General features: G+C 33.7%; 7 protein-coding genes across 13 annotated transcripts; 2 read left to right on the forward strand and 5 right to left on the reverse strand.

Moving 5' to 3' along the window:
- Window positions 1-16,131: 16,131 nt before the first annotated feature.
- On the reverse strand, window positions 16,132-45,547 carry LOC133301158 (uncharacterized). Of its 4 annotated transcripts, none has more exons than XM_061500773.1 (19): window positions 45,306-45,547; window positions 45,003-45,084; window positions 44,733-44,808; window positions 44,238-44,320; window positions 44,052-44,128; window positions 39,633-39,689; window positions 39,397-39,509; window positions 37,011-37,090; window positions 36,806-36,892; window positions 27,417-27,497; window positions 27,113-27,274; window positions 25,727-25,843; window positions 24,864-24,936; window positions 24,640-24,761; window positions 23,185-23,265; window positions 22,829-22,966; window positions 20,869-20,958; window positions 17,260-17,313; window positions 16,132-16,364 (listed from the first exon to the last, which is right to left on the reverse strand). In XM_061500773.1, the coding sequence occupies exons 1-19, from the start codon at window positions 45,365-45,367 to the stop codon at window positions 16,137-16,139; spliced, it is 1,863 nt and encodes a 620-aa protein (XP_061356757.1). In that variant the 5' UTR covers window positions 45,368-45,547; the 3' UTR covers window positions 16,132-16,136. The 4 variants fall into 4 exon arrangements, 3 of the variants coding, with proteins under 3 accessions (XP_061356757.1, XP_061356758.1, XP_061356759.1); XM_061500774.1 differs by having other exon boundaries at window positions 16,157-16,360; XR_009750147.1 differs by lacking the exon at window positions 16,132-16,364 and adding an exon at window positions 21,052-21,096 and having other exon boundaries at window positions 17,272-17,313.
- A 16,991-nt stretch (window positions 45,548-62,538) lies between these two features.
- On the reverse strand, window positions 62,539-67,187 carry LOC133301165 (beta-glucuronosyltransferase GlcAT14A). Of its 2 annotated transcripts, none has more exons than XM_061500786.1 (4): window positions 66,527-67,187; window positions 66,238-66,313; window positions 66,032-66,147; window positions 62,539-63,110 (listed from the first exon to the last, which is right to left on the reverse strand). In XM_061500786.1, the coding sequence occupies exons 1-4, from the start codon at window positions 67,014-67,016 to the stop codon at window positions 62,602-62,604; spliced, it is 1,191 nt and encodes a 396-aa protein (XP_061356770.1). In that variant the 5' UTR covers window positions 67,017-67,187; the 3' UTR covers window positions 62,539-62,601. The 2 variants fall into 2 exon arrangements, with proteins under 2 accessions (XP_061356770.1, XP_061356769.1); XM_061500785.1 differs by having other exon boundaries at window positions 62,539-63,116; window positions 66,527-67,184.
- A 3,793-nt stretch (window positions 67,188-70,980) lies between these two features.
- LOC133301153 (protein PNS1-like) lies at window positions 70,981-81,299 on the forward strand. The gene is made up of 3 exons (XM_061500764.1): window positions 70,981-71,004; window positions 79,842-80,990; window positions 81,078-81,299. The coding sequence occupies exons 1-3, from the start codon at window positions 70,981-70,983 to the stop codon at window positions 81,297-81,299; spliced, it is 1,395 nt and encodes a 464-aa protein (XP_061356748.1).
- Window positions 81,300-81,650: 351 nt separating this feature from the next.
- Window positions 81,651-83,728, reverse strand: LOC133301164 (protein PHOTOSYSTEM I ASSEMBLY 2, chloroplastic). Of its 3 annotated transcripts, none has more exons than XM_061500782.1 (4): window positions 83,500-83,728; window positions 82,417-82,678; window positions 81,891-81,963; window positions 81,651-81,787 (listed from the first exon to the last, which is right to left on the reverse strand). In XM_061500782.1, the coding sequence occupies exons 1-3, from the start codon at window positions 83,662-83,664 to the stop codon at window positions 81,905-81,907; spliced, it is 486 nt and encodes a 161-aa protein (XP_061356766.1). In that variant the 5' UTR covers window positions 83,665-83,728; the 3' UTR covers window positions 81,651-81,787; window positions 81,891-81,904. The 3 variants fall into 3 exon arrangements, with proteins under 3 accessions (XP_061356766.1, XP_061356767.1, XP_061356765.1); XM_061500783.1 differs by having other exon boundaries at window positions 81,653-81,781; XM_061500781.1 differs by having other exon boundaries at window positions 81,770-81,963.
- Window positions 83,729-96,909: 13,181 nt separating this feature from the next.
- Window positions 96,910-99,458, forward strand: LOC133301159 (cation/calcium exchanger 2-like). Its single transcript, XM_061500776.1, has 2 exons — window positions 96,910-97,308; window positions 97,434-99,458. The coding sequence occupies exon 2, from the start codon at window positions 97,458-97,460 to the stop codon at window positions 99,201-99,203; it is 1,746 nt and encodes a 581-aa protein (XP_061356760.1). The 5' UTR covers window positions 96,910-97,308; window positions 97,434-97,457; the 3' UTR covers window positions 99,204-99,458.
- A 9,707-nt stretch (window positions 99,459-109,165) lies between these two features.
- On the reverse strand, window positions 109,166-111,298 carry LOC133301161 (cation/calcium exchanger 1-like). Its single transcript, XM_061500778.1, has one exon. It carries the CDS (start codon window positions 111,197-111,199, stop codon window positions 109,436-109,438), a length of 1,764 nt encoding a protein of 587 aa, XP_061356762.1. The 5' UTR covers window positions 111,200-111,298; the 3' UTR covers window positions 109,166-109,435.
- A 6,109-nt stretch (window positions 111,299-117,407) lies between these two features.
- On the reverse strand, window positions 117,408-121,484 carry LOC133301151 (protein EMSY-LIKE 4-like). The gene is made up of 7 exons (XM_061500760.1): window positions 121,338-121,484; window positions 121,141-121,250; window positions 120,845-121,034; window positions 118,853-119,077; window positions 117,760-117,831; window positions 117,601-117,658; window positions 117,408-117,464 (listed from the first exon to the last, which is right to left on the reverse strand). Exons 1-7 carry the CDS (start codon window positions 121,482-121,484, stop codon window positions 117,415-117,417), a joined length of 852 nt encoding a protein of 283 aa, XP_061356744.1. The 3' UTR covers window positions 117,408-117,414.
- Between the last annotated feature and the right edge of the window lie 412 nt (window positions 121,485-121,896).

The following is a 121,896-nucleotide window of genomic DNA, read 5'->3' on the forward strand; positions in this document are numbered from 1 at the left end:
TCAGTTTTTTTTGGCTTAGATATACGATACATGTTTCATGTTTCAAATATTTAATACTTTAATATTGCATGGTTGATTGGTATCGTACGATCCTTGTGATAATGATGATAGCAGGGTATTTTGTCTTATTATAACATGATTGGAATATTTTAATATATATATTAGCCAGCATCGTTGGTCTGCACATTCATGAAACAACATTACAAATTTTTCAATTCATCTCTTCTTTACATAAAACCCATTTAGATTTTTTTCAATATTGCTAACTAAAAATTATCATATTAGATTTACATGGATAATTTAACCGTGACAGTTTGTTAATCTCATAGATTTTGTTTTGGATCATTTTGGCCGAGACGGCTTGGTGATTCAAAATTCATTTAAGGTTATCATAAAATAACATGAAATATATGTTAAAAGGATTAGCTGAGTTGTGACAGCTTGTTAATTCTTTTATTCTTTAGAATCATTTCGACTGTGACAGTCCGATGATTTTAAACCGTTTAGTAATAATAAGCGAACAAACAAACAATCATAGTTTTTTATTTTATTTAATAGTGTTAATTCAGAAAATAAAAAATAAGAAGATCAGTCTAAATGGGAGTCAGCTAAGCCGCGACGACTTGTTAACCCCACACATCTTGTTTTGACTCATTTTTGCCGAGACGGCTTGGTGATTCAAAATTAAATCAAATTTATCATAAAATTTACGATAACAAAAATAATAATATGAATATTATTATTCTTCTAAAAAAGGATTAGCTGAGTTGAGACAGCTTGTCAATTCTACAATTATCATTTCGGATTATTTTAGCTGCGACAGTTTGATAGTCCGAAACCATCAAATCCGAAACTTTCAAAGTAAAACTACTTTCAAAAATTAAAATCAATCAACACACAAATATTTTCTACAGAACGACGTAGCTTTGAGTTCTCTATTGTACCGAGGGATACGTCGGAGCGGGACTCTTCCCGTCAAGCACAAAAATACATTTTCAAAGTTTTTTTTTCCTTTCCAACAGTCAATTTTATTTCTTAGGGTGAAATAAATATTTAAAATCTTATCAATAATTTGCACAATTAATATAAGGTAACCGTTTTTTAACGGACGGTGTAGGGTGCTAGTACCTTCCCTACTCGTAATCGACTCCCGAATCCATTTCTTTTGTTTACAAAGACCAGTTGTCTTTAAAAAAGGTTTTTCCAATGTTTTCCTAAATAAACCTTGGTGGCGACTCCATTGTTTTAACCATTCAATATTTCTTTCGCCGTCACGTCGCGATACGGTTGCGACATAAGAGAAGTGTAAAGGATCCTTCTCACCCTCAGATATTGAAGTCCTAATTAAGTTCGTTCGGGATGGAGTGGTGCAAGTTTAAGTGCCATTACTTAACGTTGTTGTTTTTTCTTTCTTTTTTAAATGACATTGACGTTTTCTAAAAGATAAAGATGTTTGCATAAACTATTTGAGGTGTGTGTATAATCTGAATCATTTAGAAACATTTAGAGCGAGAATATGGTAACTTTAATAAATTATGTGATAATATGTGCGGACTGTGGAGTGTTCATATATAATTTTTTGCAAGTATCATTAATCTTTGTAAAATATTTAATTTTAAGGATGAATTATAATTAGACTGATTCACTTATATTTATATTAAGTATTTATTTTCCTACTCCATATATAATTAGATCTTTTATAAAAAAATAAGTTCATTTAAAATAGTTTTAATATCAAAATACTTTTATTTGTATTAATGACTGAAAAAAAGACATTAATAAAAATTAGTATTGTTATCAAAGATTGAAAAATAATGGTTACACACTATTTTTTTCACATTGTTTTAGGCTATCCCTATTCAAGAAAAAAAAAATGTATTAAAGTATGTTTTTTATTTTATTATTTTTTAAAAAGGAATATAAACATGACAGTAATAAAAAGTGTGCAAAATTACTTTGTCGCCTCTGATTTTCATTTACCCATTTCATTTGATGAGATACAAATACAATTGTTACTTTAAGGTTTGGTGGCTGGGTCGGAAAAAAAAAAGTTGTGGACCCAAATCAATCGGTTTTGGTGAGAGAAAACTATTTCAATTTACGGTTAAAAATTTATCTTTTTAAAAGATGTAACTTATATAATTTTAATAATTTATAACTATGTATTAAAGATGGTACATAATTATAAAGAAAAATTTATATTTATAAAAAATTTGTTTACAAACTACACTATATTTAACCGGTAATATACTCTTGAGTAGAGTATTACCAATCAGACATAATATAATTTGTAAGTTTGTAAAAAAAATTTGTAAACGGATCATTTTCCTAGTTATAATATAAAAATTATATTTTTTTCACTTTCCACATTAACAAACAGTGTCTCAAAAAAGAAAAAAATATAACTTTAATATTATAACTATATACCACCCTTAATACATAATTATTAATTGATAAAACAATACAAATCATTTTCCACCTCAATTTATAGCATGTATTGTTGAGTATAACTATTTATAAGAACTCAGTTTGGATAGTACTGACTAAAATATCTAATTTTCAAAACATACCAAGATAAAGCAACTGTTTCATTTTAGATTTGGTTAATCTTTGAATCATGCTGTATATATTGATGTAGTTATTTCCTCCCTATCAAGTACGTTCCAAGATAGCGCATTTTTTTTTATTTCCTTGTATTGAAATTAAAGATTAAAATATAGAGAGTAATTTAAGAATTCAAATTCAATATTGAACTTAATATATATTTCGATGGGATAAGATCCGTTTACAAACTTTTTTTGCAATTACACTAATGAAGGACCGGTGGTCGTACACTGTGTGATTAATATAGGACCGGTCCTACATAATGTAATTTGTAAGAGTTTGTAAACAAAAAAGTTTGTAAATATAACCTGCTCCTATTTAGATTTAATAATTCTTCGGTCGAATTGACGTGTGCGGTGGACGGTACGTGGGGTTTAAACTATACCCTATTGTTATTTAAATAGTACTTTTAATTAATTTTTTTTTTGATAGACAGTACTTTTAATTAATTAATTCATATACACACAGCATATTTCTAGTTTTCATATCTTTTTGTGATGATTAGTAAATTTTACATTTTATTATAGATAAAATTGCATAAGTTTCTTTTGAAAATAAATTAAAATTATTGACTTTTTCTTTTTTACTTCTACTCATTTTGTAAAAAAGAAGAAGAAAATATTAGTGTTCTGTTTTAATGAAAAAGAAGTTATAAGGGAAAAGAGAATGTAAATATAACCTGTCTTATATATATATATATATATATATATATATATATATATATATATATATATGAAAAAAGATTAATTTACAAATTACACTAAGTATCACCGATCATACACTCTTGATTGAAGTATGACCGATCATACTTAGTGCAGTTTGTAAGAGTTTGTAAATATAATTTTCCCATATATATATATATATATATATATATATATATATATATATATATATATAGGGCCATGATCATTTTACACCAGTGTAAGTTACACTCTTAATCTTGTCCATTGATCCAACTTATATCTAAGGGCTCTAATTTTTTAATAATGTGAGCCATTGGAAATAAGTGGATCAATGGTCAAGATTGAGTGTAAGACTTCTAACTCTTACACCAGTGTAAGAATATCCTGCCCTAATTATATTATGTATTCATGGGAATAGACTCGGCTAGGATTGTATTTCCGATGATACATAGTATAGTTTGTAAACAAAAAATTTGTAATATAATATATCTCATATATATATATATATATATATATATATATATATATATAGGGTTTTGATTTTTTCATGTGATAGGAGAAATTTTTCTTATGTTGTAGACACATCTTATGTGGGCCCAGATCTATTAAAAAAAAAAAAAAAAAAATATTGCACGAAAATCGAAGAGTCAAAGTAGGAGAAAACAATTTTCATACGACATAAGAAAATGTTTTCCCATATATATATATATATATATATTATTGAAATTAAATTATAAAATGTTGTAGTAGGTGGTGCATTGCGCCTAAAAACAACTACAAGAAATAGAGATTTCGGCTTTATGAAGTTCGGACAGTGATCAAAATGTCACGTTTTGACAAAAAAATTACCAGAAGGTCATGCGAACAGTAAAATTTTACTAACTGTCACGCGGCATAATTTGTTACATAGTGTAGCGAATTATGTAGCAAGTAATTCGCTACAAAGTGTAGTGAAATATGCCACGTCAGAATGCACAGAAACAAAAAGTGTCATGTGTCAGAATTGTTGAAATTCGCTATTTGTTGAAATTCGCTACATAAGGTAGCGAATTTCAACAATTTTGACACATGGCACTTTTTGGTTCTGATATGGCATATTTTGTTATACTGTGTAGCGAATTACTTGGATGCATAATTCACTACACTGTGTAGCGAATTATGCCGTGTGACAGTTTGAAAAAATTCACTGTTAACATGGCAATCTGATAATTTTTTTGTCCAAACGTGACAAAATGGTCACTGTTCCTATGAAATTTCCAAAATCAATTAATTGTGTGGATTATGAACAGTGAATACATGAAGTTAGGTCCGTGCGCACAGAATAGAAAAATGAATGAACAAGTTGACTTTTTTTATGCTTGTGCGGTACATTCATTTGTCTTTGAAGTATCTTTATTGTGTGCCACCTATTTAAGCACAAATGGAACGAGGCTCTCTCTGCCATTACCAATCACTCCTCAGTGATTATCCTTGTCATCCAACTTGGTGTTTGCTATTCATTATCTAATTCAAGATGCATAGAAATACCCTGACACTGCTACTGCCACTGATCCTCTGTTTGGGTTTCTCACTTGTTCTACGTGCCTCTGCTATCCCTGCAACCAGTAAGCCTTTCTTAGGATATGCAACCCATTTGTTCATTTGGTTCATTTTTTATTTCGATTTTTGTGTAAAATATGATGAATTGGATTCATTTGCCTTGTTGCAGGAACCCAAAATTTGAAAGTTGAAGATACATCATCTCTACCTTCTTTAGCTAAGGTAAGTGCTCCTAAACTTTTATTATACCCCCCTAAGAGTATCAAATTTATGAGTCCTACCAAGTTGCCAACCCTTTTTAATTACCATATATTGTGATGTTAAGGTGTTGTTCTCATATGAGTCACAAACACCAGTTCAATTTATATAATCAACCTTTTATAAATAGAAAGTAAGATTGCTTACTTATAAATCCCCAAGATGGTTTAACCCTTGAAGCAATCAAGAATTTTATAGCACCATGTCTACTTTTATTATTATTACCAACCAATATGAAGTAAACTTCAAACCAACTATTGTTTTCTGTTCAGTTATCTTGGTAAGAATTTGTTATTTTTATTTCCGTCTCACGAAATTCTTTTTTTTACCTGAAAGTCACGGGTTCAAATATAAAAAAATATAGGAAAAGATTTGTTTATAATTTTTTTTACAAATTACACTAAGTATGACCGGTCATACACTCTTAATGGAAGTATGACCGATCATACTTAGTGTAGTTTGTAAACAAAAAATTTGTAAATATAATCTTCCCAACAAATATAAGAATAAAATTGTGTACAATCAATTATCGTCTCTACGCGTCAGAGAAGCCTTGATCCCAAAGGATTTGGATAACTAAGTTAAACAAAACAAAACAAAAAAAAAAAAACCTTTTTTAGCGATCAATGGTTTCTCTCTTTTGATTTTGCCATTGTTTATAATCTGTTTTGCAGGTGGAGTATGTGCTTAAGGTTGGAAATGGTGAGGAGGTGTTGATTGATATGGACGAAGGATTCATGGAGAGGAGGATGGATTTTGAAACCCAAGACTATGGAGGGACAGGAGCAAATAGAGATCATGACCCAAATTCCCCTGGAGGCGTTTAATCCAAAAATGGCAATGTACATTAAATTAGTTGCACCTTTCACCCTAAGTTGTAAAAGATATTTTTTTTTTTTTGTCTTCTCTTATGTAACAAAATATGCATGATTCCCTCCCCTTTATTAAATTATAATTTATGTTTGTTTGTTCACGGCTTTATCTGGTGTTGTATTCAAAAGCCATATGTTATGTAACTTGAATGTTTATTTCAAATAAATAAGATTGTTCCACAAGAAATGACTGTGTAGTATTCAAAAAAAGATTTAATTATAGTAAAACGAAGCTTGAACCAGGGCAAGGATGAAGCAGCACTAGATGAGTATTTGTTCCGTTATATTTTGGTCACATTCTTTAATGGTTGGGGATGGTTTACTTCAGACTCAACATCTTTAAAGTGCATCAAATAAGTATAGCTTGGCAATACAGGCTCGGGCTAATTAGATGGGAGAAAACATGAGTTTAATTTTCACTAAATACATTATTTTAGGAAGGGCGAAAAATTGTAATTGTGAGTAAGTCCCAATTAGATATTAGTTTAGTTGGTTCAAAAAATTAAAACTTGTGAAAATATTGGAAACTTTATCTGTTCAAAAAGATAATTAAGATCGGTATAAAAAACATCTTTATAGTGATTTTAATTTAAAACTTTTAATTAAGAGTTAAATATTTTTCATGTTATAAGAAATAAAATTATTCTCTGCACACGTGAAAAAATATGTGAAGTCGATCTAGAATCATATTAGGAAGATAAGAGAAAAAATATATGAATCGTATTTTTATATTTATAATAGATAAAATTATTTTCTATCGAGATATTAAACCCTTTAATAATTACCGATCCAACTTCACTGCACTTTGACTTCACGTGCAGGTGCAGCTACGTTTTCCAGTTGGCAAATAATTACAAGACAATTGTCAATTGGCATTGCTCATTTATTAAATTCTTTCGATTTAATTTCTAATTTATACGCGAGGGTCAACAGTTATTGATGTGACTATTATAAAACAAAACGCCAAATGAATATTAGATCATGAAAGAAAATGACGACAATGGAATTATATGTTTTGCTACATAGAAATTATATTTTGCCTTAATTTGACTTTGTATAGCAAATTAAATACAAATAATACGGCTCCCCAAAACAAAAAATACAAATAATACGAGAAAATGGTGGTTCAGTTCATTAAAAGAGTTGTTTGGGCACAAGTTGATGATATAAATTATGGGTAACTTGGTATGAGATATATTGACTTTCTTAATACCTACAACGGGCACTGTTTTCTATGCCAGAAATAGCTGGCTATAGTGTAACTCCATTTTGTTTAATGGTCACGTATAAATACAAAATTGTGTGATGAATACATAGAGGACTTTTCTGAGTGTACGAGAATCATATATAGTCCCATCAAAGTCCTTTTGGTTATTAAAAGGTAATAAAAAATAGTGGGAGTGGGAGTAAGTCTTCCACTACATGTTTAACGTGTTCTCTGAACCTAAGACGAAGATATGAATCTTACAAGGATATTTTGATTACCAAAAATTTTTACTACCACCTTATTATCTATCTAATTATCATTGGATTAATATTTTCTCTCTCTTCAAAAACTTTTTAACATTCTCTCTCTTTGATCCAATGGTAATTTGATAGGTAGTAAGGTGGTAGTGGACACTTTTAGTAGTCAAAATATCCCCCCTCTCTTATAGCGGATGTTTTATGAGATTTTCGAAAAATTGTTTGTGATAATTTTATTTATTTATATTTGGTATAAGATTTCTGAAAAAATTTCAGAAAATTTGATTTTTTCTGTATTTTATTTTATGTATAATTTTTTTTCAAAATGCCATAAAAAAATAACATTATTTTGTGGTATTCTTGGAATTTCATATGTTGAAAAAAATATACACTTTTTTTGAGATAAATTTCAGTGATATTTTGACTTACCAAATATTTTTTTAATAACATTTTCAAAAAAATAATTTTCTCATCATATTTTTTGAAATCATAATTTTCGGATAAAAAAATATTTATCCTTTACTAAACATCTGTATACTACTCTTGCCCTTGTATAATAATGCTCTTGCTCCTATCTATCACACGACTTATTCTGATTTATTTTAATGTAGAGTGACGTCCATTAAGTTTGTCACTATATTTTATTTACATTCATAATGTATTTAATTAATATATATATATATATATATATATATATATATATGAATTTATTAAAAAAAATTATAAAATAGGAGTCATCCTCAACTATTATGCACTTATATAAATCGGGTTATTCTTTATCATCAGCGAAGGGAAATTTTATTAAATGATGATGCCTCAGTTTGTGTGAGGGAATTGAGTAAATGGGGATAAAAGTATATGCTCGATCTTTCTCAGTATCATCTTTGAGAGGGATTTAAAATCTTAATTTCAGAACCCGCTCCGAATCTGACTAATCGCCAAGCGATGAACCGATTGGAATATCTTAAAAAAAAAGTAAAATATCTTTTATTTCTAACAAATATCATGGGACTCAATTTAATCATTTAAAGAAAAAGTTGATTTGTGTTCCCTTTAAAATTCAAAATAGACCCATTGATAAACTAATGTGGGTCTTCTTTGAATTTCATAGGGACCACAATTTCAACTAACTGAGTCTATTTTGAATTTCAAAAAGATCACAAGTTAACTTTTTTTTTCTAAAAAATTAAATTGGAACTATAATATTTGTTAAGTATCTAAAAGATACTTTACTAAAAAAAAATGGGCAAAAGGAAGTTCCACTCTACGTACTCTGAACAGAAGCAAGAAAGAGAGGGATATGGTGCTTGTGGAAAAATAAGGCAAAACAGAGTTAAGCCAATATAGCTAACGTCAAATAATAAATAAGAATTAATAGATACTATATTCTCCCATCACTGCCATCAGAGTTCCAAAACTGAAAACTTCTAACTCCATGTGGGCCCTTTCCATTATTTTTTTTAACTAAAAGTTTATGTGGGATTTAAATATCGGTGCTCCATTAGAGTTAGGGTAAATCCCTCAATCTCTTTAAGGAATTTTGGGATGAAATACAAATTGTATTACCAATGAGATCCTCACATTGTTCAGCAAAAATTAAATTCACACCTTTATAGAATATAAACCTAATCTTTAATCAAGTACGTCCACCCATTTTAGTTGTAGTGGCAAACCATCCAAAGGATAGATTAGGTCATCACTGGTCAAAATTTGCATCATTCAATCCACAATAAGAGGCCACTTTTGGCCCAGTTGCCAGCATCACTCTTATGGACCCATAGTTTTCATAATGGAATCCCACATAATATCACTCATCTTCGATGCAAGCAAGTAGCATCTTTTATTTATTGTCACAGAATTGAGAGCATTATTCATGGTATCTGCTCTTGATTACGTATCCCATAGGCTTTGTATTTTGCATTCATTGGCAAACTCTAATAAAAGGTTGTTCTAATGAGTGCATGAGGCTGCACAATTGGGGGACTAAGAGAGAACATGCAGTTTTCCTTACTCAGCCAAGATCACAAATGGTGTTTTCCTAATATTAATTGCAATCTTTGTATATCACATGCAAGATCTGTACTTTTACTTAATTGAAAATATTATTATATAATGAATTCTTGCTTAACTTTAAATTAGTTAACAAATTAACTACCACAACACCATGAGGTCATCTCTGGTGGCCATTATAGCTTCACTAATTTTTTTATTATTATTATTATTAACTTCGAATTTGATTCACCGGATATGGTAGTTTTTTTAATAAAACGTTGGTGAGCCCGATTGTTAGTAGTTCAGATCGATTATGCTTAGATGATTATTTTAATCGTGATATTATTTTCCTTTTTCACAAATCCTTATTATGCTTAAAATATAATTACGTGAGGCAACTCCCACCCTTAGAATGTGTTTGGATAAAAAAAAAAAATTTAAAAAGGAACTTATAGTCCATAGTTTTTTTTATTATTTTCGAAATCTTTTCTTTCTTACTTTTAAAAGAAGTTAAAATAATGTATTTTTAATTTAAAAAAAAACATTTTATTAGCATAAAAATTTTTAGACATGTTTTTAAAAGAAAAAGAACTTTTTTATAAGGAAAAAAATACTTTTTTAGAAGAAAAAACTTAAACAAACGGGTTCAATCTACATGAATAATTCTAATTTTGATGCATCTACATGAATTATGTTAATTGAACATATCTTAAATATAAATAAAAAAACTAAAAAATTAATTAAACTTGAACCAGAGGAAGGTACCACTATATAACTAGACAGTGGCGTAGCCACACCCACACAGAGTCGGATCTAGGTTGATTAGAAGGGGGCAAGTGCGCATTCTTAAAATATGATGTAAAAATATAAAAATATTTTTCTCTTAAAATTCAATTTTTTCCAAATGAATTTAGAGGTAGGATATTGTAACAACAAATTATGGTTACTATCAATATTACTACCAATCAATTTAACCGTTAGATCGATTATGTTGATCCAACAGTTATATTTATTTTCATCTTTGTATAGTTATGATTCCTCATATTTAATACTTTATATTTATTTTCACCTTTGTATGATTATGATTTTCCATATTTAATACTTTTACATTAAATATGGGGATCATGATCATACAAAGATAGAAATAAATATAACCGTTATAATCGGTCTAACGGGGAAAGATTGGTAGTAACATTGGTAGTACCCTATTTGGTTGTTACGATATCCTACTCCTTTAATTTTTCTCCTTACCTGTGAGTTTTTTTTTCTCTCCTCCACTTTCATTATCCAAACTTAATAGCAGAGAACTCTATTTCATACCCATCGTTTGCATCTACATACTATTTATCTCCTCTCAAACCTCCTCAATTTCTCTTATTGGAAGTTGGAACATTTACTTCTTCCTCCATCGTCGGTCCAGTTGAGATGCAATCCATCCAGATCTAGATCTAAACCAGACCCAGCCAGCCGGCAATTGCTCGCAAGTCACGTTCCAGACCAGACCCAGATCTATATGTACTTGAACTTATATATATTAAGTGCCCACCCTTCGTTAATTTCCTGAATCCGCCACTGCACCCACACCAGCAGGTGCCTTGGCACCTGCTTGTTTTAATTTTGTTTTTACTTATTATATATATTATATAAGTAATTATAATTAACTAAGGTTAAAATTATAATTTGACATCACCTAAATAGAAAAATAAATACTCAATACAAAGTAACAACAAACCATCTAAATGCAAACAAATAATAAGGAACGTGTAGAGTATGGTTATTTTTGTGTTTCACCTTTTTTGATTTTTTATCTTGTATATTTATTTTTTTCGCTTTATTCTAATAAGTTATGTTATTTATTCTTATTCCTATTATTTTAAAAAAGAAAGTCTTCTAAACTTAATCACAAAAATGATTAGTTGTCTTATTTTAAAATTTGGACCCAACTAAACCAAATAAGCCCATTTAAAAGTAGAGAAAATGGTTTATCCTTCTAAAGGACACAACCTTATGTCCTTTTAGTTTTTGACATTATATCTTACCGGTAATACATAATTATAATATGAAAAGTTTTTTTTTTCTCTTTCTTCAATCACTTCAGCTGATGTGGAGAGAGAGAAAAAAAGTAACTTTTCATGTTATAATTGTGTCTTACCGGTAAGACATAATGTTAAAAATTAAAAGGACACACATTTAACCCTTGAAAGTAAAAATCATGAAACCAAATGAATAACAGGTCTATAGTTATGGAATATGAAGGACCATTGAACTATTGTGTTTTGGGTTATTGCACATACAAAGAATATTCAAAAACCTAATTCTCAAATGTGAGAATTTTCCATCGTGCTTATGGTTGTTGCAAACATAGGCGATGTTCTCTAACGTGAGATATTGAAAATTTAAGGAATAGAGATAATGAAAGAGGAGACGAAGAGCAATGCGTATAATGCATATAATTATTATATTTGTGTATTTTCATATCTTTCGGACAATGTTTGGTTCATTACTTATTATGTTGTGGGAGAAAAGTGAAATTCTTATGTTTGGAATGCTTACCGGAAATGTTAGTGCATTTTTATATGTTTGCTTTAATATATAATCAATGATAATTGTTTATTTGAATTTTCAATGTTATGTGACATTATTTAGTACATAACTATGCTAGAATTCATAGTAAATTTTTCGTGATAAATTTGTGTAATTACAATAAATATTTTGATAATTTAATATGTCAATTTTTTAGCACCACCTAAATTTTTGGGCTGGCTCCGCCTGTGTAACTAGAGTTACTATAAAGATGTCCTATAAAAAAATGAAGCGAATACTTTTTTGGAAATTTGAAGGTAATGCTAAACCTTATTATATACAGAAGGTAATATGTGTCTAAGCCAACAAAAGTGAACAATGGGGGGCATACAGATCTCCATTTACATAAAAAAACAAAAAATATAAAACAGCATCAATTTAGCAAAAATAACGTATATTGTAATTTATGTATGAAATTCAGTTATAACTCCCGGCTTAATAATTTAAACTTTGGATATAATAAGTTATTTTACGTTGTATCAGAATGCATATTATGTGCACAATAAATTTAAAATAGTTTCCGACTCACTAACAAGAGTCTATAAAGTTTTTATGTTTATGACGTGTGAAAGTTGCAACCACTATGAAATCCTCAAGTGGATTTTTTTTCTTTTTATTTATTATTTATTTATTTGGGGGGAGGGTTTACGTCCTTTCTCACATTTCTACTTCTGATCACTGGGATTGTACCAACCCTCTCGAAACCTTAATGGCTGTCTATTTATATGAAATGCTCTCATATAATCTATGATCACTGATCAGTTTTGGTTTCTTGCGTTAAAAGTTCTAACCCGAGGTATACGTGTTTGATTTGACAAAGGATTGTAGACTTATTATCACTTGTTTCCCATTATTATACCTAAAAAATGCGACAATATGGGATAGTGTGATATTATTTCTTATGACATTGAACTATGAATTGGGGAATATTGTTACAACTTGCTACTTATGTAAAGTAGAAATGGTCAAGAAAAAATCGATAAGGAATGACTTAAAATCTGCATGAATAAATTGATGAGGAACCCTACTCCACCCCACCTAAATTTGCAATTTGTCAGCACATAAACCATCACGAAAGCACTTCCAAAATGACAATTGCACTTCTTCACCCAAATAGAAAAACAGGACATATCCAGAATATGGGAATATGTTATGTAAACAACTTTCGAGATAACTTTAACCACATCTAGCAGGTAACTCCAGTCTTATTCCGTAGTTGTGCATCACTCAATATGTAATATCGCAAATTATGTTATAACCCTGTTAGTGAAAATATTTTGGTTCTACTTATAGTGTTTTTCAGATATTTATTTCGGTATTATCTTTAAAAGAAAGTAATGTATTTCAAATTTTTAAAATTATAAATTGTGTATAACTTTTATAGATTTCTATATAATTTCCTTAAATTTATAATTTTTATTATTCTATTTGTAAGATTTTATATAAATTTATAATTAAAAAAATATAATTTTCTCATTTAAACAAAATAAAAAATTCAAGATACATAGACCCAATTTTTTTCCCTTCAAAATACTTTTGAGTTGAAAGCGTTTGGTGATATTGGGGTTAGGGTCCCATATGTTTCTTCCACATACTTTCAATAACAACTCATTCTCCACTTTCTCTACAGGACAAAACATAAACATTTACATCACAAAACAAAATATTTCTCATATTCAACCGTTGGTGGTTTATAGATATATTCTTTGAGGGTAAAGTATGTTGATATAGGGATATTTAGAATGACAATGGTAAAGACCAAGGTACTAGTGAAGTTTCTCATCATGCTGCATATCAAAGGAGGAGAGTATGTGTGAGTGGCTAGAATGGCTCTCCATAGAGATAGAGTAACAACCTAACAGTTCTGTAGAGGATAAGATCCCCTTTTATATGTAAAAGGGATATTTAGAGATGTTATACCTCTGTTAAACGTGGGAGAGAGAAGGGAAAGCTGTCACCTAGCCAACCTAACCTTTTTAGACTAGGCATGTTAAACTCACCATGTGTACAAGAGCAATAGTGCATGGGGAGAAGGAAATTCCTTGTGTTAAGCCTTCACGGCTCCTCAAGGGATACTCTCTAGAAAGTGGGGAATATATTCTCTAGGAAATTCATTGAACTATGAATTGGGGAATCGTTACAACTTGCTACTTAAAATCGATAAGGAATGACTTAAAATCTGCGAACAGTGGCCAAAGTGCCACTGTTGGCAAAAAATATATATCAAAATATCACGTTAACAGTAAATTTTGTCAAAATGCCACGTGACATATTTCGTTACACTGTGTAGCGAAATATGTGTGCAAATAATTCGCTACACGGTGTAGCGAAATATGCCACGTCAGAACCAAAAATGCCACGTGTCAGACAGGGAGAATTTCGCTACACAGTGTAGCGAAATTCTCCCTGTCTGACACGTGACATTTTTGGTTCTGTGCGTTCTGACGAGGCATATTTCGCTACACCGTGTAGCGAATTATTTGCACACATATTTCGCTACACAGTGTAGCGAAATATGCCACGTGACATTTTGACAAAATTTACTGTTGGCGTGACACTTTGGTGTTTTTTTTATCCAACAGTGACACTTTGACCACTGTTCCTAAAATCTGCATGAATAAATTGATGAGGAACCCTCCACCCCACCTAAATTTGCAATTTGTCAGCACATAAACCATCACGAAAGCACTTCCAAAATGACAATTGCACTTCTTCACTCAAATAGAAAAACAGGACATATCCAGAATATGAGAATATGTTATGTAAACAACTTTAGAGATAACTTTAACCACATCTAGCAGGTTACTCCAGTCTTACTCCGTAGTTGTGCATCGTACAACAACTAATATCACAAATTAAGTTATAACTCTTGTCTTGCTCTTTCGTTAAAGTCCAATACGACTTAGTATGCAAGAAGAGCCCAAAAAATCTAAAGCTCATTTTGTTTAGGGTTAGAGTTTCTTGGAACTCATATATATATTTTACACTTATAGTCATTAGATTCTCTTGTCTTCAGTACAGAAATTGAGGTAAGATCATCTACCTGAAAGTGAGAGAGCTCCCACACACTTTTCGTTTGGTCCAACTTCAAGAAGGTTGTTCACACTACGACGCTGAGGAAATCAGTTTGTAAATTCGTGCAGTGACGCAAAGGACTCAAGCATGTGGAGCATCACCTCAGATTTGCACTGACAAGAGTAATTGTGAACAATGATAATCCTATAGATCCAAACCGCAATGGTCTAAATGCTTCCGCATGATCTAATTGCTCTTACAATACGTGAAAATATTTTGGTTCTAATTACAGTGTTTTTCAGATATTTATTTCGGTATTATCTTTAAAAGAAAGTAATGTATTTCAAATTTATAAAATTATAAATTTTGTATAACTTTTATAGATTTGTATGTAATTTCCTTACATTTATAATTTTTATTATTCTTTTTGTAAGATTTGATATAAATTTATAATTTAAAAAATATGATTTTCTCATTTAAACAAAATAAAAAATTCAAGAACGACATGGCAGATACATCATAACGAAAATCTTCCCCTGAAGTTTAAAAATAAAATTTTATAATAATTAATTTTATTTAATATAATTTTTCAGGATAAACAAATATGTTAAAAGTTTATTAACATTTTGCATAATTAACTTAAGACAAGGTGCTAACATATTCCTTATCGATAATTGATTCTCGGATTCAATCTCTCTCTCTCTCTCTCTTTAACAAAAGAGCAATTGCTTACATAGAAGTGTTTTTCCAATATTGAATCCTTCTGTCTCTCTCTCTCTTTAACAAAAGAGCTGTTGCTTACATAGAAGTGTTTTTCCAATATTTTCTCAAAACAAATAAATATTGATAATGACTTATTATTTTATTTTCAATTTTTCACCCTCATGTAAGTATCCGATTGACACGTATACCCACCTAAGAATCTCTCGCATTAATAACCCCTAAGCTCAAGGTTCATGCATGTGAGGGGAGGAAAAGCTAAGGTAGTGATGCTAGCTTATTAGATGTCAGCTTAGCATCCAATGATTCTTTTAATCTTTCGTTCCCCTGCTGCCAGCCATGTTAATTATTGATTGCAAAAGGTCAGAGAAAATTAAAGCAGAAAAAGGCTTCTAGCCACTTTTCATTAATCATCATCGTCATAGTTATAACCATCATTCTCATAGTCATATGTTTCATCCATATTTTCAGTATACAAAGTATTTTCATCTATCACCCTATTATCCCCTTCATCCTCAAAATCATCTGCTGATCCCAGCTCATCATCCTTTTTTCCCTCTACCTTGGACTGTAAATTGTCATGATTATCAGAGGGTAGCTCAAATCGTACTTTCTTGGGATTATACAGCTCTGCCTGGGTATAAGATTGAATCACATTTAAATAAAAGAGAAGTTAGTATTTTTCCAGCGTCTTGATTTATATAATATAGGTTTATCCTCAGCAGACAACTATCCAAAATAAAATAATATGGTTAGAGTATATTTGCAAGTTTGTCTTTTAAACATGTGGAACAAGAAGCTACAACTAATTAGTAATTACACAAAAGAAATGTTAAAACTATCCAGTAAATCAAGAATCAGGTAAAGCAAAATTATCTACTCTTAACTTGAAATGCCATAAAACCTATCACCCAACAAAGACCACAGAAACGTGTATAATCAAAACAAGTTTCAGCCCTCGACTTCAAAAACATTGATATAAAAAAGAAGAAAGAAAGAAAATTCCTTCTTTTATTAAACAAATAATAGAAAGAAAGAAAAAGAATAAAAGGGGGAAAATGATCAATCAAGTAGACATGATCATGCAAAAGGATCTTAGAGTGTCTAGGGTTGGGCCAGGAGGTTTTTCCCTCTGCCTCCGGTTGTCGCGCAATCCCCTCTACAGCATGACCTGAAGCTTCTCAAGCTCAAGCATTTACTTTTCTAGTTAGAGACCAACGTTTGGGCCGCGAGAGCGGTACCAAATCGAGGCAAACTCTGGAAAGCTGCTTCCGTTTAGTGTAATAATGTGATTGGAACTTTCGACAAACGAGAAATGAAACGCCACTGGCAATTAGATTATTGACTGGTCTATGCTTTAAATATCTTAAGAATTGATTTTTGAATAATGACAAGAAGCAAATGACACAGAAAAGATGGCAACAAGTTTGACGTTTCAGGTATATCAAAAATATTATTCTCATGTTGGTGGAACTTAAAAGGTGTATAAATTGTAAATGCGTTAAAAAGCAAAACAGTAAGAGAATTACTGGTTCATCAAATAACTTTGCCAGGCGATCATAATTGACTTTGGAGCTGAGCCTCTGCAAATGATACAAGTAAACAAATATCATTAGTAATATATAAACAATTTCAGAAGATACTGTGTCAATAAAAAAACTGACATACATAAATCATGCAGCGCTCACTGACTTGACCAATACAGTTGCATGTACATAATAAAGTATAAATCATAGAGACCACGTATGGATGTTACCTCATCCCTATCTCGAGAAGGAAACAGAGAAGAAGCCTTAACCCCAAATACTTGAGGAGCACATGAATCCAAGGTCAAAACAATTGCTGGTACTCCTAAACTGTTCAATGTTTAGAAAGACTTACTTTTTTCCAATGCTTTTCACAAGCATATCTTTCCTTTTTAGTATTTACCTCCACGAAGGTTGTTATAGTTCACACAACATATTTTGGAAAAAAGAAGAAATGTGCTAAAAAATTACAAGCTATAGCGTTGCAGCCCAGTAACAAATAATAATCAATGGTTAGGAAATGAAGTTCAATGAACATATATTTCCTCTGCCTTGAGTGGATAGAAGGTTGTTGTAGCTGTTGATATATTATACGTTAAGGTGCCGTTTGGTGCATAAATTTAACATGCACTTCAGAAATGGACCTTCCAATTCCAATTATTTTGTTTGATGTGTACATTAGAATTGAAATTCCACAGAATGGGAAATGATAAAATCCCAAAGTTGATAAAGCTCTATATCAATGGTTGGTTGGTAAGTTGATATACCTAACACATACAAGACAAAATTTAGCATACGTGGTCAGTTTTATTAGCCAGTTCATGCATGATCTGAGAGTAAGACTTAGCAAGAAACAGGATCTTACAATATCATAAAGCCACACTTGGCAAAGGATTATTATTCAAAAAGGGTTGGAAATTTGTCAATTGAAGCGTATACAGAAGCTGACTATGCAAGATCAGTTATTGATAGGAGGTCATCCTTGGTTACTGTATGTTCTTGGGTGGAAATTTGATTACACAAAGGAGTAAGAAACAAAATGTTGTAGCCCAATCAAGTTCAAAAGCTCAGTTTTTGGCTATGGCCAAGGATTTTGTGAGCTAATATGAATGGAGATAATATTGGATGATGTAAGGATAAAGTATCAGACAACTCTGAAGTTATTATGTGATAACATATTAGTCATCGGCATTGCCTATAATCCAATTCAGCATAACAGAATTAAAGATAGACTAACTTTTCATAAGGAGAAACTAAATAGTGAACTGATCAAAATAACTTAACTTTCTCTAGAGGTTCAGCTGGCTGCAGTGTTAATTAAAGGATTTTCTACAAAGAGATTTCAAGATCTTAATTGCAAGTTAGGAATGAGAATGTCTGTTCAAAAGCTTGAGGGAGAGTGTTTAAATAGTCTCACATCAGTCACTTAGTAGCAGAACCCAAATAAGGAAGGTGTATGTATGGAGAAATAAAGATGGGTCCAAGGATTTAGATTGGCCAGGACCTATTATTTAAAGTGTTAGGGTTAATTGATATTATAGATAATTGTTACTAGATATTAATTGATAGAGTTAGATATAATAGATATAGTTAGTTGATACTAAGGGATATGGATAGATACAACAGTTAGGATTAGAGGATAGTTCTCGAAAGCATAAGTAGCTAGGATACAAGACAAAAAGGACAGAGGAAGGATTATTGAGTGGTAATAATTGAGTGTATGGAAGGGGCCAGACTCTCCATTTCCTGGGTGACACCGCTTGTAATCATTATTTCTCATCCTAACCTTGGGTTCTCCATTAATCCGGGGATAAGGGAGGTCATATCAATAAAAATCTCATCGGCTTTCTTTAATTATTCCCTAAATTTTGCCCAGTTTTATGAACAGGTATCAGAGATCCCAAATCCAGGGAGTCTTCCATGGTACACAAGGATGGAGGCTAGATTGGAATCTTTGGAAGCATGGATGAAACAGGCAGAAGAAGGCAACTGTTCTGGTGCTTGTCCTCTGTTTGATGCTCAATGCAGCAAAAAAGAAGGCCGATGGATTTGTTACAGTTCAGGTGGCGACTGCTTGTTCCCCTTCTCTTTGTCACTGTGCCTCTGCTCGATTTCGTTTGCTCCCATATGCGACATTTAGTTCCCTTCATTTCTATTCTACTCATCTACTGTTCCAGTATTCAACTGTTTTATGTGTTTTTATTTTATGCAATGTTGTCATGTTTTATTATATAAAATAATTAAAATTATATATATATATATATATATATATATTAATTCTTTAAAAAAATTGATATTAACGTTCCCAGACCCTAAATTTTCATAAAATGTAGTATCCTATACCGGCACCTTACCCATATCCGTGCAATGTAGGCTACCATTAATAACACCCACAATAGAAAGTAGATGCAAGGAGATCACAGACCACCAGAGAAGAAGAGGAAGAAAAACAAGGAACATTTACCATGTGTGTTGGAGATGAAATTCAAATGTGAGTGAGAAGTCCCATATTGATTAGAAATGGACCAAATAAAGACCGTATAAGTGGAAAGTCTCAGACTCACTAGCTTAAGGTCTTGGGATGAGATGTGGTGTCAAGCCCAATTATTGTGATAGCTTAGCCCATATATGAGAGGTATCCCTTAAAAGGGTTTTGGGCTCCCCCATACCATTCTAACAATGTAAGCATATATATTTTTTGATCATTTCCTTCCTTGTCAAAACCAGCTCAAAAAAATGCAGACTAACCTGAACAATAAGGTTAAAGTTAAACTGTCAAAAGCTACTAGGTACAAACCAAAGAATGGTCTAAACTTGCATATCTCACATGAACACCATAAATTCTAGTGCATGAAGCTATCAGAATGTTTCATGATCCAGCCTAAGCATATAAAATGGCTGAACAATCATACTATGTCTCTTGTAAACTGACTAGCTCTGATACTTTCTTTTGACAATCCAGCCTCAGAGCTGTTTTGGCTATCAGCCAAGTATGACCAATCCTAATTATGGATCAAAGTTAAGAAAACCACACCGAAAGTTTCAATGTAGAATACAAGAGTGTTAAAAGTCACGTGTCAAATCTTAACCATCAGATGCCTGTCTTTGATGTATGACTGTGTATGCTTGATATTATTCCTAAGAAGAACACTTATGGCAAGAATTTACTAAATCAAATTCCCAAAGGTGTGTGACTGTGTTATGCTTGATATTATTCCTAAGAAGAATACTTATGGCAAGAAGTACATATATTAGTACTGTAAAGATCTACTTCAACCCAAAACCTTAAGATATTGAGTGAGATTACATTAATGATTTTATATATCTCAACACGCCTCTCACACGAGAGCCCACTGGGTTTTATATTATACTCTAACAAGTACTAATCCAGAAGTTCCTTTTTCTTTCTTTTTTATGTTTCCCTAGGGCCCAAAAATAAATTTAAGAAAAGAAATAATAACTACATAAAGGGAAAAAAGATAACTTCACATTCACAAATATGTGTGCGCGCACAAAAGTGGATATGTGTATGCCTTGAGAAACGAAAAGCCATCATAATAAGTTCAACAAATAAAATATCAAAAGAAAATGCATGTGTTATTGAATAGATACCTTCGTTCTCAACATTTGGAGAGTGGCTTCTGCAGCAGATTGAGCAGGCCCTGAATTTTTTGCTTCACGAGCTCGTCTCTGTTTCATTTCCTGCAATAGTGTATTTAACAAACGAAAAAGTTATTGGCTTGAAGTCCTGCAGTAGTTTATGCAGCATTAATGACATTATGTAGACAAACATACTATGCATAACTATTGGATCCATTCTACTAAAGCACGCCACTTGACCTGTACATCCAAGAATACAGTCAATTTGAAATTAAAACAGAAATAAAAAAACACATATTACTTCAATTGGAATATGAATTCAATTCATATGCCAAACATATATTCCTGGGGAACAAACTGGAATATAGATAAGTTTGACACACAACAAACAGAGATATGTATATGTATATGTATATGTATATGTATATATGTGCATATAGCACAACATGGCCTTTCTTAGCCCCTTAGTTATAACAAAAGAAACACACATTAATTGTTCTACTATTAAACTCATAAAGTTACAGTCCTAGATTGTCTCCTTCAAATTTTCCCTTGCATTTGAGGCTTCAATTTCATTACCCACTAGCTCAAATATTAATACTACAAAATGTCAGGCCAGGGATTTCTTCATGCTTCAATTATTTAATCAGTTTTGATTCACAAAATAATGGATGTTCAAAATGGTTTCAACTCAACAAAGTACACTCTTATTAGGCTAACATCGTCAAAAATATAATTTTGAAACTATTCTTGTTATAGGAAAATCTTTTTAAGAAATAATGTTATCCATTTATCAAACTTGAATCTTCTACACAACTAATAACAACTCATTCCTGGCATTAGCACTGGCGTACAGACAACCACTCACATCAAAACAATTGCAAATGTAAACCAACATTGGAAAGCATTGATTTATAATTCATGCTTAATTGAAAATTTCTACTACAAATACAAATTAAAAAAAAAAAAAAAAAAACAAGACAAAACAAAACAAAACAAAAAATATAAATTGCTATTAATTATTACTTATTAGGAATAGATCCTCTCATGTCTAATTTGACATGACCAAGTCATTTGAGACAATCTCATTTGTTCATAGACAAATCTAATGGTGACGAGAGGAGAGAACATGGGTTAGGATAGAGTGAGGAAAAGATAATCGTTGATTTGCCAATAGACAACTAAGATCATCTCACATAACCTGATTATGTTAAATGAGGTATGAGAGGATCCATTCCCATTAATCTTCTGCATTGATTAGTAAGTTTGAAAACTTTTGCTGTGTAATCAATATGCAATGTCTTTTCTCATGAATCACCACAGCAGGGTCCCTACTTCATTGGATTGAAGCTTAAATAAACTGACTTTTCAAATGTCATGATGACCTTCTCCATGCATAGCTAATCATCCCAAACTACTTCATTGGATTGAAGCTTAAATATACTGACTCTTAAAATGTCATTATGACCTTCTCCATGCATAGCTAATCATCCCAAACTAACGCCCACATTAGTAAAACCTGAGCGACATTCTAGCACTGGTCATAAATTTAAAATATGGGCCAGGATCCATTGATAACCCGTACAAGACTTGAAACACTTAGACCATTGAGTAGCTTATAGAATGTGATTTTCATCAATGTTACCATTGAATCATGAGAAACTATCACATTGTTCATGCATACCATATTTCAATAACTTGGCTATTGATAAGCCAAAATCTAGTAGACAGTAGTTTTTTATATTTTGGAAAATAATATTGTATGTTAATTTAATGATGTACTAATAAAGCATAGAGTAGAATCAAATTGATGTGACACTTTCTTAACATTTTTTATGCAATGAGAGCTACAAATTGACCCACGGAATTCATGAAAATTTTATCTTGTTATTTAATGGTATAACTTCAATTAAGATCTTATAAATATACATTCAAACCAAGAACCTCATTGAAAAATTGATTCAAACATCACCATTCTGGATTTTGCTACAGCTGCAGCAGCAGATGCCGCAAGCTCTCTTGCTGCTAGTAAATCGTCCGAACAGTTTTCAAAATTTGCCTCAAAAGCTTTCTTAGCAGCTGCTGCAGCTGCTTCCTTGGCTGCTTGCTCCTGAAAGAAAAGATAAAGCTTGAGTGAGATCCATTGCACATTAATCTCCCACATAAGTCTAATAATCAAATAGCAAAACCAGGGGGAACAAAAGTAAAAGCAACAAGCATCCACTTCTGAGTTTGAAATTTAAATCATGATAAGCGGAAAACTGACAACTTTATCCAGCACTATTGAAACAAGGAAAAAAGTAAATATAATTTTTTGTACGGTTGTACCTCAAGATACTCTCGGTTCACTTTTTCCCATATTATCTTCTTGTAATGCTTCTCCTCGTCATTGTTAAGATACCCATCAACCTATACAGCATTCAGCATTTTAGCATGGAGAATAATCAATGGTTTATGATAGCGAGCACACAGACACACTCACATAAATATAATATATAGCAACATCAAGATGGGAAGGGCGTTTGGTAGGGGGTATTTTCCACGATTCCCGGGAAACTGAAATTTTCTAAATTTTGAATTTTCGAATATTATCGTAAAATGAATGTTTTCATCATATTTCTGAAAATCAAGATTCCCGGATAAAAAAAAAATTCTCCTCTACCAAACGCCCTAATATGAGAAATAAGTTTTGCCAGGAGAAACATTAAACTACAAGAATAACAGATTGTCAAAATCTTGAATCGATCACAGAAAACTTTTAGAAATAAAATGATTCATCATAATTACCCTACAAGATGAGTATAGCTGCTGGATTAAGAAATGTTTGTGTGCTAAATACCAGCTTTAAAAGGAAGGAGGGTGTAAAAAACCAATTCAACCCAAAACTTTAAGCAGTTAGGTAAATGCACATTAATGGTCTTATATTTAGATAATACTTTTCTAACACACCCCCGCACACGAGAGCCCATTGAACTTGAAGGATGGAAAACGTACAGGTCCACCTACCTGTGCTAAGAAAATCCATAATATTTAATTATTTATTAATAGAGTAGGGGTGATAAGGATCAAACTCGTAATTACTTGATCATAGAGGCTCTGATATTATGTAAGAAACCAATTTAATCCAAAAGTTTAAGCTGTTAGGTGAAGGCATGTTAATGGTCTTATATTTATATTATTTTCTCTAACAGAGGGAATTCATTTTGTTTCTCTCTCTGATCGCAAGCAAGGATAGAAAAAAATTTCAGCCATGCCACAATTATAATGAGTAGTAATGTTCTCAAGCTGGACATCCTAACGTTCTGACGAAGTTCACAATTATTGCTTTTCACCCTATTCCAAACAGAATGAGGTTCCCAACCAAAGCCTCACAACCATTTAGCCAATAGCCACTAAGGCAATATTTAGACACCAGATTCCCTAAGCCTAATCCACTTTCCTTCATTCGCTTACAACACTTTGTTTCACATAGACTATTTTGAATATTAGATGCTTTTCATGAACTGAAATTTACAATCTGAATGATGACTTCTCTGGCAACTTTTTACATACTAAACAACACCCCCAACCCCATCCCAAAATCAGAAACAAAATTTTGAAACAATGACATTTGACTAAAAAAAAAAACCAAGTATCTATTCGTCAACCAATCAAAAGAATCATGGGAAAAAAAAACCAGAAAATAGTTTTGCCAAAGAGTGAAACAGTCATTTACAGCTCCAAAAGCAGGGAAGCATGTTTTGATAAACAGCCAACAGATAAAGCATGGAACTTGTTAATCACCTCTTGATCATCAATATCTGAGAAACTTTCTGATTCATCATCAGTTTTTGCACTGGTATCATCTTCTCTATGTGACTCATCATACTTACCATCTTTAGTGGCCTCATGCTCAACATTAGCACCTATAAAAACAATTTATGAGCAAATTGGGAACGAAAAACTGTAAACAGAGGTAATCTTGCTCCTTGAGAGAGAAAGAAAGAATGAGAAATAAGAGCACCCACCAATACTTTCTGGCACAGAGGAAGGAAAATCTTCTTTCCGGCTCTTGCACGCACCATTTGATGCTTTCAACAACTAACCAAAATAACCGGCAAAAAAAAAATAAGAGATTTGTAAATTGGGTTTGTTTATGGCTTTTTTAAAAATTTTGTTCAGCATCATGTTGTATGGAAAGAGAAGATGCAATTGTCTTAAATTGATGCCAGATGCTCATATACATGACTTCATTCCCTTCAGAAAGGGTGGTTTCATGTAGGATAAGGACTATATGAAAGTAAAAGCTTCTACGGGGCCACATTATTGTAAAGGCCACTCCTCTTAGGAGTATTCGTGCAGCAGATGAGTTAACAAGTGGTTAAATTTACATGGTAACAGGGATGTCAGCGCTAAACTGTGAAAATGTGCAGACAGAGCATTTCTAATTGCCTCATACGGTTCATATCAAGGCATCTAGTATTCTTTGGCTTGATGTATTCAGTTTAAACTAGCATGGGCATGTTGTTCAGGTATAAAATTTGGCACCAGCATGTTGTCCCTAGAGTTTGTGGACAAATGTTTTCTTGTCCCCTCCAAGATAAAAATCAAAATTTAATGGAATTTAAGAGGATCTTCTCTAAAAACTTATTTTCATGGATACTTTATTGCCTAGTTATAGTTCTTAGTTTTGTTTATTAGACTTTTCAGATTATATCAAGTTTAGTTAGCAATTTTACTGTAAAGTCAATGTAAATAATTTTGCTTAATTGCATTCAAGACAAGCCATAGTGACTATTCAGAATCCTTTATAAGTTAAAAAAAATTATTTACATGAATACGTATAAAAGAAAATTCAAACTACCATAAGACCTAGTCAAGGTATACTTACATCATGTGATTCGTCGGCAATTTCCTCAGAAAGTGTGCTTTTCATTCTCTCCATCTCAGCTTGCTGGAATGCAGGAGGATCCAAACCACCACCAAGTCCTCCAGAGAGTTTATCAAACTGTAAGTGTATCAATCAGCTCAAAAGTAAATGGTAAAAATCAGCAGTGGGTTGAAAGTGTTGTCAGGATCGCGAGAAAAAATCGTACGATCGTATTAGCGAGTCAGATCGGAAATAAGATCGTTTTTCCGTGAAATCGAATAGGCGCTGCACTCTTTCTCTTCGTTATTATTATTTTTTTTTGGCCTAATATTATTTGAGGATTGAGTGCGTCTTATTTATTTGTTTGAGAACTTACCAGCACTTTTTTTTTCTTAAATGTTAATTATGCACTTTCTATTTTATTTTTTTTTCTTAATTTTTTTTTTTTGGAGTACATGGGAATCGAATACACTACATACACCTATTACACACCCCACCACTAAGCTAACCCTAATGTTTTTTTTCTTTTCTTTCTTAAAATATTAAATGTTAATTTTGCACTTTTTTGTCATGTTAAATGTTAATTATGCACTTTTTTTTATTGTTTTTTTTTTTTAAATGAGCTAACCCTAATGTTTTTTTCTTTTCTTTTCTTAAAATATTAAATGTTAATTTTGCACTTTTTTGTCATGCTTGCTTAAATGTTAAAACATTTTTTGAGTTGGTCTTAGGGCTCGTTTGTTTGGACTTCTTGAAAAAGTAACTTTTATTTTTTTCTTTTTTATTTTTATTTTTTTTTTTTTTTTGGTAAACATTTGTTTCTTATTTTAAAAGTGATTTTTATAAAAGTTAAAGCTATTTATATTTTTATAAAAATATTTAATTTTTGAAAAAAATATTTGACTTTTGACTTTTGATTTTCTTAGAAGTTAAAATTTTTAACTTCTGAAAAAAGTAAATTTTTGACTTTTTTGTGACTTTTTTTTGAAAAGCAGAAATCTAAACGAATTAAAAACGAGAAGTGTTTTTTTTCTTGGAAAAAAGCAGTTTTTGAAAAAAAAAAAAAAACTCATACAAATGGAGTCTTAGTTTTGTTTGCAAAGAAACACAATAAGTGGTGAAACCGTGTTGAAAATATATTTTTAAATGCTAATTAATAATTATACTGAAATTGAAATGGTGTCGCTGTGTGTTAAGGGCTAATTTTGCTTAATGCTTAATATTCTTCTATATGGGACTGAGTTTAAAATGCTTAATATATTATTTTTTTAAATTAAAATTAAATAATATAAGATCTTACTACCAGCGCCAATCCCACTATTTATAATCTTGTTATCCCATTGCAATCTTATATAAAATCTCGATTTTAAAAAAGCTAAACATCTGCACAAGGAAGAAATTGCTTACATCCTTATAGCATGTTTCACATAATCCAAGAGCAAAATACGCCACTCCACTATCCTTGTGCTCGCACAGTAGATCTTTTGAATTACATTTTTTGACTTCATCATTTGGAATTAGTGTTGGATTTCTTTCGTGTTCTTTTGCCATCGTATTCAATTCCTCAATCTGTAACCATAATAGATTGATGAAAATTTTCCATTACTTTCAAATCCAAGATTGAGAGCTTTGCCTTAAACACACTCAATAAACTTAAAAGTTCACAGCATACAAAAAGCCACCGTGACATCAAAAGGAATCAGAAACATACTGTCAAGCTAGAAGACTCTGTGTTCTCAAATTCAACCAATCGCTTGGTCAATGTTGCTTCACATACATGGACGATTCTTAGCTGCATTACAAATTAGAAAATCAAAATACGCCCAACAGTAGAAAATTACTGAGGCTCAACTAAAACAGCTACTAGAAAACTGAGTAACATCCTTGAAGTTCAGATCCATAACAGAGAGAAGAAACAAATCCATCAACAGTGTGTATCTAGTCTATGCAGAGCAGAAGACGAATGGCATATGTTACTGCTAATATGACCATTCTATCTCTTTGAGAACAAAAATGCTAAATGGAAACAAGTTGCAATACTAAAACCGATAAGAAAGAAATTTTGTGTGCCGTTTACAATACTATGCGCATATGGTACACAGACATAAAATCACCCTACATGCAAAAATATTAATAAAATAATAATTAGCTTATGGAAAGAAATATCCTAGTTCCAAAAAAATTAGAAACAGAACCATATATACTCCGGAAGTAACCTAGTACTGCAAAAGGGGATAAATTTTTATGGTCATAACTGAGTGTGAATATAGCATTGCTCTTACGGAAATCAACGACCAAGCATGTTCCACATCTTTATTTCAATGAAAAGGAAAATTCATTAAAGAAAGAACAGGCAATGTGTAACTTCCGGGGTGGGGGATAAAACATCCTCCACAAAAACAGATATATATATATATATATATATATATTTTAAAAAAGGAAGAAACATTGAGCAAGAGAAGAGAAATATTGAACCAAAAAAAAGCAACTTGAAAAAATCAAGAATGCAGCAAAGCTATCCAGTCTCTCTACATATTAAAAATGGAAACTCTATTGAAATAGCCACTAAGCATACCAACAAAAAAAAACCATATACAAATGTAAAGAACCAATTTAACCCACAAGCTTAAACTGTTAAGTGAAAGCTCATCAATAATTTTTTATTACATCTCTTTAACATGCCCCCTGACACGAAAGCTCATTGAGCTAGAAGAGTGGACAATGCATTAGGCCCCACCTACCTGTGCTTAGACGCTTCACAATATTTAATTATTTTTAATAAAATAGAAGCGGTAAGGATCAAACTTGTGATCACTTTGTTATAGAGGCTCAACCCAATTGCAAATATTGAAAATATATGTAATTATTTGTTTCTTTTATTGGGCAGATTTGTTTAAGATTTAGACAGATTATGTTTACGATTTGATTTGGGTTTATTCTTTTCGGCTCATTAATTTCTCTATAAATATTATAACCTTGTACACTTTTTCTTAAGTGAATAATATTACAGCTTTTCACCTTTCAAGTTGTTTAGAGCTTCGATATTGGAGCCTCTGCTTCAACTAAACCCTAAGCCTGCCTCCAGTCACAGTTGCCGCCTACCGTGCATGATCGTTCTTCAAAGCTTGCCTCCAGTCATAGTTGTCGTCTATCATGCAGGATCGTTCTTCACCTTTAGTGCGCTTTTCACTAGCTGAGCTTTGATTGAATCGGTTCAGATCCCATTCCAGTCACTGCCACAATCATAAGACGCAGTCAGCCGCTATCGAAAAATTTTCCGATGAACTTTCCGACCAAAAAGTACCTCAACAGGATCAGAAGGAGTTGATTTATCCATCTCCGCAAGACCCACCCTGAAAGGAGGCCCCACACGCTCTCACAGGCCACTTTTCTCCCTGTGCATGACCGCCACGCTACACCTTATGCCGGTGCAGTGGCCGTTCCACCCAACCATCCTCTCTTCAGATTTGCCTTCACTTAGCCACCCAACCATCCTCTCTCCAGATTTGCCTTCACTTAGTTCAATGGACATCGTTTAGTTCCCTGGTGTGTGATCTCATGCATAAAGATCTGATTTTTGTCAAAGATCCGACATTTTATTTCAGATTTGAGTTTTTTGGCTTTCTTGAACCTCCATTGTTCATATCTGATCTTTCCATCGCTATTTGGGGTTCTCGAAGACTTTGGTCGTAATTATCCACTCTCTCTTTTTTTGCTATTGTTGTGAATATTAGTTTAGAATAGTAGTTTACTAGTCGCACATCATGTATATCTCTTTGTACTTCCTTTCTTTTCAGTTATATAATAGACTCTCCGCTGTGTAGTCAAGACACATGGATTACTCACAAATCTCTCGGGTCCTGATATTTAACATGGTATCCAGAGCCTAACGAGAGGAATTTTAATCTACGTCTGTCCAGTGGACCTACTGTTCATCAAGTAAAATTTGTCTTTTCGGAAGCTGTCACACCGACAGTATTCCGGCCACCGTCAGCCACCGTCTTCTGTCACCGGAAAATTTCTCTGGCGACTGTTTTTGTCAAAGCATACGTCAACGGACTCAGAAGGAGCCGATCTACGCAAAGCCGAAAGACCCACCGTCATAGGAGGCCCCACGCTCTCTCACGCGCCACTTCACTCTCTGCGCGTGGCCAACACGCGCCACCTTCCTCCGGCGCGTGCGGTGTTTTCCGGCAACCGTTCGCCGTCGACCAAGGACAGACTTGGTCGCTCAGCAATCCTCTTTCTAGATTAGCCTTCACCTCGTTCAACCAACTTTGTTTGGGTCTTCTTGTTCACAGTTCGTGTCCCCTGATCGTGTTGCCTTTGTTCGTGTGCTGCTGTTTGAAGCCAGCAACAACCATTTGTTCCTGGTTATTACTCATCGGACAACCTTGTTCTTTGTTCCTGTTCTCGGGCGAAGCTGTTCGCATTTGCTGCCACAGCCAGGAGCTTGCTTGCGGAGTAGATCCACCGCTCCACTTTGGTTCTGCTGCTACTATTTCAGATTTGATCAGCCACCATAGTCGCAACATTAGATACAGTCACGTTTTCCATACCTGTGTGCTTTTGTTCCCAGTGTTCGATCTTGCTGTTGCGTGACATTGAGGTTAATTGTGACTTTGGTTCTTTATTTTACTGGTACTTTATTCTAATTTTGGATCATGGATGATTCTAGCTCATTTCCTCAATATGTTCCTCGGTCCACTATCCCTGGTTCCATGGCTACTGTTGCGCATATAGGTAATATCATCGTCTTTCTCAATCACATTTTTCTTGTCTCTCTTCTTTGTCTTCTGTGTCTGTTCCTAAGACTATAGGTGAGGCGTTATCCCATTTCGCATGGCGACAGGCTATAATTGACGAGATGTGTGCACTTCATGGCAGTGGTACTTGGGATCTCGTTCCTCTTCCCTCTGGAAAATCTGTTGTGGATGCAGATGGATATTTACTGTCAAGGTTGGTTCTGATAGACAGGTGGATCGTCTCAAAGCACGTTTGGTGGCCCCAAGGGATATACTCAGGTGTTTTGCGAGGATTATGGGAATACATTTTCCCCAGTGGCAAAAATGGCATCCGTTCGTCTCTTTATTACTATGGCTGTCATTCGTCACTGGCCCCTCTATCAATTGGATGGCAAAAATGCTTTCCTCAATGGTGATCATGCAGAAGAAGTTTACATGGAGCAACCTCCTGGGTTTGTTGCTCAGGGGGAGTCCGGTTTAGTTTGTCGACTCCACAAATCTTTGTATGGTCTCAAACAATCTCCACGAACTTGGTTTGAGAGGTTTAGCACCACTGTCCAGCAGCTTGGTATGACTCGAAGTGAGGCTGATCACTCGGTATTTTATCGCCACTCAGACTCTGGATCCATTTATTTGGTGGTATATGTTGATGACATTGTCATTACAGAAGACGACCATCAAGGCATTACTCAGTTAAAACAACACCTCAATCGTCATTTTCAGACAAAGGATCTTGGAAGACTACGATATTTCTTGGGAATTGAAGTGGCTCAATCCAAGGATGGTATTGTGATATCCCAAAGGAAATATATTATGGATATTCTTGAGGAGACAGCTCTGTAGAATGCTAAGCCCGTCGATACTCCTATGGATCCAAATGTCAAGCTTGTGCCAAATCAGGGGGAACTATTTTCAGATCCAGAAAGGTATAGAAGATTGGTTGGGAAGCTGAACTATCTCACAGTTACTCGACCAGATATCTCGTTTGCACTCAGTGTAGTAAGTCAGTTCTTGAATTCTCCTTGTGAAGATCACTGGAATGCAGTGATCCGTATTCTCAAGTACATCAAGAATGCTCCATGTAAAGGTCTCCTCTATAAAAACAAAGGTCATACCAGAGTTGAGGGATACTCAGACGCTGATTGGGCAGATTCCCCCAGTGATAGAAGATCCACCTCTGGGTATTATGTATTCCTTGGAGGTAACTTGGTTTCTTGGAAAAGCAAGAAACAAAGTGTAGTTGCCAGATCAAGTGCTGAAGCAGAATATCGCTCCATGGCCACAACCACCTGTGAACTCTTCTGGTTAAAACAACTACTAAAGGAACTCAAGTTTGGAGACATTGACTCAATATCTCTCATTTGTGATAATCAAGCTGCTTTATATATTGCTTCCAATCCAGTGTTTCATGAAAGGACCAAGCACATTAAAGTAGACTGTCATTTTGTCAGAGAAAAAGTCCTCTCAGGAGAAATAATCACTAGTTTTGTTAGCTCAACTGATCAATTAGCTGATGTATTCACAAAGTCTTTGAGGGGGCCTAGGATAGATCACTTAAGTAACAAGCTTGGTGTATATGATCTATATGCTTCAGCTTGAGGGGGAGTGTTGTGAATATTAGTTTAGAATAGTAGTTTACTAGTCTCACATCATGTATATCTCTTTGTACTTCCTTTCTTTTCAATTATATAATAGACTTTCCGCTGTGTAGTCAAGACACACGAATTACTCACAAACCTCTCGGGTCCTGATATTTAACAGCTATCTTCTTCTTTTTTCGTCCATGGGACGTTCGTGCATCCACTCCACTGTAAGAGGTCTAAACACACAAAAGACATGTATTTTCGCCTTCATGGGAAGCAACAAGTTCTAGACAAGCTTGGTAAAGCATCCCCATATTTGACTATTCAACGAGGATAGTCGAAACAAATTAAGGCCATTGCTAATACTTTTAGTAATCCATATGACACTTGTCCTTTGGCTATGTTTGATAAGATCACACACCCCACATATCTTTTTACTTCTTGCACTAATTTCAAAAATTCATGGATTATGAATTTTGGTGCAACTGATCATATAACTTGTCTAGCAAACCCGTTTCTTTCATAACACCCTATTAGTGATATTCATACTATAGTTGTAGCTGATGAATCCCACAAAGAAGTTTTGGTAACATCAAATTCAACCCTCCTTGTTTCTAAAAAATGTTCTTCATGTTTCTTAGTGCTCCACCAATCTTATCTCCACTTATAAGTTTACAATTGACTTGAATTGTGCTGTCACATTTTTCCCTACGCATTGTGTTATTTAGGATCTCACCACGGGGAGGACAGTTGGAGCTGCTAAGGAGCAAGTGATATCAAGAATCAATTATTGATGACTCATCACTCGTCTACTCCAATATCAAAGATTTGGCTTCATCACAAGTATTTGGAACACCCATCATTTAGCCCACTGAAGTCAATGTTTCCTTCTTTATTTCTGTATCAGTCTATTGACTTTTTCCATTGTGATGTTTGTGAACTTGCAAAACATTATCGTCTCCATGGATGTCACTTTCCATGAATCTGAGTCATTTTTCCCTTGTCATCACTTTCACGGGGAGAATAATTCAGAAACTTCGTCAATTTTCACCTTTGAGTCTGAGCTCCCTTACCATTACCCATACCTCCTGAATCAGTCTTTACTTCCTCGGGTGCCCTAGAATTTGAAAACAAGCAAGAAGACTTGGTTGATAAGGCTGACAGTCCATCTCATACTCGTTAGAAGTCCCCTATCGATTGAAAGAAGGTATAGAAGGCTCGGACACCCGAACTACTATATCAACGTGACAGAACCAAGCATATTGAGATCGACCGTCACTTCATCAAGGAAAAACTAGACAGCAGACTAATTACTACGCCTTATATTCACTCTGGTTGTCAACTACTTGATGTCTTGACCAACGAACTTCCCATAGACAGATTTCAAGAACTTCTTGGCAAGCTGGAAATGATAAACATCTATTCCTCAGCTTAAGGGGGAGTGTTGTATATATTGAAAATATATGTAATTATATGTTTCTTTTATTAGCCAAACTTGTTTAAGATTTAGACAGATTATGTTTAGGATTTAATTTGAGTTTAGTCTTTTAAACCCATTAGTTTCTCTACAAATATTGTAACCTTGTACACTTTTTCTTAAGTGAATAATATTACAGTTTTTCACCTTTCATGTATGTTAAGAGTGTTAGTGTTAATAGTGTAGAAGTCCCACACTGAGTGTGTCTCTTTGTATTCTTCAATTGGTTTGCTATATAATAGCACCAATGTTGTGTAGTTTAATACAACAAGGATTACTATCATTTCCTCTTGTATCTATGATATTCAACATGGTATCAGAGCCTAACAAGAGGAATCTTAATCCGTTTAACTTAGTTCTATTTTCCATAATTTCAATATGGTTATAGAGAGATATCACCCTGCTTGTGGGATTCTCGTTGCTATTTCTTTTTCGGGTTTTTCTTAGTATGCTCTGTGACTGCAGCTTAGACTGATCTGTCACATCAGAAAAGAATGATCCTTGGGAAGTTGTTGGGTTGACCACCGTTGTCGTTGACCGACCACCGTTGACCGCGTTGTCCACCGTTGACAGCCGTCTCCGGCGACTTTTTCGGTGACTTTTCCGATGACTTTCCGGCGACTTTTCCGACGACCCACCGCCGTCTCCAGCGAATTTTCCGATTCCGCGAAGCTTTGTTTTTCTTTAATCTTCTTTCTTCCTAAGATGGAGTATTTATACTATTCATCATCCATCTTGAGGGGGAGCACTGTCCAAGTTGCTGATGTTGTCTCCGCTGATGTTAATTCTGTCACCGAAGTTCCTCTTGAGGGGGAGCACTGTCCATGTTGTTGATGGTCATTCCAGCACAATTGTCTTTGCCGATGATAATTCTGGCACTGTTTAGAAGTTCCTCTTAAGGGGGAGCACTGTCCATGTTGCTGATGGTCATTCCAGCACAATTGTCTTTGCCGATGATAATTCCGGCACTGTTTAGAAGTTCCTCTTGAGGGGGAGCACTGTCCATGTTGCTGATGGTCATTCCAGCACAATTGTCTTTGCCGATGATAATTCTGGCACTGTTTAGAAGTTCCTCTTGAGGGGGAGCACTGTCCATGTTGCTGATGGTCATTCCAGCACAATTGTCTTTGGCGATGATAATTCCGGCACTGTTTAGAAGTTCCTCTTGAGGGGGAGCACTGTCCATGTTGCTGATGATCATTCCAACACAATTGTCTTTGCCGATGATAATTCCGACACTGTTTAGAAGTTCCTCTTGAGGGGGAGCACCGTCCATGTTGCTGATGGTCATTCCAGCACAATTGTCTTTGCCGTTGATCATTCCAGCATCTTCCATGTTGATGTTCATTTCGACGCCATTTTTAGCACATTGTTGATTTTTGGTTTCTCATTTAGGAGATTTATTTTGATGTCATGTTACTTGGTCTTTCTTGTAATAAGCTTGTAGCATAGTCAAGGGGAAACCACGGCTGCTCACCAATTGTTAAATGAAATGTCTGAGAGGGATCTTGATGTTAATGTCCTGGTCAGCTCAGTTGTCGATGATAATTCTGGCACCATCCATGCTCTGATGTCCATTCCAGCACTGTCTCTTTATCAGCTCTTCAGACTGATGGTCATTCCAGTTGATTTGTTGTACTTAGTCATTTCATTTCGTTGATGTAGCATTGTTGTTTTTGGTTCCTAATGGGAGTATTATTTATGTATCAAGCTTGTAGCATATGATCTATATGCTACAGCTTGAGGGGGAGTGTTAAGAATGTTAGTGTTAATAGTGTAGAAGTCCTACATTGAGTGTGTCTCTTTGTATTCTTCAATTGGTTTGCTATATAATAGCACCAATGTTGTGTAGTTTAATACAACAAGGATTACTATCATTTCCTCTTGTATATATTCAACAATGTACAAATAATCCCATCCCATAGTAGGTTTAGGAGGAAAACACACTTAAAGATGTAAACATTCCACTACAATCAACGTACAATGATAATTTAAAATTGGATAAAAGAACAAATATAATTGGAAGCCAGAAAGAGAAAAGTACAAGAACAGAGGAAAAGAAATTCTCCTCAGAAGAATAAAAAAGGAAGAACCAAAAAGAAAACTCGTCGACTAACCAAAGCTGGATAATCACTACCACAAAATTTTGGCCTCCTTGCTTTTGCTAACTTTTAGAAAAAGCCATCAGATACAGAGATTGCTCCAAAGTAAAGAGACAACCCCATTGTTCACTAAGAACCCCAAAACAATGGTTTCATAAGAAAGTATTCACCTTACAGTTGCAAAAAAAAAAGAGCCTACTTTGATGTAGAGGAGGACTCACTCCTAAAACCCAAGCCGCTAAAAGGGCAGAGCCTCTACTTTAAATGAGAGTTCCATGTCTCCCACCCAACGGATAAGGGACTCGTACTCCTGTATCAATTTCATCGGGTTGGAAAGAGCAGTTCATCCTCACTCAGGTGGACAAACAGGGCCCTAAATAAGCAAGTCCAAGCTTTTATCATAGACAAGCAAATACTCGATTCAACCTACCAATCTCAACAAATCTAATGTAGTTGTGGTCGTTGTGACTGGTGAGATCATCAGATCCTAAATGATTCACACAGATATCACAATAAAACAAGGAAATTCATGCATAGTTTTGCAATCATCCAAGTAACCAAGCTTTAACTTAATTTTGTATTTTTCAAGTCAAAACTTCTGGATTGATAGCATCCAAGTGCACTTTCAAGTAAACCTGTATTCATGCATGATACATTCACCTAATAGGATTTCCAAAGTTCTAAATTTCATATATGGTATATAGTGACCAAAAGAATCTATTATCACTAAATGTAACGCCACCCCATATGGCTACATACCACTAAAGCAGCAATGAAGTGACTTAAGTTGAAGTTACTTTCAAAAGAGACTTAAAAGGTATTAATCAAAAAATTCTAGTTCTCTAATTCTATTAATTACATCTACGACAGAACTAACGCAAAAAAGTACAGAATAGAGTGAGTAATAGTGATGGCAAGGAAAATTGGAAGAGAGAGAGAGAGAGTAATAATAACAAAGAAACATAGATCAGAAGGGTGAGGAGAAAGCATATGCCATCAATCAGACATCAATATGAGCCCATATATTTTTTCCCTATACACTGTGGACAAAGCATTGAGCGCTTTTAAGATTATCTACTCAGTAATGATTATCTTAAAAAAATGTGAGGAACTGTAAAGGTTGGAAAAAATACACTATTAGCCACATATGACATATAATGATATAATTCAATCATAAGGTAGTTCTAACTTACAATATCTGGCTTAGAGTACTTAAAACCATGTGCAAGAGCAGAAATGTATAATGCTGCACCACATAATCCACTAGGTTTCCTCCCCGTCTGTTTTCAAACATTAGAAATACAATATCTTCATTGTGAAAAAGAGTTCACAAATTCAAATCCACAACAGATGCTTTCTTTTATTGAAAAGTCCAATGCCAGACCAACATCAAGTTACCTGCATCCAGTCCCGTTTCATGCTTGCAATAATGCTCAGTGCAGTTTCCGAGACAAGCACACTCCTTTGGTTTAATAAATCTACATGCAAATCAATCTAATTATGTTTCCTCACTCGAAGAAAGAAAATATGCGAGAGAAATTTTAAATAATGAAATACTTAAACCAAACCATGTTTAAAATTCAAATATATAAAATGGATAAATATTTTTTCCATGTTAACAACATATAAGTTAAATGGTGTTAATAAATTTCATCTTATATCAAAAGAAAAACAACATATAAGTTAAAATATAAAGGAAAATTTTCTCAAATTAAAGTAATTTATGACCATTTTCAAATAAACATAAACCAGTTTATAATTCCCTTCTATATATTCTCAATTTATTCAGGGTAGTATCTAATGTCAAGGGCAAATCTTTGAAGGTCAGGAGTTTGAGAAAGGCACTAGAAGAAAGACTTGCAAGAGAAAACACCAGAAGAATACGGAGTCCAAACTCTTTTAACTAAATTGAGAGATTAAGATTGTTAGAATATCAAGAAAATATCTCACAATATTATTATTGTAGCTTAAAATATTTTAGAGTATCATAGATGATCTCTCAAGAGTGGTTTCCATATTTCATCCTTTATTTCCATATTTGATTAGGATTAGGAGTCTAGTATTAGTATAAATAGAGCTTCAACCTGACCTTGCATTTATGCAAAGAGATTTTTTCTCATACTCGAACTCGTGTTCCAAGACTCGCCCTCTCACGTCAATATATATAAGAGAACATTATTCATAGTCTTTTTTGTCTCCCTTTCCCTCCATATTTACCTAAATCCTATAATTTTAACATGTATCAATGCTACCATCCTCGTGACCTATCCTGTTACCATTCAAATGCCAAGTTTCCTAAAGTTTGGAACATAGTATTTCACCTTACCTTAATTTTTTTGCAATTGTCTTATGCCTCTCGCAGTCTATGACAAATTATGGCCACTCTTTCTCTTTCTCGTTAATCTTTGTCAGTGGACTTTACTGTCCACCACTGCCACCATCTTTTCCGAAATCCCTAAATCAGTTTGTCCCATCTCACTGTCGGTTCTTGATCGTTCGATTGCTAGAATTTAACCACTGCTAGAGCCACCATGTGCCAGATGTTCAAACTCCAATATGTAGATTTATCTTGTAGTTTGTGAATTTACCGTGGGTGTTTGGCTACCCTCCTCAGCTGTTGTTTTTTGCTTGCATCTTTTGGGTCAGGTTCATTATGCTCCAATTCTTCTCTAATTTCTTGGCATTCTTTGTGGTGTTTATCTCTAGTTTGTCATTGTTTAGACTACTAGTTGTTTCCATCCCAACTGTAGTCTACCCATCTCCTTCTCATATGTAGTCTAACCTCGTTTCTATCATATATTTATTTCCAAGTTTACTGGGTCTCCTATGTTTTCATGTTGTTTGAAGCTGCCAAATGTTGAATCTTAAAGAAGTTTTAGTTTTTATTGTGTTATATTTGCTTGCCAAGAAATTTCCCCTAATAATTTTTCTGGCAATGTATCTTCTTTTTTCATGCAATACTACAATCAGCTTGTTAGAGAATAGTATAAACTATTAAAGAGGCCTTCACTTACCACCTTAAGCTTTTGAGTTGAAATAGTTCTTTACATAGTATCAGAGCTTCAATGACCACAAGGTCACGAGTTCGATCCTCACCCCCCTCCCCCTAACTTTTTCTTGTGGAACTTTTTAGTATAGGTTGGTGGGCCTGTGCATTATCCACCCTTCAAGCCTAGTGGACTCTCGTGTGAGGGGGTGTTAAAGAAGTATAAAACCATTAATGTAGCCTCACCCCACAACTTAAGTTTTTGGGTTGAATTGGTTCTTTACATAGTATCAGAACTTCGGTGTTACGGGTTTGATCCTCATCGCCTTTTATTTAGTTAATAATCAATTAAGTATTGTGGAGTTTTTTAGCACAGATAGGTGGGCTTGTGCATTGTCCACTCTTTAAGCCCAATGGGCTCTCATGTGAGGTGGCGTGTTAGAGAACAGTGTATACCATTAAAGAGGTTTCACTTAACAGTTTAAGCTTTTGGGTTGAAATGATTCTTTAACAGTTTATATTTTCATATTATGTTCTTTTAAATTGTTAATTTGTAACAAGTTAAAAGCTTAATAAGCTTCAACTTGAGGGGAAGAGTGTTAAAATATATAAAAAATATCTCATAATATCATTATTGTATCTCATAATATTTTAGAGTATCTCATATCATCTCTTAGAATTGACTTTTGTATTTCATTATATTTTTGTTTCCTCATTTGATTACGATTCAGAGTATAGTACTAGTATAAATATTATATTGACCTAATTAAACAAACTGAGCTAGAAAAAGATACTTACTATTAGTATATTTATAAATAAAAAGACTAGGATCAACTGGCTTTTGAACAATTGGGTGCTCTTCAAGCCTTAACACTTTACAAAGCTGCAAGAAAACTGCTCCAAGCACATAACTGCACAACAAAGTCATGAACAGGAACAAACAACATTCAGAAACACACACACACACAAAAACAGAGATACGTTAAGGTGAAATTAGTGTCAGAACTCCAGCAACAAAAGAAAAGCATACTCACACATTTGTCCTTAAATAATTTGAAAAATCAATAAGAAGGTATGGTTTATTGTTTTGCCTGCAAGAAAAAAATATAATTTCAGCATAAAAAATAAAATATTGCAAAGAAGATCAGACTCATTAATGATAAAACAAAAAACAAAGGAAGAAAAACACATTCCATTGAACCCATGCTGCACTTAAACCAGTCTTACAGAACTTTTCACCATCAATTACTATTCACAAACCTATCACTATTCACTAACTAACAACCCTGACCCAGTGCTAGCAGCAACCACAATCCCATTGCAAACACAAACACCACAAGCCCAAATAAATGCACCTGTTATAGAATTTTATAAAATTAAGAGGAGCTGAGGGAAGGATAATCAAGGAAAAGATAAGACTACAAGGGGGAGAGGGAGAGAAAGACATTATAAAATGTCCTGTCTAACAATCCTTTTTCCTTGGGGGCGAATAGAAATATTTTTTTCCAAATGAAAAACATATTTCACTAAATATCTCTTGTTTATTCCTTCCTTAACAAGGTATCTAGAGTCTAACAAGAGACAATCCAATTCCGTGCCTACTTGGTGGATCACTACCCATCGATGACAAAAAAATTTCCACAAACCATGTTCCACTAGTTTCCAGTCTCCTTAGCCATGTCATCCTTCCAAATGCTTCTAAAGATGTTCAAAGGCCGAGCCACTGTTTTGACCAAATATTTCAATACCCTCTTTTCATTGACAAGTTGGATGGTACGAAATATGACGCTTGTGCATCCAATATCATGCTCTGGCTCAGCAGCCAATAAGATGTGGACCACCTCACTACCAAAGCCAACTTAATGCCAACGCCAGAATAATCCAAATAGGCTAAGATTAATGCCCCATTATTTAGCATCATCAAAGGAATTATTCATCCGTTGTGAAATAGATCTTGAAGAATATGTCTGGACTCAAGCCAAGGTCCTCTATACCAAAGACACTAAATGCTATTATGGGATATGCCAAAACCTCATGAATGCCATTGCCCCTCAAAGGTTTGATGGCTCTAAGTCAGAATATTAGGGCAAGATTCATGGAGCCCTACATGATTTCAAGGATCCCGTTACTATTACCCATACCCAAGAGCTTAAGTAGCGTAATACCTTCTTCATGTTGTTGGCCAACTTTTAGGATCAAATTTTAGGATCACTTATTGTCCCAACTTTGAACATAGTGTGGTCTACTCTATTACATGTTCTAGCCAAATAGTTGTCTGAATTGGAAGTGACCCCTGCTTCTGCTCCTACATCGGTTGATTCCTTAGCCCTTTTATCTCAAAGCAATAATTGTGGTCGTTCACGTAAGTTTGGTTGATCTCATCCCTAGTGTGATCATTATCATTGGTTAGGGAACACAATTTACAAGTGTTAAACTCTCCATGAACGTCCTCTTGCACAGTCAATATTACCCAAACTACTCCATATGACACATAAGACATCAATTAACCATCCCCACCTCCTGCCGCAACACTAGCTACCTACGTCGATTTCCTCAAGTGGTTCGAGCAACATCAAGTCTCAACTTCCATTGCCTTTATTGTTAATACAATAATTCTTTCGTTGGTCTCTCTTTATCACCATACCTTGGTTCTAGGGTTCTTAATTTTGGTGCCACTAATCATATGTTGAGTGATAAGTCCTTTTTCTCCTCCTTTTTTTTTCTAACTATTTGTCAGCTATAACCTCGGGTAATGGTTCAAAGATAAAGGCCGCCTAACCCACCTCAACTTGTGAGGCTCGGGGCACTAAGGTTTACATCCCTACAAAGAGAACTAGGTTTAACTTTAGGGATAATCTTTCCTACCACGGCTCGCACCCCATATTTATTTAAAAAAAAAAAAACTCAAGTTAATCAAAGAATTGGAACCATCCATCCATTTCCCTCCCCCTCCGTTGATAATATATTTTATGTCCCTGGTTTTCCATTTAATTACTTTCCATTAACTGGTTAATTCATTCTCTTGACTATCTCATCTCCTTTACTAAAGATTTTTTTATCTTGCAAGACCGAAGTTCAAGGAAGAGGATTGTGCCAAATGTGAACACAATGGTCATTAAAAACTTTCATGTTCTTCCTATGTTTGCTCTATCGTGGATTCTCCCCTCACCGGTCATCCTCATTTAGCTTATCCTAGTCCTACCAAGCTCCGAAAATTGGAGTTGCGTCTATCCAAATCGTCTACTATACAATGTGAGTTGTGTTAGTAGGGAAACATACACGTAGTTTGTTTCCTACTAGAGTTAGTGGTAATACTATGTTTTCATTTTCTTTAGTTTATTTTAATGTTTTGGTCCTAGTCATATTGTGTATATTTTGGGATCCAAAATTTTTGTCACCTTTATTCATTATTACTCTTGTTGTACTTGATTGTTTTTAATGGAACATTGATATGAGTTGTTTACTATCTTTCAAAGGTTTTACAATGAAATTCTAACTCCATTTGGTGTCTTTATCAACATTTTCAAAAATTTATGCCCACTAGTTGCATTCCAAACCAAATTGACACTAGTTGCATTCTAGACCAAATTAAGTCTACTGAGAGCAAAAACCAACACCTAATTGAGACAAATCAAACCCTCTCACTTCATGGACAATTCCCTTTTTTTGATTTTGGAGTTATTCCGTTCTCATTGCTTGATATCTCATTAATCAGATGCGTTTTGTTTTCCTTAATAACCCAAGTACCTCATTTTGTGTTTTTTCTCCATCAACTTCTACATTCTTTGGCATTATGTGTCTTTAACTTTATTTGTTTGTTCATATTCATATGCTCGTCTTGCTATGGATAAGCTATCAACTCAACCCCACAAGTGTGTCATCTTTTCTTACACTTGGTCTCAGAAGGGTTATCGATGTTACTCTCTTTTATCCACTAATAACTTGTCAAAACCAATATTACCTTCTTTGAGTTTGTTCCTTTCTTTGCGACCCCCTCCTCGAATCTTGAGTCTATCTCTATAGTTTGCTCTCTTCCTCCGGTCTTAGTTGAATTCACCCCATCACATTTAGGCAACCCGACTCCTTTTCATCCCCTACAAGTATATCGTCATTGGTTGCATTTACCTTTAGCACCTAAACCAGTCTCTACTCTTGTGGATAATGAGGTCAACACGAACTCCACTCCAAATCCTATTAGTCCAACCTTGCCTCATGACGCTGACCTTCCCATCACTCTCAGAAAAGGTATTTGTTCTTCAAGTAATCCCTCTCCCCACTATATTACTTTGAGTTTGCATGTCTCCTTCGCATTATGTTTGTATTTCTTCTATGTCCTAAGATTGCAGGTGAGACTTTATCTTGAGTGGCAACAAGCTATGGTTGATGAATTATGTGAACTTCGTAGCAGTGTGGGACTTAGGATCTCATTCCTCTTCCTCCAAGGAAATGGATATTCAGATGCTGATTGGGCAGGTTATTCCACATTTCCACTAAAAAAAGATCCATTCATGGGTATTGTGTATTCATTTAAAGTAATCTAATAACCTAGGAAAGTAAGAAACAAAATATTGTTGAAGATCAAGTGTTAAAACAGAACATAAAGCCATGGCATCAACTACTTGTTAACTAATTCGGCTCAAACAATCACTTAAAGAGCTAAAATTTGGAGAGATTACACAAGCAACGATCATTTGTGACAATCAAATTGCACTGCATATTGCCTCTAATCCAATTTTTCATGCAAGGACCAAATGCATTAGGATAAATTGTTAGTTCAATAGAGAAAAGAACTTATCAGCAGATATCGCCACTCATTTCATCAATTCAAATGATCATCTTACATATGTTTTCTTCAAGCCTTTGAGAGGTCCTTGAATAAGCTACATACGTAACAACTTGGTGAATATGACCTATATGCTCTACCAGCTTGAGTGAGAGTGTTAGAAACAATGTAAATATTGTCTAGGTTCATTACATAACTAACCATAATAATGCGATTACAGTAATTCCAATAGCATAAAATATTTTTATTTATTACTTTTTAGCTATATAATCCATACTCCAATGTACAGTTCAAACATACAGATTTCACCAAATATCTCTTGTTTCCTCCTTCCTTGACATCATCCATAAATTGGAATTGGAAGCTCTAGCATTCATTCTATCAATTTAAGAACTAAACTTAAAACTTGACTACATGCACCCTAATCTTAAACATAATCTATTGAATCTAGAAAAATAAAATATGTCCACAATACAATAGATGACTTAAGTCCACCACAAAAATACACCAAAATGACTTATATATTAAGATCATTATCTGACACTTTAAACAAGGGATCTTCAAAAAATTTGAATCATGCGGTTACTCATGGGAATTATAAAATGATAAATGTATGAATAAAGTTAGATATACAGATTCATACAAAACCCATGCCAAAAAGATCTCATACCTGAATGCAATATAGAGACAAGCAGCCTGTACTTGCTCTGATTTACGTCCACGGGTGAAATTTCGCTCAATCGCTATCTGTGCTAGGCAAATCAAGGATTCATTTAAAAAAATTCATTTCTTACTCGAATATATAAATAAATAAAAATCAAGTATAACATGGATGATGTTTAAAACAGCAACATACTTTATAAAAGGCCAAAGCTTGGTTGGCCATATTTTCATCATTCACTCCAAGGCTGAAGCTTAAATACTTCATTTCATCATAAGCTGTAAACGCAAAGAAAATTGGCATATAAGAACATAAATAATTACATATATGAAATTATTTATGTTAATTATTATATTATGGATAAGTACTGAAAGACAACTATTCAAACTTCTGTTTCATACTAGTTTTCCCTGTAACGGTCATCCTCCTGCACACTATCAATTGCATTGGTTGTTCTGAGTCTTCCGACCATTGTTAAAATATACTTTATTTTTCATTACCTTAGTATAAATATTAAACATCAAAACTTATTATTGGGTTACAACTTTGAAATAAACGAGGAATGACCAGAAGGAAATAGCAGAACTTGACAGATTCAAGAATAACACAGTAACAAATTCAATAATTCTCAGACATGAGGCCTCCCATGCCAAATGAGATAATCAGTAATGAATTTTAACGAAGAAATACCTCTATCTAAAGTCCTTTGACGTGAAGCAGAGTACTCGCTTTGAATCGTTCTTACATAATTGCCCGATAATTGGCTCTATGAGACACAAATAAGGAAACCATGTGAGAAACAATAAAGCACCCTGACAACCTAATGCACATAGAGCTGGTCCAGTTATGAGAACTCAAGCAAACACTTAATGGATCCATTCAAGAAATCTGGTCTCAATCATATTTCTCTTTTAATTATCAAATTGAATTCTTCTATTTAGCCAATTTTATATTCATTACCTGCCCTGCTGCGTTTTTAAAAAACGTTGGCTCCTCAGAAAAATATTGATCTTCCAACACCCTTCCACAGACTTTACAACATCTGAGAAAAAAAAAAAATAATAATAATTAAAAAAAAATACCTCAATATATTCCAAGAAATTCAACAATAAAACTAAAAATAAAAAGAAAGCAGTTACAAATTCAACATCATAACAAAAACAGTGAAACACACATCTTGTTAGAAATTAAAATAAAACAAGGAGGGGGGGGGGGGGGGAAATTTTATTCCATGAATTCATGTGCTAGCATGAAGATACTCACAAGTAACCATCATCGAGTCGCTGGCCAGTAACGTTTTTGGCACAGTGACCACAGTACACCATTGTGCTTTCAAAACAAAATCTACAGAATCAGTCAACGAGATGGAGGTTTCGAAAACAAGTTTAGAATCGAAAGTGGAAAATAAGAAGGAATTGAAATTGTTGAGGGAATCCAGTTGCGAAGTTTGAATCGGAGTTGAAGTTAGTTAATTAGGGTTTTTCGCGGGGGGAGCGATAACCCACGTTCGTTGGTGGTAGTTAAAACCGCCTTGTAGATACATCATTAACTTAAATTAATGAAGATTTTGTTAAGATTAAAGTGATTCGATTTGAATTAATTTAGAAATATTATTTTTATCTATCATTAAAAAAAGTACATTTGAGTTGACTTGAAAATTAGATGACAAAACACACTAAATTTATATAATTGAAATTCATAAAATCTTAAAAGTCAAATCGTTTCTTGCCTTCAACATTTTAAAAATAAGTTTTTATTTATAAATAAAATTAAATCAGTTTTTTTTTATTGCAAACATACTTAAAAGATTATTAATAATATATTAACTCACAAGTGGAATCAATAGTAATTTCAACATAAATAATATTACGAGTATGTTTAATTTTGAAAATTAAGATTCTGATGCAATGATATGAAAAATATCAGGGTTATATTTGAAACATGTTAAGTGGAGTTTAGCGAATCTTATTCCAATCTAATATTTTTGAAAGAATTAATTTTCTTGAAGAATTAGGGAGTTTGAAACTGTGGTTCTAACTTAAGAATGCATTAGCTATTTCGATGACAAATTGTCGCCTAAACTCAAAGATCCAGTGAAAATTATATGGGTAAAGCTCTTTGTGACTTAGAAGCTAATATTAATTTGATACTTATGTTCATTTTCACGAAACTTGGAGTGGAGGTAAAGATTGATCATTTTCTCACCCGGAGATAAAGATTGAGGATATGCTTGTAAAAGTTGATAAATTCATTTTTCCTATGGATGCCATTATTCTTGACTTTGAGGTTGGCAGAGAGTTCTCAATTATATTGGGAAGAGCTTTTCTAGCTATTAGAGAGCTCACCTAAGAGTAAATGAGGAGAAAGTAACTTTTAATGTGCTCAAACTATGAACTATATACGTGAAGATGTAGATGATTGCTCAGCCATTTTAGTGGGGATTCTTTAGTGCAAGATCACTATAAAGTAAACACTGAAGATGATCATATGACAGCAGCTGTGAAGGTGAATGTGGTAAATGTACTAAAGAGTTTAAGGCACAACTAGCATTGCTAAATCCCAAGCCTACTAAATTCCTTGGTCATAAGCACCTTTGACCATGTTAATATGTTTATTTTTAAAACCACAAATGAGTGAACAAGATCACAACTCACAGCCTCAAGAGAGTTGTCATAGATGACAACACTCATTTGACATTGATAAGTTATAGTTGTGAAGACATTTACAATAGCATCATACTTACATAAAATTCTATGTGAATGTGGGAATTTTGCAAAAGGCAAGTATTGGAGTGATTTTGTTAATTGATTAACTTTCTTATGGCAGTAACTCTAATTGTAATTCAAATTTGCAAACCTTAACATTTAACAAATTTAAACCATATATTCAGATTGTTCTTACAATCCAAAAAATTCAAATTGCACAAACCAATAAGAACAAGAGAAAATATCGGTATATCATCTCTACAAAAAGAATCCTATTATTGCTACCAATGCTAAATGGCATCAAGAACAGAAAAACCAAAGTGATTATTGTATGGATCCTAATGAAGGCCTATCTCATCCCCTTTCTTTAAGACTCTTCTTGATACAAAATCTTTAACCCAATTCCCAATGAAAACATAGCTTCTTGAAGAAACTCATTTGTTGAAAATTAAAAATTTGATGGAGGCAGTGTCCACATCCCAAATCTCACCTTGAACACCTTTTTCACATCACCACCAACACCGACACCACCAAATTCTAAGCCAAATCTTTAGGGAGCAAGAGCCTGCTCATGTTGCCAAGATCACTGCAATTGAGGACTTTCTTGATCTTACAGCGATCATCACAAAACATCAAATCCATTGAGTAACCCCAACTTCTCTCTCCGTAAACCTTCTTTCTTGCAGCAACAGAGGTTTTTTAATAAATCTTCCTTTTCTTGGTTAAAGAAACAGAGACATCTTCATTGGTTGTGCTGCAATGACACTTACCAAGTGACAAATGGGTACACACCATTGTATTACAAGGTTACCATGTTATTATGTTTATTTTTAAAATCACAAATGAGTGAACAAGGTCACAACTCACAGCCTCAAGAGAGTTGTCATAGAAGACAACACTCATTTTGTCGTTGATAAGTTATAGTTGTGAAGACATTTACAATAGCATCATACTTACATAAAATTCTATATGAAAGTGAGAATTTTGCAAAAGGCAAGTATTGTAGTGATTCTGTTAATTGATTAACTTTTTTATGGCAGCAATTCTAATTGCAATTCAAATTTGCAAACCACAACATTTAACAAATTTAAACCATATATTCAGATTGCTCTTACAATCCAAAAAATTCAAATTGCAAAAACCAATAAGAACAAGAGAAAATATCAGTACACCATCTATACAAAAAGAATCATATTATTGCTACCAATGTTAAATGGCATCAACAACAGAAAAATCAAAGCGATTATTGTATAGATCCCAATGAAGGCCTATCTCATCCCCTTTCTTTAAGCCTCTTCTTGATACAAAATCTTTAACCCAATTCCCAATGAAAACATAGCTTCTTGAAGAAACGCATTTCTTGAAAATTAAAGAATGGATGGAGGCAGTGTTCACATCCCAAATCTCAACTTGAACGCCATTTTCACATCACCACCAACACTGGCACAACCGAATCTCAGCCAAATCTTTAGGGAGCAAGAGCCTGCTCATGTTGCCAAGATCACTGCAACTGAGGGATTTCTTGATCTTCCAGGGATCATCACAAATCATCAAATCGTTTGAGTAACCCCAACTTCTCCCTCCGCAAACCTTCTTTCTTGCAGCAACAGAGGTTTCTTCTTAAATCTTCCTCTTCCTGGTTAAAGAAACAAAGACATCTTCATTAGTTGTGCTGCAATGACACTTACCAAGTGACAAATGGGTACACAACATTGTATTAAAGGTTACAATGATATTATGTTTATTTTTAAAATCACAAATGAGTGAACAAGGTCACAACTAACAGCCTCAAGAGAGTTTTCATAGATGACAACACTCATTTTACCTTGATAAGTTATAGTTGTGAAGACATTTACAATAGCATCATACTTACATAAAATTCTATGTGAATGTGAGAATTTTGAAAAAGGGAAGTACTGCAGTGATTCTGTTAATTGATTAACTTTCTTATGGCAGCAATTCTAATTGCAATTCAAATTTGCAAACAATAACATTTAACAAATTTAAACCATATATTCAGATTGCTCTTACAATCCAAAAAATTCAAATTGCACAAACCAATAAGAACAAGAGAAAATATCATTACACCATCTATACAAAAGGAATCCTATTATTGCTACCAATGCTAAATGGCATCAACAACACAAAAATCAAAGCGATTATTGTATGGATCCCAATGAAGGCCTATCTCATCCCCTTTCTTTAAGTCTCTTCTTGATACAAAATCTTTAACCCAATTCCCAATGAAAACATAGCTTCTTGAAGAAACGCATTTATTTAAAATTAAAGAATGGATGGAGGCAGTGTATTCACATCCTAAATCTCAACTTGAACGCTTTTTTCACATCACCACCAACACCGGCACCACCAAATTCTTAGCCAAATCTTTAGGGAGCAAGAGCATGCTCATGTTGCCAAGATCACTGCAATTGAGGACTTTCTTGATCTTCCAGGGATCATCACAAAACATCAAATCGGTTGAGTAACCCCAACTTCTCTCTCCGCAAACCTTCTTTCTTGCAGCAACAGAGGTTTCTTCATAAATCTTCCTCTTACTGGTTAAAGAAACAGAGACATCTTCATTGGTTGTGCTCCAATGACACTTACCAAGTGACAAATGGGTACACACCATTGTATTACAAGGTTACAATGTTATTATGTTTATTTTTAAAATCACAAATGAGTGAACAAGGTCACAACTCACAGCCTCACGAGAGTTGTCATAGATGACAACACTCATTTGACGTTAATAAGTTATAGTTGTGAAGACATTTACAATAGCATCATACTTACATAAAATTCTATGCGAATGTGAAAATTTTGCAAAAGGCAAGTATTGCAGTTGTTCTGTTAATTGATTAACTTTCTTATGACAACAATTCTAATTGCAATTCAAATTTAAAAGCCATAACATTTAAAAAAATTTAAAACATATATTCAGATTTCTCTTACAATCCAAAAAATTCAAATTGCACAAACCAATAAGAACAAGTGAAAATATCAGTACACCATCTATACAAAAAGAATCCTATTGTTGCTACAAATGGTAAATGGCATAAAGAACAGAAAAATCAAAGCGATTATTGTATGGATCCCAATGAAGGCCTATCTCATCCCCTTTCTTTAAGCCTCTTCTTGATAAAAAATCTTTAACTCAATTCCCAATGAAAACAAAGCTTCTTGAAGAAACCCATTTCTTGAAAATTAAAGAATTGATGGAGGCAGTGTCCAAATCCCAAATCTCACCTTGAACACCTTTTTCACATCACCACCAACACCGGCACCACCAAATTCTCAGCCAAATCTTTAGGGAGAAAGAGTCTGCTCATGTTGCCAAGATCACTGCAATTGAGGACTTTCTTGATCTTGCAGCGATCATCACAAAACATCAAATCGGTTGAGTAACCCCAACTTTTCTCTACGCAAACCTTCTTTCTTGCAGCAACAGAGGTTTCTTCATAAATCTTCCTCTTCCTGGTTAAAGTAACTGAGACATCTTCATTGGTTGTGCTGCAATGACAATTACCAAATGACAAATGGGTACACACCATTGTATTAAAGGTTACAATGATATTATGTTTATTTTTAAAATCACAAATGAATGAACAATGTAACACCCCATTACCGGACCGGTGTGTTATCATCAAATATGATATTAAGCGCAGTTACAATCACAGTAGTTATTTATAATTTACGGGAAATCTTTTTCTTTTTAATATCGTTTGTACTTTTGAAATAATCGTAACCGACAATATACTAACTGTGATCATAACCCAAAATATTGTGCGGAATAATAATACCCTAGCTTAACATCATACAACTTTCATTTACACAATGCTAAGTGGTTCCCATAAACCAACAAAGCTTAAAACTCATTTTATTCATGTTTAATACCAGTGTATTCTCTATCTTTCTTATTATACCATTAATTTAAATCTTATCTTTTGACTCTCATCTTAATATGTTATAGCTCTCTCTGTTAGCTACGTGTGGGTTATAACCGCGCTAAATTTGGGGCACTGTAGCCCAAGTTATGAAATTTCTAAGAAAACGGATGCTGAAAACCCCAGGACCCCCACGCTAATAGCGTGAGTCCCACGCTCGTAGCATGAGAATTCCCCAGGAGGCAGGGAGGTTGGCGCCCATAGCGTGAGACTGGCGCCCATAGCGTGAATCCTACGGCCTCCCCCCGATGGTTGGCGCTCAAAGCGTGAACTTGACGCTAAAAGTGCCGCAGTTCTGGAGCAAGCACCAAAATAGGGCAATTTGACCTATCTATGGTATTTTACCCATAACTTAAGTTATACTAATCCAATTTACACAATCTTGGTCTCATTGGAAAACTAATAGAAAGCTCTATAACTTCCAAGAAGGCTAAGAGATCCAATTCCATCTTATAGGAGACGAAAATTGGGAAGCACTTTGTTTATTTTTACAACATTTCCCAATTTTTCCAACTATGTACCTAATTCATTTTCATTTCATCATATACATGACTAATTCCCAGCTCAACCAATCCATGACTCATAATTCATTCATCAATTTAAACTTCCTTGAAGCGTCATTTACATCAATTGGTTCTTAAGCATAAATCAAGTGGCATGGACAATCCTCATGCTCACCATATCCAAAATATACAACATAGAGATATACAACTTCATATCCAAATAAAACACTATGATCAAATGACTTAGAACCATATATAAACAACCACAACATGGCAATATAATCTCATGCAAGCCAATGGTCGCACTCTAAGTCCAAGGCACAAAGTAATGCTATTATGCACATCCTATGTAATCCTCCAAGAAGCTATGCTCCCCATATGCACCTCATGATCCAACTCCTCCATGCTCGCTATAGCCTGAAATGATGTCCCCAAACGCGGGGTGAGATATACAAATATATCTCAGTAAACTAAGGGTACTAGAGGATCACTCCACCCCATGGCTCACTCAATGTGCAACCAATAACATAGTATGAAATGCATAACATACAATATCACAAACAACTGGGGACAAATCCAAGAACATCCACATCAGGATTCCGTTCAAGGACCCCATCATATAACTCCCGGAATCTTCCTGGTGCCTCTCCCATAGATGAGACGACCCCATGGCAAAACCCAACTGGAACTCCTCATGAGCCCAATCCAGCGGAAATCCCACGTTTGGATTATCCTGGTACCGCTCCCAGAGTCGGCTCCACGGCAACAACCCGACCGGAATCCCCAAAAGATATCTCCAGCGGAAGTCCAAACCAACACACATCTACTGGCCAAAGATCAAACAATTCACACACAACATGCTCCAAGCATGTCACACAATCAAGCAATAATGCATGAATATACATATTCACACAATGTCCAAAGGCACAAAATCCAACCACAATCTTCCACTAGGTGTGGTGGAGCACACATGGGACTAAACCCAAATTCAAAAGGTTTACCTCGACTCCGAAGCCAATGCTCCACACGTAAGCTCCAAGCTTAATCCGCTTCCATAGCATCCGTGAGAGGCAACCTACATGATCAACAATCATGATCATCTATCAATTCCAAGACAACAATTCACTTTCAAAATACTCATGCCCCAAACTCATTCCCTTAGGCCAAAGAGTTATTTACACTCATTGTTCCTTATACATCATCATAGGCCAATTTACCACATACTCAATACATCCAACATTCTTCCAATTCCACAACATCATACCCACCTATCATCCATTTAAACACCACTTACAATTATACAACACCAATTATACCATTTTTACATCATCAAACTAACCATGACCTCAATAGGTCGAATTGATCATGCTCGTCAATTTAAGGGTATTCAATCCAATTCAACACGCATACTCATCGTATAATCATATTACAACATCATACAACAACTCACCACACAATCCTCACACAATTTAACTTCACCATTTCATGACCCTCAAATTTTCTAAGTTATAAAATCCATATTTTTCCTCAACAATTTTTATTGCATTTATAGCTAATAGACATTATTCTAAGACACATTCATGTACAAACTTTTTCCAATTGAGCTCTCTAAACCCATTAATCAACTAAGCCCTCTTTAGGGTTCATAATTCAAATCATATGATTCAATCGTTTAAATACAAAGAAAACTCACCCAAATGCAAGGCACAAGGCTCCTCTCAAACATACTCCACCATTGGAGCACCTAGAAGCTCCATGAACACAAATCTACAAGCTTGAGTCGCGGCCTTGGAGGGGAGATTTCGCAAAATAGAGCTGGATTCAAGGCTTGCCACTAGTGCCAATGTGTTTAGAAGGCCATTTCCATCAAGTTTCAACACAAACTTTGCTTGTTTTGGTGGAGAAATGATAAAGTTAGGAGGGAGACAAGTTTTGGACAAAAACTTGCATGAAGAACAATAGGGGAAGGTTGTGCGCACGGGAAGAAGAGGGAGGGAAGGAGAGAGAGTGTGAGGAAAAAGTGAGTTTGACTCACTTAAGTCACAGGCCGGTCCCACACGCATTTTAACTTTAATCAATCACCTAATTTCGACCACAATTTCATAACCTACGTATTTTTCTGGTTCATGACATATTTTGTTTCCTAAAAATACTGATAAAAATTTCACGCTTATCGGTACAATTATACCACGGTATTTTACACCGGAAAAATCACTATGCATCAATTTTCCCAAATTTGTCTATTCACTCGATTTTCGTCCTGAGTCCGTTTCTGGCATTATTTTTGTCATTTGAGGTCTTCTACTCAATTTTTCATGCCTCGGTACCATTTTGCCCTTTTTACACAGTTTGACCTTAATTTCTGGACTTTCACTAATCCTACTCTTTTAATTCACATTATAACATATAATTTCATATTTAGAATTACGAGGTGTTATATTCACCCCACCTTTTTGGAATTTTGTCCGCAAATTTAAGTTATACTTATACGCTAACTCAGGATACAGCCGGATAATCTCATTCTCCTGTTCCCAAGTAGCTTCCTCAGGTGTGCGGGCTTCTTACTGAATCTTTAACATTGCAATTATCTTGCTCTCAGCCTCTTTTCACTATGGCACAGTATTTCAATGGGACAAATGGGAGTCTTCAAGTTCTCTCAAATTTCAATATCATCCGGTATCACCACATGTGATCATCCGGAGCATACGTCGCAGTTGCGAATTTCCTCTGCTTTACCCATTCATTTTCACAAGTTGGGTTATCTTACACATATATAGCCCATAATTTCTCTTGGAGAGTTTGCTAACCTAGTTAATTTATCAACAATTATACCCATAGGGTCATATCCAGTCCAATTCAATCTGTGCCTCACCGACAACTATCCCTCTCTGACACATTTCATCTCGTACTTACCCATCAACTGAATTTTATTCCTGCGAACTCTAGAACTTTCGTCACTAAATCCTTTTTTTTGTAACACTCATCACATGGTCTTACTTTGTTAAGCAATCAATTTTCTACACATCTTATTACACATTAAACACCGTTATGGAATTTCAACAGCTCCTCAGTGCAAATTCACCGAGTTAATCATCTAGTTCACGCTCATTGTAAATTTCATTTTCTGAGGGAATAATCCTCATTTACGGCCTTTAGCCACCGGTTGTATATACATATATTTCTACTCATGTTCTTAACCTAAGAACGTCTAATTCCACTTCTGCAGTTGATATTAAAAACAAACACCATCTTTGTGCCCAACTGTTGAATCTGACCTTACAGGTTTCCAACTTCCACCAAAACATATTGGCGAATCAATTTCTCAATACATTTTATTGTTACCTATTGGACCACACATTACAGTTTATATATCACATTGGCCATTTCAAAGCCTTCAAACACGAATACACTCATGAATTTCTATATACAAGGTCATACCAACGATTCATCGTAGCCACCTCAAGGCTTGACATATAATTCATCATTGATTTCCACGTTAAAGGCAAAATGCCTAAGATTTCCACCAACTACTATATTTAAATATTGTTCCATACTCATGTTATCAACTCCACATATGCTTATTTCCTGTACACCTCACTTTCATAATCATTTCATTTATGTACCGTTCAAATATATCATATCACATCGCTTGCACTTAAGTCCCAACATATAGGGAATTTCAAAACTTATTTATCCTGTCATATGTAACTAAATCCATCATTGTCATTACTTTGACAATTCAACATCGGTGGATATACCACTTTCTCGGACTATTCAAGGCTATTACAAGCACATGACCATACATCATGAGTACTAGCCCAAAACAACATCAAAATTACGCATTTTCAACATATCTCCCACCGTAAGTTGCATACACAATATACAATACTCCATAAGCAACTCTACCACCAGAGCAGAGATATCAACCTTTTATTTAACCCAACACAATTACATTTACCAGCTATTATCACACATTCGTGTTTTACTCCATCACAATTAACCTTTCATGAAAGGCCATCAGGCTACCGTCTTAACCTAGCATCTCATCATCACAGCCTTCCTAGAAGACATTTCCTCAATCCTGTCAACATTAAATCAAGTTATTTTCTCTTTTAACATAAAGCGAGACTCCCAACAAACTTACAACATCACTTGGAGCCGAAAATTATCTCATCATACTTAAGTTACACACACAACAGTGTGTTTCAATATCACTTCAAAACTCTTACACATTATGACTCACATCCTATATCCAAATTTGACATATTATTGTCCACTTACAAGTATATGACCTCACATCTTGCATTATTCACATGGCAAAACTCTCCCAATACAGTGGGTAAAAACATCCTCAGGTTAAACCCCTCGAGCTCTTGTTGTCCTAAGGGCCCCAGAAGTAATGACCCACCGATCAGAGAATCCACCCATCTGATCCATGCAGTAATAGGTAACACACCACCAGCTGCCCATGTGATAAGAGCATCCCCAAATTTCTCATTTGTGCATTTACATAAGGCACCTCACCTGTACTGGCAGTCACACCGATGCAGGGTACTTCCTTGTATCACATTTGTTTCCCTTATGACACATTCGTCAAGTCAAACCATCATCCCATTATTGACCATCATACTCTCAATAAACATTGTATTACAAGGTTACAATGTTGTTATGTTTATTTTTAAAATCACAAATGAGTGAACAAGGTCACAACTCACAGCCTCAAGAGAGTTGTCATAGATGACAACACTCATTTGACGTTGATAAGTTGTAGTTGTGAAGACATTTACAATAGCATCATACTTACATAAAATTCTATGTGAAAGTGAGAATTTTGCAAAAGCCAAGTATTGCAGTGATTCTGTTAATTGATTAACTTTCTTATGGCAGCAATTCTAATTGCAATTCAAATTTGCAAACCATATCATTTACCAAATTTAAACCATATATTCAGATTGCTCTTAAAATCCAAAAAATTCAAATTGAACAAACCAAGAAGAACAAGAGAAAATATCGGTACACCATCTCTAAAAAAAGAATCCTATTATTGATACCAATGCTAAATGGCATAAAGAACAGAAAAATCTAAGCGATTATTGTATGGATCCCAATGAAGGCCTATCTCATCCCCTTTCTTTAAGCCTCTTCTTGATACAAAATCTTTAACCCAATTCCCAATGAAAACATAGCTTCTTAAAGAAACCCATTTCTTGAAAATTATAGAATGGATGGAGGCAGTGTTCACATCCCAAATCTCAACTTGAACACCTTTTTCACATCACCACCAACACCAGCATAACCAAATCCTCAGCCAAATCTTTAGGGAGCAAGAGCCTGCTCATGTTGCCAATATCACTGCAATTAAGGACTTTCTTGATCTTCCAGGGATCATCACAAAACATCAAATCGGTTGAGTAACCCCAACTTCTCTCTCCGCAAACCATCTTTCTTGCAGCAATAGAGGTTTCTTCATAAATCTTCCTCTTCCTGGTTAAAGAAACAGAGACATCTTTATTGGTTGTGCTGCAATGACACTTACAAAGTGACAAATGGGTACACACCATTGTATTACAAGGTTACAATGTTATTATATTTATTTTTAAAATTACAAAGGAGTGAACAAGGTCACAACTCACAGCCTCAAGAGAGTTGTCATAGATGACAAAACTCATTTGATGTTGATAAGTTATAGTTGTGAAGACATTTACAATAGCATCATACTTACATAAAATTCTAAGTGAATGTGAGAATTTTGCAAAAGGCAAGTATTGCAGTGATTATGTTAATTGATTAACTTTCTTATGACAGCAATTCTAATTGCAATTCAAATTTGCAAACCATAACATTTAACAAAGCTAAACCATATATTCAGATTGCTCTTACAATCCAAAAAATTCAAATTGCACAAACCAACAAGAGCAAGAGAAAATATCGGTACACTATATCTACAAAAGGAATCCTATTATTGCTACCAATGCTAAATGGCATCAAGAACAGAAAAATCAAAGCGATTATTGTATGGATCCCAAAGAAGGCCTATCTCATCCCCTTTCTTTAAGCCTCTTCTTGATAAAAAAATCTTTAACTCAATTCCCAATGAAAACAAAGCTTCTTGAAGAAACCCATTTCTTGAAAATTAAAGAATTGATGGAGGCAGTGTCCAAATCCCAAATCTCACCTTGAACACCTTTTTCACATCACCACCAACACCGGCACCACCAAATTCTCAGCCAAATTTTTAGGGAGCAAGAGCCTGCTCATGTTGCCAAGATCACTGCAATTGAGGACTTTCTTGATCTTGCAGCGATCATCACAAAACATCAAATCGGTTGAGTAACCCCAACTTCTCTCTACGCAAACCTTCTTTCTTGCAGCAACAGAGGTTTCTTCATTAATCTTCCTCTTCCTGGTTATAGAAACAAGGACATCTTCATTTGTTGGATGCAATGACACTTACCAAGTGACAAATGCGTACACAACATTGTATTACAAGGTTACAATGTTATTTAGTTTATTTTTAAAATCACAAATGAGTGAACAAGGTCACAACTCACACCCTCAAGAGAGTTGTCATAGATGAAAAAACTCATTTGACGTTGATAAGTTATAGTTGTGAAGATATTTACAATAGCATCATACTTACATAAAATTCTATGTGAATGTGAGAATTTTGCAAAAGGCAAGTATTGCAGTGATTCTGTTAATTGCTTAACTTTCTTATGGCAGCAATTCTAATTGCAATTCAAATTAGTAAACCATAACATTTAACAAATTTAAACCATATATTCAGATTGTTCTTACAATCCAAAAAATTCAAATTGCACAAACCAACAAGAAGAAGAGAAAATATCGGTACACCATCTATACAAAAGGAATCTTATTATTGCTACCAATGCTAAATGGCATCAAGAATAGAAAAATCAAAGTGATTATTGTATGGATCCCAATGAAGGCCTATCTCATCCCATTTCTTTAAGCCTCTTCTTGATACTAAATCTTTAACTCAATTCCAATGAAAACATAGCTTCTTGAAGAAACCCATTTCTTGAAAATTAAAGAATGGATGGAGGCAGTGTTCACATCCCAAATCTCAACTTGAACACCTTTTTCACATCACCACCAACACTGGCACCACCAAATTCTCAGCCAAATCTTTAGGGAGCAAGAGCCTGCTCATGTTGCCAAGATCACTGCAATTGAGGACTTTCTTGATCTTCCAGGGATCATCAAAGAACATCAAATCGGTTGAGTAACCCCAACTTCTCTCTACGCAAACATTCTTTCTTGCAGCAACAGAGGTTTCTTCATAAATCTTCCTCTTCCCGGTTAAAGAAACAGAGACATCTTCATTGGTTGTGCTGCAATGACACTTACCAAGTGACAAATGGGTACACACCATTGTATTACAAGTTTACAATGTTATTATGTTTATTTTTAAAATCACAAATGAGTGAACAAGGTCACAACTCACAGCCTCAAGAGAGTTGTTATAGATGACAAAACTCATTTGATGTTGATAAGTTATAGTTGAGAAGACATTTACAATAGCATCATACTTACATAAAATTCTATGTGAATGTTAGAATTTTGCAAAAGGCAAGTATTGCAGTGATTCTGTTAATTGATTAACTTTCTTATGGCAGCAATTCTAATTGCAATTCAAATTTGCAAACAATAACATTTAACAAATTTAAACCATATATTCAGATTGCTCTTACAATCCAAAAAATTCAAATTGCACAAACCAACAAGAACAAGAGAAAATATCGGTACACCATCTCTAAAAAAAGAATCATATTATTGCTACCAATGCTAAATGGCATAAAGAACAGAAAAATGAAAGCGATTATTGTATGGATCCCAATGAAGGCCTATTTCATCCCCTTTCTTTAAGCCTCTTCTTGATACAAAATCTTTAACCCAATTCCCAATGAAAACATAGCTTCTTGAAGAAACCCATTTCTTGAAAATTATAGAATGGATGGAGGCAGTGTTCACATCCCAAATCTCAACTTGAACACCTTTTTCACATCACCACCAACACCGGCACCACCAAATTCTCAGCCAAATCTTTAGGGAGCAAGAGCCTGCTCATGTTGCCAAGATCACTGCAACTGAGGGATTTCTTGATCTTCCAGGGATCATCACAAATCATCAAATCGGTTGAGTAACCCCAACTTCTCCCTCCGCAAACCTTCTTTCTTGCAGCAACCGAGGTTTCTTCATAAATCTTCCTCTTCCTGGTTAAAGAAACAGAGACATCTTCATTGGTTGGATGCAATGACACTTGCCAAGTTGCAAATGAGTACACACCATTATATTACAAGGTTACAATGTTATTTAGTTTATTTTTAAAATCACAAATGAGTGAACAAGGTCACAACTCACAACCTCAAGAAAGTTGTCATAGATGACAACACTCATTTGACGTTGATAAGTTATAGTTGTGAAGACATTTACAATAGCATCATACTTACATAAAATTCTAAGTGAATGTTAGAATTTTGCAAAAGGCAAGTATTGCAGTGATTCTGTTAATTGATTAACTTTCTTATGGCAGCAATTCTAATTGCAATTCAAATTTGCAAACCATAACATTTAACAAATTTAAACCATATATTCAGATTGCTCTTACAATCCAAAAAATTCAAATTGCACAAACCAACAAGAACAAGAGAAAATATCGGTACACCATCTCTAAAAAAAGAATCCTATTATTGCTACCAATGCTAAATGGCATAAAGAACAGAAAAATGAAAGCGATTATTGTATGGATCCCAATGAAGGCCTATCTCATCCCCTTTCTTTAAGCCTCTTCTTGATACAAAATCTTTAACCCAATTCCCAATGAAAACATAGCTTCTTGAAGAAACCCATTTCTTGAAAATTATAGAATGGATGGAGGCAGTGTTCACATCCCAAATCTCAACTTGAACACCTTTTTCACATCACCACCAACACCGGCACAACCGAATCTCAGCCAAATCTTTAGGGAGCAAGAGCCTGCTCATGTTGCCAAGATCACTGCAATTGAGGACTTTCTTGATCTTCCAGGGATCATCACAAAACATCAAATCGGTTGAGTAACCCCAACTTCCTCTCCGCAAACCTTCTTTCTTGCAGCAATAGAGGTTTCTTCATAAATCTTCCTCTTCCTGGTTAAAGAAACAGAGACATCTTCATTGGTTGGATGCAATGACACTTGCCAAGTGACAAATGAGTACACACCATTGTATTACAAGGTTACAATGTTATTTAGTTTATTTTTAAAATCACAAATGAGTGAACAAGGTCACAACTCACAACCTCAAGAGAGTTGTCATAGATGACAACACTCATTTGACGTTGATAAGTTATAGTTGTGAAGATATTTACAATAGCATCATACTTACATAAAATTCTATGTGAATGTGAGAATTTTGCAAAAGGCAAGTATTGCAGTGATTCTGTTAATTGATTAACTTTCTTATGGCAGCAATTCTAATTGCAATTCAAATTTGCAAACCTAACATTTAAAAAATTTAAACCATATATTCAGATTGCTCTTACAATCCAAAAAATTCAAATTGCATAAACCAACAAGAACAAGAGAAAATATCGGTACACCATCTCTACAAAAGGAATCCTATTATTGCTACCAATGCTAAATGGCATGAAGAACAGGAAAATCAATGCGATTATTGTATGGATCCCAATGAAGGCCTATCTCATCCCCTTTCTTTAAGCCTCTTCTTGATACAAAATCTTTAACTCAATTCCCAATGAAAACATAGCTTCTTGAAGAAACCCATTTCTTGAAAATTAAAGAATTGATAGAGGCAGTGTCCACATCCCAAATCTCACCTTGAAAACCTTTTTCACATCACCACCAACACCGGCACCACCAAATTCTCAGCCAAATCTTTAGGGAGCAAGAGCCTGCTCATGTTGCCAAGATCACTGCAATTGAGGACTTTCTTGATCTTCCAGGGATCATCACAAAACATCAAATCGGTTGAGTAACCCCAACTTCCTCTCCGCAAACCTTCTTTCTTGCAGCAATAGAGGTTTCTTCATAAATCTTCCTCTTCTTGGTTAAAGAAACAGAGACATCTTCACTGGTTGTGCTGCAATGACACTTACCAAGTGACAAATGGATACACTCCATTGTATTACAAAGACACCTAGCAAGTGATAAATGAGTACAGAGATCAACGTTGTTGTCGTATGCCATTGTTGACAATAACACAATCTAGGTTTGGTTTCTTGAAAGCTTTAAGGTTTTTGTGTTACTTGTGTTGTGAGTGAAGTACATGACGAAGTTCCAATATATATAGAAGTTGGACCAGCTGTTTATGTAACGTTCTTATTCTGTTTTTTTAAATTTCCTTTTTTTCTTTTTTATTTTATCTATTTAAGTATAATTTATATCTTAAATAATTTTTATTTAAAATGTAGGAAAATACAAAATTAAATTATACGAGTTGAGTACTTGTATATTGTACAAAAAATTATTGATTGATTATAAAAATATCGATTCACATTCACTTTTAATTATTAAACTAAGAGAAACAGTAGACAACTTTCGAGTTTTTTCTTCTTCTCTACACTGTTAATATTAGCATTTTCTAGATTAATTGTTACAAAATATTAATAAATTTAAATATTTAGCATTTGTTAATAATAATAATAATAATAATAATAATTCACATGTAAAATTGAAAATTATCTCTCCCCTCAAGTGATTTTTAGGCTTGAACACATGATTTTTATTATTATTTTTTTTTGGTGAACATGAACACATTTTTAGGCTTGAACACATGATTTTTTTTATTATTTTTTTTTGGTGAACATGAACACATGATATTATATAGATCTCTTAACTACTGAACTCAAACTTGCTTATCATTTGCGTCGGCTCTTATTTATAACTTGACTAGACTTTTATTCTGACTAATTAACTTGATTTGTTATAAAGTGCATAATAATGCCACCAAAACAAGCATTAGATAAAAATCCGTCCCAACAACTTAACTTTATCTTTTACATTTTGTTTTTAACAATATATAGTGTTTTGTCTTCATAATTACATTTTTATTTTCAGTATAACGTTGGATGATCACCATTGATCATGTGAACTCAATCACATAATAATAATAGTAACACGTGTCATATATTTGTGGAGTCCACATGATTAAAAGTGGTCAAGCTATATCATTTGGTAGATAATTTTCAAACTATATCATATTGATAATAAAAAAAATTTAAAATTAAAATTATACTACTTTGGTCATTCTCCCTTCCGGTATTGGTAAAATAAATTAGTCTAACCATATAAAACTCCAAGTTGACAAAAAAAAATGATCAATTATATTATAACCAAATTTTCAATGGTCTTTACAAAGATTAATTCAATGGAAATCAAATATGGTTACTTGCACTGCTGTTTGTTAAAGAATCTATCAGAGAGAATTTTTTTTAGCAAACTTTTTAGCCTTCTTGAGGCTGGACCAGGGTTGAGGACACCATAATTCTCAGTTCTCAAACCTGAGCATGTTCTGTGTTTTCCACCCTGTGAGCACCATCCTCCAGAAGAGAATTTCCCATGATACCTCTTTAGAAGTTCTCTATCAATTTTATCAAGGACTGGATCATTTCTCTTGAATTTTCTTGCAAATGGACGGCTACTAAGAACCATTTTCCTATAATCTTTAACTCCTAGAGACCTAGGGTGTTGTTTTGGAGGATTATCCCAAGTAATGTAGTGAAGGTCATGGTTAGCAGTGGTGTTCTTGTAGTCTCCAGAGTTGCATATAACTGTTTGGAAATATCCTTCTGGAGATGAGACAAAGTTAGTGTAGTATAGGAGAAGGGTCCTTGGTAAATTTTCCCATCCCACAATGCAATACTCGGCAAAAGATCTTGATAGTATTGTCCAAGCTGAACCTGAATTTTTTGGACATTCAGAATTACATCAAGTTAGCTTTTGCAAAAATGTTATCAACATAGATTATGTCATACATTTTTAGAAGTGTAATACAATCTAACAATCTATAGCTTTACAACATTAAAGAGTGTACTTTTGCCATAGAAATTGGGCTAAAAAAGTCTAGATGGTTGTATCTAAACATCAAAATTATTTTTATAGTACTCAAGACTCTAATGCATCATTAACTAAAGATGTTAAAAAAATGGTACCATAACCAGAGATAGCACCACAGTTCAGTTGATGCAAAGGAGTTGAATGGGTAGGAAATGATCTCGGTTCGATCCCTATCGATACCATCTTGAGGAGGGACATAAAAATTTAATCCTTGACCCTCCTTGTACACGAAATTAGTCTCATAGCCGACTCAAATAGCTGAAGCTTATAAGAATATCCTGCAGAGCCTACTCCCCCAAAAGAAGTAATTAGGGCTTAAGGAATATTATGATATGCATCATCTAAACACTTAGGGTGTGTTTGGTACAAGAGAAATTTTTTTGTGTCCGGGAATCATGATATCTAGTAATATACAAAGAAATCCAATTTATCGGGAATGATATAAAAAAGTTGTTTGGTAGACATAAATATTATCGGGAATATTTAATAATTTTACTGAGTATATGTTTGGTTGTGAGTAAAATATTACTGGTAATAGATGTTGATTTTACAAAACTAACCTTAACTTTTCAATGACACCAGACCTACTAATTTGATGTGTGTTGGGAGTATTATTGTCTCAAAAATATGTTATTTGCTTTCCCTTCCCTCGGAATCATGAAAACCGCCTAATTTTTTGTAATCCAAACAGTAATTTTTCTTTGTAAAATGCTTTACCGGTAAAGCTTGGATATCCAGAAATTAATTTTTGATACTTCTACCAAATATGGGAATCGATGTTTACCAAAGAAGGTTTACATGCAAGAAGGCATCGTGCATGTGCTAGAATCAACAACCTTTCTAAAAGAAAGACATCGTGCATGTGCGTCCACTAGAAGTGGACACTGCACCACCGCCATGTTCCATGTACATGGCTTCTCCTCTGCTCTGTAATCAAGGAAGTGGCATTTGTATTTTCCAAATTTAAGCATAGGTGACCATTGTTATTTACAAGAAGCATTTTCTTTTCTTCCCTAACTTCCAAAATTTCAATGACCTCTCTGCATAGAAGGGACAATGTCTAGGTAGTATAACCTTGCATTTGTGTAACTCATATAAGTTTTAGGCTATTAGAGAGTGTTTGGTAGAGAATTTTTTTTGAGATTTCCAAGAAAGTGATAGTAATAATCTTATTTACCTACGTTTACTATAAGGTTTCTGGAAAAAAAAAAAATTGGAAATATAATTTTTCAGTAATTTGGTTTTGTGTACAATTTTTCTTCTAAAATATCATCCAAGAATACCCACCTTTGGAATCCCAGGTATTAGAAAAAATCTACACTTTTCTTTTAGACAAAATCCCAGTAATATTTTTGGCCTACTAAATAACTTTTTGGTAACATTCTCAAGAAAATGACTTTTTCACCATATTTTTGAGAATCGTGATGATTCTCGGGCATGAAAAAATTTATCCTCCCCCATAGATTAATAGATTTTTTATATATTTTATTTTATATTCAAATTAATAATTTAGAAAATGTCATCTGTCATATATAAACTTCAGATTTTCGTTCAAACTGCAGCAACTTTTTCAAAAATATTTCTCAAATAATGCAGTTTACAAAACTAATCTAATGGAGTAAGTCTTGCATCCTTAAAAAAAAAAAAAAAAAATCTCGCATCCTATGCGGGACTTCCCACGTATTGTTCTTGAAAAAAAAAAAAAATTAACCACAGTTTAATTTCATAACAATCGTGCATGAGAAGTATAATAGATTAGTGTTATAAAATTAACTGCAATTTAACCTTTTTAATTCACTACACGTTATGTATGAATAGAGAGCGGAATTCACTATATTAGATTGAAATTATATTTAAAAATAACATTACTTAAAAAAAATTAAAACTGCTACAAAAGCATCATTCACCTCATAAACTTGGGTATTCATTTCTTAGTTTTTATTTTTTATTTTTTCCATGTTCACTAAAATTCAGAGTCACGCGAGAATTAATCATAATAGCTAAATGTGCTAGAATTCTTTAGAGGGTAAGAGGAGGTTGTGGGGTTTCACTCGGCCGACAGGTAGGTAAAGTTCTTGAAGCCACGTTATGCACTTCAACGCCCAGCTAGCACCAACTAGTTTTTCTTTTTTCTTTTATTTTTATTTTTTCATGTTTTTTTGTGATAACACCACCAACCACTTAGTTATCTTCCATGACTAATGGGCAATAACTGAAAGGGACATTTTTGTTGCATCCACCAGATGATTGATAGTTCAATCCTAAATCTCAAAATTCAACCACAACATAAAACTTCTGATGGATTATAGGTTCAGATGTTCGGTTTGTGTTACTTTATTTGGCAAATTTTGACCTTTAGCATATTTAAAAATAATTTTTCTTGGGTGTTCTAATCCAAAATTCTCTAAAAGTTGATTATATTATAGAGATGTTAAACTAATATACACCAATAAGTAAATCAAGAGAGGATATAAATTAAAATAGAGATAAGATGTCAAAAAGGTTCAAAGATAGACCTTAACCGACCACAATAAATTATGACATTGATGTATGCACCATATATTTATAATATGGACAACTCACGTGTACACTACTCAGATTTCAGAGTATCACATGGTTCACATATATGCCATTTAAGTACTTGGTGAAGAAGGTAAAATACATATATGCGTGTAGTGAAGTGAATGGCACGATGCACTTTTACACACACAAAAGCAGAGTCCAGAATAAGCAAAGAGAGATTGAGGGGATAGAAAACCTGTGTAGAGTTTAAAAGATGTTGGCAAACTTCTCTGCTTAATGACCCACCAAATCTCTGATTTATTAAGGCTATAAAGCCCCGGGTCTATCATTATTGGCTTCCCTCTCTTATTCCTAAAAGTGGGTATTAAAAAAGTCATGATTTTGGGGGAAAAAATGAAGCATGAAATAGAAAATCTTATAAAGAAACAATATACCACTTACAGTTTCCAACCCAAGTGACTGCTATGTTGAATGAAATTGATTTCCCTTGGCAACTCAGAAAAGGCTTGGATCAGATCTGCAAATTTAAAGAGTGTTCATATTTCATATACCAATTTGTGACAATAATTCTTTATTAACTTATGCAATCACCACTGGTAAGATTATTTCACAAACCCAATAAAAGAAAGACTTGAGTGAAAAACAAGTAAACAATGCTTTCTACAAATAAAAAAAATGCATAGTGATTATTATTCAATTGATATCTAACATTTAAGGCCACTCACCATACCATCTTGTGTAACTAAGGGATAATCAGATGCACTAAGATTAATAAACCAATCCCAGTGGCAAGTCCTCAGAAGAATTGCCATAGCATGGAGAGTGGTAGCAAGCATTGTTGGTCCTCTATAAGTGACCAAATTACGCTTCTCCACAACCCAAACATTCCCAACTTGACCATAAACAGGGTCACTGGCTATATATTCTGCCACATCTCTATGCTCAGATTCTGGAGCCCCATAATCCATATGAATCAAATAGTAATTCCCTGGATGATAGAGTGCCCTCAGCAACCTCTTGAGCTTCCCAGAATCTCCTTTGGATGCAGAAATCAAGTATGCAAAAGTAACCGGGTATGTCTTGTTGGTTTTGGGGACACTGAAGTAGTTCATAGCAGGCCTGAAGCTGGATATGGTTATGCTTAATCTAGTGGGGATAAAGAGAGAAAAGAACAACATTGAGGTTACCATGAAGGAAACCATGAAAATTTTGATACCCATATGAGAGAAAATTGCATAGAAAGTATAAAAAATAAAAATTTGTGGGAGAGAAAGTGAGAATGGAAGTTGGGGGGGAAATTGTTGAGTAATTAAGGGGAAGAGAGGTTGTTCAATGGTTAATGCTGAGACATTTGTTGGTGTTTGAAGATATTATGATTGGAGTGGGAATAGTGAGGTTTACATATTCGGGGTTCTTTTCTTTGAACTCAAGGCCTACATTTGTCAGTGCATTGTCGGTTGAGAACAAAAGAAGTAGATTCTGGTGAAAGCACTTAACACTTGGCACTAGTATTATTACTGTCTTGCTAGTTGCAAATTGCAATGTCAAAAGAGGTAGAGACTCATATTCTGTGTCACTTCCCATAAAGTGGAGAAGTATTCCTCAATGAAGTACATTTGAGCATATTTTGGTTTTTGTTACAATAATGTCCCTTGATTTTGATCCACTGCCTTTCTATGAGGTGAAATTACTAATGAATCTGTAGATGGGGCAATATTGAAAATGTCACACCAACTACCTCTAGCAAGATTATTGTATACATTGGATTTCTTCAATTTAAGGGTATTAAGTTAATAAAATATGAACTCATTATTAATATACAAGTTTATTTAATGAGAATTAATAATATGTATACAATATTTCTGTTAGCTCTATATCATCTCACTCAAATTAAATACACTTGAGTGTATATAAAAATTGATGTTAGCTCTATACCACTCAGTAAAAGCTACGTAAGAACTGCTAGCACAAGTGAAAACTTTTCCAAAATGGTAGAATGTTAAGTTAAAAGACATAACATCCTTTTCCATGAACTATATATGGTGGGAGACAAGTGTGTACCGCTGATAGCTCAAATTTATAACGTCATATTGCCTAATTTGCATTCTGAAACTTCTGAGTTATGTTGGCAAAAATAAACTTAAAACGTCATATATGTTCTGTTAGTCAAACGATTTCCTTAATGATATTATCTAAAGCTATCGTACGCACTTTTCTGTATGTTTAAACTGTGATAAAACTATTTGTGTTTTAAAAGGATATAAGTGATGTACTTTTAGTTTTTTTATTCTATATATTTTCGGTAGTAACTTTTTATATCATAACTATATACTTTCGGGAGTACATAGAGTAAAAAACTAAAAGGACACACATTTACATCCTTTAAAAAGACACACACTAAATCCTTAAATTGTAAACTTTGCTTCAGATCATGATTATATATATATATATATATATATATATATATATATATATATATATATATATATCATGGGATAGGTTATATTTATAAACTTTTTGTTTATAAATTTTAAAAATTACACTATGTACTCCCGAAAATACATTTCTAATAGAGTCTACTCTCGGGAGTACATAGTATAGTTTGTAAATAAAATGTTTGTAAATATAACTCTCTCCATATATTATAGTTGTTATCATTTTTTTTGTTTTTGTTTTTTCAAAAATACTCATTTAATTATCTTAAAACTTTAGGCATATTTTTTAATTAAGAAAAAAAAAACTTTCTTAAACAGAACACGAACGAACAAATCCTAGACCTCAATTACTTTCCGTCATCTAAATTTTCCTCACCCCTTTCGTAAATTTGTTATGTTTCATTGAACATTTCAATAATAAATTTGTTATGCGGAACCCCTTAATTTTAACAGTATGTTGAGTTGTTTACTAGCTAGTGTAATTGATGACCAGTTTGTGGGTGGACAACATTACACATGACCCATGTGAATTGCAGACCTACTTATGTTTTCATTAATCCATTGAATGGCCCATACTTGAAATATTGCATCGTTGAAACGCATACATTACTTTATTATCTTACAAGACTTTTTTGTTGTCAATTAATAGGGTTGCTGTATATATTTAGGCAGGTAGTGTTTGATCGTTAGTTTTGATGTCTTTATCCCTTTGCAAAAGAAAAGACAATTTGGTGGTTTTATACTTTTATTCGCATTTTCTTTGTTGGAAACCTAAACTACAGAGAAGAAACGTAAGCTTTGTTTAACATGAATCAAATCTTTATTGGTGACAAGTCATAGCAAAATTAAGGAAGACATTGGGAAAATATTAAATTAATCCGTGCTGTCTTTTGTTGATTGTACGTCTCGCAAACTTAACGATAATTTATTGGTGAAAATTATAAGGAAAAAAAGAAAGGGATCGGATATTATAACCATATTTTTTATGCCTATTCTATCTATTCCTTTTAGTGTTTTAAAAATCAGCTCAGGTCGACAGGGTCGACTCGGGTCTTGGTGACCCGGTAGGTTTTTCGGTCTGAGTAGTCATTGGACCGATTCTGCCGTCAACTCGGTTTGGACCGATTAACCTGGCCGCGACTCGGTGACCCAGTTAACCTGAGTTAGACCGGTTGACCCTCTCTTTTTTGTAAATTTGTTGTTTTTTTTTTTTGGCTGAAAACTCTTGAATTAAATCATACTCATATTTTGTGTTAAATATGATTAAAAAAGTAAGGTGAAAATAAGAAGGTATTTTGGATTAGTGCAATTCGTTTATATAATTTAGTTGCATTTTATAATGATCTCAAGAAATTAAGTGGGGATAAACACATAAACAATGTGATGGTCTCATCTCAACGGTGGACATTTTTTCCTTAGTGTATATTTCATACCTATAATTTGTTATCATGATTTAGTTTATCTGTGTTATGTTAAGGCACAAAATGTGCATTTAGCTTATATTGCAATTTTAATTCAATGTTAGGGTATGGTCTAGAGATAGAAGTCTAGAAGTATATAATATTTGCTATCATTGAGAACCAATTTATTTTTTGAAGCTCGTTGATAGTTTTCTTATGTGAATTTTTAATATAAATAATATGTTTATATTTTTTTAATATGTGAACAGTAAGTCCGGTTGAACCAATGATCCAGTACCCAGTATCTCGACCGAGTCGATGATCGGTCCGAGTTTTAAAACATTGATTCCTCTTCAATACTATTAAATCATAATATCAAGAGAAATGGTAAAAGTCAATTGAGATTGTGATCTAACAGTATTGGAGATGAATAGATAATGTAGGCATGAAAAAAGTAAGCATAATATTCTATTTTAAAAAAATAGTGAGAAACAATCAAATCATCCTTTCATTTATGAAAGGATAAATTTATATTTATTTTTGTGTTATTGTACTTTATAAATACAATGTGTCTTTATTTATTGAAAAATATTATGTAAACAATGAAAAATGAAACAAAAAGAGATTATTAACCTGCAAAATCATTGAATTGCATATGAATTTGTATACAGTTTTTTATGTGATCCTCTTTAAAGTGCTTGTCTATTTATTTACCCGAAAGATCCTTATTTTCTTTGAACCCTCTTCGTAAGGGATTAAGGCTACAAAATATACTAGCACAGGTGTTCTAGAGGTGGTCTGATAATGATCAGATGACTTCATATACTTTAACATTTCTTATGAATAATATTTTAGAGCATTTACTTTATCTGTTTCATATGTCTCTATTTTTTGTTTATTATTACTGTCTTACGGATAAAGGACCTTGGAATAATCAAGGTATATCTTGAGTATCTATGATCGATGAGATCATGATCATGATTCATGAGGGCTGAAATACACTATTTTGATTATTTGCTAGATATTGTTCTTAGTTGAGAGTCACCCAGAAAGGGCATTTGTCGACTCGATTAGACTAGTACAATATCAGGCTACTTACATGTGATGTAAGGTATCTCATGGATGCAGACATGGAGATGCCTTAGCTGATGTCATAGGTGGATTTGTTAGTGAAACAAATCGCACTAAACTGACCTGCCGAAAGACTCCTCATGGAATCATTACAACATGTATCATTAGATACAGTCTCTCATCATATGGTAGTGCGGATCATACTTAGACTTAAGGTTGTCATCGATTCTTGAGTCTAAAGGTCATACTTTGATTGTATAACTCTATCCGCCTAAAACATGGGTAGCACAATATACTCTTGGGTATGACCTAAAGGCATGAGTATTGATGGACAAGACGATAGGATTCATAATCTCTGTAAGAGATAAGTTATCCACAAGAGACCGGTGAGACTTGGATGACTTCCATCGTCCATTCAGCTTTAACTGCACAAAGTATTGGTAGTACTCTGTATGGTCATTAAATGAGTTGGGCCCATTAAAAGGGTTTAATGAGCCAAAGCTAATTCAACCATCAATATCATTTGGGTCTAATGGGTCACACACCTATATCATTTTGTTGGCTTGGACTAGCGTACGTGTTGTGCAATTTCGCAATCAATTATTTAATCACACAAGTATGTAAGTGCACGTATCAACAAGTAATAAAGTAGATATGTGAGTCCAAGTATCGATCCCACAGAGATAACATAAAGCTACGGCTCTGAGTGAAGTAATTAAGGTAATAATAATGATTTTTTATGAACTAATAACTAATTTAAGAATTAAGAAATAAAATAAGCTAAGACTAATTATGAACTAAAAGAATGTAGTAACAATATAAGTTTTCCAAGTATTCAAAGGTAGATTGGGATCAATTTTCCCATGTAGTTTCACCAGAATGCAGTCACAATGCTACAACAATCATTCATTCAGTAATCAAAACACTAATGCATGCAAGGGCTCTCACCAGTAATACTTGTATACTAGTTCCCATAACTCTATGGCTAACATAGTTATAAATCATTAAGTTCATGTTCTATGATTTTGTGGTGTGAATGATCTCTCTACCCACAATTAACCAATTTTTCTTAGTTAAACCACAATGTTTAATAACTTTCAGAATTCACCTATATATATATAGCCCAAATCCTTGGAACCTTGCAACTCTCTCTCGATGAATCAACAATATTAAAGACAAATTAAGCAATTTATTAAACAACTAAAAGAACAATCATGCAACAAAGTTTAGGCAACTGATTACATCACAATAAGGGCACTCTATCTCTCAATCCTAACAATTTAGCTCATACTTGAGTGGAAAGAAACAACAAAGAAAGAATAAGATTCCATAGATCTAAGATAAGAAAAACAGGAACGTTGTTGTGGCTCTGCTCTCACAGCAACCATGAGCTCCACCACCATCCACATTGTCTCAACCGCCGGAACAGTGCAGGAACTCACCGGATTCAATAATCTCTCTATTGAACCCTAGTTCATTCCTTTGATTCGTTGGATCTCTCTCAACAAACCCTCAAATTTTCTCTAAGTGTTTTCCCCACTTTCTCTCTCTAACAGCACTAAAATCTGCCTTCCAACCCGTGTCAAGAACCTCTCTAGCCTGCTTGGTGTGTGTAGGTTTCCTCTCTTTATAGACTCTGATGCATTAGGCTTCAATCAACTCTTCAAATCCATTGCTAATCACATTCGAATCTGCTCTAGGATTGATTGAAGATACTGTTCTATTTTTGCTGTAGATATGATGCAGGGACAAAGCATGATGCTACTGCATATCTTCTCCAAATCTTTTCAGATATATAATTCAGTTTTGAATTGGATTTTTTGGACTCTGATTTGTTGGAGATTTGATTAGAATTTCTTGAAGATATATGAATGATTATTCATATCAGAATATCTGTTTGCGCGCTCAGAAGCTTCCCTCCCTTAAGTTGGGCTTGGGTCCATAGCTTGATGGTGATTATGTCAACCAAATGCACCGTTGACCTCATCTTCAATGCTACAGCACTGTTTTTCGATGTTACAACACTGACCTGCAATAAAATAGCAAATGTAATAAATGGTTCAACACTCAAATTATCTTCAAATATCCACAATTAACATATTTCTCATTCAAATCATGAAAATATAAAATTCATGCATTAATCATATAAAACCAAGAGAATTATGTATATTCATGGCACCAAAACATCACAAATAAGCCTAAAGATAACTCTCTAATAGAGAGTTATCAATACGATTTTGGGCTTATAAGAGTATAATGTAGATATTATATGATAAGATCATGCAAGTTTAAAATGGGTCATGTGTTATAAACACATGAGCTTTAGTCCAACGGGGCGCAAACTAGCTAGGCCTAGGAAGCACTAACTAGCTTGTTATGCCATTTAAAGTTTGAATTAAATAAAGATTAGATCCTTATCTTAATTTAAATTATGAGTTAGAATTTAAATAGAATAAGGATAAGATAGAGATCTTATCATATGTTTAAAATCTGAATTAGGTCGAACTTTAAGTGTTCAAAAATATGAAATTTAAATTGTTTAGATTTCATTCTTATCTTAGAGCCTGTTTGGATGAGCTTTTTTTTCTTCAAAAGCTGCTTTTTTTTTCTTCAAAAGCTGCTTTTTTAAAGAAAAAAAAGCACTTCTCGAAAAAAATTTGTTTGGATGACTGCTTCTAAAAAAAGTAGAAGTCATAAAAAAAGTCAAAAACCTACTTTTTTCGGAAGCTAAAAATTTTAGCTTTAACAAAAAGCAGAAGTAAAAAGCGAAATATTTTTTTTCAAAAATCAAATATTTTTTAAAAAATCTAAATAGTTGTAACTTTTATAGAAAGTACTTTTAAAATAAGAAAGTGGTAAAAAGGACTTTCTTAAGAAGGCAATACAAAGGAGCCCTTAATGAGATTAAAATAAGTCCTTTTCAGCTTACTAAAAAAAAAATAAGTCCTTTTCATATAGGATTTGACTTGGTCAAATCCTTATTTCTAGTAGTCTTAGAATTTGAATTCAAAACTAGATGACTACTAGTTATTGAATTCAAATTCAATTTTCATTAAGGAGGGAGTCATAGTTCGACAATGACTTATTGGGTTCATCATTTTAAGAACCCAAAAGAGAGGCTTAGCCGAATATACAAAACCAAGGCAGTCGCGCAACTCTCCTTCTCCCTATCCCTCTCTTCACTTGCTTTCTAAGTTACACATTTAAGTAACTTGGATCCGAAGAAAACACCGTAATACATGGCAACCCCTCTTGTGCAATTAGCGACCATCCAAAGCAAGGAATTAATCCTACGAGAAGAGTTCTCACAGGCCATCAAGATGATCATAGTGTGGATTACCATTAAAGACAACCCCTTCCACGTTATGATATATCAAAAGTATGAAGCCTTAACGCCATATAAATGTAAGACCTTTATATGCGCATATGAATTGTAATTAGTTCATAATAGTTAGATAATTAATGTGTTAGTTTACTAATAACTACATGTATGAGTAGAATTTAGAATTTCAAATAATAACTACAAAATTGTTTTAAAGAATTATATTGAATTGCGCTAGAGAACTAGGTTATACAAAATAGGCTATCCCATAGTTGATTTGTGTCAATCACAATTTCATACTTATAGAATGTGTTGAAAATTTTCTAAGCAAGGGAAAAAAAATTGGTATATATGAAAATATTTTTATTAATAAAAAGAAGTAGATCTATTTTTTAAATAGAAATGTAAATCAGTTAGCATTATTTAATTAAAGTTCAAAAGAGTTTAAAATAACCGATTTTGGAAATTTTATTATAAAAAAATATCTTTCTTAAAAAAATTCAATTTTATCCCATCAACTTTGCTGCGTTGAACCAAATATTTCAAAAGTGTACACCTGCAAATTTTCTAACGTGTACAATTTTTATTCTTTCCATTTGATCCGGTATTAATATCTAACAAAAATTACCACGTTGAATTCTATAGATCATAACAAAAATTAATATAAAATGTTTATATGATTTTCTATTAATATCTAATAAAAATTATTACGTTGAATTCAAGAGAACATCACAAAAATTGATATAAAAATGCTCATATAATTTCAAGACGAAATTTTCATTAGAGTTTGATAAAAAGCAAACAATAAAAAGAAATATATAATTTAAGCGCTCACTAATTTGCAGGATAGAATAAAGATTATATAAATTTATATATTGATATTATTTGTTGTTTGACGAGTTAACATAATAAAATAAATTTATTATATTTACTCATTTTAGCATACTCACAAACTGATAATGTATCTTAAGGGAGACATGGATTAGAATTAAACAAAATATGATAGGTAACCATCACACACCCCTTCTGATTTCGATGTCCTTAGAATTTTGTTAGGAACGTGAAAGTCAGTCACAAGCACTGCAACCAAGAAAACAAAAATGAGTGAAAAAAAAAACTGACTAAAAAAAAAGAAATTCAAGAAAATGATGGAGAAAACCTATATGGATCAAGAACACGAGTTTTGTTCCGACCAGCCCAACTGGTTGGCCGAGTAGTTGTGCTAAATATCAAAAGCCCATAACCAAGGGTTGACTAAAGACCCTCCTCATCGAAGAATAGGTATCTCCACCATACCTTGTGCCCATTCCTCCCATACACAGGTAGCCATTGTGCACTGACAATGGCTGCCAAACGTTTTGCTTGAGCAAGACAGGCTACAACAGGCTACAATGGCTACATAGTCTCATCTCCCCATACTTTCTTCCTCACAAAGAAGCTCTTTCCTCACCTATTAATATCCCCTCAAACCCACAAAGATACATATATACAATATCACTATTTTTATAAGTTGTTACTCTGCCAACTTGAAGAGCCATATTGTAGCCATTAAACACCCTCCCTCATTGTTGCACACTGCACCTAGAACTTCCTTGCACAGCCTTGGTTCATACCATTTTATCCAGGACCTCCCTGCAGTGATCCTCTTACCCCTTTGGGTTACGTAAGTGACTCTCTCACCACACTAACAGTTCAAGTTTCATCTCTATTTCCAATGTGATGTGAATGTGTTGTAGAACTAGAACCTCTGATTTCAATAATCTTTGTTGAAGATTGCCTTTGTTTTGATAATTTACTTCTTGATTTGTGGTTGCCGGTGGCATCTTCTTTATCATGGTTGATGCCTAGTGTCTTTATTGTAGCCTTAATTAGAATAGTAAAGTGTGTTTCTGAGTGCAGACCTATGTGTGTGTGTCTAGAGGTGAAAAATTGGGTTGACACAACACGACACAAATTTGCCGTTAACACAAATACAATCAACACGAATATGACACAAATTTAAAAATAGACCAAAACTATCGACACGAACACGCCCTACTTATTTTGCGGGTTGACACAACATGACACGAATAATCTATAAAAAAAATCAATGCATGCCAATTTTATGTTTGTGTCTCACAACACAATACAAACTTTTTGGTGTCAGCTTTTTACAACATGAACATGACATCAATTTGAAAATAGGTAAACTCACACGATGTCATGTAAGCGGATCATGTTGAAAATTGTCACCCCTATATTAAGTCCTACACTTTGTATGATTTTTATTATAACAAACAAGTGATACCATGTTATTTAATATTGTATACTTTAAGTTTTGAAAGTGCGTTACGTTGGAGGATTTGGCACGAGATGATGTGTGAAGAAGAAAATGCATGCAATAGAACCAATAAATTATTGAAGTTAAACGGTTCATGGTTATCATGAAGTTCTGAAGAATGAAGAATAAATGGATACATCATAGATATCATACAAAGGGTTTACTAGATTAATTTTATCATTACTTTATTAATTGGAACTATTCTCGAACTAAAGAAGAGGGATAAGAGCATAAGAAAAAAAATAGAAAAAGAAGATAAGAGAGAAAATACGGATAATAGATAAGAGAGAGAAAAATACAAATAATAGATATAAGAGAAAAAAAAATACAGATAAGAGATAAAATAGAAAAAATAGAAACAAGAGATAAGAAATCATGTAGAAAAAAATAAATACAAGAAATGAAAGATTGCATATATCAAGAATAATATTCAAAACCAAGCTATGTCCGGTGACTTGTTTCACTGCAACTGTACATGAAACAAGGGGCAATTGCTATCTAGGCATTCTAGATCACTTTCTTCAATTTATTTTTTTTATTGGTTGAGTGATTTAATTTTTTTTCACTCTCTTTTGTTTTCTTGGTTACTATTCTCTTATGAGGGTTCGCCAAGGGCAAGTGCTGACAAGTTTCAAGAAGAAAAGCATAGGGTTACACTCAGGGATAAAAAAGTGTATTGTTTCATATCATATCTTAGTTCAATTAAAACCTAGATCTATCTTAGCATAGCTTGTTAGGCTATGAGTAGGCTAAAATAAGCCAATAAGATAACTAGGTAAGTTTATCATATTTTATTGACTCATCAAACATGAATAAAAATAAAATACGATAGTCTATCATATTCTATCTTTTTTATGATGTTCGCCATACAAAAAAAATTTAAAGAAAAATTCGTATTTTTGAAATTCTTAAAATTAAAATGTAGATTATCTAAATTAGGAGGGATGAATTAGAATTTTCCTATATTAATTAAGGAAACTCGTACTCTTATGTTGCATGTGATTGATCTCTTATGTTACTCTCACTTCGAAAAATGTGCCTCTCTTTTTCTTTTCTTTTCTTTTTCTAAAAATTGTGGGACCCACTTTATTTGTCTCTTATCATGAGAGAGCTTCTCTCATACAACATGAGAAAAGTAATCCCCATTAATTAAACTATAAATAATCTAAAATGATATGGTTTTAAAATAATAATTTATACCTTTTTCCAAAGTTGTCATGGTTCGATAATAATATTGGTTAGAAAGTAATGCAATTTGTCATTATTCCCACACAAATATCTAATTTTCAACTACTACTTCCACAAGAGAAAAACTTTAATGATACAATATACACATGTACCTAATTACATGCATAATCAAGTTTCTTCCCCCACTTTTCCTTATTAATGGAATACTTAAATCTTATTTATCAATAACAAAATGGATTATCCATTCTTTTATTAAAGAATAAAATGGAACTGGCCTTTATTTAATATATCTTGCACATATTTTTATAATTTTAGTTTATTTTGGGTTATATTTGTTTTTATCATGATAATTTTTTCCCTCCAATTGTGTGTGTGTGTGATTTTTCATTATTTAAATATAACTATAGCATTTTTTTAGTAAAAAAATTAGAAAAACAAGCATGGCGAAATTAATAAGATAAATAAAGAATTAAAAAGTGAACTATTATTACATTAATTAACTTTTTTAACTTAACTTTCCTCAACTAAAGCCTAAAAAGGGAGTACTAATTATTAAAAAAAATAAAAGATAATTCAAGTGTTAGAATTTTAAGTATTGGAGAAGAATTGAAAATTAGTTAGGCCTTGGTGGGTGAACTGAACAAACAAGCACCTCCTTTTAAAAAAAAAAAAAAACAGAGCCGTTTTCTTTTTTTCGGTTTCCCTTATGCGGCAAGAATGGAGAAAACTTCAATGCATCATAAGCATCGAACTCAGTGTTCTTTTTTACCGAAAAGTAAAAAAAAAATAGAATTTAAAGAGAAATATAAAAAAATATGGTTAGAAAAAAATTTCCTTTTTAACAAAAGGGAATACCGAATTCAGTTCTCCTAATGTATTAAGGGGACGTTTGGTACAGGAGAAATTTTTTTTTATTCGAGAATCTCGATTTTCAAAAATATGATTTTTACATTCAATTTATGATAATATCCGAAAATTTAAAATTTAAAAAAAAATAATTTCCTGAGAATCCGGAAAAATACTTCGTACCAAACGAATTTTTCTCTTTTTCATGGAAAATCGCATAACGTAGCAAAGGAAAATATTTTTAGTACAACCGTGAGTGTGAAATATTTTTAGTGCAACTCAATGCGGCGGTACTATTATAACTATGCATTATGACAAGTATATAGTTATAATATTAAAGTTATTTCTTTTTTTTCTCGACTTATAATCTTGTCAGTAAGGAAAAAAAAATATTTTTAATATTATAAATATATATTTTTCGTAATACACTAGTAAGAAGGTTGCACTACAAATGCTCTTGTAGCTGAGGGAGGGAAATTTCTTCACTGTACCATTGGATTTTCAGTATATCTTTTAATCATAATGTGACACGTGTTATTTTTTGTCAAATCATTCTCTTATCTAATATTAAAATAATTTATTCATTAATAATTTGATAAAAATAAAACACGTGTCACTTTATAAGTGAAAGATACATAAAAAATTCACTGCTACCGTAGCATCAAATATTTGTTCACGAGGGACCTGTTGCTGTTCACCAAAGTCACAATCTCTGACCTGTACCTGAACTCCACGTCAGTGTGCCACGTCATCACGTCACCCCTCCCCATTGTTCCATTCAAAAATATTTGTATAGCTATCACACTATACAAATAGAAAAATGAATTGAGAGAAGAACGAGGACTGAGTCATTTGCTTGTATGGCAAGTGTAGTGTGAAACGTGACATTGATGCACGCAACTTAGACTTCGTATTTTAAGGTTTCTGAGACGCAGAGCTGAGAATTTTCTATCTGGGTTGGCTCATTCGTGGGGGCCAAGAAAGTGAAAGAAAATCCAAGAAACTGTGAAAGAAAGTCCAAGAAACTCTCTTGGATTGTGGAATTCTGAGTGCATTAAAAAATATAATAGCCTCAAAGAGGCCATGTTCAGCAACTTTGATTGCACCACACAAATCACGGATCATCCAACTACAAGTTCAACAACATGCTTCCAGTCACAGACCCCATCAATGTTCTCTCTCTTTCTCTCTCTCTCTCTCTCTCTCTCTCTCTCTCTCTCTCTTTATCTGTCTTTGATCCTTTAATCCTTTCTTCTTTACTTTTTCTTTTACTGTGACACCCTTTTGCTTCATTTCTTCTTCAACAAGCTTATCTGCTGCCGACACATCCGTTTCTTATAGTACTCTTGAGTCTGTCCTATTGCCTTATGTAATCTATAGAAACCTTTCTCACGCCACTGCATTTGTTATGTATCTTTTGGTTGAAAAAAAAATTCAAGTCAACTTGGTCATTTCTCTTGTAGGCACAAGATTCAAGCTTTCCAAACAGAACAACAGTGGCGGGCAAAATAGTGAGAGGGGTCTTTCAGATTCTCTTCTACTTGCATTTGATCCTAATTGCAGGCTTGGTGATTTTCCTTATCACCTATGGTCTTATCTCCAACTCTCACACCCAGCATTTCCACCCCAGGAAATGGTACCCCCCACTTCTAGCATCAACAGCATGTGCTGGAATTGTTGGTTTCACATGGCAATGGATCACTGCCTGCCACCCCAAAAAGGCAGTTAGGGCAGCATTTTGGCTGAGTCCCCTACTAACATGTGCAATGGGAGTTTTGTTCCTGTTCATTGGCTCTGCTCTAGGTCTGGTAGCTGGTATAGTTGCTTTCGTTTCTGCAGTAATTCAATCCCTCTATGGTTGTTGGGCAAGTCCCAGATTTGAATATGCCACAGGAATCTTGTCAGTTTCAATAGCTTTTCCTCCTACTAAAACCAAGGGGTTAGCACTTTCATCAATCCTCATCAGTATCCTTTACTGCTGTTTTCTGGTGTCCGGGATTGGAGGAGCTAGAGCTATTGAAAACAGAACCAAACTAGCACCCCTTTTCATCTTGGTGATCCTGCTGAGCCTGGGATGGACTATGCAGTTTCTAAAGAATGCAATGCAAGTCACCATTTCAAGGGTCAAGTTCATGCATTTAGCTGGAGGAGTTGAGATGGACACTAGAGTGGCATTTCGTGACACAATCAAGCACTTAACTGGACCTGTTTCCATGGGCTCCATCCTTGTCCCCATCATTGGACTCTTTCGGGGTTTTGCAAGATCAACGAATCTGCTTGGAGGACAAGCAAGTGAGAGCATGTTTTCCTGTGTTAGTTGCTATATGAGGATTGCATCTCTTCTTGTGACCTGTGGGAACCGATGGGGTTTTGTGCACGTTGGAGTTTATAACAAGGGTTTTGTACAGGCATCTTCTGATACTTGGGAGATGTTCATCAGAGTTGGATTGGAGCAACTGATAGACTTAGATCTCACTGGGGCCTTCTGTTTCCTTAGTGGGGTTGCAGCAGGTGCAATCTGTAGCTTAGTGAGTGGAATTTGGAGCCTTTTAGTGCACAAAAGTTATGCCATGGAAGTGACCATTTATGCTTTCCTCATTGGCTATTTCATGGTAAGAACTAAGAACTATGTTGCATTTGAAAACTTGTATGCTTTCTTTCGCATCTACTCTATGTTGATTCTTAATAATCTTCTGCAGAATCGGTTGGCTATGGCATGGCCACAAGCATGTGTTTCAGCTTACTACGTTGCCTACGCAGAAAATCCAGAGAGCACTCAATTTGACTCGACTATTCCAATGCGCTTGGAGCAGCTTCAAAGATCTCAAGCTTTGCAATTAGCCCAAGCTAATAATTTTCAGCCGAGCCTAAACATTGAAGAGATTATTAACCAAGAAAGTTATATTATCCCCACAGGATAATATAATGCTGATCACATTGTTGGAAGAAGAATTTTACATTGTATATAATGATTTGATTTTGATGTAGTCTTCAATCATGATAAATCTTTATAATGTTGGTTCCTTATTCCATTTACATCAATATAGAAAGACAGATACATACAATGTACACCCGCTCCATATAGGGTTTATAGTCATAGCTGACAGAATACAATCGAGTTGCAATTTTTACAAAAGAGGCTGTTTTGTATATTTGAATCGTAGGAAAAAAAAAAATTAGTTAAACAAATCAAAGGGACATTAAATCGTAGGAAATTCTTCATTGAAGAAATAAATCAATTATATTAACTTTCATGTAAATTTATTAGAGACAATTATTTGTGTGACCAAATAAAATACTTTGGGAATCCACATAATTAAGAATAAATATGACAGCAGCCTGAGTTTTAGCTCACGTGGTTGGGAATGGCGGAGTTTAGGTAGATATCATAGGTTCCAACACCCTACACCTCCATGATTTTCATAAAAAAAAAAAGAATAATTATGACATACAAGCAAAACCAACCAAAACATTACGTATTGGTGACACAGCAAAATTCCAAAAAGACATACATAGATCATTTGGGTCACAGATGACCTCGTCCACCACATTCTGTACACATCATATTACCAGTTCCCCCGCAACCTACATGGAAACAGTTATCAAATTAAAACATAGTCACCAATAAAGATGCTCAGCATCATACAATTAGATAATAATAATAATAATAATAAGTAAAATTTCACATCAAGTTTGCACCACGTATGGTACAATCTTATTTAAATTCAAGTTATACCTATTCTCTACATGTCAAAATGATTTAAACCTTTTCAAAATTGTTTGATTCAAAGTCCTCACAAATTCTCAAGCCCCAGTTGCTCATCTAACCATTACAAAAACTGTACAAATCTAAGCTAAAATTGGCCATCCACAAAATCCAGAAGTTCCATCAGAGAACTGCTTCTAGACATAAGTGACAAACACAACACCAAATACAAAAGGCTATAAATACAGTTGAAACACAAGCAAGGTGCAGAAGATTCAGCAGCACACATATATCTAAGCAGAAGGGCTGTTTGAACTGGAAAGAGAATATACCTAGGCAACGAACTTTAACAATTATGCCCTGGCTTTCCAATATGGAGTCAACATATAGACCAGAACCAGCACAAGTGGCACAAAGAATAGCACCTTTGGCTTGGCAATCAGTACATCGAGGATTGTTACCAATAGCTTTCTCAGCCAATGATAACCCAACAGGCTTCTCAATCCTTTCTTCTGGGATAGCCTTGTCATAGCAAAACAGAGATTCAAGATTACTTCTTTTTCTGTTCTCATCTGCCTTTAAACTCGACACAGACTGAAACATAAGGAAATAGTTAGCTGTGTCATCCATTAAACAAAGACCAAACTTCTGCGTAAGTTAGTGGAAAAAGCTCTCTAATCTCATTGAATAACCATCAAAGGAACACAGCCCCTTATGCCTCATCAAGAAAAATTATCTAGCTTTTACAACATATTACCCTTTCTGAGCCTTTATATAGAAGCATGTAAGAGAATTTTATCTTAAATGTATACAAAGCCTTAAGACATTTTCGCTCTAAAATCACAAAAACTGTGGGAGATAACTCCAGTTTTATAGCAAAGGTATAGGCACTAAATTAAGAGTATGTCAAAATTGTCAATAATGGGGGAAAGGAAGCCCTGAATGTCTCAATATACAAAGATTTGTAGATCTTCCTAAAAAGAAAAAAACCAAAGCATTATGCAAAAAGACCCTCCTCCTTCTTCTAAAACAACCTGAAAGAATGATATCTACATTTTCCTAAAATCACTTCAATAGAAACATTAAGAATAATTCTAAAAAAAGCTTGACCACTACATTTGTCCTCAAAGGAAAGCAGAACATTAGCAACTCTTTCATAAAATCTTGAGCAATAAAAATTTATATCCAGCAACTAATAGTAATATGTAACATACTGAACACTAAAAGGTTTAATCCAATAAAACACCAAAATATTATATTTTACTTGCTTATTGTGCATAACAGATAAAAATTATAGGCATGGTGCATAAAACTGGAAATGAAAAGGAAATTTAAAAAGGAAAAAAAATTAAAAATCAAATATGAAGAAATAGCTTTCCATGGTAACATTTAAAAAAACGATGAGTGTGACTAACCCGGCGCGAAGTGTAGCTAGAGGCAGAGCCATTGGGGGGAAGAGCATGAACTTTGAAATTGGACCCAAAATTCAGGGTCTTCTTGAGACTCGAAACCTTCACCGCGGAAGCATTTGGGCAAAGAACAAATTTTGATGTCGCCATTTGCAGAGTAGCTGAATCCATCGATGCCCAATAAACATTCACAGCTCAAATTGTTCACGCAACCATTTTCCTCGAACTAATCGATCGTTTCAGCAAATGGGACTTCTCGTAGTTCACGTCACAGACCCGTGGGTCGTGGATCAAGTTCTTCACCCGAATTCGGATTCGGTTTACCAGTTAACAAAGCCCATTATTCGATTAATAGTGGGCTTGTGAGCCCATTGAACAAGAAAGCGTAAAATGACAAAGGTTAATCCCACTAAAAACATGACTCTGAATGTTCAGGACTTCAGGATGTATATGATAAAAATATTTCAATAAAAAAGTTTTTTTTTAGTTTTTAATTTTGAAAATAGAAAGAATTAAAAATTAAGTTGGAAAAATCGATTATCCATTTTTGGACACAAAAATAAAAACAATTCTTTTGACAAAAAATATATTATCCAAGGAAAAAGATCCGTTTACAAAAAAAATTTATAAATTTTTACAAATTACACTATGTACTTCCGGAAATACATAGTGTACTTTCGGAAGTACATAGTATAATTTGTAAAATTTGTAAAAAATAATTATAAATATAACTCTCCTTATTATTTAATATATATATATATTATTTTTCTTCTGTTCTGGATCTATTCCTCATAAGATTATAGGCACAACCAACTATAAGGAAGGAAACAAAGTTACCATGCATATCTTGACAATCTCGCAACTATTTAACACATGGGAATTAAGACCAACTGCTCATGTGACTACACGGCATAAGCTCTGCAGTGCACTAGAACCAATGGCTTTAAGACAGGCACTTACATATTGCTATATCTACAAAGGTATAGTCTACCATAAATATCTCGCCTAAAGAATAGCTTTTGAAGATTATTGCTGACTATCAATAAAAATGAACACCGCGTATTAAAGTGACATAAGCATGAGGCTCATGTACTATAAATACAAAATAAGCTCAGATATGATAATCTTCACATTAATACTTGAATATTTTGAACAATTACTAACTTTAGCAGCGTCGTAATACTTTGCAAATACCCTTTCCAATCTCCTCAAACTGCTCCTAAGCACCACTACCAACTCAAACATCTCACAAAGTATCTCGGCAACGAATTTAGCATTCCGCAAACAACACATCAACCCAAACACAACTCAAAGTAGTATATAAATTTTGGTAAAAGAATAAGAGCACAACTTGAAGTCATATTTTGAGCAGATTTTGACATTTGGATGATAAAGCTCGCTGAAATAGCTGAATGGGGACCCAGTTAAGCTGTTAATTAATTAGGCTAGAAAGGCATGAATTTAAGAACATGATCATAGGGACATGTAAAGTGCTAAGTTGCAATATTAAGATGTCGAAAGCCTATAAATAGCAAGCAGGAAGACAGAAACAACGATCCCAAGTTTCGCCAAACACAAAATCTATTCAATTTCTTCATTATTGTTCTTTTTCTTTTAGTCGTGTACTTGTTTTCCATTCATTCTCCGACCATTATAGCTTTCTTTTATGTTTCAGCTAATTTACCCTCTTTGCTTTGATTCTTGCTTTTAGCACATGCTTACCGTTCCATACATTAGGTTTGGGCTCTCTAGCTAAGTGATCACTCTTGTATACGACTATGTTTGTATCATAATATCAAATTGACTTTAGGTTACAATTACCTTTTATTTTTTTTGGGAAAAATGTAAATATATATTAACCCAAAGAGATATACAAAATAGACGGGGCATACCCCGCAAAATCAAATACAACATATGCACTCAGTGCAAAAGCCTAAGCTAGTCCACTATGAGCATGTGCCTAATACAAATGAGTAATATGAGCGTGTCTATAAACAAGAAATTTAATCTTGTTAGTAACATCATCAACCAAAAAGGGAATATGCTCAAATATAAGCAAATTTCTAGCCAACCAGATACAATAAACTGTCAATGCTATCACAAGGCAACGAGTCTTCCCCAAGGTGCCAGAGAGAGCTCTCGCACGCACAAGGTGGCTGACACTGCCCTGAAGAGAGATGAAGCTCCGCGTAATAGGAGACCACTCGCGCACCATCTTCCAAACACGGATGACAGTGGGGCAACGAAAAAATAAGTGTGCATGAGACTCCTCCATCGTGCTGCACAGGGGGCAAGACGGATCTATCTCCAAGAAGGGAGCTCTATCCAAAGTAAGAAGCTTACCCTTCATGGCTAACCAAAAAATGAACGCCGCTTTGGGGGGGAGAGCTGGGTTCCAAACTACCTTATGCCAAAACACCTTCGGCTTAGGCAATCTGAAATATGAATAAGCTTTGCTAGCCTCAACAGCATTATCACGTGTCCAGGACCCGAGAACAAGTAGCGCCCCATCCAAATGTAGCTCAACGTCCAAGATAATATTCCTAATCAGAATTATTTTCTTGAGCAAAGGTGAATCCGAGGAAGATGGAGCATAGTCCCAAATATTTTCCCCCTGAAGATATTGGCTGTGGACCCATTTAATCCATAAGGAATCTTTTTTGGAATGAATGTCCCATAAAGTCCTAGAAAGCAATGCAAGATTCCACTCCTTAAGGCTGAAGAGACCAAGGCCCCCTTCATGCTTAGGAGAGCAAATATCCACCCAAGCAACCAGCGACTTAGACATACAATTATTCGGCTTTCCCCACAAGAAGTTCCGGCAGATAGCATTAATCCGGTTTATAACAGAAACTGGGAGAGGAAAAATGCCCATCCAAAAATTAGTAATGCCCTGGATGACGGCTCTGATGAGCTCAAGCTTCCCAGCATAAGACAGAGTCTTCCTATTCCAACTTTGCACAAGGCCCAAAATCTGAGATAAAAGTGGATCATAGTGAACGACATTTAATCTAGAAGAGAGCAGAGGCACACCAAGATACCTGAACGGGAAAGCTCCCAACTCAAACCCAGTGAGACGCTGCACCTCTGATATAGAGTCCGGATCCATACCAGCAGAATAAATGGCTGATTTATCAGTACTGATAGAGATACCCGAGACAGCACAAAAATGAGACAGCCTAGCATATAAAGTGGCTATAGAAGGCACATCTCCCCTAGAGAGGAGCATAATATCATCCGCAAAAGCCAAATGGGAAATATTTAGGTCACAACAGGCCGGATGAAACTGAAAGTTTATATTATCCTTGAGGCTACTCAGATCTCTAGACAGATACTCCAGACAGAGAACAAAGAGATAGGGGGAAAGTAGATCACCTTGTCTCAGACCCCTACCACCTTTAAAGTGACCATGTACTGCTCCATTAACCAAAACACTAAATGAAGTAGATGTGACACACTCCATGATCCAATTCGTGAATCTGGAAGGAAACCCAACCGAGACAAGAACCCAATTGAGAAAATTCCAAGATACAGAGTCATAGGCTTTATGAAGGTCCACTTTCAGAAGGCAGCGAGGGGAGATCCTCTTTCGGGCATACTTTCTAAGAAGCTCCTGGGTGAGGAAAATATTATCAATCATGTTCCTGTTCTTTAGGAATGCAGTCTGAAAAGGACTAATAATTTTTTCAAGCACAGGAGCAATACGATTGGCAAGAATCTTGGAAATAATTTTATACAAAATGTTGCAACAAGATATTGGCCTATAATGCTTCACATGACTGGCCTGATCAGACTTGGGGATAAGAACTATGAAAGCATGATTTAATTGCTTGAGTAATTTCCCTGAAATAAAGAACTCATTCACAGCATCAAAAATATCATCACCCACAATGCTCCAAGCTTTTTTAAAGAACCGAGAGCTGTACCCGTAGGGCCCAGGAGATTTATTATCATCCATAGAAGAAAGGATATTCCACACATCTAATTTAGCTATTGGAGCAAGTAAATCGTTAGAGCAGGAGCTTGGAACCATTGCACCTGCTTCACAAATAGCCGAGACAGGGGGGCTGTCAGTAGGGTGAGCTTGAAACAAATTACTGAAATAATTAACAAAGGCTCCAGCAATCTGCGGTTGAGAAGACGTAGATTGCCCACTTGGAAGAGTGATGGCAGCAATAAATCGAGCATGGTGGGACCTTTTAACATAAGCATGGAAGAAGGCAGTACACTTCTCCGCTTGGGTAAGATACCGGTTCTTCAGTAATTGGGCAGTTTGTGAATGCTCAGCTTTACGTAAATTCATAATTTGGTGTCTGCTCTTGTCTGCAACGCATAACAGATTTGGGTCTCTGGGTTTAAGCTGGAGAGCAAGGAGCACGTCATTATATTCAGCCTCAGCTTGTTCAATCTTTGTTGACAGGCCTTTGAGTTCCAAACTAGCAAGAGATTTCAACGGACCCTTTAATGCTTTCAATTTCTTACACATAACCCACATCTTGCAGCCCACCAGCTGCTGGTCCCAACTAGAAGAAACTACCTCCAGGAATTGAGGCAGCGCTGCTATGGCATTGTTGAACCGGAAGGGACACTTGGCTCTCACAAAACTAGTATTGGTATTAATAGTCAAGGAGGCATGGTCAGATACTGATTCAAAACCCGAGACTTCACAACTAGAATTTGGAAAATTAGCACTCCAACTAAGGTTGCAAATGGCTCTATCAATTCTGCTCCATATCCTCCCATTCGTCCAAGTAAAGAAGGATCCATGGGAGGTAAGATTGGTCAAAGCCAAATCAGTACAGCAATCAGTGAAGTCTTTGGTCTCATAGGCTGTTACTTCCGAACCATGTAACCTATCTTGAGGAGATAAGATGCTGTTGAAGTCCCCCAATATTAGCCAGGGGGTGTCAACGGACGGAGCTAAATTCATCAAAGAAGACCACATGGCTCTCCTGGCCAAAACAGAATGCAGCCCATACATAAAGGTGATCAGGAATTTTGTGTTGGTTTCCTTACACACACAAGAGCAATGCATAGTTTGGGCTGTACAACATAAAACAAACAAGTCAGATTTGTTGGGTTTCCAAAGCAAAATAATCCTACCAGCATTATGAGAGTTGAAGTTATGAAAGTAGCTCCAATCCTTGAATTTTCTTTGCATTATATTATTTACAGAATAAGCATCCAGTTTTGTTTCCAAAATGGCCATGATATCAATCCCTTTAGAATTGATAAAATTCTGCATCATGCGATGCTTTAGAGGCATATTGAAGCCCCTAATGTTCCAAGAAGAGATTATCATATTGATGGGGAGGGGATGGGAACCCCCACACCAGAGATGGTTGTGTATTTAGACCCTTTACTCACTGCCTCCAGGACCTGGGAGCTGCTGCTGATGTGTTTGTTGGTAGTAGTCACCTTCGACTTTTGCTTCCTCACCTTGGGATCAGGTGGCTTGGTTGCAATTGCACTGGCAGCAGCAGTAGTAATTTGGACACCTTTCTTGGCTGGAGAGCTAGCAATGGCACTGGTAGCAGTTGTACTAACATGGACACCTTTCTTGAGCTAAAAAGACCCGTAGAGGAATTCGCATCAGCTTTTGTAGGAGCAGCTGCTGCTGCCACTTTGATACTCGAAGGAAAATCATAAACTTGGACAAGCTTCTTCACTGTTTTGAGATATCTACCTGGCAGCTTATTAGAGTGTAATTTCCCCAATGTTCTAAGTTTCTTCCTTTTGGCTTTTGAAGAAACAACAGTAAATTCACCATTCAATTTTTCCACATACGGCTGGCCTGAAGCTACAGCTTCCAGTGAAGTTTGCAAAAGGGGGGGAAGTCCTTCTGAATGGGTGTCCAATACTGGTTCTGTTGCTTTAGGTGTCCCATCCGAAGTCTTTCCTTTAGGGGCATATGAACAAGAGGCCACCTCATGCCCTATAGTCTTGCAATAAGCACCAAAGGATGGCTCATTCTCATATTCAATCGGTTGCTCTAGCATTTTTCCATCGGGTAACTGAATGACCACCAATTGAGTTAAGTCCTTGGAAGCATCAACCTCCACCAAGGCACGGGCAAACAAAATTGAACCCCTAGTGGCTGTAAGGTGGTCCGTTCTCAAGGGCTTACCTATCTTGCATAGGATTTTCCCAAGAGCCTTTTTGCTCCATAACTCTAGTGGCAGATTCCTTAGCTTGATCCAAACAGGAATTTTACTAAGCTCCTCATCACCAAAGTGGAAGAAGGGAGGCATTGGCTTCAAGAGCAACGGATTTTTGAACACAAAGTAAGGCCCTGCTTGAAGAACCTTGTTCATATCCTCTTCAGTCGTAAATCTGAAATTAACCAGCCGCTAGAGTGAGGGGAGTAAGCATACTTAACTCCCCATTTCCTGCACACATTGGTCAGAGCCTTCATTCCAGGAAATTTGCCTGCTATGTAGCCAATTAAACAGAAACCAATTGATTCATCAATGGGCTGCACATCCCCATATTCCATGATGACCTTGTCATCCGAAGAATCAGCTTCACAATCGTCCCATTGGAGACCCTTGCTCTCAGCTCTGTTATCCTTGAAGAGGCTGGTCCAAGGCGCGGTTGGAATAGAGGGTTGAACCTTTGAGTTCACAGCCAAATCAGAATGCCTTCACCATCAACGGTAATGGAGTCCTCAACTCCTAGAGTAACCGATGGGTCTAGTGAGTCACCTTGCTGGGAAATGGAAGTATCAGCAGGGGAATTGGCTTGCAATGAGTCACCATCGGATTCTGAACCTTCATCTAGTTCAGGACTTTCTACAAACACTTGGCCCGCATCCGCCAAAAGGAAGGGGGAGCTAATTTCCTTGTTAGGGGGGTAGCCTCAACATCAACAGCAGCCACAGATGGAGATTTACCTTTATAATCTCGTTTTTTCTTTTTATTCTTCCCCATTTTGGGGAGAAAGCTTCGACCACAGGACAGAGGGCTAAAGTTAATGCACTACACCAACCAGCAACACTGCGTTTAAATGCAAAATAAATGACCAGGACCCCACCAGCAAAGTCTGAATCAAGGACCAAGCAAGCTGGACGTGGCAGTGAGTAAACAAAGGGAGAATATTATAACCAAGGGTATGGTCCAGAACCCCACCACCGGACAAGTAACGTGAATGAGTAGGAGGAATAAACCCCAACCCACACTGTAACCACCAAATGCTACACGTGGCTGAAGCTTAGATCCAGAAGCCAGCACACGTGTAGCAAGCAGATCCAAAGCTCAGGTCCACAATGGCCAGCAAGGAGGTTCAGCAAAAGTGTAGCCACGAGGGACCAACGAACAGAAACTGTTTCACTCACACCCTTCAGCAACGTGTCTGAAGCTGATGACCAAAGTCAGCACACGTGTAGCAAGAATGGAACCAAGAGCAACGTGAAGCAGATGCACGTGAAGAAAGCCACGGATCCAAGAAAGCTAACGGAGAGCAGTTCTACAACGAAACGAAAGCTACGGATTCAGTCAAAGTGCTTAAGCCCAAGGTTCCTCTTTCCAGCAACCAAGCCAACGCAACGGAGAAGGTGTCCAGCCCACAATGGCCGAGCCACAGGGAACCTCCCTATGGTGGGTAGTCCTCCACGGTTGAGCAACTCGGTTAGGAGAGAGAATAGAGAAAAAAAACTCTTAAATTAAGCTATGTCATCGTGTGTCCACATTCTGAAACATGCTTTAAACGCATATGTAAGTTACAATTACCTTTTATTATTTTCGTGTATGTTTGTCTCCCACAATTCGCACCATCTCATTTATACTAACCGCTCACTTCACCACATGTATTATAAACGCTCTAAAATATTATTTACAGCCGTTATATATATAGAATTCATCACTCCTTTATATATGGATTTTCTCCCTTTTGCATTATTTCACCTATTGTGAATAGTTGGATTTTTAGAGAGAAAGATGTATCCCTCAAGAGATATAGTATGTTGATCTAGAAGTACTCACAATAGCAATAGGAAAGATAGAGGCTTACGATTTTTTCATGTGCTAGGCATATTTTGCAATGGAGAAGTGTGTTTTGACTATGGTAATAGAATATGCCCTTCAATAGAAGAAGAGCGTATTTATAGAAAAGAGGAGACTCTCCAGACATGGGAGACAGAATGAGGAGAGGATGATAGGGCTATACCACCTTCTTGTATTCGATGAAAGGCATTTTGCATCCATTATAAGTGTACAATTAATTGGCAGCAATGCAGGGAGAAGGAAATTCCCTATGATGAGACTATATAACTCATCATGAGGCACTTCTTAAAAAGTTCCAAAGCATAGACTATTAACATTGGACCCAATTTGTTAGGCCTATAAAATAAGACGGCCAAGACATATTGTAAATACAAACTTGAGCATCAAAATCCCTATAAATCATCACTTATAGTTACTCTACAACACACAACAAACACTTCGACAATCATCCATCCATCTCGGATTAAACACTTAATGTTGTTATGGTGAATGTCTTCGAAGTCCTTCCAAATTCATGTTTGTTTTGGTTGATATAGCACATTTTACTTGCTTCATCGATAAAAATTCTAACCTCTTTAGTTGAGGTACACTTATTTGAATTGAAGGTGCCTTTCAGACTTTTGAAGGACCCAAACTAAAGTGTACGTTTTCCCAAAGCTTATCTTGTCAAACAATATTAGTCAGATTGAAAATTCATTTACCATAAGCTACAAAGCACGGACACGCCATTTTGCAGAAAAAATGCGTGTCCGACACCGACACGTTCGGACACGCTCCGACACGCGTTTGACACGTGCTTAACTTTTTCGGACACGTTGACTATCTGGACACGCGATTTTGACCGTGTCCGACACGGTCAAAGGACAAAAATGTAAGGTTTTTGAACGAGTAGGAGGAGAAGAAAGAAGACTGATTCAAAGAGAAAAGTCAGAGCGAAATCGGTGAGTCTCTAATGGCGTTGTTGCCTACAAGCCCTTAAGCTTTAGGTAAGGGGACCTGAACAAATACATGCAAGACGAACATGCGGCCGCTGGCTGGCCGGGTTGGCTCAGCGTCGTCGCCAACGAAGCCATTCACGGCTGGATCTGCTACGCTCCGATGGCTGGTGACCAGATACGGGAAAAAAGATGCAAAAATGGTGAAAAGAAAAAATGCATGAGAAATAGCTAGAAGATGATGGAAACCAGATACTGGAAAAAAGAGGAAAGAGGTAATAAAGAAAATGGTGAAAAGAAAAAAAATGAGATTTGAATTTGTCAAACGGTGAGAAATGACTACTCAGCTGCAAAAGCTGCTTTTTTTGGTCTACAGTACATAGCCTATTGATTTTGATGCGCCTAGCCTTTACCACCACGGTTACTAGAACAAACAAGATTAATTAGAATATGACAATAGAGTTAGGCTCAACCATTGTTTTTAGCAGGATAGTTTGGCCTTTCAATAACTTTATCATTTGTTAAAAAAAATAACAAATATTTATAAAATAATATTACTTTTAATATTCTAATAATGAGTAATTTAATTGAATATATTTATATTTTGGAATAAAATTAAGAGGCCATCTTATTTATTATATATTATCTTAAATGACAAATATTTTAAATTATATTGAATAATCAAAATTATTTTATAAATAATATTATAAGTTCTATAATCAATACCTTTAACACACTCATGAGAAAAATGTTTATAGATAAAATTATTCAAGATATTTATTGGTTGTATGATTTTTTATGGTTTATTATTTGAATTAAATGTAAATTATATGTTATAAAAAAAATGTAAATTATATTATATATATCAAAAATTTTATTTAATATCAAAACGTGTCCCAACGTGTCCAAATATGACAATTTTTAGAATTAACGTGTCGGCGTGTCGTGTCGTGTCACGTGTCCCGTGTCAGTGTCCGTGCATCATAGACCATAAGTTAGGCTGAATTCACTTTTTCATGTAACATATGGTAAAAATATTGCCGATTTAAGAATATAAAATTAGATTATAGTTTATAAAACTTTTACATTAACATATATATATATATATATATATATATATATATATATATAAGAATAAACATTTTTGCAGCCACTTTAGAAAGCTTATCTACAGCTACTCTTTATAACTATGTTCTTCCAGGAGAATATAGTTATAACATTAAAAGTTATTTTTTTTCTCTCCTCATTTACTTTTCAAAATCTATCTGCTTACGTGGAGAGAGAAAAAGCTCTTCCGGGAGAACATAGTTATAAATGGGTAGCTGTAGATAAATTTATCTAAAGTGGCTGCAGAAATATTTTTTCCATATATATATATATATGGGGAGGGTTATATTGACAAACTTTTTTTTCTTATAAATTTATAAGAGTATGTGACTAGTCAGACTTAATATAGTTTGTAAGAAAAAAAAATTGTCAATATAATTCCTCTGTGTGTGTGTATATATATATATATATATATATATATATATATATATATATATATATATATACATATTTTATGTCTAGACATGTGATCATTGACATTAGATATGCGGATATCTAGAACTTCATTATTTATATACATCTTTTTTTTGGAAAGTATTTATATACAACTTTAATATATAGCATGTATGATACTTTTATTGGAAAACATAAACCTTGCTTTAAGTATAATAATATTGCTTGAATCACTCCTTAAATTAAAGTCAACAAACAGAGAAGGTAATAAAAAAAACCATTCAATAAACACTTGGTTGCAAACGGGGTACGTACGGCACGCAGAGGAGACTTCAAATGAGTGCCCACTTGAAGAAGAGAAGAGAAGACTTCTTCCTCACCGCGTGCTCTCGCTTTCTCTCTCATTATCTTCTTTATTTATGTGACGAGTGAAGTGACCATTCAATTTAAGTGCATTATTAATAATACGCATTATGATTTTATTTCTAACTACGGAAAAAAAAAATTGTGACTCATCTTACCTCACTGTAAGTTGACACATTTTAAATTCGAAAATAACGTTATGTCACATGATGAGTAAAAGGTGGAGCTAAACGTGATAAAAGTCGTTATACTTTCTTATTTAATAGGCTAGGTTTTTTGGTTAAGTTTTTTTTACGTCATAACAATTAATTTTTTATTAATAATTGATAGACATAAAATTAAAAAGAATGACCCTTCTTTCGAAAGAATACGTAATATAATATTGGGATTAATATTTTTTATATTATAAAAAATATTTTTATCTTCTACACATACATAAAAGTATATGAAATTCCTGTGAAGTCATATGAAAAAAAGAAACAAAAAGAAAATATGAACTTTACGTACTTTTATATATATGTATGAAATAAAATTATTTTCTGTAATATAAGAAACATTAATCCTTATAATATCTTACATTAAGTAAAAGATAAAGTTTTATATACTATTTTAAGTCATAAAATGTAAACCTCGCGTTGTCATAGCGTGAATATTGTTAATAAGTGCTATTTGCAAAATGTCATGGGTGTATGAAGTGATTATCTAATCAAAATATAAGAGGATGTTAGTGAGATGTGTAGACAACCAACTCACCTCAAATCTTTAGTAAGTGATAATTCATCAATGATTTTTTATATTTCTCTAATATGTTCCTTCATATATATATTAGAATTCATTGAAATTGAAAAAAGAACCATGCATCAAGCTCACACTTGTGCTAACTTAATTTCATTATGGGAGATTATTGAGGATCGAACTCGTAATTCCGTGACTACTATCATATAAATAATTATTTCACCCAACAATTCAAGTTGATAAGTGACGGGTCGGAGTCGGATCGAATTATGACACTTGAGCTGATAAAAGAAAGCCCTTACTTAAGATTTTGAGTTGTTAGGTGGAATAATTGTTTTACATAATATTAAAGTTTATTAAATGATTGCTCTACCAGGGATAAAATCCAAAATTCAATTTTCTTTTTCTTTTTCTTTTGACAAGCCTCTTATAATTTTTAAGTACGAGATTAAAATATTGAGATTGTCCCTCTCCTTATTAACGAATATAAAGAGCTTGTTTGATTGTATTTTGATTTTTTTTTCTTAAAACTATTTCGTAGAATAGTTATGGAACCAAGGGTTTTTTATGAATTTTTTGTTTTGAAAAAAACTCAAACATATTTTCTAAATTTAATTTTTATTTTTAAAACAGTTATAATTTTTAATTTTTTTTTTTTACTAAACAAACCTTAACAAATTGATTTTTTTTTCTTGAAAATCAAAAAACTGTTTTCTAGAACAGATATTAAACAAGCCCAAATTCTCTCAACCATTTTTTTTTTTGGTAATCAGTCTCTCAAACCATTTAACTAAAATGCGTTTATCGCTTGAGCCAAAACCTGTTAAATTAAAAACACGAATCCCTTTAGCATGGGATTACGACTAGGTAAAGCTACACGCACAATTTTCGATTTGAACATTTACTCTTCCCTAAGTATTTCATTGTACATGTTTTAACATGCCATAATAAACACAAAACTCTTAAATTTCCTAATAATCAATATCAAATATTATAATTTCATAAAGTAGAATAAAAAGTAAAATCATTAATGAGTTTATTATTTTTCATGTTATAGGAGATAAATTTATCTCCTACGTACATATAAAAATATATAAGACTATATAAAATAAATAAATCTTATACACTTTTATATAACATAAAAAAAGACTAATCTCATCATTAATATAACAATCCTCACATCCTTATTAATTAACCATGAATAATAAAATGGAAGAGGGAATGCAATATATGTCACGTACCACAGTAACTAGAGCTCTTCCATCTGATGACGCGTGACACTACAAAAAATTGAATTTCCACCAAATTAGGAAAATGGAAAGTGGGAAAATGACATAAAAGAAGAAGGAGATAGGTTTTTTTATTTTTCTTTCTTCTTTCTATTTATCTTTATCTATCATATTAAAATATCATTATATATAGGATTTAGTGTTTTTCATTAAAAAAGATATAAGTTGTGTCCTTTAAGTAACTTACACAGAGTATAATTGATGATATTTTGTGTAATTCTAAAAAAAAAAAAAAAATTCAATTTACACTCAGTGATATGACTGAGAAAGAAAAAAAACAGCTTTTTAGATTTACACAAAGTATGACAGCCACCGATCATACTTTGTGTAAATCATGCAAAAGTACCCAATTTGTTTTTTTTTATTATTACATCATAATCTTAACTAACATTTATATTTTTCTCTCTTATTAAGATTCTGATTTAACTAACATTTATATTTATTTTTTTGAGATTCTGATCTAATGATACTGAAACAATAATAGACATCTAATAATATTGAAAAATAATAATAAAAGATAGACTGATAAAATGATAACTAAAATATATTATTCCACGAGAAAAATTAAAAAACATGGAACCGAACTTAGCCATGTTCGATGGAGGAAGTTCCCATGAATCGAAGACAACCTGATATGAGAGGTGAACAGGGTTCTCTCAATCATTATCTCGTTGCATCTATGTACTCATCCCACCCCCATGAATGCAACTTTTGATCCACCAAAACGTTTGCATACCCTTTCTTTTGCTTTTTCACACTGAATTTTGCTATAAACCAGAAACTAGACCACAACACACGAGACGTGTGTGGTAGCTACGCATGCTTTTTGGTTGATGTTTCTGTCATCTGAATGATACCTCAAACCCCAATTGCTTATGCTTTACCAAATTCTCTCTCTCTCTCTCTCTCTCAATCTCTTCTCTGTTTGCACAAAGCACAGACAAATTCAGGAGAAAAAAAAGTAAAATAAAGCAACAGAATTTTCAGTCTAAGGTCAGTTCCTTTTTCTCTTTTTATTGGGTTTCATTCATCTTTTGATATTTTGAAATCTTGGATTTTAACCACAACTGGGTTTTCTTAATAATCAAGTTTCCATCTTTTCTATGATTATGAAACAGGGTTTTGCTTTTTAATCTCTCAGCATGGCTACAACTGTAGTTTCTGTGTCCAAACGCATGGGTTTCACCTTGTTGTTGAACACCTTGTTCCTCGTTATGCTTTGTGCTTTGGTGATTGTTCATTTCCACTCTTCAGAACATGTTGTTCTGAGGAGGATCAACCCCTTTGGCTTGGGGGGCGGTGGTGACCAAGGTTGCAAGAGCTTCCACAGTCTGGGTGACTATAAAGCTAAGTGCTTGTACCTGAAATCCAATGACCCTTGTGTCTCTCAGGGCTTTGTTGATTACCTTTACCTTTTCTATTGCAAACTTGGGGGATTCCCTTTATTGGGTCACAGTGTTTTGTTTCTTGGGTTATTGGTACTGTTCTATCTGCTGGCTAACACAGCTTCTGAATACTTTTGTCCTTCCCTTGAAAAATTGTCCAAATTGCTGAGGCTCTCACCTACAATTGCTGGAGTGACTCTTCTCTCTCTTGGCAATGGTGCATGTGATGTTTTTGCTACCCTTGTTTCTTTTAATGGTAGTGGGACCCGCGGCATTGCCTTTAACACTGTGCTTGGTGGTTCTTCCTTTGTGTCCTGTGTTGTGGTGGGAATAGTGAGCATTTCAATTCGTCACAGGGGAATTCGGGTTAAGAAGGATGCTTTGATAAGAGATGTTTGTTTTCTTCTCCTTGTTCTTCTATGCTTGTTCATCATTTTGATCGCTGGTGAGATCAATGTTCTTGGGTCAATTGGTTTTTGTTTGCTTTATGCGGTGTATGTTATTGCTGTTTATGTCTCATCTACCCGAAGGAAGGGTGTCTGTGAGGATGCTGAAAGTGATGGCGATTCAAGACATGGCAGTGATTTAGGTGTCCCTCTGCTATGTGAGATGGAGAAAGGACAGATTGATTGTGCTGCAAATGGAGCTCAGGAATGTGACTTGAATATTAAGAAATGTTGCTGTAAGAAATTTTCAATACGTGGAGTGTTACTTTATGTCTTGGAGATGCCCCTTTACTTGCCTAGGAGATTGACAATACCTGTTGTTTGTGAAGAGAGATGGTCCAAACCTTATGCAGTTTCTTCAGCTATGCTAGCACCACTTCTCTTGTCTTTCCTATGGATGGGAAAGGAAAACAATGACCTTAACTCGAGCCTTATATTTTATGGAATTGGATCATTGATTGGAATTATATTAGGGGTAACTGCATTTTTCACAACTGAGGTGCCAAGCCCACCAAAAAAGTACTTGTTTCCTTGGCTTGCAGGAGGGTTTGTGATGAGTGTGACCTGGAGCTACATTACAGCTCAGGAATTGGTGGGGTTGTTGGTTTCACTTGGTTACATATGTGACGTAAGTCCTTCAATACTGGGGCTAACGGTTCTTGCCTGGGGAAATTCACTTGGGGATTTAGTAACAAATTTGACAATGGCTTTAAATGGTGGACCAGAAGGTGCTCAAATAGCAATATCAGGTTGTTATGCTGGCCCTATCTTCAATACAGTAGTAGGATTGGGCTTATCTCTTCTGAGCTCTACTTGGTCAGTGTACCCTTCATCTGTTGTGATCCCTAGAGATCCATATCTGTGGGAGACATTGGCACTTTTGGTGGTTGGATTGGTTTGGGCACTTGTAGTTTTGATTAGAAGAGATATGAAGCTTGATGCACTCTTAGGAGGAGGGCTTTTAGTTGTTTACTTCATATCTATGTTCCTGAGGCTGATTCAAACACTTGGGTCTCTCCAATTCCAGGATATGTTAGGCTTCATCTTCAAAAGATGATAAGAATTATGAATTTGTCATCGGATTCATATAGCTATTAGCAACTGACAGTATTTTCTGTATAGGAACAATATACTATGCAACTATCATAGGTAGGTGTAAATTTGTTAGGGGTAGAAATGCCACTGCTATTTGTAGATAGATTTGCTTGGTTAATACCATTTCAAATATATCTAGATCACAGAATTACATTTGGATACTCCCTTGTGATGTATATTTTTGCATATTTTCTGCTTAATTACTATCAAGATAGTGTTAATTAGTCAAATCCTCGTACTGTATAACATTTGGATGCATTAGTCAACAATTAATTCCACATGTTGAAATTTGAATTGAGAATAAATACCGATGTACGTATCTAGAAACATATCAATGAAATGCCAAAACGGTAACAATCAATGCTGATGTGAGGTAATGTTATTCTACACCAAACCAATGGTGATGCTATAGATGATAAATTACAACCATATTTGTCTAGTAGTTTGGAGGATATGATATGAATTTGTAGACGCCTTGAGTGGAGAGATTATTCTTGATTGACAAATTAAAGAGCCTTGTCGGTGGGGTGGATAAGCTTTAGTTTTCTTGTCAATCTTCTTCCTTATAATAAATACTCTAGTGCTTCACATTGACCAATGCCAACAATTGAAAGAACATAAGCAAAATGGTTATAAGTAGGACCGATAAACCAAAGTTAAGTTACCATCAAACTTACGTTTGGGATAGAATCTAGCCTAATTTTGGGCCCAACTACCAAAATTTAGCTACCTATGTCAAGACTTTATAATAAATTGCCAAGAAAATATAAAATGTCTTTGAATTTTGTTGGTCTTTAATATGCATAATCTAGTAGCCAACCCCTCTTCTCTTTAACTTTCACATTTTGGAAAAAGGCAGGATTATTGACCCTTTAGGCTAAACTCAATTTAAGTGGTAGGTGAAGCCTAAACTGCAGTAATTAATTAAAGTTAATTACACTACCTAACAATTAATGCAAATTATAATTTTCATACTTTTTACATTATTATTTAATATATGTAAATAGAGAATTAAATAAAGAAAAGGACAAATCACGTAAATGGAGTTGGAAAAGTTAAAAGCACGTAAAGTATCAATTCACAACACCCTTTGCCTCACACAAATAATTGTTTTGTTATTTTTAATCAAGAAAAATTTCAATGATTCATTTTATTTTCAAATACACCGGTATATTAGAAAAGTGTTGAAGAAAAATGTGAGAGAACATTTTTCTTAAAACAAAAACAAAAATCTTCACTAAATTTTTGTGCTCCACTTGTTTTAGATCAAATAAGGAAGTGTTTGGTGGTCAATCAGTAATTTGTCTATGCATACAATATGTTCATGTTTATTTTATGCTCTTATTAATTTTATACTACAAGACATTTATATCAACATCCTTAGAAATATATAAATTTTGAATAATATAATAACAATAAACATTCATAAAAATTTTAAAAAAATTAATAATAAATCCTTAAAATTCTAAATAACATAATAAATTTTCAAAAAAATCCATATTTAATGAATTGAAATGAGGGTACGAAAACAAGTTCATTCTGTACATAATTTTGCTAAATGAATCAAAAAATCTATATATAATAATAATCACTAGAAAATTATCATGCTATTAAAAGTTTTTAAATAATCGTATCATATATATACATTTTTATGTAAATATTTTTGTAGTAGCATAACAATCAAGCATTTTCAACATATAATATTTTTAATAAGTTGATAAAAAAATTTATTAAGATCATAATTTTTTTAAAATATTAATGAATATCTACAAAATCTTATTTTATATCGGGCTTTCAGTATACAGTCGAACACGTGTCAGCTGTGAAGATACTTTTGGATTCTTATCATTGACTCTTTTTTTTGGAGACAGTTATGAATGAAATACCGCAATGATTAAGTAAATATTTTTATTGTATCTCCAAGAACTAATGCTAACTTATGAAATGTTAATGTCTTTATTATAATCTAACATTTGCAGTTTTATGCTAGTATTATATTAAAAAAAATTATACAAATAAGAATTAAACACATAACCTAATACAATCTACTCAAATCCTTTACTACTAAATCAATTCTAATGGCTTATATAAAATTAATTTTATATATAACATTTTAGTCACATTAGGTCATATAATATTTAATTAAAACTTTCTCGATCTACTAATCTAGATCTCAGTATCATTTTGCATTTTTTCGTATTCAATGCTTCATTGCTTTCAATTACAACCTAATTTAGGTCCAAAAGATATATGATGTTACCAGCTGCGTGAAATCAATATTTTTAATAGTGAGGGATTTGAATAATTTGCATGAGCTTATAGGTTTAAATTTCAGTTTTCTTATTATATAAAAATAATAAATTTTTTAAGTTAATATACATCTTTGGAAAAAAAATTCAAAGACAAAAAATTATTTGATACCATTGCGAAGCAGCATGATGTGAATTTAAATCTTAAAAAAAGTCGATTTGTGTTTCCTCTGAAATACTAGTTCTTTGAAATTGTAGTTTCTCATAAATTCAAAAAAAATTCACATTAATTGTTCAAAAAAGATTAATATAGATACTTTTTTTCTAAGGAATTAAAATGGGTTTTGTATTTTTGTTGAAGACCTAAAAGGGTATTTACTCAAAAAAAAAACACTCGAATTTAGACCTATTTTTTTATCAATCAATAATAATTCTGAATTATATCCATGTACTAGTTTAAAATTTTACAAGGGCCAATCCGATTGACACAACATAAATTGAACATAAACACGAATACATTCAATACAAATACGATATAAATTTTTATTCATGTCAAAATCTTTGACACAAACATGACTCAAAAATTTTGCTGGTTAATAGGACATAACATGAACAACGCGCAAACTAAAATTTATTAGTTATCAACATTGACATGACCCATTTTTAATACGAGTTACACGACATAAATTCATGTTTATGTGTTGACATGCAATACAACATGACATAAAATTTTGTGTGTCATATTTTTTCAATACGAACATAACATGAATTTAAATATTGGTAAACCTGGACAAGAATTTTCATGTTGTGTCCATGTGCTAGGTCAAGGATTGCCACCCCTGATTACAAAGAACTAATTCAACCCAATAACTTAAACTAATAAGTGAAATCACATTAATGGTAGATATTTTAGAATTGAAACATGAATAATGCCCACCCGTGCACACACACTCACACACACACACATATATATGGGTAATGTTATATTTATAAATTTTTTGTTTACAAACTATACTATGTCTTATAGGTAAGATATTTTTGAGTGAAATCTTACCGATAAGACATAATGTAGTTTATAAGTTTGTAAAAAAAAAGTTTGTTAATATAATTCTCCTATATATATATTAACTTACTTTTTTAATTTTATTAGAGATTCAGGTGAATTAGATTAGAACACGTAATCTCTTGATCACGAACTCTGATACCATATAATGCAATCAATTCAACCCAACCACTTAAACTTATACATGAGACCACATTAATAAATATATATTAATATCTTTAACATTAACTAATTCAATGCAATAAAATAGATAAAAATGTACTTTTGAAAGACATGATTTATTTAGGGATACCAATTAAGATTAAGCCGAAGACACCCACGAAGCCTTGTGAGTTGTGACACTGGTTCACGGAAAATTTGGCGAAATACTTCCCTCTCATTCCAATCTTTTTCTTATATAAAAAATCATCCAAACAAATAGGAATTTACCTTATTATTCATATACAAAACTTTAGTCTAACACCTAGCTAGGAGTATTAATTCCCCTAAATGCGCGTCTTCATGAATGTTTAATAGAGAATTTATTTTATTTTTTTGTTTGATAAGAACCCTGGCGTATTATAAAATAAATAAGGAAAAATATTTATCTCTTTAAAGAACATAGTTTTGTATATTTTTTTAAGAAAATATAGTGTTTCATTATAATATTTAGCCAATTAAAATAAAAAATAAATAGTTAAAAATTATAATAAAACAATATAATTTCAGTTTTTATCTGGATAATTATATAGGCCTACAAGGGTTAAAGCCCAGAACAGGCCCAAATAGTATGCAGACCCTATAACGCGCGATACAATCATTGTGCAGAAGGGAGCGCAATAGTTTCATGACGCAGAACCGCTTTATGTAACTTAAAGGCTAAGGAAGGATCTTGTGACAAGCTGAGATCGACCGCGCTCACAGACCAACAGACGAAGGACAGCTCCAGCTTACCACCACTCTAAGAAGACAGGCAAATATGTAGATCTATAGCTAGAAAGGCACCAGCTGAGACAGATAAAGTCTGCAACCCATAACAACCAATAAAAAGGCATGCCGCCTAACAAAGGCGACATAAGACTTGTTATATATACGAAGGGTACAAACCCATGTATGACTATCTAATTCCATTAAGAAGATAACATAAGCCTAGCAATGATACTGACTTTAGCGGCAGAGTGTCTTTGCAGGTATCCCCAACCTATTCCATTGCATCAGTGAAGCACGACACCCGTTACTGATACAGCAAACAACATCAGCCCACGAAACATTTCACCCAACCCAAAGTCTTCAACCTTCAATTGTGTGCGATCAAACCCAATCCATTTTGGACCGGACTGATCAAGTTTAAAGAACAAGAAATTATATCATTTAAAAGGATAAGCATTTTTTTTCAAATAAATATCATCATAATAAACTTTATTTACAGAAAGACTGATTAGATGATGGCATCCGATATTGTAATTTTTATATACAAATTTAATAAATCGAGAATGATAAATTGAGCAGTACAAAGTTTCATAACAAATTATTTATTTTATGCTTGTATTAATTCATTTTATTTTCAAAATAATTTATAATCAAAATTTGTTAAAAAATAAATAAAAAACAATTCTCTTATAATTAATCAAAACAAAACATAAACATTTTGATACAGGGTTTTGGTTCGTTCCATCAACACCACGGCTTGTTTGTTTTCGTATATTGTTTCTATGTCCAAAAGCATCACTAGGTTTGTGATCGATTTAAACGAGAAAAACATTTTCGCATTCAATTTGCTTGGCGTTTTCTTAATTAGTTCAATTATTGGAACCGACGAATCTTGCTCAACTATTGGAAGTTGGAACTGAGGGTGTGGGTTTAACCCACTAAATATTTTCAGTTTTCTATATTTATATTCCTATATAATTTTAATTTTAAATTGAACTGGTTACTTAATGGGTAATAGTTTTTTCATGCAGTAGAAGATAATATTTGTCTCCTACAGACTTATTTGTGCATGTGGGATCCACTTTTAAGGGAAGAGAAAAAAAATAAAGTATGACTCATCTTGAATTTGTGTGTGTAGAAGATAGATTTTATCTTATGTAACATGAGAATAATAAATCCCTTACTTAATTTAGCTTACAGTTTCTGATTAGTCCAATAAGGATGGAACTAGATCACACACAGTTAAGTCTGATTCAATAGTTAACTGAGTTTTCTTTGGAGTGGTTGTTGATGAATGATCTCTTCACGGGATGCTTCAACATAGAAGATCTGGTGTTGATTATCTTGATTGCCAGGGAAAAAAGCAGGGATTGTCCCAGTCGATCAAGATTGACTAGATAGACTAGATGATTATACGTGAGCTTAAAACCTTATTAGTTGATTGTCCGACTTATGCAGCCTTAATATGGCGGCATTTAATCTCATTGGTGGGCAGAAGTGACTCTTGCAGACTATTCGTGTCGGGATGTTTATTAATGGGCTTCGCCTCATAAATATAGCTAACCAAATGTCTATTCCTTAGCCAATGGCTATCAGGGTGGCTATAAAGGCTTGAGCTATTGTTATCGTATGACAGTATATCTGTGGGATGATATTGACGCGAGATGAACGTGTTTCCTTAACCTTTAAGTCTTAATTATTTAGTCTCTTGGGCCATTCATGGATTGGACCTTATATCATGCCTAGAATTAATCCAGATCACATATTAATAGGCTAGAATGATGATGATATTTTTCAATTACATAATATTCTCTTAATTTATATAATAAAAACAGAAAACAAATTTAAATTTTGTAGCACATTAGACTATAGCAGGCCTTGCATACAATTTAGGATATGCATTAACAACGTACAACGCTATTATTTATCTTTAATGAAATCACCTTTCGTCACAAAAAGGAAATTGACCTCAAATTAAAATGAATTACATGACATGTCCTAAGTGTTAAATATAACATCATTCATGTGCTTGTATTTGATTTTTAACATGACATCAAAACCTGTGTGATCAAGTGCGCATAATTAAGTTGACGCATGTAATAATAGCAAGGAAAATTTGAATAGCATGCGCTGCCCTGCATAGCGGCTTTTATTTTTCAAGGATAGATATTTAGTAGAGATGTCAAAACGGGCCAGCCCGGCCCATTTAGCCCTAGCCCAAGTGGGTTAGGGCCAAAAAGCCAGCAGGGCCAAAAAACTCACAATGATATAGATCCACACAGGTCAAAGCCCTATGGGTTAGGGTCAGCCCGCGGGCCTTCTAAAAAAATAATATGTATTTTTTTTAAAAAAATATTTATAATAAAATGGTGCATAGAAATTATTAGAAAAAATAAAAATAAATAGTTTTTAAAAAATTGTCAATTTTTAAAAAAATTATTGCATAGAAATTTTTTCGTAAAATGTTTTGACAGAAAATGTTTCTGTAAAAAAATTGACAAAAAAAAAAATTCGTCAAAATTCTTTACAGAATCTAAATTCCGTAAAAAAATTTGACGAAAAAATTTCCGTCGAAATTCTTGAAGAAAAAATTTTCGATGAAATTTTTGACGAAAAAAGTTTTTGTTGAAATTTTTGACGAAAAAAATTTACGTCGAAATTTTTGACGAAAAAAGTTTTTGTCAAAATTTTTGACACAAAAATTTCCGTCAAAATTTTTGATGAAAAAAGTTTTTGTCGAAAAAATTTCCGTCAAAATTTTTCACAAAGCACATTTCCGTCAAAAATATTTTTGACAAAATTTTCGAGAAAAAATATTTCTATCAAAATTTTAAACGGAACACATTTTTGTAAAAAACTTTGACGAAAATATTTCTGTAAAAAATTTCAACGAAAAAAATATTTTGTCAAAAATCTTTAAGAAATCTAAATTCCGTCGAAAGTTTCACAGATACATTTCCCTCAAAAATTTTGAAAAAAAATATTTTTGTTGTAATTTTCATTGGGTCACATTTTCATCGAAGATTTTGGACGGAAAATATTCCGTCAAAGATTTTGAAGGAATTCTTTTTTCCGTCAAAACTTTTGATGAAATTTTTTCGTTGTAAATTGGGTTGAATATTGTAGCCCGCGGGCCAACTCCAACCTAACCCTATAATGAGAGGGCTTTAAAAGGATGGGCTTAAAAAGACCCGATTACATAGAGGGCTAAAATTTTATAAGGCTGGCCCTAGAGCTTGATGGGCTGGCTTTAGGGCTTGAGCCCTTTTTGACAGCTCTAATATTTAGTTTATAACCAGATCAGAATTATTAATATTTGTGGTAATGTGGTTTCTATGAGTCATTATTTAGAGAGGAACGAAAATGCTGTGTTCTAAAGCCTTTCCATTAATTATCCATATAATGACCCTGCATTGTCTCTTTAATAGAAAATCAACACGCAGGAAATGGACCACAATGATTTGGACATGAAAGAAATAGAGTGGACCCATTAAGTGATTCATCTTCCAACTAGATAGGAGGCCATCGTTGGAGAATGTAATTGATTCAAGCAACCTATCCCATTTTGTCAATTTTTGCTCCAAGTAATTTAATAATCAAGAACCTCTTTTTTTCTCAAAAAAATTTAAAAAGATAATATAATATTTCAATCATAGGCTAAGATATGAAACAAGTCTCAGCAGGAGCTTAATTATTATGATGTTTCTTATAAATAAAATATTAATAAAAAAACTATTTTAAGGAATTTAACTCAACTTTTGGGTTTGAATCTTTTAATTGAGCTAAACCTTATAAACAATTGTGCAAAAAACTTGAACCATGTATTAAATTTTGGTTTTCTTGGGTTAAATTACAGAGGAACTGATTATAAATAAATTAATGTGGAAGTAATTGATTTTAAACTTCGTTAATTAGTTTGAGCCAATAATCAATTTTGTTGGTTTTATATTAGTTTTACAGTGCTGACTTTTAATTTTGTTTACTAGATAAATAGCTCTTTGGTCAATCCCATCATAATTAACTATTATAATAAAAATAATTTTGGCAAGTAGTGACCCTAAAAGTCTCAAACACGTCTTCAATTGATGTGGTTTGCATTCAAGCCTGATCCTTGAGGTGAAGAATCTCAACCAAACATGTATCAAATGGGCTCACTGTGAATTCATTAGATTCATTATGTGCAAATGTGCAAGTGATTTGCACAAAATGGTGCAAAAATAGCATCGGTTAATTATACTAGTACCTCGCAATTTTTTTCTTTATTCAAATAAAGAAAAATAATTAATTTTTCTAGTAATAAATCGGTTGTTCCGAACCAAAATTAGCATACAATTATTTTATTTTATTTTTCCCTAATACACTATTTTTTAAATATAAACATCATAAAATGTGTTATCAGTATTAAATATATACTAATTATTAAAAAATTATTTATTATATACGCTCCCTCTATTTTGGATATTGAAATAAATTGGGTTATGAAATATATTTTTTCACTCAAAAACTCTTTGTAAGTATAGAAATAAAAAAAAATTCCAAAAAAAATATCCAAAAACAAAAATGGTTATGATGTATGGGATAAATTATATTTATATATTTTTTATTTATAACTTTTTTTATAATGGGAAATATATTTCAAAGTGGGTGTACTTTCCAAATTTATAATATAATTTATAAGAATTTATAAATACAATTCACTCACTATGCATACCTTACAAATGTTTCTATTCATGTCCTTCTCTTCCACAAACAAGGTTTTTAAAATTGAAATCTTAAGTAAAATCGAGAAGGGATTAAAAAATCATAAAATGTAAAATTATAATGTAAAAAAATTGTAAAAAATCATAAAAACATAAAAGTGTTTGGAATATTAGTAAAATCATTTTGGTGAAAAAGAATCATAAAAACGTAAAATCGTAGTGATAAATCGAGATTTTAACAACAATGCCATAACGTGCATTTTTAAAACATTAGTGGCAGCTTTACTGATGTGATATGCTTTTTACTGATAATTGATGATGATAAGACATATGGCAATAAGTTCCAATCAAGAAAGAAAAATGAGCTTGCCTTGCTTGGCCAAAAAAAGGAAAGAGTCATTTTTTGAGAACTAATTTAAGCAAAAAGATGGTATAGATTGTGATACAACATAGCTGTTCTTGTTTGTATCTCATAACCTTCAAGTTTCACAGCTAGTTTGTATTATTGTTAGTTAGGTTGTTACCATTGTGGGATTGATTATCACGTACTCAAAAGCATACATGATTGAATAAAATTTCTGTAGTTAGGCTTGATGGTGTGAAACATGAATAAAATTGTCAATTGTCAATTTTGTTTGTTGAGGGCTTTTCAATTAATATTTACCTCTCTATAAAATTCATATGGTTGGCAAAATGAAAACGGAGAAAGAAAATATGAAAAGGAACAAATATTGAGAAAACATATAATGAATAAGTCTAGATATGTATAGTTTTATTTCGATTCATATATATTTCAGTAGGCACACTTTTTCTGTAAATTAAATTTAAGTTAAAGCACTTAAAGGGTGGATCACATGTTTACTATAAAATGATAAATTTATTTTTTATTTCGCGTGTTATATTTTAATTAGATTGAATTAGTGTAGTACTATTATAGATGATATTTCATTTTTTATACAATTAAAAAAGTAACTACTTACAATTGTAATGTTAATGACTCCAACTAGTAATAAATATATATATAATTAATTGACTTTACAAAGTGGTGGTGCTTACAAATGTACTATTAACATGAGTGAGTTCCATGAGATGGACCACAATGGACCCCGTTTTCCCACAAGAAACTTTTTCTTGAAGAAGTTCCCCTTAGGGACCACTTGTATGCTTCAGTTTCTTGTTGCAACTCCAAAATCATAGTTTGGGCAAGACAATTATTTTTCCCCCAAAACCATGATTTGGAATTTTGCAAACTAAAAACCAAACATGTAAATCTCTAGAATTTCAGAACACCAATAGCCATGGCAATTCTTATAAACAAAAAGCATAGGTATACACTCAATAGTCCTACTCCCAAGAACTTATCCATCCTCATATTCTTCTTAGGCAATATCACAAGGGCCCAAAGTAGTCCTCCCATTAAGAATAGAAGGGTTTCATATAGGGAATGGTCCTTAGGAATGACATAAGGGTATGGATAATCAGACCAAGCTGAGAGAACAAGAGGGACACCCAAACCCATCAAAGTATTAAACATAGGACCTGCATAACAGCCAGATATAGCCATTTGGGCACCATCTGTCCCACCATTCATAGCCATGGCACCATTGGCTATCAAATCCCCAAGAGAGTTACCCCAAGCTAGGACAGTTAACCCAAGGATTGTAGGACTAACACCAATAATATTACCAATTGAAACCAAGAGGGAAACCAGCTCCTCAGCAATTATATAAGTCCATGTTACACTCATTGCAAAACCCCCTGCCAACCAAGGAAACAAGGATTTTTTTGGTGGACTAGAGCTATTGGTAGTCACACATGCCATATTCCCCAAAACTATGCCAATCAAAGAAGCTGTCAAATACATAACTAGACAGTTCCTTGAACCCATGTTCTCCCTCTGTGTATTACAAACTGCTGCCAACATAACTGGTGCTAATGTGACAGATATAACCGCATATGGTTTTGACCACTTCTCTTCATTCACCACTGGTATTGTTAGCCTTCTTGGCAAGGAAAGAGGTAACTCTAGAACTTGTAAAAACTTTCCCAAGTAAAAACAGTCAAATGAATCATTACCAAAACTCTCTGGCTTTTCCTCCTTATCTTCAACAACAACAACCACTTCCTCTGCGAAATTTGGTTTGTCATCATCAACATAGCCCAACAATGGTATGCCAGATTCTAGTAACTCATCTGAAGACACTGAGAACTCCCTTTCTTTCTTTTCCTCTCCATAGATGAAATGTGTAGCAGAGACAACACAGACATAAAGGAAGTAGATAGAAACATAGAAGATTGAACCCAACAAGCTAATTTTACCAATAGAAATGATGATAAAGAGGATGAGCAGAGAGAAGAGGAAGAAAAGGACATCCCTAATGAAACTGGCCTTATCAACTACAACTTGACTTGGGCTAACTAGAATGCTTATAATCCCCAAGACAACACTAGACACAAAAAAAGCCCCTCCCAAGATGCTGTTGAGGCCAAGTGCACCATCACTGGTTCCAGTGAAAGAAACAACACTTGCAAAAAAATCAGGAGCCCCATTTCCAAGAGAAAGCAAGGTTACTCCAGCAATGGTGGGAGAGAGCCTCAAGATGTTGGAAAGACCTTGTAAGGAGTTGCAAAAGTAATTGGAAGCTGTGTCACCCAAAAGATAGAACAACACCACAAGCCATAAGGCAAGAAGAGTTTGTCCCAAAATTGGGGATTGACCAATATTGCAATAGAAGATTTGAAGATAGTTTATGTACCCTTTTGACCTGCAATCAAGATGGGTTTTGACATATAAGCACTTAGAACTACAATCTGAATACTTGTGGAGGTCATTACATCCATCAACACTAATATCACTGAGCAACCTAGCATGGTTGAAGATGGTTGTGAGGGGGGCATTGGACTGGCCATGAAAGTTTGATTTGGATGGATGGTGATAGGCTTTTAGAAGAAAACAAAGAAGGGAGATGAAAGATATGTTGAGGAGAAGAGTGAGTTTTCTGAGTTGAGGCTTGGACTTGGAGATGAAGGTTGCCATATGGATTAAAGAGCAATTTCTTAAGGATATGGTAGTGGGGTGAACATATAAAGTGAGAACTTAGAAGTGATGTTCATAGGGGACAACACTAAAAAGAAGGGGAGTTTGATCAAGAAGACATAATAAATAGGAAATTCAAGAGTTATTGAAGTTCTGGTATTGAAAAATCAAAGAAAGAACAGAGAGAATTTTATAGATGACATTGATTACATACATGTGTGAAATTAGAGTCAAGTATATTCACTTGTGTGGATAGTAAGGGGACCAGCATAGGGAAATGGATGAAGCCAAACTGAACTTATCAATTGAAGTTTGTAGTAACAATGTATTAATGTGCAAGCAGAAAAGGACATTAATTACACAACTTTTTTTTCTTGCATGTTTTGTACTAATTCACTTATCACCTTTTTTTTTCTCTCCTTCTCTCTTTCTCCCTTGCTTTTATTAATTTACATCTAAGGCCCACATTTGGAATGTCCACAAAAAATTAGGCATACGGATAAGGTGAGATAAATGAGAGGAACCTTTAATAGTCAGAGTAGCGATATTTTAAATGGGTCCCTCAGTGATTCCATGTGTCTGTACTACTTGAGTTATTTATTGTGAGTAAATGAGTTAGTTGTTGTAAAACACATGAATTTAAAACAATCTCAATTTTTTAATGCAAATTTGATAATAGTAAGGCTTATAAAGCATTACTAGACATAAATATGGACTCAACAAATCTAACTTCAAGTGATACTAAGTTTTTTATTTTTAGAATTACTTCACCTTAGAATCGAATCTCAATCAAATTATTTTGCCAACAGTTTAATCTATCATTTTCCTCCACCTTCTTTATAACCAGAAAAAAAAAATCAGCTAATTTTTGGAAGAATAAACAAATTTATAAGAATATATTTATATCATTAATTTGAAATAATATCATCTTAACTTCATGATACATATCACACACCCAAATTTTGGTACAAGAGCATAATATTGCAGTTAAAGTGTCCTTTAACTTAATCACCAAAAACAAGTGTCCTTTAACTTCAGTCCTTTTATAAATAACTTTTTTTACGATTTAATATAATAATTAATCTACTAAAACCTTAAAGATATATGTGTCAAGCATTTCCTTAAACCCTAGTTGAAATAAATATATTTACTTATAATCAATATATTTACTTGAAAGAGACCTTACTTGACAGAGCACTTTTAAATCATGTCACAATAATCTCCATAATCAATTGATAAATGTTCTATTTTTATCTATTTAATGAACATAATAAAATTATTTGACATATGTAGAAAGTTTAGAAATCTAATTATTAAAATTAAATATTATTTATCAATTAATTAAAGACGAAGGAGATGATTTATATTAAAGCCTATACATACTCTAAAATTATAAATCACATCCAACAAATGTTTTTTAAGTCCTTAATCAACTTGCTTGTGGCATTTTAAACAAGGAAAAAGTGTTTGTCATTTTAAATGACAGAAAGTTATGTCATTTTAAGATAGATACAGATACAGAAAATTTGAATTTTAAATTAAAAAAAACCACTCACTTTCTCTCTTCCATAATTTTCGTTTTTCTGTGTCTATCTCTCTCCTAAAATGACATAACTTATGTCATTTAAAATGACAAACACCGAACCCTTTAAACAATTCACAAATACTAGTACTTAATTTTATTTTTTTTAACAAACATTTTTATGAGTTGTATGCGTGAAATAGTGTGTATTCGTAACATATAGCTGATTTGATTTTTTTTATTTTTATTTTATTTTTGTATGTCAAGTGATGGAGTCAGGGAGGGGCAATCGCCCCCCTCAAAATCATGGAACATTTATCTTAGATTATATTTAGACTTAAAAAAAATATTATAAACGATTAGGATTGATTTAGTAATAACAGACTGAGTAATCTGCATGAGGTTATGAGTTCAAATTTCAATGTCACCATTATATAAAATAAAAATAAAAATAATATAACATAAATTTGCCCCCTTCATTTTTCTTATTTTTTATGTATGAAGAAAAAATTAAAAAGTTCTTCAAATCCAACTAATTGTAAATTCTGTTTTTCTCATTCCTTCTCACAAAATTTTCAAGTTCCACCATTGATTACTTGATGCATAATTACTACCTGACAATAAGTGTATATCAACATTAGTGGGAATAGTTACATTTGGTGAAATTATGACGCATGACAATAATGTCATTTATCTCATTTATCTTATCATTTTTAAATTTCAATCTCATTTAATTTTTGAAAAGACGATATGATAGATATGCTGTTGTTGTCAAACGTGTATGCTTGTGCGCATGAGGGCCGACAAACATTAATATTACTAGCTTCGATGAGAAGCATGAATGTGGGAAAAGCAATTTTAGTAAAAGTGAAATTATACAATAAAGTACGACAACTCATTGTAAATAAGAGGTAACAATGAAGCTTCCAATGTTCATAAACAAACAAATCAATTTATGCTTTTGGCTCCGTTTTCGTTGTCTTCATTAGAAAGGCATAAATGTCATATATACTTTAACTAAAGGGTCATGCAAGGGATGCAAGAGGCAAGGAGATCGAGTTTGTAGCCTTGCAAACTTGCAATCAGACATAATTGAGGTCCACAACTCCCTACAACTTTTTTCAATTCATAAGTAAAATCTCGGCCTATTAATCGTAGTAATTTTGCCGGATTAATCAAATAATCTATATGATACTTAATAGTTGTCAAATTTTATCACATCAATATTTAAATTTTTCCCTGATTTTTTCCTCTTATAACCTTATTATCCAATAAAATAGTAATAATTAAGACCAAAAAAATGATAAAATGAAACAAAAATTATATTATTTTAAGGTAAGGAATTGAGGAATAAATCTTTAGTGCATCAGAATGCACCGGAGATTCAATCTAGAGTAAATACCATTTTTGGTCCCTAACAAAAAGCACAATCCCCAATTTAGTTCCTTACAAAAATAAATTAGTCAGTTAGTCCCTAACAAATTCAAGGTGGACCCATTTTAGTCATTTTGAGGGACTAATATGGGTCTTTTTTGAATTTGTGAGGATCACGATTTCAACTAAATGAGTCCACTTTGAATTTGTTAGGGACTAACTAACTAATTTATTTTTGTAAGGGACTAAAGTGGAGATCGTGTTTTTTGTTAATGACTAAAAAAGATATTTACTCTTCAATCTATTTGTCCAATTATTTTGTGACACGTGAACAAAAAACATCATATTATCTACTGTTTACTTTTTTTAGATGATGTGAGATTCTTTTGTTCACGTATCACAAAATGAATAAGCAGATGTACTAAAGATTAATTGGAGATTGAGATAAGATAAGGAGGGGGAAAAAAGTAATTCCCACTGTCACACTCTATTTGTGAACTCACATCAAGTTTCCCATCTTGGAGAACCTATAATAAGTTTTATCAAGGAAATTTCCCAAGAACAGCATTGAATATGTTACTTGTTCGTGCCCACCTCAAGTTTCCCATCTTGGATATGCCTCTAATAAATTTAGCAAAGGAAACTTCCTAAGAACGTATAATAAGGTCAGCATTGATTACGTTATTCGATCGGTCATGGGATTCAAAACAATTTATACTCCTGTTTTGAATCATCGAACGTTTTGTCATTTATGTGGCATTGTTATTGTTGTTTCAGTTGCACAGAGGAACCAAAAAAGAGAGGATGATGTCTTTTGCACAACCACATCGTTGGGATGCCATTAATATTTTATACTCTATTCTTCTCATCACAGCCACACAATTTTTATCCTCTTGAACTCATCTACCAATGAATAATTCACCAAGGTTTCACTAGGGAGGAGTATGAATTTTTGTTTTTTATTCAACATTTATAACTTTTTAAACATGCAATTTGTTTTAGACTGATCCATATCCTAACAATCTTATCAATAATAAGATTGGATAAGGATATCACAACTATATAATCTGGAGTGGATCAAGAGATAAAATTCCTAACCTCGTTAACCAAAGTAAAATTCATATTCACTAGGAGATCTTAAAGACCCAAACCCACAAGGTAATCTTTATAAATAAGAGTTAAAAGATTTGAGGTACACACTTCTTAAACCTATTTAGTATTAGCTCCAACACTTTGCACACACACATTGATTATTCACTTATTGTTTGTGCACAGTGATTGAAATATTGGTTCTATATCAATTAGATATCTCTTTTGTAGATATCTCTAAGCACGTACCTATACAATAATATTTACGATCTATACATACCAAACACAATTTGTTTTGGTTTTCATTGTCTCGAGGAACATGAACTATTGAACCACATAATGAGTCCCACGAGCTTTTGAAGAAATGTGTCTTATTCATTTTTCTAAAATCCTACTTATTGCTCTTGCTCAGCCATCACCTACTAATCCATACACACCGTTGTTAATCCACATATTCTACAATATTAATCATGATTTTTGTTGGATTGAGAAAGAACAATTCAAAGTTAAAAGTATAAATCAAGTAGTGTTATGATATCTATGATGAAAAAAAGTAACAAATTAGCTAGGATTTGTGCACGTAAGCCTTCGACGTAGAGATTCATCAGTGTCTTATACGGCTAAACCAAAGCTGATTTTCTCGAATGACTACATTAAGCTATCTTGAGGCATGACGGGTGAAAGTTTCATTGGATTTTGGCAAAGATTCTTATCATAATGCAAATTGCATATTTCTAAAAAGTTTTGGCTTATTGCCAAAACGTGTCAATTTACGTGGCTAATAATAATTGAAATTTTTTTTGGAGCTTCTTCACAACGATGAATGTAGAGAAGCTCATAATTACTGGGGCTGTTTGAATTGTGTTTTTAAAAACATTTTTTGATTTTCAGAAAAACAAAAAAACCTACTTGATAAAATTTTGTAAAAATAATTTTAAAAATTATAACTGTTTTTTAATTTTTAAAATTAAATTTAAAGAACATACTTGAATTATTATTATTTTGTGTTTTGTTTTTAAACTTTCAAAATAAAAAAAAATACCAAAAACGCTTATTTTATTAACTATTCAACAAAAAACATTTAACACAATCAAACACCTAAGATCTGTTTGAAATCTATTTGGAAAAACAGTTTTTTTGATTTTCAGAGAGAAAAAACATGTTTTGTAAAAAAAAAAATGATAATTAAAATTATAACTTTTTTATTTATTTTTAGAATCAAATTTAAAAAATATATTTTTATTTTTTATTTTTTTGTATTTTGACTTTAACTTTCAAAACACAAAAAATATAAAAAACAGGTATTTCATTAACTATTCTATAAAACAGTTTTAAAAATAAAAAATCAAAACACAATCAGACACCCACAGTGCCTGTTTTATAATCTCATGTTATTTATTATGTATACAATTTGACCATTTGATGAATTTTATTCTAAAAATAAAATTTAATAGCTTGATAGCCCAGTTCTTTGACTAGTTTCCATTTAAATATACCAATTGGGTATCAATTGGGAGATATTATCATTTGGGGTTTTTCAGTACCGCGTAGGGTACCAGCGACTCTAAATAACACCCCCAGTTTTCCGCGGCACTCATATAAATTTTTATTTTTTTGCCTGAGCCTCCTACCTCCCACGGCATCCCTTGTACTTTTAAAAGCTGCTTTAAAATAGGTGGAGTAACCTAAGGAGTCGTAGGAAATGAAAGGCTATATGGAATTGTACTATGTTAGCTGCAATTCGGGGTATTTAGATGGAGCCTAATGCCAATATTTATCAAGAAATCTTTGCCTCTTATATTGAATAGGGTGGATTTAATTAAGGGTTTATCATCTATCATTTAACATGACCACAAAAAATTTCCTACACACATAATATTTTGTGAGACCCGCAGCAAAAAAAAATAAAAAACAACTTCGGCATGCAAAACGAATCTCTATAACATAACACAATCACTTTTCCTACAACATAACTCTTATAAAACCTTTTAATTAATATCAAACAGATTTAATTATCTCGGTTGTGAGGTTGAAGCAGTGGTAAAGGACAGATTTAATTATCTGTTAGAAAACAAAAAGGACAGAACGTTCATCTCATGAACCACTTGAAAAATCAAAAACAAGAACAGAAATACCTTGAAGGAAAACATGAATCTAGTGAAGACATCTAACAGATTTCTATAGTTCTGTTGTTTTCACTCACTTCCCATCTTGCATCTTAGAGATGTACTTACTGTATGAATTCCAAAAGTGACATGTTTGTGTGGTAATTGACTTTCTCTGCATCAAAGCGAAATGAATGAGGTGTTGAAAAATTGGGATAGGTACCGGAAGTCATTAGTCATTACACATGAAGAGATAAAAAGGTGCAATGACAGTGAGAAAACCAAGAAGAATATTAGGAAAATATCCTTACCCCTCTCTATCACCTCAGCCAGTTTACCAAGTGCTTCAAGTATAGCTCTTTCTTGCTCCTGGAACAAATTATATATATTCATATAATACATTGTTTGTCCGAATTGTCTGAATACAAATATTTAAGGTAACTCAACGCATCTCAAAAGGCAGGAGTTACCCCAAGAGTCCATTTAGCTCTCTCAATATCAACTGGGTCAGGTTTCTCTCTGCTGAAAAGCATCTTCTCAACCTTCCAAATATAAGGAATTAAAAAATTGCAATCAGAACCACCATCGAATGCCAGAAACTAGAGTATATGTTAAGTAACTGCTAAATGCATAATGAATTAACCATGAAACAAATATATGGAACAGGCAAAAAGGAAACCATTTATGATATATAACTTAGTCCATTAAGAAATGATAATTAATATGAAGTATCAATAATTTAATAAATCTTCATTCTGCAAAATGAGACCTCTTAATTTCCACGCTTTTGATATTTCATCTTTCCAGGTGACAGCAGAATCATATCCCAAATAAAATAAAATGTAACTGTCCTAGCTTACAACATATTTCATTCCGAAACCTGTCCACTAACGGCAGAGCCAAGGGGGGCTAGGGTAGGCAGTGACCCCCCTAAGCTCAAATAATTTTTTTGTAAACTCTGCATTATGAACGATTAAAGAAGTAAGTTTTGGAACAGTGACCATTTTGTCACGCTTGCCAAAAAAATTTATCAAACTGCCACGCCAACAGTAAATTTTGCCAAAATGCCACGCGGCATATTTCGCTATACTGTGTAGCTTTCGCTACACAGTGTAGCGAAATATGCCATGTCAGACTGCACATTCAGCAAAAATAACACGTGTCAAGTAAGCAGAAATTCGCTACACTGTGTAGCGAATTACTTGCAAATATATTTCGCTACACAGTGTAGCGAAATATGTCGCGTGACATTTTGGCAAAATTTAATAGTCACTCTTCCGTAAGTTTTGAAGGATTGCCCCCTTCTTAGAAAATGTCAGTCTCCGCCACTGCATCCACATACTGATAAAGTTATCAAGGTACAGAGTGTTTAACATGATAGACAAGTCAATGATCATCAACATTTAAACACGGCTTTAAACATTACAAATATTCTAATTTTCTCTTCATATCTACAAGTTCCATGAATTGCCTGTTTTATTTAACTGATCATTTATTTTCAGGTGGAAATGAAAGTAACATAAAACCAATCAAAAATAGATATGAAATAAGGATTTTTCTTACATCATGGATAACCCTATCTGTAGCACGGATCTCAATTAAATCAGATCTGTTCTTTAACTTGACACACTCAGATCTGTTAAAGTCCTTCTTCAATTGATATTTTCCTTTCAGCACTTTCTCTCTTCCAATAGGCGGTAACTGAGCATTATAATTGAACGTGTTCATAGATTTCTCCACATTCCCATGGGCAAATTCAGCAGTCAACGGATCATCATTAAATTTTGGCTGACAGAAAAAACACAATAATAAGCCCAAGGCTCAACTATTTTTATCATGTAGTCACACATGATTATAGATATCTACTCACACTGTGTATCAGTAGATAGAAGACAGGCTGGTACAGATCTTGAGAAATGTTCATCCAAGAAAAAAAGAAAATCGAAAACATGTTATTATAATAAGAGAAACAGTACATTTTTTGCCTTGTTAAACAGTGTGCATACACTTCTGTACGGAAAAACATTCATAAACACAAAACAAATATGCATCTAATTATCTGAATCATAACCTAAATCCATCCTTCCACCTAAACTCATTGTTTACTATACAAGTCCCTCTAAATTTTGAGGATAATTCTACAAGCCTTTTTGAGAGGAACGGCTATGCTACCATGAAAGTGGTTAAAACTCAAAACACTAACACTATTCAAAATTGTTGAAGTTACCAATAGATGAAATTATTTAGAAATCTCTTCCATAGTCAGCAGCATGGCAATCAGTCATTGAAATAAGTGGTCTAGATTGTTGGAGAACTTATTTTATAAAATTAATTTTTAAAATTGAATGTGGAAGAATAGTTTTTCGTTAAAAAAAATTGGGACAAGGAGAAAAAATTTCAAAGAGAATGGAGGACTCCTTAACCAAAACTGAAAACAACAACGAAAAAAGAAGAGAAAAAAAATAATGGAGCAAGGTTGCCAAATCCCTCAACATATCTACCAGGGAAACCCCATAAAAAAGGTCATCTTCTTTTCACCAAATAGAAGCCAAATCCCTAATTTTGTCCTAGATCAAGTATCCTACCACAGAAAAAAAAACCACTCCCCGTTAAACTTGACTAGCGAGTGTGGGATGGAGGTAATCCTTGTACATAGCCTTACCCTTGTATAATTGCAAAGAGGCTGTTTCCTGGATTCGAACCCATGACCTTTCAGTCATGAAGGAGCAGCTTTACCACTGTTCCGGTTCGCCCCCTTTATCCTACCACAAAAACCTAAAAAAAAATAATAATAATTGCCCAAACCAAATGCACAAAAATTAAGCATAGGTTTCACATTGCGACAAAAAAAATTCCTCTTTACTTCTACCAAGGCCATGAAAGCTAATCATCAAGAATTGGTCCAAAGACCTAGGATACCCTGACAATCACCAAAAATGCCAGATAAAGAATTCCATAAAGAAACAACAGCAAAATAGTGTAAGAAAAGGTGTGGAACTGGTTCTGAGCAAGCACCACATGTTACACATATATAAGGGGAACAAGCCTTACGCAGCCTACGAACCTACAACATGTCATTAGCATTAATTCTATTAAGTACCACAGTCCAAATAAAAGACTTGACAGTTGACCTAAGAGGGTGCTTTGGATAAAGGGATTTATCAAGAAGAAAAAACTCCTCGGAAGGTCAACGGACCAAATACTTTTGCCATGGCAAATGAAAACTGATTGCATAAGAATTGGTCTTAGAAATGTAAAACATCTTTGGATCTTGTTAGATAAAATTGCTTTTCAAGTGGCAAATTACCATAAATGTATTTACGAAGTTAACTGTAATTTCATTATAAAGAAATTCATGTAAATATGTTGTATTAGGAAATATGAGACTTGATTTTGCAAAGAACAAGTAGAAGTCTTTCACTTTTACTTCAAGGCACTAATTTGGCCTCAAGTGTGATTCTGGAGTGTCCAGAATCTAAACCAAACAGGCTCCAAATGCAGCGGGAATGGAAGATAAACAATTTTCTCATTTGTATTGGGCTGGATTTTACTCACAGGCATTGAAGAAGGGATAGGAATAGAAATCAGAGAAGCTTGGCTACTTGACATGTTCTTCAGAGGATAAACTGCAGCAGAGGGTGGTGTTTCCAATCTTATCTTTGAATTTCCCGTTGAAGCGGAAGCACAACCAGGAGTATTAGTTTTAATATAACCCTGAGCATGAGATGGCAGTCTCCTCTGCTCCCTGCATCATAAAATGGTCAAAGCAGTAAAGATTCTGCATTCTGTATTATCATAACAATCAAAACAATTGTGCATCAGAACATGAACAGAAAAATAGATGCAGACACCTTATCCATTTAATTGACTCATCTGAATTGATTTTCATCAGGATTTCTCCATGTTCAACATCTGTAACATTTAGTTCACTTCGCAGATCGGTCATAAGCCCCTCTTTTCGCTGCAGCCACAAACAAATTTTCAGCAGATACCTTACTAACTTGATCACACTCACATAGAATGGTTATAATTTAAAATAAATATTTACCCAAGTGAGAAGATCAGATTGAGCAATGAAAGCCTTCACAATAGAACTGTAAGCCTCAGTTTCCAGACAGTGAATATGATGCTTCAAGTCCATTACATCCCTCATCCCACGAGGTTCTGCAGTCAATGCAATTAAGAGACCGGTCATCTATCTACGTTTTACATTAACGCCCAGGGATCTACATGATATAACTTCACATAATGCATTAAACCTTTACTTGCATTGAGAAAACCAAAAGAAATAAGATTAATTACTCAAAAAAAAAAATGAGATTAAACAGTAATTAGAACTTGGAAAGGTCATAATTTCTCATTTTCCTTAGTGACCAACCAAATTGTAGAAGAGGCTATTGACATAACATGGGCAGCCATGAGCCATGCACAACAAAAACACAATAAATTGCATAAAAGTAATGGAATTTAAGGTCAACTACGTGAATATGTTTAAATTTGGTGAAGCATGATGCTATAAGAATCCTAACCATAAATATCTCATGATATCAAACGTTATAGTGTACAAAAAAAAAAAAAAAGGCAAACCCCATTACACAAGACTCCCA

The sequence above is a fragment of the Gastrolobium bilobum genome, unplaced genomic scaffold (genome assembly GCF_033153095.1).
Source record: "Gastrolobium bilobum isolate Gb01-03AN ecotype WA unplaced genomic scaffold, APGP_CSIRO_Gbil_v1 utg1816, whole genome shotgun sequence".
Taxonomy (NCBI): domain Eukaryota; kingdom Viridiplantae; phylum Streptophyta; class Magnoliopsida; order Fabales; family Fabaceae; genus Gastrolobium; species Gastrolobium bilobum.

Bases quoted from the DNA above. Each gene is read 5' to 3' on its own strand.
- LOC133301165 (XM_061500785.1), bottom strand. From the start codon at position 67,016: ATGGGTATCAAAATTTTCATGGTTTCCTTCATGGTAACCTCAATGTTG. The intron at 66,314-66,526 runs GTATGGTGAGTG...TTAAATTTGCAG, and splicing joins TCCCTTAGTTACACAAGATG to ATCTGATCCAAGCCTTTTCT. The intron at 66,148-66,237 runs GTAAGTGGTATA...ACCCACTTTTAG, and splicing joins AGTCACTTGGGTTGGAAACT to GAATAAGAGAGGGAAGCCAA.
- LOC133301151 (XM_061500760.1), bottom strand. From the start codon at position 121,484: ATGACCGGTCTCTTAATTGCATTGACTGCAGAACCTCGTGGGATGAGG. The intron at 117,832-118,852 runs GTAAGAAAAATC...TATATTTGGAAG, and splicing joins CAGATAGGGTTATCCATGAT to GTTGAGAAGATGCTTTTCAG. The intron at 117,659-117,759 runs GTAACTCCTGCC...AATTTGTTCCAG, and splicing joins GAGCTAAATGGACTCTTGGG to GAGCAAGAAAGAGCTATACT.
- LOC133301164 (XM_061500782.1), bottom strand. From the start codon at position 83,664: ATGGATTCAGCTACTCTGCAAATGGCGACATCAAAATTTGTTCTTTGC. The intron at 82,679-83,499 runs GTTAGTCACACT...CTTATGTTTCAG, and splicing joins CTAGCTACACTTCGCGCCGG to TCTGTGTCGAGTTTAAAGGC. The intron at 81,964-82,416 runs GTATATTCTCTT...GTTTCCATGTAG, and splicing joins TGTTAAAGTTCGTTGCCTAG to GTTGCGGGGGAACTGGTAAT.
- LOC133301161 (XM_061500778.1), bottom strand. From the start codon at position 111,199: ATGGCAACCTTCATCTCCAAGTCCAAGCCTCAACTCAGAAAACTCACT.
- LOC133301159 (XM_061500776.1), top strand. From the start codon at position 97,458: ATGGCTACAACTGTAGTTTCTGTGTCCAAACGCATGGGTTTCACCTTG.
- LOC133301158 (XM_061500773.1), bottom strand. From the start codon at position 45,367: ATGGTGTACTGTGGTCACTGTGCCAAAAACGTTACTGGCCAGCGACTC. The intron at 44,129-44,237 runs GTATGTTGCTGT...TGCCTAGCACAG, and splicing joins AAGCTTTGGCCTTTTATAAA to ATAGCGATTGAGCGAAATTT. The intron at 27,498-36,805 runs GTAAGTTAGAAC...TTTGTAATGCAG, and splicing joins AGTACTCTAAGCCAGATATT to CTAAGAATCGTCCATGTATG.
- LOC133301153 (XM_061500764.1), top strand. From the start codon at position 70,981: ATGGGTAGCACAATATACTCTTGG. The intron at 71,005-79,841 runs GTATGACCTAAA...TTTCTCTTGTAG, and splicing joins GTAGCACAATATACTCTTGG to GCACAAGATTCAAGCTTTCC. The intron at 80,991-81,077 runs GTAAGAACTAAG...AATCTTCTGCAG, and splicing joins TCCTCATTGGCTATTTCATG to AATCGGTTGGCTATGGCATG.